This window comes from Epinephelus lanceolatus, chromosome 5, assembly GCF_041903045.1.
Source record: "Epinephelus lanceolatus isolate andai-2023 chromosome 5, ASM4190304v1, whole genome shotgun sequence".
NCBI lineage: Eukaryota > Metazoa > Chordata > Actinopteri > Perciformes > Serranidae > Epinephelus > Epinephelus lanceolatus.
The window spans coordinates 8,440,911-8,570,356 of NC_135738.1; the positions used below are offsets into that span (position 1 = coordinate 8,440,911).

Consider the following 129,446-nt stretch of genomic DNA (forward strand, 5'->3'; position numbering starts at 1 on the left):
ATGTCATGATTTTATGACAGTTTTTAAATGTCCTTTTATGTTGAATCGCCTGTTTCTTTTATGTCCATTCTGTCTGCTTCCATGTTAAACACTCCGTGCTGCATTTCTTGTATGAAAGGTGCTATATAGATAAAGTTAAAAGTTTTTTCTTTCAGCCAAAAATCTCCACTTAAGTAGTGCTTACACCAAACTTCCCAGTTTTATTCCTGTCTGTATTCTGAAGGTGTTTACAGAGGGGTTGTTCATGTATTCATAGACAGGCTGAACATGACATTATTTTTTGACTGTGACAAACGGGATATCCAAATTTCCCTCTCTTAAAACTTTTTGCAGACATGATCCAGATAGGAACTACACAGGTGGAACTTACAGTATGTGTTTTCATAAACAGACAGTAAACAAGCTAACGAACACATTTCTTTCATACCAGGTAGCAGACATTGACAGAGAGGGCAGAAAGTTGAATACTTTTTCACTGAAAGATGAAACAGTTGTCTGATTCAGGTCAAAAAAACGTTGGACACCCCTGCCTTAACCCTCACCTGAACCTCATTATAACCTGAACCATAAAATCAAGTCTTAACCCTCAAACAGGCCTTTGAGCTGAGGACCGGCCAAATGTCCACACTTCACAAAAACATCCTCACTCTTTTGGTAAAAAGCATGTTTTGGTCCTAGTACACAGTAAACACACACACACACACACACACACACACACACACACAGACAGGTGTTTTCACCTTGTCTCAAGACTGTTTCCACGTGTACAGACTGAGTTTGATTGACAGCTCCACCACTCTCCTGTTCAGCTAAGCCCCGCCCCTTAGTTACTGTTGCTACCTGTCAGTCTTTCTGCTCTCACTCAGCTGTGTCTGTGTGAAGGCAGAAAACTGAGCTAAATGCTGTGGTCTACCATGTTAGCTTAGCATGTTAGCATGCTAGCATTAGCTGAGGCTGATGTGAGTGTCATTAGGTCTGATTATAAAGTACTGGATAGTTTGTATTTTAAATGAAAAGTCAGAGGATCAGTAACATTATCACAGTTCATCCTGAGGAGAACATGGACGATGAGCTACATTTCATCACATCCTACAGTTGTTTAGATGTTTTCAGTTCTTCTCTCAGGAAAAACATGATGTAAACAGTGTTTCTATAATTTCAATTTCAAAGTTTATTGATCAGATGTTAAATATCCTGCAGCCTTTAAATATCTGTTTCACTAAATGAATCCTTTTTGGGTTTCTATTTTTTAAAATACTCAGTATATCATCACATAATATACATATAGACTCCTGAATGTTAGCATTGAGTTCTCCAGAATTGTCTCAATTACAGTAATGAATGTTTTTTTTAATTAGTTTTGTTTGAATTTGTGTCTGATGTTATTTCATTTTCCTGCTCTGTGGTCACAGTGACTGAGAGGAACCACTAGAGGGAGACACAGTTCAGATATTTCTCCTCATGTTTTACTCTGATAATAAAGTATCTGTGCTGTTTAATGGTATTTTTAAGTCAATTTATTGGACATGTTTGAATTAATCACACTTATAAGCAATAAAAACAAAAACAAAATGGATCCTCAGCAACATATGAGCAACTCAAAAAATATTGTTCATGTTAAAAAGGGGTGAGAAGAAGTTAAAAACTTATCTGATTCTACCCCTTCTTATTTTTTATACACTCACCAGCCTCTTTATTAGGTACACCTTGATAGTTCCAGATTGGACCCCCTTTTTAATTTTTGGTGACATAGATTCAACAAGGTGCTGGAAACATTCCTCAGAGATTTTAGTCCATATTGACATGATGACATCACACAGTTGCTGCAGATTTGTTGGCTGCACATCCATGATGTGAATCTCCTGTTCCACCACATCCCAAAGGTGCTCTATTGGACTGAGATCTGGTGACTGTGGAGGCCACTGGAGTACAGTGAACTCATTGTCATGTTCAAGAAACCAGTTTGAGATGATTTGAGCTTTGTGACATGGTGCGTTATCCTGCTGGAAGTAGCCATCAGAAGATGGGTACACTGTGGTCATAAAGGGACACGGTCAGCAACAATACTCAGGTAGGCTGTGGTGTTTAAACCATGCTCAGTTGGTACTAAGAAAATCTCCCCCACACCATTACACCAGCAGCAGCAGCCTGAACTGTTATTTACACCAAATTCTGACCCTACCATCTGAATGTGGCAGCAGAAATCCAGACTCATGGGGCATCGGTGGCTTAGTGGTAGAGCAGGCGCCCCATGTACAAGGCTGTTGCCGCAGCGGCCCGGGTTTGACTCCAGCCTGTGGCCCTTTGCTGCATGTCACTCCCTCTCTCTCTCCCCCCCTTTCACACTTGTCTGTCCTATCCATTAAAGGCTAAAAATGCCCAAAAAATATCTTTAAAAAAAAAAAGAAATCCAGACTCATCAGACCAGGCAACGTTTTTCCAATCTTCTATTGTCCAGTTTTGGTGAGCCTGTGTGAATTGTAGCCTCAGTTTCCTGTTGTTAGCTGACAGGAGTGGCACCTGGTGTGGTCTTCTGCTGCTGTAGCCCATCTGCTTCAAGGTTGGACGTGTTGTTGGTTCAGAGATGGTCTTCTGCAGACCTTGGTTGGAACCAGTGGTTATACCTTAAACTTAAAATTCCTCCTTTACCAGCTGAGCTGTCAGGACACAGTGAGGAGGTCTGGAATGGTTTCATTCTGTAAACGTTGTTTCTGAGATGAGAAAAGAGAAGGTAGAACTTTATTTATCCCAGGGGAAGTTGTTGTGCAGTAGCTTGAGTACAAAGTAGGAAAGAATGGTAGGAATAGAAAATCAATAAAGTGCAAACACTGAATGTCCACATGTTGATGAGGGTGAAGTTTCTGCAGCTTCAATCTGACCTTCTTCCTCACTCTGCCTCTTTGTGTTTACCAGCACAGAAGTTGGTCCAGTGGTGAAGGACGCCAACCACCAACATAGACAGAGAGAAATGTGGGGTTAAACTCTGCCTGAGGAGGCACAGGAGTGTGTGATGAGATGAGTGAGTGCCTGTGAGTTGTTACCAGCTCACCCTTTTTGCCCTTTAAGGGCAGTGGCCTTGTGGGTAACCTGTGAGGGTGTGACGTGGCCTTCATGGTGTATGTTGAGGGAAGCAGCTTTCTTGGTGTCATGGTGAAGATGGCAGGTGGCAAAGAGTGATGATAGTCAGCAGAATTAAGTGTCTAGATGAGCTCAGGGCTACATCTTAACCCCATGAGAAGGTCATGGTTATTGTTTTGTGGTGAAGACTGCAATAAAGCCATTGTTGCCTCGCCATCTTTCCTTCTGCAGAGTGGTCCGGACTGCTAGAAGCTAAAAGCTAAAATTAATATTAATAAGCTTGTTCCCAACTATGGTTCGGAGCTGGTAAGCTGTCACTGAGAGAGGTAACAGTGTGATTTCATTTGTCTGCTAAGAACAACACACACTAAAAAAAGGGGGGGGTACCTCGGCTGTGCTTTGGAGATGAACTGATGTCTTTCATTTTGATCTGATCTTTCCTTCCCTCATAAGGGTTTATTTATAGATTATCTAAAAGACATAAGAGGACTGTAAGTGAAACAATCCCATAAAAATGTACAAAATCACAGTACAGGTCACTGGTGGGTTCATGTTGGACAATAAAACACAGTAAAGGTGTCGTCCTGGATTCTTCTGTGGTTGATTGGATGTGATAAAGTTCCCTCTGCAGCTGTTCTACATGTTAGAAATCTTTCTAAAATCTGCACCCAGCTGTCATTTTTTTTAATACTATACTGAGATTTTTTCAAAGTATTAAACAAAAAGACAACCCCTCATGTCTTCCTTGACCCAGTGTATGAAGGATGGGGGACAGGTCCATCTAATAAGAGTTAATCTTTGTGCTAACACTGACGGAAATTCAATGAAGTAATAACCTGCCCGGTTAGAGCTACGCCAAACAGTGATATAAATGGTTCAGGATCTATTGTTTTCTTGCAAGTAAATGAGTATACCTCAAACTAGTCCTTACCCATTGAGTACAGCATACCATACCATGACTTAGTCATACCAAAAATTAGAAAAACAACAACCCAAATATTGGTCCACAGGGGGAGCCACAGCGATCGGTCGCATTTTAGCCATTTTTAAGCATTTTTCTGTTGTTATAGCGCCACCCAGTTGCCAATTAGAGTTAAATTTCTCCAGTCACCTTGAGGCATCCTGTTCTACATATCTACCAAGTTTAGTAAAAATCCATATGGTGGTTAGGCCTAGATAAGAAATTAGCTCTCTAGCGCCCCCATTTTGTTTGATGGGGTCAATAATGGAGGTGTCCCCTCAGATTATGTGTGGTCATATGCCTACAAAGTTGCGTGGTGATGGGTGAAACCCTTGAGATGTTATACACCTTTATGTGATGAGCCACGCCCTCCGCAATATTCATTGCCTTATAGAAGCTCAGTTTTAGTAAGTTTTCCAACTTTTGCCAAGAGGGAACTTTAGATATTGGTCCCTAGATTATGTTCACCCAGTTTCATGCAGATTGCTCAAACTTCCAGTGTTTTTCAAAAAATTCAAAATGGTGGAAAATCTATATAACCGGAAGTTATGGGTTCTTGAGGCAAATGTGTTCCTCATGAGGAGAGGCATCTCTGTGCAAAGTTTCATGTCTCTACGACATACGGGGCATGAGATATGCCCATTCAAAGTTTGCAATTTCAATCAGTTGCTATAGCGCTGCCCTTTGGCCAATTGATGTCATATTGCTTCATTCGCATCCTCCCATGACCCTCTACCACTGTGCCAAATTTCACATGGATTGACCAAGTCAGTGAGGAGAAAAACGTGGAACAGACACACAAACAGACAGAGTTTTTGTCATTATAATAAGATATAAAGGTCCAGAAGTTACGTAATGAGTTACATGACCACAACTTGCGGCTCATTGTCATAGGAGATTTTGCATTTAGGAAAACTGTCATCAAAGATGAAGAACATTTCTGACAGTTTAGTTTTAGTGATAGAGATGGTCAACAAGCTTGAACTGCAGCAGGCAGTGGCGGATGCATGTGAACAAGGAATAAATGTGACTAATGCTGAGATCCCAGATGTTGTCGGAGATAGTCATCATGAGGTCGTGGTCCCTGTCATCTTTTGTCCTGGTCAGTGACAGAGGGTTTATGAGCTGGATTAGATCATATACTTTCGAAATCTGTCCTTTAAGGTCTGACTCAGACCGTAAACATTCCTCCAGGGGGCAGTTTGGTTGGTGGGGGGGGGGGACGTTGTTTACAGCTTCATGGTGAAATTCCAAGCCTGAGATCTAGGAATGTCAAAGTTTTTAATTTAAGCATTGAAAGAGATTAAAGGGGGAAAAAATGATGCCTTTCTGTGCCATATTTTGATCGTTGGGTCCATCAGGGCCGGAGTGAAAAAAGGGTTTGAAGTGCCAGGAGCGAGGCCCAGTGCTTGTTTAGCCCCAGCTGGTCAAAAATTTTTATCTGGATCAGAATAATTCAGGTTTGGAAATCCCATGTTTTTTTTATCCAGGATCAGCAAAGCCCATTTACTTTTGTGCTGGTTTTCCAAAGTAACATTGGACCCTGATCCAAACTTGTCCAGATAACCAGTGCTCTACACAGGGTTACATGTCACAACAGGCATTCTGTTCACAAAAGCACTGTAATCACTACCTATTGGTGTATGTGCTGCCAAGAAGATTGAAACAGGGGGGAGGGAGGGAGGTAACATAAGGCCATAAAGCTTAACCCTTTAATTACCAGACATACAAGCATTAGAAAATCATCAGGGAGAGCCCTGGCCAAAAAAATAAACAAAACAGCTCTGAGTACAAATAAAACAATCAAGCAAAAAATAAAAAGTAAAATCCTAAACCAGGAATTCCCCACAGGAGATTCAACAGTTAATCTGACCATTTTAGAGCATCCTACAGCCTTGATTATTTGTTTTCTTTTAGTTTGTAAAGGTCCATGAATCAAAATAATCAAAATGAATTTTCATAAAAAGTTAAATCAACTTGTCCTGTGTAGTCAATTGCTAACTGTGCAGGCTAATTTTTATCATCAAAGGACTGTGGATCAATATTCTCTCATCTTCCTGTGCATTGTTGTTGGTTAGGCTTGTTTTTATTACCTTGCTGGCTACAAAATGAAAGTGCCCCTAAGCTCCACTCTTCTGCTGTCCCACGACAGCCCTGGCAGCACAGCACGCACTCCCAGTTTATAAGACAAACGGGCTCTATCATGTCATGTGGCCACTGTACTGTAAATATGTCACATTATGTAATGTCACATATTTTGCTTAATATTTTGAGTATAAAAACAATACTGATATCAGTAGAAAGCTAAGAATCTCCTCTTTATAATGGTGTAAAACATTTATGTGTAATTATTGGAGGGGACATTTTGAGCACATTTGAAGATGCAGTATGGAGATGTTTGAGTCACAGTAATGTCTGTTTTCTATGTGTCTCTATTGTTGTTTTTATTTCCTGCTCTGTGGGCTCAGTGACTGAGATGAACCACTAGAGGGAGACACAGCATATATTATCATTACCACTCTGAGTGGGCCATCCTGCATATTGAGTACTTTTACTTTTGGTACTTTAAGTTTGTTCTAATGCTATACCTCTGAACTTTTACTTCAATACGATCTTGAATGCAGGACTTTAACTTGTAACAGAGTATCTCAACACTGTAGGACAAGGACAAGGACAACACACAAATATGTTAACACATCATATTAAGGTTTGTCTTTATTAACCAGCTATCAGATATGTGACTGTCCGACTGCACAGGACCTACTTTTCTCCTTTTATTTACTCATGACAGATAGAGGTGAGAGCTGTGAGCCTTTCATCATCCAATGTAGTGAATCAAATTAAAGTAAACAGTCTGAATGACTTGGTTGAACTGTCCCCACATCACCAAACCACATGGCCTATGATAAGAAGAGCTGAGCTGCAGGTCTGAGGTCAGAGAGCAGCTCTCTCCTACAGCCGATCTGTAGCTGAACCTGTATGGAAGCAAAGTCCCTCCACCTCCAGCCCTACCTTGGCCCAAAACCCTGCTCATTATTGACCCTGGATTTTTAGAAAAGAAAGTCCCATATGGTCTAGTGGATTCCTGGTTTTCACCCAGGTGGCCCAGGTTCAACTCCCGGTATGGGAATCACTGTTTGTCAGCATCTGTGAAGAAACCAAGTCCCATCTGAAAAAATAAGTAAGGAAGAAACATGTGTCCTCCTCATCTCACTCTGCATAGAGAGATGTAGTCCACCAATGGATCTTATATCAATCAGGAGATATAATGAAGTACAGATTATAGTTAATACAGAATGTGATTAACAGATGATTTGTGCTGATTAAGATTAATTTAACAGAAGTCTTTGGCGCTTGGACACCAGAGGGAGATATTTTGCGATGGAAGGACATGTGAGCAGCAGCAGCATAAATCCCCCCCATGGAGTCCAGACACTGGTGGTGGTGGTGGCCGATGACTCTGAGGCGGATGAGGCTGATGAGTCCATAAAGACGAGATGGTGATGGGGAGGTGGAGGGCGCACAGTGACAGTGAGTGAGCATGTGGGCAAGGAGTGACTGGCAGGGTGAGAAAGAAAAACTTACAGCCTGAGCATGAAAAGAGTTGTCTTCCAGACTGAAATATTGTTAGAGCTTCATTTGAAAAAAAAATAAATGGTAGTTAACGGCAAGAGATTATCTTATATATCAAGATTTTCAGATGACACCCTAGAACACAATGACGTGTGAAAATCAATCTTGCGTAGCTCAATCTTGTGTGTCTTGTCCAGACCATGTGTCAGGCCATCATGTCATGAATTGATTCAGGAAATCATTGTCACATCATGAGAAGTCAGTCCCATATGGTCTAGCGGTCAGGATTCCTGGTTTTCACCCAGGCGGCCCGGGTTCAACTCCCGGTATGGGAATCATCATTTATCAGCGTCTGTGAAGAATCCTCTCTGAATCCCCCTTTCCTTCACATCTGTCTGCATGGAGAAATGAAGTCCACAGATAGACCTAATTTAAATCAGGGATAAATACTCCATGGAGTCCAGACACTGGTAGCGGTGGCTGCTGACTGCTGAGGCGCATGAGGCTGATGAATCTGGGTTGGATGGGGGGGTTGAGAGCGCACACTACAGAAAGAAAAAACTACAGCAGAGAAAGAACCATATTTAAAATGAGGAGCAGTGAGATGATAGGCTGACAGAGAAAGTGCGTCGTTGTGCTATTGGTTGATTGACAGACCCAGACAATGACACCTAGAGATAGTGAGTGAGCATTCCTGCAAGGAGTGGATGGCAGAGTGAGAAAGAAACTTATAACCTGAGCATGAAAAGAGTTGTCTTCCTGACTGAACTTTTGCTAGAGCTTCATTTAAAAAAGTATGTGGTAGTCAACAGTGGGAGACAAATAATCTTTTGATCCAGTCCGAGTATTTCCATGAGTCAAAAAAGTCGCAGTTTGTTGTTAAACTATTGAAGTATACTGTGAAAATACATAATTAGAAAGACTATATAACTTGCGTCAGTGACTCCATAACTTTCACTTCCCCTGAAGCTGCAATGCCTGTGTGTTTTGTTCCAGGATACTAGAACTACATTAGAAATGGTTCTTGCTCGTCCTTTGGCTTCCTGGCTGATCAAAAGACCAGGTGTCACTGATTTTCGCCTCTTTTAATACTTTTCCCTCGTTCTGATAGAATGCAGTGTAATGTGCCGAGGCAACTGCCATGTTGGTGTATGAGACGAGAGACGTACTTCACAGAGCACTTTCATGCAAAACTAAACTATACTACGACAAACAGACAACAAACTGTGACCCTCTTGACTTGCAAAATGACCTTTTAAATAAATAAACATCATATGTGTAATTCATGGCACAGTTCAAATAGGACCAAAACATTATTAAGGTCTCCACGTTGACTAATATTTTTTTAAAATAAAATCCCATGGTGGGCATCAGAGGGGGAGGAACTTCACCTCTCTATACACTTCTCCTAATTAAAGTCATTACACAGACATGCTCAGCTGGAACCCTACATAGGATAAGTGGTTACAGATAATAAATGAATGTTTAGACAGTGCTTCATTGAACTGGTCAGCTGTGGTGAACCCAAACAGATGAGGTCAGATTTCTCTTGCTGTTTCATGTGAACTGCAATCTGAGACACTGAGACTGCAGCTCACACTTGTCTTTAATGTTACGATTTTCAGGTGACCCTCCACAGTTGATAACATGTAAAAATTGATTTTGCGTTGCCCAAAGTGTCCGACTTTGTGTACTTGTTTGGGCCATATTTCGGGCTGACAGATCATAAATTGAGTCAGAAAATCTCTGTGATATAGCAAGCTATCAGTCCCATATGGTCTAGCGGTCAGGATTCCTGGTTTTCACCCAGGCGGCCCGGGTTCAACTCCCGGTATGGGAATCAATGTTTATCAATGTAATTCCTGTAAAGAAACCAAGTCCCATCTGAACTAAGAGGTGAGGAAGCTACATATTTCTCCTCACCTCTCTCTGCATAGAGAGATAAGTCCACCAATGGACCTGATTTCAATCAGGGGAGACAGAAGAATGAAATAAAAACAATAGTTAATACAGAATATGAGTGTGCAGATGATTTGTGGTGATTAAGATATAAAGAAGTCTTTGGTGCTTGGACACTAGAGGGAGATGTTTTATAATCAAGGGGCGTCTGAGCAGCAGCAAGATAAATCCCCCCCCCCCCCATGGAGTCCAGACACTGGTGGTGGTGGTGGCTGATGATTCTGAGGCTGATGACTGCTCAGGCAGATGAGGCTGATGAATCCATAAAGACTGGGTGGTAGTGGGGAGGTGGAGGGCGCACACAACTGCAGCAAGACAGAACTACAGCAGACAAAAAAACATATCTAAAATGAGGAGCAGCGAGATGATAGGCTGAAGGAGAAGGTGTGGCGCTGTGATTGTGATTAAGCTTTTGGGCTGACAGATCATAAATTGATTGAGAAAATCACTGTAATATTACAAGGTGTCAGTCCCATATGGTCTAGCGGTCAGGATTCCTGGTTTTCACCCAGGCGGCCCGGGTTCAACTCCCGGTATGGGAATCAACATTTATCAGCATTATTAATCTGTGAAGGAACCAAGTCCCATCTGAACAAAGAGGTGAGGAAGCAACATGTTCCCCCCATGCATCCCCCCTTATCCTCACCTCATTCTGCATATGAAGTTCACCAATAGACCATATTCCAAGCAGGAGAGACAAAAGAATTAAGTAAAGATAACACATAATATGAGTGTAAAGATTGACAGGTGATTTCTGCTTGCTAGGATTTAACACAAGTTTTTGGTGCTTGGATACCACCCACAATACACAATATGCCACCCATAAATCCCCCCATGGAGTCCAGACACTGGTGGTGGTGGCTGCTGACTGATGAGGCTGATGAATCTGTGAAGACTAGGTGGTAATGGGGAGGTGGAGGGTGCGCATGACTGCAGCAAGAAAGAACTACAGCAAAGAAAGATCAGTATTTAAAATGAGGAACAGTGAGATGACAGTGAAGGTGCATCGTTGTGCTTTTGGTTGATGGTGAATCTGGTGACTGACCTACCTGGACAATGACACCAAGCAATAGTGAGTGAGCCTATGTGCAAGGAGTGAATGGCAGGGTGAGAAAGAAACTTACAACCTGAGCATGAAAAGATGTTTAGCCAGAGCTTTGTTGAACTGGTCACCTGTGGTTGTTTTGAGCAGTCGTGAACCCAAACAGAAGAGGTCAGATCTCTCTTGTTGTTTCATGTGAGCTGCAATCTGAGCAGCAACACTGTTGTGGCTGATGACTCTGAGGCTGCTGAGGCAGATGAGACTGTTGAATCCATAAACACTGGGTGGTGATGGGAGGTGGAGGGCGTGCACAGCTGCAGCAAGACGGAACTGCGGCAGACAAAGAACCATATTTAAAATGAGGAGCAGTGAGGTGATAGGCTGACCATGTGTCAGGCCATGATGTTATTAATTGATTCAGCAAATCACTGTCACATCATGAGAAATCAGTCCCATATGGTCTAGCGGTCAGGATTCCTGGCTTTCATCCAGGTGGCCCGGGTTCAACTCCCGGTATGGAAATTGTCCTTTATCAAAGAAACTAAGTACCATCTACACAAAGAGGGGTGGAAGCAGCATAATCTCCTCTCTGCATCCTCCCTTCCTTCACGTCTGTCTGCATGGACCTAATTTCAATCAGGTGAGAGAAAGGAATAATTCCCCCATGGAGTCCAGACACTGGTGGTGTTGGCTGATGAATCTGTAAAGACTAGGTGGTGATGGGGAGGTGGAGCGCACACACGACTGCAGACATAAAGAACCACGGCAGAGAAAGAATCATGTTGAAATTCGTGTCTTTCATATTAAGATTTTGAAGTGACATGACATCCTAGAACACGGTGACATGTGAAAATCGATCTTGCGCAGCTCAAAGTGTCTGACGTTGTAATCTTGTTCGGACCATGTTTTCGGCTGTCAGATTAAGAACTGATTAAGAAAATCACTGCGATAACACAAGATAACAGTCCCATATGGTCTAGCAGTCAGGATTCCTGGTTTTCACCCAGGCGGCCCGGGTTCAACTCCCGGTATGTAATCATCATTTATCAGCATCATTGATCTGTGGATAAAACAGGTCCCATCTTACCAAAGAGGTAAGCTGCACCCCTCCTTGTCTTCACCTCCATGGGCATTCTCTCTTCCTACCAGTCAGTGGATCTATGCTTCAAACCATAGTAACTATGACAGGAGCAAAGGCGGTGTGGTGTAGTACCAAGTGCAACAAAGTCCACATAGAGAGGTTGGGGTGGATGGATGTGTCAAACAAACACAGGACTTTGAAACCGATGTTTGTGTCATCGCTGACTTATTTCAAATTATGTATGTAAGTTGACTAACTGAACATACTTAACTTATATCACCTAAGGGTAGTCAATTAAGTACGTAATTAATGTGACAAACATACTTATTTTAACCAAAACCCTGGGGCCAGCGGCACAAAGCACCTTAGGTGTGCTCCTTAAGTATGACACTTAAGGCTTACGTGAAATATCTCGCAGGTAACTGACTGGAAAGATCTTGTTGCATAAAACCACAGAGCAATCATTACTTATAACAGGGCTGAAAGAGTGCAGCTTTGGAAAGTTGAGTGATCGACCTCCAGACGGTCACAATCATAAACTGACTTCTGGTAAAATCTAAAGTGCAAATCAGTTGCTCATCATTAAGTGTGTCCACTGGGTTCTCCCGGTCGCAGAGCACTCTTCTCAGGATGCCTTTGTTTTTCTCATTTATCTCCATAAACTCAACAGTGTTAAGATGAAATCAGAGGTACTTTGTTTTTGTCCTTATTCTGGTTACTAAGGTTCTTTGTGCAGCAGTTTAACAAACTTTAAGCAATCCCTTAAGTGTAAGACCAAAATGAAGAACTTAAATCCGTAGGTAAACATTTTAAGGAAACCTGAAAGGCGCTGTATGTAAGAATGCGGCCAAACTGGTTACTGCACTCAAATTCAAAATACTGCCGGGAGTCGTGTCCGCCCCCCCTCCCCTACAGATTCGAGTTTGCTGGACAGCGGCACGCTGGAGACTGATTTGTTTGCCCACGGGCGGCTGCTGTGGCAGGGTCTTCGGTTTTCCAGCGGACCGTTCGAGCAAGTCCGGCTTCTCTGCTGCTAACGCTGCTGCCGGGATACAGCTGAGGAGACTGCTAATGCTATGTACTGGGACACTGCTAATGCTGCTTTTGCCGTGCTGAGGTAACTCAGTCGTAACTGTAACTGATGCTGAGACTCTACTGACTGCGTGACTGGTAGACGGCGGTGGGTGGCGCAACAGGCCAAAACACAAATTCAAAACATAAACATGATTTGCAGACTGCAAAAAAATTTTTAGATGCAAATATTCTGGCTGTACTATTGTTGTCGGTGAGATCAGTATGTTATATGAACATTATTCCTTAGTCTCTGTGACATATTAGAAGGATTTTATGACTATTTGCTTTAGATTTCTTACATATAGCTCCTTTAAGGAGACGACTTGAGGATGTTTTGTGCAACTGAATTTTTTTATCAAGGAGACCTTAACTCAGACTTAAAAGAAAAATCCTAACTCAAGGTGCTTTGTGCAACCGGCCCCAGAGGGGTATTCCAGAAAGCGGGTTTAGTGAAAACTCTGAGTATGTTAACCCTGAAATGAGGGAAAATCTGGGTTTTCAGCTCCAGAAAGAGAGGTAAATCAAACTCTGAGTCAATCACCATGGCAACTGAGTCTGTGAAACTAACCTGCTTGCTGGCAGGTTTTCTTCAATAAACCCTGAGTTCTTCTCTGTCTCCACCCTCTTACACGCTGTTTCATTTCCTCATTCATTCAGTCCGTGTCAAAGCTTGTATCGAAGCGCGTTAATTAGTGGAGATTTACCGTCCGTCACAGTCTAAATCCTGCTGGATATTAGTTTGTTACTCAGGACTGTCTTAAGTTACTGAATTTATGCACATCAATCATTTCTTTGGACATCGGTTTTTGTCTTAACATTCAAATATTACACAGCGAGAATTCACCCTCAGCTCAGAATCAAACCTCTGTCCTTTTTATATTTATTATTTTGTATAACACTGTGCACAAGGATCAGACTGTCAGTCTGTCAGAGCAGCTCCAAAATGTTTATTGCACATAATGTGTAGGTCTAATTATTTAAATTTTAAAAATCGGTATTAAGCTTTAGACACCTAGTATCAATGACTAATGATCTCTATCACTGATGTCATTGGTCACACTGATGGAACATAATTCCTATAGTCTAATATTGGGGATTATATGTTAATATTTCTGAGTGAGCAATGTTGCAGCATTTCAGTGTCTTTAAATTTACTACATTTGTAGCTGAAATAAAGTCACTGAATGCTGTTGAGTCAAGATACAAATAGATGTCCAACATTTTAAAATCTATGTATTTTAACCTCAACATTTTTTCAAGTGCAAATCATCAAACATATTATTACTGGGACAGACTGTGAGTTTACAGTTATGTCTTTATGTCTTTGATCTATAGCCTAGCTTGTATGTTTTAAATCTTCCTATTTTTCAGTTGTTGCCTCCTGTGTTTTTCCCCATCAGATTAAATCTGAACAAATATATTAATATAATGTAATGTATCTACAGCCTGATACACAGCCACTTTATCTTCATTAAGGAAATGTAAGTCTGATAAATGATGAATAAATGGACAACACTGAATAAAGCTTTTTTATTAACTTTATGGTTAACTTATTTACACTTTCCTCGCTCTGACTCAGGCTCTTCTTTTAAAGATAAACGTACACCGTCTGCTACACATGCATTAATATCTCTACATCCACTGGATTAAAATGGAGGCGCTGTCTTTTATTTACCTGTTGCCATGGTGAATCGTGGAGTCGGAGCTCCATTGATGATGGCTTTTTATTGTCGGCTTAACTCAGAGTGAACATACTCAGAGTTGACTGAACTGACTCAGATCAGCTGTTCTGGAACCGGTAACTCAGAGTTTCCCATCTCAGGATAAATCAACTCAGAGTTCAGGGATAGACTCAGAGTTTGTTGAACCTCCTACCTGGAATACCCCTCTGGTCTTTTTCTAAACCTAACCAAGTTGTTTTGGTGCCTAAATGTAACTGGAAGACACTTTGCATGTATTGAGCAGAAACTGATGTGCAAAACTGACGCAAGAGGAGTATGTCATAGTTTGATGCGTCGGGCCACTGCGTCGGGCTTCTTTTTTTGACAAGCTGGGCGCGAGTTAGAGTCAGAATTTATTTTTATTTTTGTTTGTATTTCTGATGATCAGATGCTTTTTGTGGTGCACATTTGTAAGAATGAAACAGATACATGAAACAGAAATGTATCATTTTACACAAAATTAAATATTAAATTGTTTTCAGGTCTTCCTTCAGGTGGACCCGTGTTCTGAGTCTGGACCAATCAGCCGGCTCCACCTGTGACTGACAGCTGTGCGCGCTGAGCCGTTTGATGTCGATCCTTTAACCCAATCAGAGAGCAGAGGCTCATCATCTGTTGGTTTGTTAGTGACTTCCTGTCCTCATCAGAGACTCTAACCACATTAGCGTCCTCAGCTGTGTGGTGATTAGTTTTCAGCTGCGTCTGCTCCACTTTGAACAGCATCTCTGGCTCGTTCCTCTCAGGAGCTTCTTCTTCAGATCACATGTGAATTCAAACACATTTAACCAATCAGAAGGCTTTGATGCTGCTGCTGCTGCAGTGTCTGGCTGACGGAGACACACAGAGGAAAACCTGCAAAGTTAAACAGACACGAGATGTTCTGTAATTTTGGTGATCCTCTGCTGAAGGCCTGAAGGCTGTTTGATCATCACCTCACAGCTCTGATGGAGTATACTGGGACCTTCGGCCTGATGGGAGTTATCGTTAATATCGTCACTGTTTTCTCTGAATGCATGCAAGAAAAACTGATTTTTTCTTCGCAAATTCAAGGCAACACAGAACAGAACATGAAACGATAAAACATTACTGATTACAAACATTTTATGGCAGATGCAGATTAAATTAATGCAGACGACATCAATAGAATTCAACAGTTACATTGATCTGGATAGAATATTATAAGACTCAGATACACGTTAGTAAAATGGGGCATGCAGCAGCACAGACCTGTGAGAGAAAACTCTGTGTTCTGACTCAAACTCAAGAAGAAATCTGGATTATCAGTGAGTGAAAACTAGGTGACAGGAAACACATTTACATTTACAGTGTAATTAAGCACACGAGGGAAACATGAGGCCGATAGATTAAAACACCACCTTTACTCTGAATATTAATAGAGTAGTATGAAGTAAAATGTTGCTGTGAAGTGCAGAGTGAAGCAGTCCTGCCAGTGAAGCGTACTAGAGATCAGCCCACAGTACTCTGGAGCACTCGTCCTGCTGCAGCACAATCTGTGATGATATAATACTGTTACTTTTTCAGGCCTCGGTGGAAGTGACTCACGACCGCATGAATCAAAACAGACTGTTGACTGTGTTTCATAACGCTCTTTATGTAAGGGAGGCTGCAGCCGGGCCTCTGTACCTGCCCACTGCTGCTCCACCCCACGTACTCCATCCACCAGCTGCTCCTTCATCATCTTCAGCCTAATCACAACAGCTCCACCCCACATAGATCTGCTACTCCATCAGCTTCAACTTCAGCTCCATCACATCAACTCAGCTTCATCACTGCAGCTCCACCCCATGTAGACCTGCTGCTGCTGCAAACCGGGATCAAACCTCCACCATCTGCTACTTCACATCTGCTTCATCACATCAGCTCAGCTTCAGCTTCATCGCATTAGCTTCAGGTAGAAAACCCATAGCATGACAGCTCAAACAGAATCTAACTGATGTATCACTTTTATTTTATTTTATTAGGTTTTAGCGCTCCGAGACACAAACTGGCTACAGCATTAACTTCTCCAGGATTTAGACTGTGCCAACAGATGAGAAACTTCAGTATCGTCTTTGACTCAGAACTAATCTTAAAGAGGTAACAGACAGGATTAATTTTTTTTTTTTTAGCTTGGCGCCACCTAGCGTCAGTGGTGTTGCGTCGCACTGTTGCAACGACCAAATTGGCCGTGGGGATCAGAGATGATCAATAATATGTAGGCTGTAAAGCCACCAGTATACCTCTATGTATATGTAGAATGAGAAGGTGTGTGGACACTCTACTAAATAAATGAGTAAAGAGACCGAGCAACAATTATCAGATTTATCTGAAGAAAAAACAAATAGTAATGCAAATAATTATAGCAGAATGCACAGTACCAGTACAAACAACTCACAGTAAATTATACCAATATGTACAGTATCAGTTCAAACAACAGTAGACACAGTGGAATTATACCAATATGCCATGTAAACAGTCCCCATTCTAGAATAAACAGTACCGTATGGAAACGATGCGGCCGGTTGGAGCACAAATTGAATGGGAAACAAAGTCCAGTGTTCACTTAGCTGGGTGTAACTTAGCTGGGCGATGTCCGTGGATAGCTGCCTCCGTGAGAGGAGAACAGAAGGAAGGGAGGGGGGGTATCACTGTCCGAGGGCTGCAGTAGAATGGCAACCAGGATGTCAGCCGACCAACACTCGCTACCAGGTCCCTGGTTGCGGCGATTTGCGATGCTGGCCAGCTAGGAATGAACTAGCAGCCAGTACAGTACACTCCTCTCTGGTCTAGCTAACATTTAGCCGTGTTACTTACTGATCCATTAGAAAGAAAGCTAGCTGGACATGGGTTTTGAAGCCTCTTTGAGCTCCCTCCATCTCTTGAACGCCTGACTGAGGTTTACTCTTGTTTTTCCTCTTCTTTTATCACTCTCCTTTTTGCTCTTCTTTGCCTCCTCACACAGAAGAGCTCCTTTTCTTTTGCTAGGCCGTTTTTCACTTGTCTCCAAACTTGTCTGCCATTGTGCTTGTGACTCAACTATCTCACGCCCAACTCCTCATAAGGACCAGCTCCAGTCCCTGATTGGCCAACCGACCAATTTCGCAATACATGACGCGTTTCCTGCTGTAAAGCAGATTTTTCCGCGAAATTTCAGCACCGGTGGCAGAAGCTTATTGCACAGCCACTAAGTAACCTATGTAAACACTGATAGTCTGATTTTACTGTGGCCACTACCCTGTGCAACCCACATTATTTTCATAATGATATATTTAGGAAAAGGTGCTATCTGTTGCCTCTTTAAGTTTCTTTATTTTATGACCAAATACTTGCAGAACTACCACGACATCAGCTGATGTGACTTCAAAATAATAAGAGTCCCATATATCAAAGTATCTCACCTCCTTCACCTTTCTGTCCTGTGTTTCATCCTTAATATTTACAAGATTTAATTATTTAGATTTACTTTTTTAAAAATGAATTCCTAATTTTATTCACTATTTGTTCACTTAATGTCATTGCTCAGCCAAAGATATTTCTATAACCAGAGTATATGTGGCGATGAAGTCACTGAACATTACGCTTAATGTCCCTGCTGAGTTCCCGTAGGGTTCAGATGTGCCGTGACACAAATATATGTGTGTTTTGTATTCAGTGGTGTAAAGTAACTCAGTACATTTACTCAAGTACTTTCTATTTTCTGCTACTTTATACCTCCACTACACCCGAGAGGGAAATATTTTTACTGCACTACATTTATGTGACATCTTTAGATTATTAATACAAAATAAAAATAACAAACAAATTATGATGTATTATTTTTAGTATATACTATAAGTATTGTACTTTAAACATATTTTAGAGCTAAAACTTTTGTACTTTTTCAGTTTTTCTTCCACCGCTGCTCATGTTGTCCTCCTGCAGGAATACCTGGTTGAAAACATCTGTTGGAGTCATGTTTCTCCTTTTCCATATTGATGCAGTCTTTCATTGATAATTCTGTTGATGTTTAGTGTGTGCGCACTCTCTCAGGTCAGTATCTGTAATATACTAACTGAAGATCTAACAGCAGTGCATTATGGGCCTGTGTTACTGGGAGAAGTAATGAGATTACAGTAACCTCCAGGCCAATTATTAGAGCCGCAGCAGAGCTGAGCGGAGCAGAGAGGCCATCAGGCTGAAAACAAGCAGGCTGATGTGATTATGTAGAGCGAGGCCAGCTGCGTCCTGGACGACATGTTTCATGTCATATTCATGATTTATTGATTTATTCATCCACAGTTAACCCTTCATGTTGATCCAACCTGTGGACCAAAGAAGAAGAAACACAGCGACAACACAACAAAGACTAATGACGACTGGTCTGATCTGTGATATGAGGAGGGACAGTGATGGGAGTCTTTGACAACAGGAAGTGATGTTAAACCACCGTCTGGGTTTTTCCAAACATCAGCAGGTTTTTGTTTGTAGGAGAATCAGATGCAACATATCTGGGTGAAGATGACTTTAATGGTCTGTGCTGGAGACCATCATACTGGTTACTCCCCAACATGTCAGTGACTTTCTGTCTCCACATGTTGGAGAGCAACTGTGTTCAGACCTACAGGGAACCAGTAGGAAGCTGGTAGCACTGAAGAATTTCTCTTCCTGTACCCCTCCTCCTCCTCCTCCTCCTCCTTCCTCTTTTACCTCTCCTTCTTCTTCTTTTACATCTCATTCTTTTTCTCCTCCTCCTTCCTCTACTTTTGCTTCTTTACCTTCTTCCTCTTTTTCCTCTCCTCCTCATCCTCCTTTTCCTCATTTTTTACTTCATCTGCTTCTTCTCCTTCATCTTTTCCTCCTTCTCCTTCCTCTCCTCCTCCTTCTTTTCTTCTCCTTCTCCTGCTTCTTTACCTTCTTTTCCCTCTTCCTCTTTTTCCTCTCCTTCTCACCCTTTTCCTCACTTTATTCTTCATCTGCTTCTTCTCCTTTATCTTTTCCTCCTCCTCTTTCCTCTCCTTCGTCTTCTCCTGCTCCTCCTTCTTCTTTTTCTTCATCTCCTGCTTCTTTACCTTCTTCCTCTTTTTCCTCTCCTCCTCCTCTTCCTCCTTTTCTTCTACCTCTCCTTCTTCTTATTCCCATTCTTCTTCTTTTTAATTCTTCTTCTTCTCCTTCTTCTTCTTCTTCTCCATCTCCTCCTTGGTCTTATGCTCCTCTTTCTTCTTCTATTTCTCCTTCCTCTTCTCCTCCTCCTTTTCCTATTTCTTCACCTGCTTCTTCACCTGCTTCTTCTTTCTTTTTCTTTTTCTTCTTCTTCTTCTACTTCTCCTTCGTCTTTTCCTCCTCCTCCTTCTTCTTCTACCTGTCCTTCCTTCTTCTTCTTCAGACCTGTGGAAGCAGGAAAAACATAGCAGCACTGATTTTGACAGGTGTTTGTTAAAATGGAGTCAGACCTGTTTGACTCGTTGCTGAGTAAAGAATCCTTTTGGCCCCATTTTCACCTCTCACACAGAAAATCACCTCATAAACCTGAACCTGTGTGAACCTGCCACAGCGCTCTGTACAGTATACCTGATTCACTGATGTTATTACATTATTATCATATTCATATCACAGCAGTGTTTCCTTTTGCTGATGAATCGTAGCAGTTTACCCTTGTCTCACCCAGAATCCACTGGAATGGACTTAATGGGTCTCAATTAAATGCTCTGTTTTATGAATGGACTTTAAAGCCAGTATTTGTGATTCTGATTACATTTGTTAATAATCATTTTGGACGGTTGTGTATTGCCTGTCACGCAGAAGACAGTACATCCTTCAGAAGTTAATGTCTGTAACACAGTTTTAAAGGTTTTAACTTCTGAACTTGACATGAGTATTAAATGTTGTATTGATGTCAGATGAGATGTTTGATGTAATGAACCTGAGTTTAAACACTAACGACTGTAAAATAAAATACACAAACAGAGCTGCTGAAGTGACTTTCCAACAACTTTATTATTTTAAAATCCGAAAGGAAGTAAAAATCACAGTTGTAGGATGAAGTTAAATTAACAAAAATTCTAAAAACAAAAATAGAAAAATCTGTTATCATATAAAGACATAATTCAGTTTTAGTTAAATTGTCAGCTGTGGTGAATGAAATATTTGTTTAAAACATTTTAAAAGTAAATGAAAGAAAGATTTAGACATCATAAATTTAATGTGATGATGTTTTCTTTCTGACTGAGGCAAATGTTTCACCACCGCAACAAATCGTGTCTGATAAGCCCATGTGTGCACTTTTTATTTACTTTATGAAAGTAAATAAATAAATAAGCACACAATTAATTAAATAAATGGATAAATAGGAAAATAAATAAATGAATAACAATAAGTAACATAAAATTAGCAGCTGATAAAAATAGAACAAGTTTATTGACGTCCTCCGAGATGCATCATGTTTTCCTGATAAGTCATTATGTTTTGCAATTTACTGTGTGGTGCTTAAAAAGATTATTTTACACACACACACACACACACACACACACACACACACAAACCTCAGAATGTTTTTAAATTAGCTGAGCATACATTACAGATTATCAGTGAAAATAGAAAGCTTGGTTTGTTGTTGTGTTCAGTGACTGCTAACGTAACAATTCAAGGTGTTTTCAGACAGTCGCTGCAACACTGTCTCAACACCAAATGACACACACACACACGCACACACACACACAGCTGAACTCTTTCATCTTAACTGTTATGTTGTTCTCTGAAGGTGTTGAAGACGTTTCCTTTTTTCCGTCGAGTCTTCACTAGATGGAGCTCAAAGCTCTGAACACTGTTTCTGTCTGAGCTGTAATATAAGTTTAAAGTTTCCTCTAAACATCTGAGTGATGCGTTGTTGTGTATTTTATTTTATTTATATGTTTATTTTTTGTTGAGCTCACTTTCCATCGACCTGCTTCAAACGGTTTCTACTTCAGTTAGTCATTAACCTACATCTCCCAGCATGCTTTTCAACAACGACCAGAGAAGGTGTGTGAACTTGTTGCTCTCATGGGTCCTGTGTTTGGGAGGAAAGACAAACAGCAATAGTTTATTCTTATTCTTTTCCAGATAAGAGGAAGTAAAAAATATCTCCCCTTCTTCATTCTGGTCTGATGAGAATCCTGATCCTGAATCTGCTGTAGAAAACACTGTTCAGTCTCCATGACATCACACTTATTTTACCAAATGTGAATGTGAACGCAGTGAATGCAAGTAAACCCCCCCAGAGGGTCTCAAGATGGTCATGAAGGGTCACAAGAGAATTAGAAAGGAACAATTAAAATGATCAGTTAACCTTTTAAGGGGAACTATGCTCATTTTCAAAATTCATACATCACTGATTTAACTTTCCATGGAAATAACATGTTTGGAATTCTTGGTGTTCCCCTTTAAACTTCATACAAAGCTGGAAGTTTTAGTGTCTGACAGTCAGATAGGAGCACAAACCTTTAAGTAAATCCACAAGACAAAAACACTGAACCACTGCACAGTAACCACTGGAGCTGTGGAAGAGACGTCCCCACAAATCCTGTGAGAGTACAAACATAGACGCCAACCAGCAGCTTATTTATACGGAGCTTCATTTGTACTAAAAAGGCCTCTAAAGAGTAAAAAGTATTAACTGATACGATGCTGAAAACAAAAGTCTCTTTGTGGTTGAATCGCTTGAAGTGGCAGTTTGAGAATTAAAGGTTCTGAGGCGAAGCCGACGCACCAGTTACATTCGCTTCAGCCCCGAGCTAAGAGTTTGTCCTCCGCAGTGTTAGATAACAGCAGCTCTACAGTCAGCAGCAGGTGAGTTACTGTAGAGGAGCAGCAGATAACAGCAGCTCTACAGTCAGCTGCAGGTGAGTTACTGTAGAGGAGCAGCAGATAACAGCAGCTCTATCAGCTGCAGGTGAGTTACTGTAGAGGAGCAGTAGATAACAGCAGCTCTACCAGCTGCAGGTGAGTTATTGTAGAGGAGCAGCAGATAACAGCAGCTCTATCAGCTGCAGGTGAGTTACTGTAGAGGAGCGACCTCTGCGACTCTTCCCCACCAGCTGCTCAGAGGTAATGATAACGAGCTCTCCTCCTGCTGATTTCAACACAGATTTTCTGTCTCTCCCCTCCACTCCTCTCAGTAGCGTAGTGGTAGTGGAGTGGGCACCAGAGAGCTTTTGTGGTTTTGACATGATAACGATACAGCGTGTTTCGGGATTCATGTGACACCAAATAACTCACCCATCTCCCCCCGTAAGCAGGTAAAGTGTAACGAAGTAGGGAGCGGGGAACCCATGAAAAACAGACGCTTTGCTATGTAGTTATGTTGTTGTGGCCCTAGGTAATATTTTAAAATAATAATAAAAATAGTAAAAGATAAATATTTAGATTTTTTTTTCTTCCACCACTAGTGGCACCCCCGATGGATGATGGCGGCCTGAGCATTCGCCATACTGCCTTTGCCCAGGGCCAGGCCTGTACATCATATTTTGTATGCTATTACCACCTCAGATTATAAGAAAGGGTGCAACTCATCAGTACGTCAGCTTACAGTAGTATAAAGGTCTATTAGCTTGTGACATTAGTCTTTCATAGAAGGAGATCATCATGACCATTTCTTCAAACCACTCTATCGATATATCTCCTTTAGTCTTCCAACGTCGCAGCGCTATCCTGCACCATGAGAATTGGTAAGTGTTTAGCCCACTTCCTTTTGGCAGCACACCTAACAGACAAAGCATCAGTGAGCATTTGAGACTTTTTAATACGTTTGAAGGTCCTACATTTTTGCTAAATTAAATACTTTTTAAAATCCTGCAAGCACCCTTTGATAAAACCTCCAGCAGCAGAGCTTGTGTAGTGTGTGTTCAGAGTGCAGGTGAGGTCACTGCAGGTGATCTGCGGTGAATCGTCTCTATTGCTGCAGCTCAGCGTCACTTTAACTGATGACATGTAAGCCTTCAGCTGCATTCACACTGCACAGGAACTGGGGCACGTCATCATCATCATCACCAACCACCAGGGATGTTCAGTGGTAGAAGAAGTACTCAGATCCTCCACTCAAGTAAAAGTGGCAACACTGTAAATACACTCTGGTGGCTCCATAATTAGACACTTTAAAATGGGTCATTCTGCATAAGGAGTACTTTTCCTTTGGATACTTGAAGTACATTTTTCTGGTAATACTTAGAATTTTGAATGCAGGACTGTTACCTGTAACAAAGGTCTTAAAATATATATATTTTAAATTATATGTGCATTAGTTAATATTTTGTCCGACAAGTTACTGTCTTGTTGCTAGAAAAATTAAAATATTTTTTTATTTGAGGACAAGCTATGATTTTACATGCGTATTGTTAAGCTCATGTAAATCCCAACACATGTAATTTACATAATTTGATTTCATAGCAAATCTAATCAGCCATGAAACTGAAAACACCTGTGAGGCTGTACAAGACCTCTGTTCTGTAATAATCCATCATAGTGTATAAGATGATCATGTGTGTGTAAAATCAAAGTAACCACAGATAGATGTTAAATACATGTAGTGCAGTAAAAAGTACAATATGTCCCCCTGAGATGTCGTGGAGTTGAAGTATTAAGTTGCATGTTTTGGGAATATGCATGTGAGGTACAAGGACCTCATAATCGTATTGAAGTAAATGTTCTTAGCAGAGCTGTCACCACAAAGCCCCCTCAGCCACCTGTGTTGACTTGAACACCAGAGACTGCCATTCATTTCCTGTTTCCTGCCAACAGTCAACCACTGTGGCCATTATTCATGAACCTTAACCTTAAAGGGATAGTTTGAATTTTTTGAGGTGGGGTCATATGAGGTACTTATCCATAGACAGTTTATTACATACAGTAGATGTCTCTATCAGTTTGTAGAAGCAGGAGTTTGACACAGAAGTTAAACAATGTACTTCTGTGGACGGGGGCAGCAGCGAAATGTATTTTAAACACTGGGGGAAAAAAATCAATATCAGTGTAAGTGAACATTATATTGAGAATATTTTTTCTGCTTTACCATTTCGGGGAAGCCATCAACGGCTTCAGCTCCCCGTCTATGCTGTCGTCAAAGCTTCCAGACTCCATTGACAAAAACAGTGATTTTAGTTTGCTGAACACAGGAGCTGCTGGTCTACTGCTGCCTTGATCAGTTAGTTTGTGTTATTGTGTGACTTTGGTGAATCCGAATTAACCATTTAAAATGCTAAAGTCACACAGTCACACAAACAAAGTAAATAACTGAGGCAGCAGTAGACCAGAAGCCCCTGTGCTCAGTGAGCTAAAATTACTGTTTTTGTCAATGGAGTCTGGCTTTGAAGTGAGTGGGATATTGATTTTTATAAGTGAGACTTTTTTAGGTGTCTTAAATATGTGATGTTGCTGCCCCCGTCCACAGCAGTGCATTACTTAGAGATTCCATGTTGGACTCCAGCCCGCTTCTCCAAACTGGAGGCATGCTGATTGACATCTACTGTATGTAACACACTGACTATGTATAAGTACCTCACACAACCCAACGACAAAAAACATGAACCATCCCAACCTGGTTATCATCATAATAATAACAATAATGATAAAAATTAATGACTTTGATTTATAACACTGTCACACACAAAGTGCAGCTCAAAGTGTATAACAAATTAAAAACATGAGCAGAAACAAACGACTAAATGGATTAAAATAAATACTTTAATATATACACTATGTATGTATAACAGCTGCAACAACAGCAGTTATTTCTAAGCTGTTTTTGTGGGTAAATCTAAAGAAGACTCAAATAACAGCACGTACATCCAAAAACGATACGTCCTGGTGCTGGACAGAAAAACAAACACAAAAATACAAAAACAAGAATGCACACCAGAAACTGCTCCATTTGGAAACATTAATTGTATCATCACATGTGACGTTTCGGGCACCAGCCCTTTATCAGCCATGAACAAGATAAGGAGACACACCTCTATATATACAACCAATGGAGGTCGCCCAACAGATCATGTGATAACACATGTAGCTATACAGAAACTGAGCACAACACACTGCAAAAAATTAAATTTACAAAGAGAAAATCTGAAATTTTCTCCTACAATTTCACCTTGAATTTGCATGTCATGCATGACATTTTTTTTATCTGATGTTTCAGTCACGTGATGCTCTAGGTACTGCTGACCTTTTTGCAAATGTATTTTCTGTCAATATATTTTTCTCTAAATACCTTTTTTGTAAATGTATTTTTTTGTAAATGCATTATACTCCTGTGTAATTCTGTACTGGTTTGCAGTGTGTTGTGCTCGGTTTCTGTTTATCTGCATGTGTTATCACATGATCTGTTGGGCGACCTCCATTGGTTGTATATATAGAGGTGTGTCCCCTTATCTTGTTCATGTCTGATAAAGGGCTGGTGCCCGAAACGTCACATGTGGTGATATGATTAAAATTTCCAAAAGGTGCAGTTTCTGGTGTGTGAACCTGTTTTTGTGTTTTCATGAATCTAATGACACCTTCACCTGAATGTCATCACATCACAACACAAATCACAAACAGACGATGTCATCCTGCTGATTTAGGATCAGATTAGAAAACACTGAGCATTGACCTCTGTTTCTTCTGTTTGTAGTTGGGACGCCTTGTGTTTCCAGCTGTTAAACTTTTAAACTAAACATATACATATGCAGAGATTCTGGATTTTACATGAGCAAAAATGAACAAAAATTATTAAAGGCACTTGAACATTTTTGTTGAAATCAGGGTGTTTAATTTGTTTTAAAACACCTCTGACTGGATCTTTGTAACAGAAAGGACTTAGTCCCGTCCTGGTCCTGCACCTTCTTTTTAATTGGCTGTCAAAAATAACCCGGGCTCATCCTTCAGTTCCACCTCAGAGCAGGAACCCAGGGGATGAAGCCGCCACGTGCCCGCGGTGAAGGGCTCTGCGTGGGCCTCGCTGCGGCCGTGCGACCTCCGCTTTACTGCAGCGCACACACACTTTCTCTCTCGGTGTGGGCTGTTCACCATCTTTATGTAAAACCTATGTGGGAGGGGAGCACATTGCAGAGTGGGGCTTCAGAAATGTGATCCAAGTGAGAGGCAGGCTGCTGTTTTCACAGTGAGAAAGGCTCTCATGTTCAGGATATGTTAATTCTGTTCTATTTAACACCTCAGAGCTCGACACACTCTGCGTCTGGCAGCTGTTTGATTAAAGAAGAAGAAGATAAAACTGAGGCCCTGTTTGCCTCCTCTAAGTCTGCTTTGTCCTCAGCTGCTGCTGCAGCTCTGGAGAGGAGAAAATTAGTTCATTTCCTCCTCTTTTTTTAGCAGCTGTACAGTCTCAGAAGCTCCAGCAGGTGGCAAAGCACTCACCTCTCCCTCCCAGCCAATCACAGCAGGCAGAGCCGGGAGTGGGCGGGACATAGGAAAAAGAGAGGGAGAGCCACAGAGCTGAGATAAAAGTAGAAAGAAGGAGAGTGAGCAGAACAGCAGAGACTCACGACTCTGAGGACAGAAAACTGAACTGTGAAGTGGGGAAGCAACAGGTCGGCACAGAGGAGGAGGAGAAGAAGAAGAAGTGCGGCTACACACTTCTTCTTCTTCTGTGTTTTTCTGTCAGGGTTTCAAACTTCCTGGATTTGCTGCTGAGCGTGTGGTGAGGGGAGAAAGAGGAGGTCTGTTCAGAGAGCATGAGGAGGAGACAGGCTTCCTCAGGCTGGGAGGGTTAGGAGGAGGAAGGAAGTAAGGAAGCCAGTTTAGAGAAAAGCAACCCCCCTCTCCACCTCCTCCACCTCCTCCTCCTCCTCCTCCTCCTCCTCCTCCTTCTTCCTAACAGGGGCTGTAACAGTTGGTTCTGTTGTGCTGCTGCTTCCTGGTGTAAAGTGAAGCTGCACTTCCTGTGTCGGCTGCTGCTCTCAGACTGAACTTGTGAGTGAAGTGAAGCTGTCAGAATGGCTGACTGCTGCTCAGCCTGCAGTGTGAGCTCTGCGCTGACCTCAGACCAGCTCGGCTTGTGAGAGAAGCAGCAGAGAGAGGCGGCCATGGATCAGCAGCCTGAGGAGGAGCAGCAGCCTGCACAGGATGGAGCAGAGGGGCCGTCCTCCTCCTCCACCTCCACCTCCACCTCCTCCTCCTCCCCAGCCTCCAACACGGAGCTGCCCTCGGCGGCACCCGCCCCCCGCTGCCACCACACCAGCAGGACCTTCACCGGCCTGAGGATCTTCTGCAGGAGGTGAGTGTCCTCTCCACCAGCTGGTCCAGGGTCAGATCAGCTGCTCACATCAAGTCACATTAACACAACTTTCTCTCACACACACACATACACAGAATCTGTTTCTACAACTTTAGAGCAACACTAAGAGGTTGAAGCTCTTAAGTTTTGAGTGGGCACCTCTTCTCCCTCCTCTGCTGCACAGGAAGTGATGCGTTGTGTGGCACATTTCCAGTTCAGAGTAAAACATCTCTGAGATGTGGTGTGTTTAAGATGACATGTGGAAACAGGACGTTGTGTTGGTGTTGAGGAAGAGGATCCGCTGTGTCGGTGATGTGAAGGAGAAAACGTGTTTTGCTTTTGTATCATAACTTCAGAGAGACGTCATTTAATGAAAGCAAAAAAGACTTCTCTTAGAAGAAGGTGAAAAAGGTGAAAGTATTTCAGAGAGCATTTGGACCAGGGATGGCCAAAGTTTTCGGACTGTGAGCCAGATATAGAAAAATATAAAGAGTCAAGGGACAAACAATAGTAAATGCACAGTTTGAGACCAGTTACACGGCAAGAAAATCAGTGTTTCTAAACCAGAACACCTATTTACCATTAAAGAATTCAGCTTCTATCAAAACTACGACGCAACACTACTAACAGGTTAACATTTAACATCACAGTAGGTGAAAGTATTTGTCTATCTTCGTCTTTTCAGGTCTGCGAACACTAAGGTAAATGCTTTCATCAATAGAAATCAATCCATGTAGGTGAACATTATGTGTCTGCCCAATTCATATCTCTTGACCTGTATGTTATTTTATGCTCTGTACAGTGACCTTGGGTGTTTTTTAATAAATTAATAAAATTAAATGTATTATAGCAACATCTATTGTTCAAATAAAGAGGTGCAGTGGCAGGGTTTGTTGGTAGTTTATGTTTAAAACTTACCTGCAGACTGCTTAGAAATAGGCAACAGGTCTCAGTTGGCCCACTGGCCGTAGTTTGGCCACCCTGACTTCGACAATGTCTGACCATTGTGTAGATTTTATCTTGGTTTTCTGTGTTAAATTTTTCCCCCGTTAAGTTCAGGAACTAGTTTATGGTTTTTCAGCACTGATTTGTTATTCAACCGCCAAAAGTTGGTATTTATATGTGGTAATATTTGTGTCATGTAACCTCATGTGGGTTTAAACCATTGAAATGGTTCGGCGCATTTGTACTTTTATAACGGCTGCAGTGAGAGGCTCACTGGAACAGAAAAGAGGAATACAATTATAGATTGTGGTCTGTTGGTAGAACAAAAAAAAAAACACATTTTAAGATGTCAGTTTGTGTTCTGAGGAGTTTTCAGAGGCATGTTTTGACATTTTGTGACTGTACTCTTAAACTTCCTTCATATATATTGCAGTGTAACCCTCTGAAGCAGCGACAGCAGCAGTGATCTCCTCTGCAGGAGCGTCTCGTTTCAGGTTCTCAAATGTGAGAATTTGCTGCTTTCGACTGAATCTTAAATCTTTGTGTTTCTGAGCGTTAGTCAGACATTTGATTAAGTCATTTTTGACGTTGTGATGAGCATCCATAACAAAAATACTTGCAGCCTACTTCTAAACTCCCTTAATATTTTGGCTGGTTTTGCAGTTCAACCCAGTTTAACAGATGTTATCAGTTTGACCTTGAAATCAAACAGCTAAAATCATCTGGACCATGAAACTAAATATAAAATGAGATTTCTATCGCAAACAACTAAAAAGAGACTCGACTGACGATCAAAAACGATAGTGAAACCTGTCTGACCGAGAGAGAGAAGAAAAGCCACAGTTTTATCATTTCTTCTTGTCACTTCTCATCTTATCGACACTGATATGAACTCCTGAACTGTACAAAGTAAACTGGAGACAAAAAGAAATTTGATGATTTCAAATTCTCAAATTTTAAAATGAGCTGTTTTTTGGTCTTTTGTTAACTAAGATATTTTTGGGTTTTGGACTGTTGGTCAAACAGAACAAGACATTTATTGAGGATGTTGTTTTGACTGATTGTCACCAGATGTGCTGCTAAAATCAATCCAACAAATCTCACGGTTTACAAGTTTAAAGAAATGATGAAACTGTGGCTTTTTCCCCCTCTTTTGGTCTGACAGGTTTCACTCTCATTTCTGATACTGAGTCTAGTCTTTTTTAGGTTTTCTCTGAAACTGAGGGACTGAACACCAAATTAAGAGACTGAATATCACCAGACATGTTGTTAAAATTCATTCCACATATGTCAAAGTTCATATTTAGTTTCATGGTCCAGCTGTTTGATTTCAAGGTCAAACTATTTTAGAGGGTTGAACTGTAAAAACAGCCAAAATCTGAAGGGATTTTGGAAGCAGGGCTCCGATGAACATTTATTTTCATTAATATTTTGTCTTTAAAACATCAGGTATGGTGAAAGAAGTCTCTTTTGGTTATCAATGTGTCATTTAAATGAACTAAATCCAGCTTTGTACACTTGTTGTTTTGATGTGTAGAGACTGACTTCTCTGTAACATGACTTTTTATAACTGGCTGTGGGGCATCATGCTGCAGAGTTACATGTCGTTGATGTGATCTGATTAAACCTCTGCTGCTGTGCTGCAGGAGGCGATCAGGCTGCTGGAAAGTCCTCCTCTAATGGAAGATTGAGATAAAAACAGAGCAGCTGATATTTCATTTGAAATTAACTCTGTGGTGTATTTTAAATGTAGCTGAGCTGAACTGACGGGTCATTGGTGCAGTGAGACTAAAGTCCCGGAAACCGACAAACCGACATGAAAAAAATAGTGACGATGAAGGTTGACTGTTACGGTACCTGTGTCTCAGCCAAAAAGTTGCACCTGAACACACCGCAGAGACAAAGCTGACGGCAAACCAGCACGTGCGTTCAACGCCTGCGTGAAAGGAAATGACTCTCCGTACCAGCAGGCGGCAGTAGACTGTATTCGTTATTAAAAAGGGAAACAGGAAGATTGACAGGACAGATTCAAGAGGCTAGTTGCCAGTTAGCACATTAACAACACAATGTTGAAAGAACAAATGATATAAACCATGTGCCAGTGAAGACTGACACAAACAATCACAATCTGTTTCTGTTAGAGAGCTCAGTGACTAAAAAATAATCTTGCCTAATATAATAACTTTGTTTCGATCTCACTGCTACTTGACTTTAGCCGTTTGTTTACTTTCCTCACTTCAGTTTCTCTTCTTGTGCACTGAGGTGAACTGCCAATCAGAGTGATTTCATTCACCGATAGGCTCCACTGGCTCAGACACTGATTCAAGATGTTGAATCGGCTAGAAAACAGCCGACAAGGGCCAACGGTGTGGGGCTAGGGCGTAAGATGCTCACCGACGGCCCCACATTGATGGATGGCCGATCGGGACCTCTCAGGCACCGCTAGTGATTTTCACTGCTTGCACATGCACTGCATTCAGAGACATTTCTGTTTGCGCCTTTTCACACACGTCCACATGAAAGTATCTTCAATCAGATTGATTTAACCCGTTACATGCTGCAGAGTAACTGCTTTCATTCACATCACAGCTCTGAATATTGATCCTTGCTCCCGTTCACACATGACCACACACAGGGAACGTTCCAGAACTTTTCAGGGACAAACTGCATGTGTGAAAAGGGGCTTATTTTAAATCTAAATGAACTGAAACGAGTGACGTAGAGAACTGTTGTTGGAGAATGAGATTCTGAGATTTTGTGATAGTTTTCTGTATGTATGACAGCTGTTTGATTGGTGTGAGAGTGTGTGTGAAAGTGTAATTGAGTAGCAGCTTGTATGGTACCCTCGGCCACCAGTGTATGAGTGTGTTTGAATGGGTGAATGTGGCATGTAGTGTAAAGACTTGGACATACTTTTCGGGCTGAAGGTCCGCAGAGAACTGTGGTCATACAGACACGCAGGCAGATCTATTCATAATTGTCGAAAACAGGAGGGCTGAGAGGTGAGTTTACCCTCCTCCTACTGCCAACATTGGGTAAAAGTAAAAGTTGTTGTAAAAATCTTTGGTCTAAAAGTTCAGACCAAAGATTTGTGACGAGACAAAACCGTTTTAGAATGTTGCAGAGGAAAGTTGCAGAGGTGTGAAATGGCCGGTCTGTGCTTGAGTCAAGCCGGCTGATGGTGTCACCTACAACTCAGCTGGTCAAATTGCTGGCTGCTGGTAGTGGAACTTAAAGCATGTAACCTGTTTCTACAGCCAGTCTTGTAGTGAAGTCCCCTGGTCAAGTCAAAATGACCACAGACGGTGCGTTCGCTTGCTGCAACAGGTGCACATTCTCATTGACTGATTAATTGCCGCTGTTTATTTATATTATTGTGGCGTATTTATTGTGAATACAGTCCATCTGATGCTCATTTTGTTTCTATTTTTCACCGTTTCATCACTACTACAAATGCACCTGCAGCCAGTATCTCTCTGTCACTATCCTCATTCATATTTTAAGAAGCTACAAATTATATTCAGCAGCAAAATAAACCTGAAAAGCTGCAAGTCAGAACAGAAGTACAGAGAGTTGTTGCACAGAGATGATACACAGTCTGATCTAGTTGCATTGGTGTGAACCTGCAGGTTTTTAGAACGGTGCATTGCAAGTAGTTGTCTGTTTCAACACTTTTATCATGAATCTTTGGTCTGAACTGGGCTTGGTCTGGAGTAAATGTCAGTGGAATATCCAACTTAAAACTACTTCATCGTGGTGAGGCGGGTGCGGCCCGTGTGAAAGCAGTGTTGGACTGGAGTGTGGAGCAAGAGAATGGAGCATGTGCAGTTGGCGCACTTGCTATGCCTACAGTCTACGTGGTCACAAAAAATGGGTGGACCCTTGCGGACATGGGTGGTTGACGAGCTTTACATCACACAGACCAAAGTTGACACGTGGATGTGGAAACTGCGAATTGGCCTTTAGAGCGCTTTGAGCAGTAGGAAGACTAGAAAGGCGCTCTACAGGTGCAGCTCCGTTTATAATTTACCAATTACACACAGGGTACAAATTAACCTTTTTGTCCAACAAGGCGAGTGAATGTTTAAATTTACCAACCAGCATTTAGTTAGTGGATGTTGCTAATTGTGTACCTTGTATACACACATACATATAAACAACACCCAGGGCACAAACTGTGTGTGTGTGTGTGTGTGTGTGTGTGTGTGTGAGCTCATGTTTCCAGGAGGACGTCAAACTGAGCTGCACTCTGACTTCCTGTTTGATCTCTGAGTAATATATCAGTGTGTGTGTTAGTCAGTGCTGCTCACTGTCTGTTAATGAGCCGCACATCAAGCACTCAACATGAAGCACATCAACTGCAGTACTCCACTTAGGTACAAATTAAGTACTTGTACTTTAGAGGATTAGATCCATTTTCTGCCACTTTTAATTTCAACTGCACGGCACTGACATGAGTGTTTCTACACTGTTGTACTTTTACTTCAGAGAAGGATCTGAATACTTCTCTCACCACAGTACTATGGTATCAAAGGTTTAACGGTGCAGTGTCGGATCATAAATATGCTCCGCTGGGAATAAAAAGGTAACAAGTGCAAACTCAAGTCGAGTCAGGTGGTTAGTTTAATCTCCCAGTGATCTCCCATGGTCCTCTAATTATAGCTGCTATTAATGGATTGGCAGAGCAATTAATTAAAAACGGTCATTTTTAGGGCCTGATGGGAATGTTTCACTCCAGAGGAGACGATTCAATCTGTCGAAGGACGGAGGAGGAGGAGGAGGAGGAGGTGGAGGAGGAGGAAGAGGAGGAAGAGGATGTGGAGAAGGTGGAGGAGGTCTCAGCTCCTCCTCTCTCAAATCAGTCAAGGGCTTAAAAGCAGAACACTGTTGTCATTTATTTTTCTGCTGTCTTTAAATTATAAAAAGGTCTAAACTCTTTACTGCAGTAAAAGTACCACACTGTGAAAATACTCAGGTAAGAGTCCTGCATTTAAAACCTTACTGAAGTAAAAGTCAGTATGTTGCAGTAAAGTGCTATCAGTGTTTTCTTCTTCTATCAGATGTTTTTGGATTAATGTTACTGCTGCATTAAGGTGTATGTGTCATTTTACTGCTGTAGATGTTTAAGGCTGTGCTCATTGTAACTCCTTTATACTGTTGGGTCGTTTAATCTACAGCAATGCATCATATTCTATAAGATCATCCTGTGAGAACCACGTGTCTCTAAAAAGTCAGAAAACAGCCTGTTTTCAGCTTTGCAATGATACATTTTCAGCTGATCCAAGAGCGTATTTAAAGGCAGAGCTGACCCTACCCATTAAGCATTCAGCAGTTGCTTAGGGTCCCCTGGTCTCTGGGGGCCCCTAGAAAATATTTTTTTTAATGAACAGAAGACAATAACGAAATAAAAATTGAACCTCCTAAATAAAAATTGACAATATTTCCCAACATTTTGCTGACATATACTAGAACACACTGTGGATGTTTCAGTCAGCTTTGAGTTTACTTTGTCACTACAAATGATTAGGGACTGTTTATTATTTATAAGGAGGGAGGGGGTGGTGCAAAAAAGCACTTTTTAAGCACTTTTTTTAAGATTTTTACTTTGGCTTAGGGGAGGGGCATATAGATTTAAATGGTTGTATTTTGCATTTATTTCCAACAGATTTTTTTTTAAGATTATTTTTATTAGCTTTTTGCCTTTATTGACAGGACAGAGGGTGAAATGGGGAGACAGAGAGAGAGTGGGGACTGACATGCAGCAAAGGGCCACGAGCCGGATTCAAACCCGCAGCCGCTGTGGCAAGGCAATGCCTCTATACATGGGGGGCTGGCACTATCCACTACGCTACCAACGCCCCGACACAGCAGATTTTTAAAAAGATATTTTTGGGGCTTTTCAAACATCCAGTGGTCCTTGGACACTATGAACATTTCCATCAGAAAAAAAAAGAAAATTTGAGCTTAAAATAGTGGTATTTCATCAGAATTACTTACAAAAATAATCTTCACACAAATTAACCAGCATGCACGACAAGAGTGAAAAATCAAGGCTCTTTCAACTTCAGGATTTTGTTTTTAACGTTGTTTTTTAAGGAAAAAAAATGTGTAGCTTTGGGGAGGGTAAAAAAACAACAACAAAAAAACAAAAACCCAGACACCCCTCTCTGCTGATAAGTAAAGAACAGTCCCTTATATTTATAAGTTTCTCAGACGAAATTGTAAAGAGTAGCACAAATATACTTTAAACCCTGATCACATGAAAGGTCACTGTAATAATAATCAATTTAACTTGACTGAAATAAGACTAAACTACTTCCTAAATGATCACATTATACCTGTTATTAGAAATTTTGCCCTTTTTTGGGCAACTTTATGTCAACATTTTATGAAGTGCTCCTTTTGGTTTTTCTTTCATATTTGATTACTGCACAAAGTTATTAGACGTGTGTAATAACTGCATGTTCTTCACCATATGATAGCCTTGTACATCATATTTTTTGGACTCTCTCCCAGCTATATCTCCAACCTCTTAGTGCCGTACACACCAGGACGTACTTTGAGGTCCTCGGCAGCAGAGGTCTTTTGTCTGTTTCAGATTTCTGTCTGAAAACTAAAGGAGACAGAGCATTTGCTGTCAGGGCCCCGAGGCTCTGGAACAATCTGCCCTAGGAAATCAATTATCTCTTTTAAGTCCCTTCTTAAAGCTTACTTTTATCGAAGAGCCTGTCCTGATTTTACTTGAATTTTAAGTTCATTAATACTGTCTTTCATTTCCTTAGTTTTTATACACCAAAGTGTTTTGATCAGCTCTTTTAAAAGTCATTGTTTTCATGTCTTGTCTGTTTGTAATTGTTCTCATGTAAAGCGCTTCGTAACTCTGTTTTAAAAGTGCTTTATACATAAAGATTGTTATTTTTATTATATCTATAACTAACTTTGGACATCTTACACATGAAGACAGGTGAGGCTTGGCCCTTTCTAGTGAGACCATAACACTAAAATATGCTTCAGACTTAAACCAGATCAAGCAAAAGGCCTTGAGAGGGGTCATTCATAGAGTTAGAGCGTAATAGACAAATATTGTATTTACTAAGGATGAGTGAGTACTCCATTATTTGTATCAGTGTCTGTGTCTTTTTTTAAACCAACTAAATAATCTGTATCTGTATTTGTACTCGGAATGGATGGGTTTATGTTGAAAGTGGGTGGTGCCTCACTGGAAATTGTTATTATATATTGCTTTTATGTGTTTATAATTAATTAGAAAATCATTTACAGAACAAGCTCAGACTTACTCTTCAGATGATTTTTGATCACAGTTGAAAACAGCTACCAAAATGAGTTTGACACCCCTGCTGTAGTCTGTTTAAAGATAGTGTTGCTGCTCAAAGGTCTTTAGTCTTTAAATGCTTATATTTAGGGGAGATCCGGTACGATTGTAGCAGGGGGACAGTTGTAGCACGGGCCCTTATTCGTGTTACACGCGTCTCCGGAATGTGAAAGTTGGAACACGCGATTGTCTTCTGGTGACCACTTCCGGTACGAAGAATCACTTCATTCCGACTCATTTTCCCGAAGTTATCAGCGAAATACTCATTTTCGAATCCTTAAGTAAAGTATCGACACCGAAGGTGTTTTTCCATTTTGTCAAATAGTTTATTTATACAACACTGCAAACATATGTCATCTGTTAGACCCATCTGCAGGCTTAACATGAGCCTTAACTTGTTGATTATTCATGTTTTTTGACATTATGCTTGCAGGAAATGCCCAGGATCAGAGTGAAGAAGACAGCCAGGGCTCAGATAGACCCAGACCTGTATGATAGAGCCTGGCAGGCAGTGGTGGAGGGTTCTTCTGTTCTTTATTTTTGAAAAGGGACCTTTAAAAACAATACATTAGTCTACAGTTCATGGTTAATATAAACTCAATAAATACAATGTTAAAATACTTAAGTTAAAAAATAAATTCATGTTATAAATAGATCTAAAGGCTAATTGAGTTCATGGTTAAAAAAACGAGTTAAAAAACAATGTTACAGTTCATGATTTACATAAATACAATTCTAAAATGTTTTTAAAAATAAGTTAAAATATTAAAAATCATAAGTAGGACTATATAAATATAGTTAATGTGTGGTTAAAAATGTGTGATTAAAAATCATTATGTGCTCTGCATCATCTTCGGGTCCGTCACATTTAACAAACGTTTGACAACAGGTGACGAATGTGAACGTACCCGTTTGCTGAAAGGCTACTTTTTACTGACAGTCCCTTTGCCTGATGTTAATGGGCATCCTAGTATAAGTTAAAACAGCAATAAAAGTAAAACTGTGAAGTATGTGCCAGAAAAATGTGGTAACTTAACGTTTTTTGCCTTTTTCGACGACCGCTACAAGTGACCCGCTCGAGCGCTACAATTGTCCCTCGTGTGCGGGGTGAATGTATCACTGCGCACCTTCCACTTTCAGCCTGATCACGCTCGATATATTAATTCGCGGAACTTCGTTGCTGTTTGTATTGACGGAGGACACATGTAGGTTGCTTGCATACAAATATTGGCAATCTGAGTTGTAATTTTTTTATGCAGAATGGTGGAAAAACGAAAAGTGCTACAATTGACCCGGATCTCCCCTACCTTATGTGTGCTTAAACTAATATTCATAGTACACAAGTTGGTTTTAGTGCCATGTGAACTCGTTACAACGACGGGGCCCCATAACCAAATCCTGCCTAGGGCCCCCAAAAGTCTGGTGCCGGCCCTGCATAATGGATCTATTCATCCCTCACTTTATAACAAATATTCAGCATCAAAACATCTGGAGATACGTGAGTGTCACCGGACAGGAAGTAACTAGTAACTAAAGCTGTCAGACAAATGTAGTGCAGTAAAAAGTACAGTAGTTACCTGTGAGATGGAGCTGAGGACAGAACAATGTATCCTTCAGTACAGTTTCCAAGGTGTGGGCAAACATCAGTGCGCATGCTCGGAGCGGATGGCACCAATCCGATGCTACAATCTGATTGGCTGATTTCCAATCTCTGCTGTTACTGTCAGAAGTTTGTATCAGTTATAACGAAGACAGCAACTGCTGTGACCGCGGTCTGTGTGGATTATCCTAATCCACACTTAGACTTAAGAAAGTAATCTTTCTTAAGTCTATATTATAAATAAAACTCGAGATGAAACGTCGGAGCTGAGCAGGTGTCGTTAAAAACCAGGTAAAAATCAGCGGATTTATCGTGAAAGTTTAGCTAGCTTTTTACAAAAGTTTTTGCTTCTGTACCTGGTGAAGAGCAGCAGTCTGTGAGGATCTCCAGCTTCTTCCTGAGAGGATTAAAACATGAAACCAGCTGAACAACAGAGTAAAATCAGAGTTACTGAGAGTGAAGACAGACGGAGAGCTGAGCAGAGTCACAGGCTGCTGAAGAGGTATGTGTTCAAGCACCTGTGTTACACTGCTGCTCAGTCACATACACTAGTGTTAGCTAACCTTACAGTGGAGCTGTCTGTCAGTGATAGTCTTATGCTAACAGAGAAACATTGAAGTAGAAATACTAATACAAGACATTAAACATCAAACAGTTAAAGTAGGATAAATAATAATAGGCTTAGACCTACTGTGGCAGACTGATGTACAGTAGAGATAACATGAATAAACTGTAATATAGATTGGTTAAAAAACAAACAAACATGTATATACTACTACTGCTACTATTAGTAATACTATTAATAGTTTAATTGATTTTTATTTTTGTGCCTTGCATACTTCCATGTGCCCAACCCTCAAAGGATTACAAGACACTATTACAATGACATCACTGTAACAATCAAAAGCACATCCAAAAATAGAATACTCTGCCTTGACTGGTAAAGAAATTCAGCCACAAAAAAGCTTCCCTTTCTGAAACAAAATTCATTTTTTCATCATCCAGCCAAAAGAAATCAACATAAATAGAAGTTGTTTTTTCTGACCTTTGTTTATTGATATTTTACACACAAATTGACAGTAGTGTTAAAGCACTTGTGAATGACAGAAACCAACCAAACCAAACCAACCAACCTACAGACAAACAAACAAAAAAGAACCTACACAGAAAACCCCCCCACAAAACAAAACAAAACAAAACATTCAGCTTGGTCATAGTTCACTTATTACAGTAAACAATAACCTTGCTCTTAAAGTCAGGGTAAGAATAAAGATATGTGTACAAAAATAGACAAGATCCAGTGTGTTATTGTTCAAGAATAGCTGGAAAGGTCATTTTCTTAACATAGGCGAAGAGCAGCCCTCATGTCTTTTTAAGTTTCCTGAGAGAGTCTAGTCTGCCGTTTCTTTATCCTGACACTGAAATGCAGAAAACTTAAAATCATCAACCAGTTTAAAGGACAAATCCTGAACTTAAACACCAAACATGCTGCACTTGACTACCTACGTCAGTAACATGACCTCACATCAGCATTGGAAATTAACTTTTTTGTCCATCTGCCACTACGGTTGGTGGATTCCAGAATCTAGTAGCCACTCAATAGATTTCCATTGTTTTTTGCGGGTGAGTGAAGCAAATTTAGCAGCATATTTTACCAGCATTTGGCTTGTGGCTGGTCCTTATATTCCACCCTGCCCTGCACATGTAATGTAAAGACACTGTAGCGTAAGGAATAGATGATTGGTCCGACTGCATCCAGAAAGAGAGAAAGATTATTTATTTAAAAAAGAGAGCAAGAGAAATATCATCTCTCTGTGATCTGTAGTTCCTGCTCGTCTGCAGTGGTGGAAAGTAACTAAGTACATTTACTGAAATACTCTATTTAAGTAGTTTTAAGGCATTTGTACTTTAAGTATTTCGACTTCCCACTGCTTTATACTTATACTTCACCACATCTCAGAGGAAGATATTGTACTTTTTACTGCACTACATTTGTCTGACAGCTTTTGTTACTGCTCTCTACTTCTGTACTTCCCTTGACCAACGACATCATTAACATGCCGCTTACATATTAATAATAATCAGTAGTAATGACTCAAGTACTTTTACTTTTGGTAGTTAAGTACATTTTGTTGCAGTATTTTTACACTGTATATTACTACTTATACTGTAGTGAATGATTTGAACACTCCGTCCATCACTGCTTGCCTGTGAGCTGTTTCTTACCTGAAAACAGACTCTGATATTAAACACAGAGGGGGAGTATGTTCCTCCAGTGACAGTGCTCTGCTGTAAGATGATCTGATTGATTAGGCAGATGACTAATTATTGGTGTGTCAGAGTCACAGTGAGGATGATGATGGACCTGCAGCAGCCTGATGCTTCCCTCTCTAACCTGATTAGATCTGAGAGGAGGGCAGCTGCAGCTTCGCTCTCTGGATGTCCACTGGTCTCTTCTGATGCTCGAAGGATCAGTATCAGGGATGTAATCCTTTTTGTGATTTTAACATTTAAATTCCTGCAGAGGGAGTTGACGCTCCTCTGAGGGTCAGTGACATCAGACTGAGGTCACAGATAACACGTGGCAGGCTGTTAATCGACCAGCATCGCTGCTTTCTGGATGGTGATTTTTTTTTATGTATGTTCAGACTGAAACATGCTGATGAAATGTGGTCCATCATTCATGTAGCCCTCAGGGTGAACTGTAACAACTTTGACTTTTCATCTAGTGCCATCAACATTTAATGTGTACAATACTTTAGTTTATGACTTCACTTTAAAGGTGTCACATGACCAGAGTCTGTGGATTTGGTTTCAGAACAGTGTAGAGAAAAAATAAAATTCAAAGGGCAGGATCATAAATCAGGAGGCAGAGTTTAGAGTTTTTACCTGAAACCTACATTTTAGTATCTCTAAGGAGGTTATGCTTCAGTTTGTCAGCAGAATTATGGAAAAATTACTGAGCCAATAGAACTAATGACATTTTGGATATAATATTTATCACTTTTGTTAACTTCATGGCTCGGGGCATTTCGCCTTGACGGAGCTCTGTGTTCTCTGAGTGCTTTTCAAGTTAATGACGTGTTTGTTGTTCAGTGATTTAAGAGACGGGAGTGGTGAGTCTGTGATTTTGGAGGATCTGTTGACAATGTGCTGCAGTTTCCTGTGAGTGTCAGGACAAACTGATCTAGTTAAGATTTCTTACGTCGTATGAGGAGGAGCAGTGTTTCTTTTTGTTGCTCATATGGACTGGATATAGTCTGAGAGGCAGGGCCCTGTTCATTTCTGTGAAAGTTGCTCAGTGGTGCATAAAGCCAAAAAAGCTTGATTTCCGCAGTGTCTTTTGCATCATTGAGCTCATAGAACAGACGCACTACAGACTTCGCCATTCAAGCAACTAACTTTTGGTTGGCCGCTCGGCTAACTCTAATGGGGATAAATTGATTTAACCATGCGGCTCTTCTGGGTTTTCCAAATGTTATCAGACCGAATGGATCAAATCCAGATTGTGAAACAAGTCATTTCGCAGGGTCTGTTACATTAAAAGAAATGTATGCGCTGATTGACAGACGTCTCCTTCACATTGTAAGTCTATGGAAAAAATCTCTATGGGCCCCATGGTGTCTTGTGATGGACCAAGAAGTTGTAATTCCATGTTTGGCCGCTATGTCAAATTGGCTCTAAAACGCGGCACTCTTCCTGGAGGCTTGAGGTGAACATGGTCATGCATTGTTTTTACCCCCAAGAGTGTTTAGCTTAGTCCACCCTACTGTGCTGTGATTGGCTGGGAGAAACCAGACCTCCATGAACAGCACCAGACTTTGAAGCCAATTCGACATAGTGACAAAACTCTGTAAGTACAATTCTCGGTCTGCATGTGACGCCATTGGGCCCAAAAAGACTTTTAACCCACGGATGTCACACCCCCCCTAAAATGACTCAGGATGATCAGGATTTGAACTATTCAGTCCGATAACATTTCTTAAATCTGGAAAAACCACACGATTAAATCACTTTATCCCCATTTCATCATATATGTCATACATATGCACATATACATTCATGGGACAACCCTAACTTTCTCCAACCTCCAACTTGCCAACCACAGCACGGTTGGACCAGGGCAATGTGAAACACTCTTGGGAAAAGAATTGCTCATGATTAACATTCCATCTGCTAAACATCAGTATTTTAGCATTCTGATGTTGGCTTAAGCACCGCTGTGTCTCAGTACAGCCTCACAGAGCTGCAACAGCACCGCAGACTCTTTTTAAGATACTGAAAACAACAAACAGGAAGTTAAACTCTTCTTCTACTGAATCTGGAGTCTGTTCTGACACATCTTTGCTCCTGTTTGTAAAAATAACTTGTGTATATATAACACAGATCTATCAGCCCCTTCAGCTACACTGAAATCAGACCAAACTTACAGTTCTGCTTTAGAGAGCCAGTCTGTTGTCAGACTTGCTCAGTCACGTCTCGGTTATATTCTCTACCCAAATACAGGCGGACCAGTTTGTGACATGCAAACACAAAACATACAGTAGCTGTCAGCTGTGTATAGAAGCTTTACGACAAAAACTCATTCTTAAAGAGTACGTTTTTGAACCTTTTGTGTGTTTTTAGCCGTCAGAGAAAAGTTTAGAAAAACTAGTTTCAAGTCCCTTTTTTACTCCCAAAATATAGTATATATATATATAGTATATATATATATATATACGTTTTTCTCTTACATCTGCAGTAATGAAAGGTGATTCTCTAACATGTTAAACTCATATTTTAGACCATACAGTACTCAGGTGTTTCAAAATATTCAAATTCCTACTATTCAACATTTAAAGCCTCAGCTCGGTTTTTGTGTATTTTAGGTTTGCATCAGCTCACACTGTTTACACTGCAGCAATAACCTGTGTCATACTGCAACATACAAATAAGAAACATGATGGTCACTCAGCTGAGCAGATTACAGCAGCAGAAGAAAAAGTCTAGGAAATTTGATGACACAACAAATCTCAGGTTCTTTTTCTTTCTTCTTCTGTTTCCAAAATATAAAACATGCTTGTTTTCTTTTACATCTGCAGTAAAAACATGTATTTTTCTAACATGTTTAACTTTTATTTTAGACCATCAAGCACTGAAATATTACTCACTGATGTTAATAGCTTCAGTTCAGTCACTGTGTTTTTTAATCAGCTCACACTGCTATCACAGGTAACAATTAACCTTTAAAGGTCAGTAGAATGCTTTTATAACTTCAAATCGGCAAACGTGAAACCGTCATAACCAGCAGGTCGGACTTAATTCATCAAACCAGTTCGAGTGTTCTAAATAAACTCTGGCTGGCTATAGCACACCCGGTTTACATTCATCAGCAGAAAGAGATGACGACAGCTGGCTTTATTTCAAGTTACTGGTGGAAAATTCATCAGTACGTCATCGAGTTAAAACCAGAAATATATTTTAAAGGAACTACAAGTATTGGGGGCAAGAAAACTACAAAGAGAGTGATTATTTTGTTAATTATCCATCAGTTATACAGTATGGAAAATGGAGAAACTTAAATTAAATTAAATTAAATTAAACTAGATAATATTAGATTTAATTTAATTTAAGTTAATGCCTCACTTCTGTGAAACTTTGGAGTATTTGTACTTTACTAGAGTATTTTTATTTTCTACAATTTTATGTTTGTACTCCACAACATTTATCTGAGACCTGAAGATACTTTGTAGATTAATATTTTATGATATATGTGCAACATATATTCTTATATAGAGTATTATTATTAATGGTTGAAGAAATAAAGTACGATATATTGCTATAAATTGAGCCTCACAACAGCAGTTTTGGATTAAAATATTGTTTACACCTTCAGCTAACAATTGTGATTATTGATTAATCTGTTGATTCAGTATCTATTATTGAAATTTAAGTATTACACCATCATTCAAATGCTCCAAAAAATGTAAGTTTGAATGTCTACTGTGTCACAAAATGAGCTTTGTGGTGAGATTGTTTTGTCAGCTGTTATTTTTGGATTAATCAGTTAATTGTTTTGTTGATACAATACGAGAAAATGGTAAAAGAAAAGACCCCTCAAGAGCTCAGGGGGACGTCTCGTTTTGGGACATCATGGTGTCTAGAGGTCATATCTCTACTGTCTCTAATAGGGTAATAAAACTATCAAAAGAAAGTCTAATTTTGTCCGACCAACAGTCCAAAACACATAGATACGTAGTTTTCAGCGATATAAAACAGAGAAAACAACAAATATTCAGGTCAGAGAAGCTGGAAACTTGTGAATATTTGACATATTTCCTTCTTGAATTATTGTTAATGTTCATGATAATTGTTGTGGATTCATTTTCTGTTGAATCACCAACTGATTAATCATGTAATGGTTTCATCACTTCTTAACATCATAATTTATAAATAGTTAAACAGTCTTTACTTTTACTGAAGTAAATGTTTGATGCAGGACTTTTACTTGTAGTATAGTATTTGGTATATGTACTGCTGTAAAGGATGTGGGCTGTGGTTGTCATGGAGACACAGCTGGAGTGGACCAGCTATCAACATCTAGTCTGAGCAAACGGCTACTCAGTTGGTTTATCAGAAGTTATTTATGTGTTGTGTTTGTCTCGGTCTGATGGTTGTTGCATCACAGTACGCTTGATCTTCTCCCCGCACTCTCTCTCGTTCACACACACACACACACACACACACAGTGTCTGGATCAAGTGTTGTGGTGTGTAATGGACTCCTGGTCTTCTTCTGTTTCACCGAGGCTCCTCCAGTCTGACACAGGCCGTGCCCCCATCCATGATGTCACAGCAGGTCTTTCACCTTTGACAAGGGATCAGATGACATCACTGATGGAGGAAAGTCCGTCAGGCTGCACACAAATCCACATCTCCTGTTGTTAGATCGGCAGACACTAAAGCTCACACACTAGAATTTTAAATTTTTAATAATGAAAATGTGTGTTTTTGGTACTGAATGATGAGCTGACACTACTCAGGTAGTGCTCAGGTACACTGTACTCTACCTGCTCAGGTACACTGTACTCAACCTGCTCAGCAGCAAACAGCAGACAGATACAGTTTAAGTCTCGCTGGTGGAGCGTTCAGCAGCTGAAGACACTTTCTGTCCTCAAATGTTTGTTATTTTCACCACAGTCTTGATGAAGAGCTCCAACAAGCCGATCAGGACTGCCGTTGTAATGTGAGACGTCCTCCGATTAATTATTTGTTGTCTGATGTTATTCTTGTTACCCTGATCTGACCTTGACTTGTTCTAAACTTGAGTGTGGGGTTGACACACAGAGGAAGCTGTGTGTCTGCTATATGTGGCCTGGCCTTCATTATGCTGTGTTACTGAATATAGGGACTCTGCTTCGCTTTAACATCACACAAACAACACAGTGAGACTGTGTGTTGTAAGTGTATCATGTTCCCTAGTGTTGACACGTGTGTGGTGAGCTGTGTTGTATGTCTGATGTTGTAAATCTGAGGTGAAGCTGTCAAACAGGAACGTCATGGCCGCCTCCTGATGTTTAATGACCATCAGGCTGATATTCTTCATGATTATGGATTAGGGATGCACCGAATATTTGGTAACCGAATATATTCGGCTGAATATTGCAAAAAACACACATTCGGTATTCGGTGGAATAAGTGAAAAGCAAGGCCGAATAATAGCGGCGTGTTTTGATAACGCAATCAAACAGCTTGCCGTGACAGGCGGAGTAAAATGTCGGCAGTGTGGCGATCCGCCCGTCACGGCACTCGCATTTGCGACTACAAATATTTTTGAGCGAGCAAAATAGGCTTAAATCATTCAGTACGCTGTGCTAGCAGCCTATAGATTTCAACCACCAGCAGAAACGAAAGGCGAATCCCATCGATTGAACGGGGGTCACAGACACAGACAGTAATGTATTCCTGTCAAATATGGCGGCCATCGGCTTACCCGACGACGGAGAAGTCGGCTCCAATAATATCCTCTTCTTGGTGTCATGACTGCCCAGAAGTACCTGAACAGCCGAGCCAGCCGAACACAGGTATGTGACGTGTCAGAGAAGAAACGAGCCGTTCAAAACCTCACCGCACTTTAAGGACTGTTAATTACTTATGAAAGGGAGGAGGGTGGCTTTTTGATTTTTATTTTATTTATTTATTTTACTTTGACCCCCCCTATGTTAATCACTTATTGATGCTGTTTTTGAAGTATGAATAAGTCAATAAGTAATTTATTCCATTGAAGTATCACTGATGTAGCCAATAATAGAAAAGTGATTTATCTTTTCATAAATGACAAAAGGCACATCTGCCTCATTTTCGCTGTGATATCGTGATACTACTCAGAACCATGATATTTTCATTGGTTTTGTACAGTGGGATCCAATTTTGGTACCGTGACACACTAATCTGGAGGGGGTTCATCTGCAAAAACTAATGAAAAACTAAACAACGATATTCGGTATTCGGTACTCGGTATTCGGCCAAGCGTTTAATAATATTCGGCTTCGGCTTTGGCCACAAATTTTCATTTCGGTGCATCCCTATTATGGATTATATGAAGGTTATCTGTGCAGACTGAGACAGCAGGATCATGAACTGTGACCTGGTTCAGGTGATGCAGGTGACAGACTGTATGAGTGCTGACTGAGAAGATGAAACAGTTTGAACTAAGGAAGGAAGCAGGATGAATGTTGCGAAATAAACTTTGTTACACTGAAGCAGGAGGACAGACAGACAGACAGACAGACAGAAACATGCTGCGTTCACATTGATGCATCAGTATTAATAATCTAATAATGTCAGATATGATGACATATCTGAGGACTTTTACATTTGACACTTATTTCTGCCATTTACAATATTAGAATGTCAGTTTCTCAAAGCGCTAAAGAATTTAGCGTTTTCTTATTCGTCATACCAGTGTGACTCGAAACCGAAACATGTCATGTTGGATGGGTTGTGCTGAAATGTGGTTAATTGACTGCAGTGCTTTATGGTGCTGCTGTTGTGCTGCTTTGTCTGTCTGTCTGTGTGCCGTCATTGTCCCCCCTTTATCACCGTGACGATGACAGATATACATTTGTTTTGTTCATTGTGTTGGAAATGGTTGTGCAGTGTGAGAGTGTGTAAATTGTGAGTCTCAGACTCAATATGTGATAGTTGGCAGCGCTGCATGTTTTCGGGACCAGCTTGCGTGCCCTGGTGCGTGTAGAACTGAGAATTACATACACAGCTTAAATTTTACATGCACCACCATGACAGAGGTGGGTCCAAGTCATTGCTTTGCAAGTCACTAGTAAGTCCCAAGTTGTAAACTTGGCATTTCAGCTCCTAGACAAGTCATAATGCGCTCTTTAACAAATGAAATGCCAATATTAAATTTACAAAAATGCATGCTCTTTGAAATTTGCTTTTCTTTGTTGTTAAAAAGTTACTTAGTTGTTAAGCTAACGTTAGCTAAGCACTAGCTAGCTACATATGCTGATATAAGCCTCAGCTTACTGTTCTTTGTGCAACTTCAAATTTCAGACAAAGTTGGAAGTTGTTGCATCTTCATCTGTAATTTTTGACCTGTAATGCGAACTGGGTTTCATGTTTTTTGGAGCTCGGTAACGTAACGTTGGTTCCTCAGGGTTCTCTCCTGCAACTTGATTAGATGCTGTCGGGTTAGTTAAGATCAGGAAATAAAGGGAAATGTTTTGATTCAAGGAACACTTTTTAAATAACATACTTTTAATCTTTGGACTTTGGGGAAGGAATCAAGTATTTTCAAGTTAAAAGGCTCAAGTCTGAGTTAAGCCACGAGTCATTGGTGCTGAAGTCCAAGGCAAGTTGCAAGTCTTTTTCAGATTTTGCCAAGCCGAGTCTAGAGTCATCAAATTTGTGACTTGAGTCTGACTCAAGTCCATGTCATGTGACTTGAGTCTACACCTCTGTACTGTGCATACTGGTATTCAGGTGGTATTTTGAGCTCTGCGTAATGATGCTCAAAGGATCAGAGACTGCAATAATGCCGTTGGGTTAAAAATATCTTTATCCTTTTTGTGATTTAAACATTTTAATTCCTGCAAAGGGAGTTGGCGCTCCTCTGAGGGTCAGTGACATCATACTGAGGTCACACAGACAACATGCAACAGGCTTATAATTATCTGGACTGTTAGCTGATCAGCATCACAACTCTCTGTTGATCCACACTGACATGTCTCCACATCTGTTGGATCTGTTGTGATGAAATGTGGGTCAAGGTTCATGTTCCCCTCAGGATGAACTGTAATGACTTTGGTGATCTTTCATTCATCCAGCGCCACCATCAGGTCGACTCTGTGTTAAATTAGCTCATGTTAGCATGCATGACGTCAGATAAAACCCAAACTGTCTTCATGGCTTCACACCAACACAGATAAAATATATTTATTGTAATTTGAGTGAAATGACCCTTTAAAGTAGTATTTTTATACTATGTGTGTGTGTGTGTGTGTGTGTGTGTGTGTGATGCAGCTATAGAAGGAACTAGGTTACTGCATCATCCAGTTTTAGATCCTCAGAGACCGAAACGTCTCGATGTGATGAAGCTGACACGGAGAAGAGACACACCTCTGACCTCTGACCTCTGTGAGCCGGTCAGCTGACGACATATTCATGAGGTGAAACCTGAGTGTGTGTGTGCGTGTGTGTGTGTGTGTGTGTGTGTGTGTGTGTGTGTGTGTGTGTGTGCGCGCGCGTGTGGACCCAGGGACTACACAGACCCATTTCCTGAGCTATCTTTGTCACTCTCTTGCCCTGTTTCTATAAATAGTCTGGTCCAGGAGGGACTGTGGCTCTCAGGGAGGAGGAGGAGGAGGAGGAGGAGGAGGAGGAGGACAAAGAAGAAGACATAGTGGAGGAGGAGCAACTGGAGGAGAATGATGAGTTAAAAGAGGAAGAGAAGGAGTGAGGAGTATGGGACAAAGAAGTAGAGGACCAGTAGGAGGAGCAGAGGTGCTGGGAGATAACAGTGATCACAAGGAGGAAACAAAGATAGAGCAGGAGGAGCAGGATCATAAGAAGAGGAAAAGTGGAGGATCTTGAGGAAGAAGAGGAGGAGAACAAGGAGCTAGAGGAACATGAGGAGTACAAAACAAAGAAGTAGAGGCGGAGGAGGTGCTGGAAGATAACTGGGATCTAGAGGAGGAAATAAAAGATGGAGCAGGAGGAGAGGAATCACAGGAAGAAGAGGAGGGAGGAGGAGGAGAACCAGAAGAAGGAGGCTGACAGAGACAAGAGGAGGAATAGGAAGAGCAATAGCACCTGGAGTAAAATGAGGAGCTAGAAGAAGAACAGGAGGAGCATAAGGAGAAGAGGACAAAGCGGTAGAGGACCAGGAGGAGGAGGTGCTGGGAAATAACAGGGATCACGACGAGGAAACAAATATGTAGCAGGAGGAGATCAATTAGCTGGAAGAGGAAGAGGAGGAGCATGAAGAGTACAGGACAAAGATGTTAAGGACGAGAAGGAGGAAGATGGGGAGAGGGAGTACCAGAGCTCCTTTTGATGAGGCAGGCTTAAGCAGGAGCAGAAACTGATCTTTTCAAGCAAAAAGCAGCAGGAAAGAAGAAGAGTAGGAGGATTAGGAGGTGTGGAGGAGAAGGGTGGACCAGAGGGAGGAGGAAGAAGAGAAGAAGGAGCACCTGAAGAAGAATGAGGAGCTGGAAGAGGAAGAGGAGGAACATGAGGAGTGTAAGACAAGAGAGTGGAAGACCAGGAGGGGGAGGTGGAAGATAACAGGGATCATGAAAAGGAAACAAAGATGGAGCATGAGGAGCAGGATCACAAGAAGAGGAAAAGTGGAGGAGGAAGAGGAGGAGGAGATTTAGTGTTGACAAAAGAACAGATGAGGATAAAGAGTTTCACCTCCTTTTGAGGAGGCAGACTTTAGTAGGAGGAGTAATGGAGGTGTAATGTAGGGGGGGAGGCAGGTGGAGGAGAAAGAGAACCAGAAGAAGGAGGGAAAAAAAGGAGAAGGACCACCTGGGGGAGAATGAGCAACAGGAAGAGGAAGAGGAGGAGCATGAATACAGGTCAAAGAAGTAGAAGACCAGGAAGAGGAGGTGCTGGGAGAAAACAGGTATCACGAAGAGGAAACAAAGATGGAGCAGGAGGAGGAGAAGAGGAAAAAGTGGAGGATCTGGAGGAGAAGGAGGACAATGAGCTAGAGGAGGTAGAGGAGGAACATAAGGAGTACAAAACAAATAAGGAGATGACCAGAGGGAGGAGAAAGATGAGATTTAGTGTTGATGAAATGGAAAAGGAGAAAACAGATGAGGATAAAGAGCTTCACCTCCTTTTGAGGAGGACTTTAGCAGGAGGAGCAGCTGATTCTTGTTTTGGCTCACAGAGATGAAGTAAAATGCAGCAGTAAAGAAGAAGACAAAGAGGAGGAAGAGGAAGACGAGGAGGAGGAGATGTGTTGGATGAGGTGGAGGCAAATGGGACCAGAAGGAGGAGCAAGAAGAGGAGAGGGAGCATGTGAAGAAAAACAATTAGCAGGAAGAGGAAGAGGAGTACAGGACAAAGAAGTAGAGGACCAGGAGGAGGAGGTGCAGGGAGATAACAGCGATCACAAAGAGGAAATAAAGATGGAGCAGGAGGAGCAGGATAATAATAAGAGGAAAAAGTGGAGGATCAGGAGGAAGAGGAGGAGAACAAGGAGTTAGAGAAAGAACATGAGTACAAAACAGAGGAGTGGAGGCGGAGGTGTAGCAGGAGGAGGAGGAGGAGAAGGGTGAGAATTAGTATTGACAAAAAGAAGGTAAAGGAGAGAGCAGATGAGGATAAAGAGCTTCACCTCCTTTTGAGGAGGCAGCCTATAGCAGGAGGAGCAGCTGATTCTTGTTTTGGCTCACAGAGAGAAGAAGTAAAAAGCGGAGGAGGTGTGATGGAGGAGTGAAAGGTGGGCGGTCAGGAAGGAAGGAGAGGTCAAAGGTTAGAAAACATCCTCAACACAAATGTATCTTTGTGTTGAGGATCTTATTTTAAACTCGTGGAGTCAAAGGTCGTCGCTCCTGGTGACAGATTGTCTCCGAGTCTCAGTAAGCAGCGAAGGATCCGACCACCAGGTGGCAGCACAGGAACACCAAACTGTCAGTACATCTTCCACTAAAAGAAAAAACACTTGTAACCTATGTATTAACAGGACGTTGATGTGAGTGTGAGCTGATGAAGTGATGGTAGTATTTACAGTAGAAGTATGTATTAGAGTATTAGTGGTATTATTGGCGGCAGGGGAAACTGATCACATGTATTAATCAGATTTGTCTCTGCTGCCTGCTGACTGACTGACTGACTGACTGACCCTAATTAGTTTATTTGTCCTCTCACTCTGAAAGCTGATACCTCACTCTCACCTGATCCAGCGTCCGTTTTCTTCACCATGGCAGCAGCAGCAGCACCACCAGATTAACCCTTTATGGGACAATACTGATCTCTAGTTTCTCACACTTTCTGTGCAGTCATAATATATTATTGGTAACTTGATGAATCACTAAATAAATTTTAAGTATGCAGCATCTAAAGGCAATAAAATCTGTCATAATGAAGGCCAAAAAATTTGGTTTAATCTCTTTTACCACAGGCTTCAAACTTCTGTGTGTCACCTTAATGTCCCTTTATTAATATATATTTATTTGATTGAGTTAAGGGCCCCCCTAAGGCAGGATGTGGGGCCCTGGGGCAGAATGTGGGTTCCTGACAGTAGGACAAGGGGCTGTGGGTGCAGGATGTGAGCACCAGCAGCAGGATATTTGGCCCTGGTGGCCTAATGTGGGGTCCTGGGGCAGGATGTGGGGCCCTGGGGCCAGACTCTGGGGCCTCGGGCAGGACTTGGGTCTGTAGGGCAGGTTATGGGGCTCCAGGGCTGAATGTAGGGCCCTGAGGCCAGACTCTAGGGCCTTAGGGCCGGACTTGGGACAGTGGAGCAGGATGTGGGGCCCTGTGGCAGGAAGTGAGCACCTGCGGCAGGATGTTTGTCCCTGGCGACCTAATGTGGGGTCCTGGGGCAGAATGTGGGGCCCTGGGGCCACAGTGTGGTGCCCTAGGGCAGAACGTAGGGCTGCGGGAACAGAATTTGGGTCCCAGGGGCAGGACATGGGGCTCCAGGGCAGGATGTGGGGCCCTAGAGCAGAACGTAGGGCTGTGGGACACTATTTGGGGCCCGGGGGCAGGACATGGGGCCCTGGGACAAGGTGTGGGTTCCTGAGGCAGGATATAGGGCCCTGTAGCTAGACTCTGGGGTCTCGGGCAGGACTTGGGTCTGTAGGGCAGGATATGGGGCTCCAGGGCAGGATGTGAGGCAGGAAGTGAGCACCAGCGGCAGGATGTTTGTCCCTGGCATCCTAATGTGGGGCCCTAGGGCCACAGTGTGGTGCTCTAGGGCAGAACGTAGGGCTTTTGGACAGAATTTGGGGTCCGGGGGCCAGAGTGTGTAACCTTGGGGAGGGATATGGGGCTGTGGGGCAGGATGTGAGGCCCTCTGGCCACCATCTAGTGCCTTGGAGCAGGACGTGGGGCCCCAAGGCAGGATATTGGGCCATAGGACAGGGTGTGGGGTCCTAAGGGCAGTGTCTAGGGCCACTTTGCCCTTTTGGTAATCTACCTTTGCTGCAACTGAACGCTGGCATTATTTAAGGGGAATCCAATATGGAGGAATTAAGTATTAAACAGATGAGGCAGGAGTCTGTCGGCAGGTTTCACTGGTCAGTTTTCTGACCTGATGAGAGGCATCGGACATCTTCTTTTTCTTCTTCTTCTCCTTTTCATTTACATGTTCAGATGTTGACAATAATTTAATCTCCACATGAATGAAACAGTAAATAGAAATAATCCTGATGGAGAATCCAGTTTCTCCTTCATCCGTTCATCAGTCACTGAGCTCTAATTTCAGCAACAACTAAACAAAGTGCAGCATGTCGTCTCTCATGAATGATGCAAGCAGTCCCAAAGCCAATCAGTGACAGGAAAGTAACCGAGTACATTTACTCAAGTACAGATTTTAGGTACTCAGACTTGATTATTTTCATTTTCTGCTACTTTATACTTTTGCTTCACCATGTTTGGAAGCCATGTTGTACTTTTTACTGCACTACGTTTGTCTGACAATAATACATACTAATAATTATGCAGATTTAGATAAATAATGCAAAAATATAAATGAATACTATTTCATACTTCTACTTTACTACATTTTAGAGGAAAATACTGTAGTTTTGCTTTTTGTCACTGAGACGTTTCTGAAACATGAGAAACTTTTAAAATAAAATGTAATTTAATGTAATTTAATTAGATCTGATTTAATTTGATTTAATTTAATTTAATTCAAGTTATTTTGTAAGGGATCTAAATAAGTTGGGAACCAGCTGTTTATTTTTATTCATTTAAGTGTTGTTTTTTTTTATAAATTAGGACCTCTATAAATAGTTTAATAAAAAAAAATTAAAATATATTTCTTATGTCAAATTTTAATCTGTAAAGTAACCACACATGAATGTAGTGCCGTAAATAATACAGTATTTACCTGTGAGATTTAGTGGAGTAAGTTGCATCAGATGAAACTACTCAAGTAAAGTACAAGTACGTGAAAACAGTACTTGAGTGTGTGTACTTATTGTGTGTACTGCAGTACTGCAGTGAGGTGCGGCCGGTCATAAATAGCCTGAGCAGGTCAGTGATGGCGTCTTGGTGGTCACACGGCTGCAATCCAACCAGGACAGAAGCTGCTGATCTTTTAAGCCTCTTCCAGCTAATCTGTCTCCTCATTTAAAAGTACCAAAGAGGAAGTCATACCGTTCACAACCACAGAAGAAGAGGAAGTCTTCATTTTAAGGAGGACTTGTCACAGGAAGTCATATTTCACTGGTCCCTTTGATGTGACTCGTCATATTTACCCCTCCTTGGCCTGTGTTTGATGTTGTCTGTGGCTCTACAGGAGAAAATAACCCTGATGATGTCATTGTGATGTCATCAGGGTAGTCTCAGCTCGGGCTTGGAGACTGCAGATGTCTATAATACACTCTGCACTACAGACTTGAAGTGTGGAGTTTCAATGTAATCTCATTCCATTATATTTTGACACTTGGGCAGAAGGGGGCGGCCTTTTGCGTTGTGTCTTGATGCTGAAGGGTTAGGCGGCTCTGGATGCAAAAAGTAACGGCATGAGTAGACTCACGTGACTGTAAAGAGGTCGGCGTTTAAGTTTAGGCAACAAAACCACTTGGTCACGGCTCGGAAAAGATTGTGGTTGACGTCAGTCATGTCAGTTGACTCATTTGACTAATATGTGACGTGAGAAAATGACTCAGCATTGACTTTTAGTTTCACCCAGGACACAAACAGTGGTCTCCTGGGTCAAAGTCCTGTCTGTTGCGCTGAACGTCTAGGTGTATTATGGGAAATGTAGGATCCAGTGTTTTTAAGATTAAAAGTCAGGATATCTCCACCTCTGCTGCTCAGATTATAACCACCCTGTTTTAATCTCACAACAACAGCTGCTTTAGAAATATAAAATTACTGAAGTGAGTGTTGAAACATGATTGATCTGAATATATTCACATACAGATTTATTACTGGTTAGGTTATTGTTGCTCAGCAGGTTTCCCTTATTTCAACTAGAAGAGCTGCTGTCAACCAATTAGGCTCCAGTTTTAACACAATGATTTAAGTGTGTAACTTTCTTATCTGTGTAAATATATTCAAGAAAGATGTGTGAACATCTTCAAAGCTGCAACAAACAATTATTTTAATTATCCATTAATCTGTTGATTATTTTTTTATGAATTGTTTGGTTTGTAAAGTGTCAAAAATAGGAAAAACCCTGTCAAAAGTTCTGAGAGCCCAAGATGACATAATATATTTAATATAGATTACAGAAAAACAGCAGATATTCACATATGAGAGGCTGAAACCTGAGAATATTTTTCATTTGTGCCAAATTAAAGAGCTATTATCAGCTGATCGATCAATTGATTGTTTTCAGCTCTTTGTTTCCAAAGTCTGAACTGAAGTCTGGAATCATCTACAGATGTAAAATACAAACATTTTGTATTTTACTGTATCTTTTTTTTTTGTAATTTGCAGCATATCTTAGAAAGAAAAATAGGTTTTTAGAGCTGATGCAATGAGTCCATTAATTGATTGGTGACTTGTCAGAAAATTATTAATAAGGCCATTATATAATAATAATAACAATAATGATAATAGTGACAATAGTGAAAATAATAATAACTTTCTTTATATAGCACAATTCATGAATTAAATGTAACACAAAGTACCGAACATAAACACGATCAAAACATTTTAACAAAAAAAACATGATAAAAATTTAGGTAAAATTCAATTAAAACTACAGTCTAAGACAGGATAAAACAACCATCACTTAAAAATAAATTTCTGGAGAAAGCAATGGTAAAAAGATGTGTCTTAAGATTACATTAGCAGATTTAGAGCCCCAACACCGTCAGGCAGACTATTCCAGACTTCAGGGGCATAATTAATAAAGGCTGCCTCTCCATGCCATATTCATAATTGTTTAATAATTTAAGTCCTTTTTCAAGGAAAAATTAATAACGTATGGTTTTGCTTTCTGAAATGTGAAGACTTGCAGCTTTTCTTTGTTTCACAAGTTAGTAAACTAAATATCTTTGTGGGTTGAACAAAAAAGAAAAGACATTTTAATATGTCAGCTTCTGCTTTAGGACGTCATGCTGGGTATTATTCTTTTTTTCTGAGTCTGTTTTCTTCCCAGTTATGAAATGGATAAAATAATTGGAAGATTAATTGGTAATAAAATCAATTTTTAGTTGCAGCCCTGGAGATTTTTCCTGATTAAATAAAGATTTATTTTGTTTTTCGTTTATCTTGACCTTAAAAGATATTTCGTCTGTGGTCTTTAAGGAGACATGGTCGTGGTTGCTAAGCCACTCACTCCACAGTAACAGTGAAGCCACCAACAGAATCTGATTCCTCGCTCATTAGTGACATCATCGTCAACAACACATATGTTTATTGTCATTTATCCGTCAGGGCGCAGAGGTAGAGAAACATGATGAGACTTCATGTTTGGACATATTAAAATAAAAAGCAGCTTCTCTTCCTGTTGTCTTATTTTGGTTAAATCGGATCCATAATGCAGCAGCGCCACCGCCACCGCCGCCGCCGCCGCCTTGAAGTGTTAATGAAGAGTATTCTGGGATGTTGGAGTGGGCCAGCGGCTCCATTCATCTCCGGTCAACCTGCATTACAAAAGGATGAGCTGATCCTAAATCAGCTGGTCTCTGGTCAGCCACTGGTTTGACATGGAGCAGAGAGATGGTGACGTGAAGCTGCTCTGTGATCAGATTCAGCTGCTCTGAGTGTGTGTGTGTGTGTGCGTGTGTGCGTGTGTGAGGGTTATTTTAAAACAACAGCTTAGTCTCTCTCGCGCTCTCTCTCCTCCTGCCTCTCTCACAGTGCGTTTCCTCCTCTGACTGAACGCATCTTCCTCTCAGGTTGTATAAAACTAAACTTGTTTCTGTCTGTGAATCAGTGCTGTGATTCTGCCTGTGTTGTCTCAGTGTTATTAATCTACTGGACCATCTCAGATAGTCTGTGTGTGTCCTGTGTCGACCTCGCTCCTGACTGAATGACACAGATTACACTTCTGAGGTTGTTTATCAGCCACATGTTGAAACTTAGTGTTTGATTTATGATCTGAGGTGTTAATGTTTCTCTTTTCAAAAGTTTTAAAGCTGGGCAATATTCCACTCTTTTGAAAACGTTCAACTTCAGTACCGACACTACAGGTGGAAACATACTTTGTTCATGCGCTGGTCAATTTTGCTTCCATAACATGTCTTGTTTCAGACAAGTGGAAAGAAAGCATCCAAAATACACAATTAGATTTATTTTAGTTCAAAAATGTGCATATTTAAATACAAACATTTTTGAAAGCTTGTAATAAAAATAATCATTTTTTGATGCGTAAATTTCATGGTGGCATCTATTACGTAAATTTTTACCCTAATGTGTTTTACTCCAGTTGTCTAAAAATGTGTATTTATATTACATCTCTTAAAATTTCTCAAAATGAATTTTTCCTCTGAGCCAAAAATGTCCTGTTCAGTTGCACTCACCAGATTTTCCAGATTTATTCCTGTCTATATTCCAATAATTTTTAAGAGGGGGTTTGTTCATGTATCATTTATATATATTGATTTATATAATAGTAATTTATTTCTAAAAACATGCCGAAAATGGATTTTTTTATGGCTGTTCACAGTATTTTCTGATTCATGGAGTGATAAGAATAGAGATCCCAATTTATCTCCTTAAAAAGCTTTGATTCTAATGTGACAACAAAATGAATGAAGTATTGTGAACCTGACGTTATCCAATGTTTAAATTTCCGTTCTGGAAATGTATAGAAATCTGTGCATATTTAAGCCTCGTTTATATGTTTAAACATACATTTTTAGAAAACCCATTTAATATAAAGAATACGTAACAGTAAGGTCATTTAAATTATACTTGTCTAACTGTAAGTAATCATCTGGAAAAGTCTGATGGTGATATCTATTAGTGAAAAAAAATCACCCTATTCACCTGGGATGTCTGCCATTAATAACTGTACTTTTATTTATTAATGTGTTATTCTGCTGCATAACATCCTCTCTTTTATTAACCAAAAAGCAAACTATGTTGTCTAAACCCAACAGCAAAAGCACAGGAACTTTGCCTCAAACAGTAGTCAAAAATGAGAAAAATTTTACTTCAAATTAATTTGATTAAAAATAAGCGAACAGGATCGATAGTTTGATCAGACATTTGATTTATTTTAACCTGAGAGTGGCCTCAGAGAGCCTGCACGTATGGTTTTTGGAAACAAAAGCCAAACCTCTCATTACAGGCTCATTAAAACCAAACTTCTCATTACAGGTTTTAATGAGCCTGTTATGAGAGGTTTGGTTTTTGTTTCCATTTGGGCCCTCAGTAATCAGTCCAACTTTTCCCTCCACTACGATGCACCTGTATGTGACCGTTGGAGGGTACCAGTGACATGGGCACGTACTAATGGCTGCAGTTTTTCATGTGATTAACGGTCTCAGTTAAGTCCCAAATCTACGTTGTTTTGTTTTCGTTCATGGCTTTGGTTAACTAAATATGTAACCACAGACTTTATAAATAATGGACTTTGCTACTGTGACGTCACCCATTGGTTTGTGGACTCCTGTTTTGAAGCCTCGAGTTCGGCATTTTTGTACATCACCATCTTGGTTTTTTGGAGTCAGAAGTGACCATATTTGGGTGACACGGTAGAGCTGTGGAGGAGCGAGGGGTGGATCTGACTGAGAAACAGAGAACACTAGTCACAGACATCTTGTCACTCAAAGCAGCCCCGACCTTAATCATGCATAACTTTAAGCCTTAATTAAATGTAAACGGGTCACTTATATAAAAATTCACCCCTGTACAGTTGTCACGAATGTTGAAATTAGCTTTAGAGACCAAAAATGTTTTTCTACCAGGCTGTAAATGTTTATTTCTGCTGTAAAGTTGGGCATTTTAACATGGGGGTCTATGGGGATTGATTCGCTCTTGGAGCCAGCCTCAAGTGGCCATTAGAGGAACTGCAGTTTTTGGCTTCATTTTAGACACTTGGACAGTTTTATATGACATAACATAGAGTTCCTCTGTAGTGACTCTTCTTTTCCTCTGTAGTTGTGTGTCACTCAGCCTCAGTAACAACACGTCTCCAGGCTGTCTGAACTGCGTCAGATATGTCAGTCGTCTCTGTGTGTCCACATGTTGCGTCACCTGCTGTTTATTACAGCTCTATGAAAAGTCACATCTGCTGCTGTTTGTCAAACCAACAATAGCATCATAAGTAGTGAGCAGAATGTCTCAAATATCTGATACTGTTGTTTGGTTTTATAGTCGACAGAGAGGGAGACAGATAAGACTGTTTTCTATCTGCCGAGAAGGAACTCAGCTCAGGTCTCTACTGCAGTTTTATTTTCATAAAGTTAATTTAAGAAGAGAGATAAGATATAAAAACTACAGTAATTAAGAATAACCCAAAAGTTGAAATTATGATTGAGAATAAGAGATATTAGAATACAGTTTTTGTGCTCTATCAGACTAGTTTGTGGTGTTAAAAATATTCAGGTATAAATTTGGTAGTTTAGTGGAGTTCAAACTCTCCTGTAGCAGAGAGAGTCAATTGACCTTTCGCTAAGTCCCGCCCCCTTGCGACAAGCTGTTGGAGTAAGCATGGAGCCCACACTGTAACTAACTGCACTCCCTGCAGAAATATGATCATATTTTGGAAAGCTGAAACAGTGATTCCAGAGAGAAGTAGACAGAGGGGTCTACAGTCTGTGTTTGAAGGATATATCCAGGATGTCAAACTGACTCAGCAGCAACAACAGGTTAAAAAGACAAAGATAGTTAGAAGCTAAAGCCGAACTATAGGCTACAGATCACAGTGTAAAAGTGAACCACCACATCACTGCTGATCACCACACAAGACAATGAATATAAAGGGAAACTTTGCTGATATTGAACCAGCTGTGTGGCATCGCAGTGTGTGCAGATGAACGGTGTTAATTAATTGTAAGTTGCAGTCCTACATGTGAAAATGACAGGTAGTTTTGCTTTAAAGATGTACAGTGTATTTTCCACTGTGGTACTACAACATGTAACCTGAGTGCAGTGTCAAGGACTTGTTGCTGAGCGCAGCAGTAAGCTGCTGGACGTCAGCCAGCCTCTGATCACAGGTAACCTGATCACTGTGACTGGCCGCTGCTCAGACAGGTAACAGGTGACAGGTGAGGCTGCACAGTGAAAGTGAGGAAGAAGTGCTATAAATAGAGAGGTTTCCCTGCAGAGAGTGTGTGTATGTGTCATAGTCGCCTCCTCATTGAGTGCTGCTCACGTCATGTCCTGCAGATTAGCTGCTGTCTTTAATGATCCCTGAAATACGGCAGGAATCAGGTTAATGACGGCAGCCTGCTCCACTGAAACACTTTCTTTATCAGTTTATTTAACAAGGACGGAGTGCATTAAGAAACATTCAGTTAGTTTTTTGTCTGTAGTCCTAGAGAGACATTAAAAAGTCACTATATAAACCAAATATATGATTAAAATTATATTATTATTATTGGCAAGCTGTACAATATAATATCTCAGCTTTTATATTTTTTATTTAAAATGTAGTTTGATGTTGTATGATACACATATTTGCATACTTTTTTCTATTTCTTTTTTCCCTATATACTGTATATTTTATTATATATTGCAGCCTAATGCACATATTTTTACATTTTATTTTTCTTGTAATTTCTCAGTGCTTCTGTATAAGAGCAACTGTGATTTTACCAATCCCCCCGCTCCCCCTGGATTTAATAATACAAATTTATTCAGATCATTTAAAGGCATACAGAGCAGTATTAAAAAGATAAATGATAAAAGGCAGTGTGCAGAACTCACCTGCTTTATTATGTGTTTATAGTTTCACTGTGTTATTAGAGCAGCGTGCAGAACACACAGAGGCATGATGCTTACGTTGTGTTGGTGGTGGCTCAGTGAAGCTGTCGTCACAGACTAATTACTGGTGTAATGTTGTTGTTTAGAGGGCGAGGAGCCAGCAGGTAGTGGCCTTAATTACTGTTGCTTCCTGTTGACATGTTGCCCCCCCCTCCCCTGTGGAGACGACCCCACACTTCCTCTGAGTGTTTTTATAATTCATGTTTTGTTTAAGCGACACTTAACATGACAACAAGAAAACACATCTAATGAACCACCTGCTTGTGTTTTACTGCGACTACTTCTGAAGCAGAATTATGGTGGTCACTATTTATGTTTGACACGTTCAGATACATTCTTGAAATTTGCAACTTAATGAAACTTTTACTTCATTTTATACAAAAGCAACACCCTCTCTTTTGTTCTAAATATTTTCATTAAACACTCCTCTTTGACTGCAGGAACCTAATTTATCAACACGTCTCATTTAGAATAATAAAGTAGCAAATAAATGTTTGTTATGGCCACTGAACAAGTGAACAGGGAACAAGTTGGTGATAAAATAATGCCCTATACAGGACCGTTGTTCTCTGTGTCTTTAATGTTATTATGTTTTATTTTTATTCACCGTGAATCATCACAGAGATGATGGATTTTAAAACTCAAACTGGTGCATAAAGAATTTTCATTAATGACCATTTTGTCAGTCATTTTCTCTACTTATCGATAATATTTTATAATAGTCTTTATTACCCCTGCTGCACACAAAGCTATTTTTATGTCTCTTTATACTGTAAATGGAGGATGAAATAAAACATGATTGCAGGATTAAAGTCAAAAGATCCTCTTCTGTTCTCTTTAACAAGTAAGACAAGCCTCCCAAGAAAAACACATTTCTGACGTCTCCTCACCATTGATCATTTTCACATGATCCTTAAGAATTAAAGGGTTAGTGCACCCAAAAATGAAAATTCAGCCATTATCTACTCACCCATATGCCGATGGAGGCTCAGGTGAAGTTTTAGAGTCCTCACAACACTTGCAGAGATCCCAGGGAAGAAGAGGTAGCAACACAACTCCACCTAATGGAGGCTGGTGGCGCCCCAGATTCAAACGTCCAAAAACACATGATTGAAACCACAAAATATCTCCATACTGGTTGTCTGTAGTGATCCAAGTGTCCTGAAGCCCCGACATAAAAAGTTGTTTGGAAAAATGTCATTTGAACTCTGTTTTTAGCCTCACAGTAGCCTGCAGCTCTAACTGCCTCTCTGTGCATCAGCGAAAGCACGTGAACACACATGAATGCGGTGCCCATGTCTCACGGTCTCGGTGACAGATCTGACATTTGATTAACTTGAGACTTGAACCCTTAAAAACTCTGCCTGTGGCTTTTTCCTCCTTTGTTCTCAAAATAAACAAAAAGCCAAAACTCAGGAAAAGCTACATTATGAAATGTACTTGTTACCATGTGGACTGTAAGAACAATAGAAAATAAATATCGTAAAACTTCAGTTAATAGCCCGGGCTATTATTTGCTTAAATCACTGAAATCTACAGGCTTATGTTTGGGAAGGGCCTTTAATTCCTTTCATACAAAACTGTTGCTCAGCAAAGATCTGGAAATATTGTCAAACTGTTTATTTAAACCAGTATGAATATTACTTGTATAAAAATTAGGCTTTAGATAATCATAGAAATTATGAATCATTCATTTGATCTAGCTTTGACAGACAGCGCATTGGAGAGAGAGAGAGAGAGAGAGAGAGAGAGAGAGAGAGAGAATTACGACACTCAAGGATTATAGCACCCAGGGCACTGACACAACACCACTTCATCCTGTTAAAACAATACAAACGTTTTTATGAAAACTCTTTGATTCTTTTGATCTGAGGACCCTTATGGACTAAAGGAATAGGAATAACTTTCAGGGTAATCGAGAAGTGGACACATAGTTTGAGGTAACCAGTTACCCAGTTTTATACATTTGAAGAATGTCTATAAAAAAAAAATGAACTGCTTGGGAACCAGACCAGGTGTCTAATTGAGACAGGCCTTTATTTGTCAAAATGTGTAGCCACACCAAGTTAGTAAAAAGGACTAAGCGTATAATTGGGCCTTGCTTTTAATTGGAGTTTCAGTAAGACAGTCGTGTTGAAAGGCCTGAAACTGATGTGGAAAATCACTGGAGTTCATCTTTACATGTCTGCAGTGAGAGGAACTGGTCTCAGCTGTTTTAAATTTATTAACACTGTTGAAAGAAAAATATTCAAATAGCAGGTCACTGTTGTCAATATTTAGACCTGACAGACCTGTGACCTGTGACCTGTGACTTGGACGCACCTCAGTGTCTTGAAATAGCTCTTTAATAACACTGATCGCAACTTTGCAATCACTTTGTCAGCCGGACACATACTATTGTATTTACAGTCTGTATAAACGTGTATCAAAGTGTTATAACAGCAATTAAACACATATACAGAGTGAGATGGTCCAGTAGTTTAATAGAGAGCCGAAGTCATGACATCACTTCCTGTCTAACCTCAATACAATTTCCCATTGAGAAATATTTTTGAAAGTTCTTTTTGGTGAAAATGCTGTTTTTTTTCTTTTTTAAAAATCAACGGAAAACATAAAAATAAAAAATTGCAATGATATTAGATCTTTAATTTAATTTAATTTTTTAAGGTTTTTTTTTTTTTTTGGCTTTTGCTTTTATTGGACAGGGCAGGATAAGAGAGAGGGGAAGACATGCAGCAAAGGGCCATGGGCAGGAATTGCACCCACAGCCGCTACAGCAAGGACATTGCTTTTGTACGTGGGACACCTGCTCTGAGTTGAGCTAGTATGTGCCCCAGAACTTTATAATATTAAGTCCTTAAATATAAAGATATGGAGTGAAACACACCACATACTGTTCAGAGTCTCTGTTTCAAGTCCGAATTTTAAGTTATTATTGTCGTTAGTTATTATCAGTGAGATTTTGAGGTTTACTCTCTTCTGAAACAGAACCTGGAAGTCACAGTTTAACTTCGGCTCTCTATAAGTCTGATAACTGATGTTTGTGCTGGATGGATGAACATAACTGTCACTTCCTGTAGTTTCCTTGATGTAATATTTTAGTATCAGCCTGTGGTGTGGAGCTCTGACCTCCAAGCTAACTACTCTCTGCGTCCAACAGCCAGGGAGGAGCAGTTCAGGCGACATGGACACTTTTTTCCGCCGTCACTTTAAGAGGAAGGAATCTGCTCTGCAGGTGGGCTCAGAGGTCAAATCCTGCCGGCAGCGGAGGCCCAGCGTGGCCATCCCCACAAGCAAGGCCCGCAGGAGGTCCAGCGTCGGGCTTCCCTCCTCCACCCTGACCCAACGGCGGCGCTCCAGCGTCCAGCTGCAGGGAGCACTGCCGTGTGCAGGAGGGGGCCGTCTGGCAAAGTCGGCCAGGCACAACAGGTGGGGGGGACATGTCCGCAGGCGCTCCAGCACCACCACCCCCAGCCTCAACCCAAGGTTTGCCGTGTGCAGGAGGAAGGTGGGGAAGCTGCGGACCATCGACACCCACCTGCTGGGGCCCTCCATGCTGCTGGCCAGTCTGATCCAGATGGCCGAGGAGGAGGAGGAGGGGGCGGGGCTGCCAGCCGGGGAACAGCAGGTGGAGGTGAGGGGTGGGGCCAGCAGCAGGAGAATGTTTTCCCGCTCCAGCAGCCTCCACTCAGACGGAGACGATGAGAGCAGTGACTATTCCAACGACAGCCAATCAGAAGCCAGCCAGTTGGCAGAGGAGGAGGATGACACCTCATGGTCTCCTGATCAGCACTTCTCCCCCTCCTCCACCCCTTCCTCCTCTACCGCCTTGAAGGTGATGAGAGAAACTCCCCAGGCGCCGGCTCCATCGCGGCCCCTCATCAGGGCCCCTCGCTGCCTGCGGAGGAACTCCTCTCAGGTGTTTGCAGGAGACTCTGCTCCTTACGGCCGCTGTCGGGCCTCCAGCCAGAGGAAGAGGAGGAGGATCTCCACCATCTCCAAGGCTGGGAGCCCCTGGCCCGGAAGAGGCCCCCCGCTGCCCAACCGCAGGAGCTCAGTCTACTACCTCAACCACCCGGCCTTCTATAGGGGCCCCGGAGCCCTCAGCCCGCTGGGGGCCCGCGGCTACAACTCCCAGCTGGAGACCTGGAGCGGCTTCCTGCTGTATGTAGTCCTCATCTCCAACATGGTGGCTCAAGTTAGCCGAGCTTAACTTCAGTGGCTCTCTCAAAAGAAATCTAATATAACTAAGTCATTGTTCCTCTGTTGGCCTAATGTTCATTTCAGAGTATTGAAGACCACACTCCAGCTGAGTCTAACAAAAAAGAGTTCAGGATTAGTCATGCTGTTCACACCAAATTCCTCCTACCTATGTTATATAAATTAGAGATGGTAACATCAGACAATTTTTACCTCTTTTGGAAGTGAAAATGAGTCATCCTCAACTTGTGATGTCAGTTTTGTTTAGAGAGAAAAGACTCAGAACAAGGTTAAATACAAGCGGCCTTTCCTTTTAGTCCAGCGCTCCATTGACTCGAAACTGGTCTGCAGTCCATTGCAATCCATTTTGTAAGGGAGTTAGTTTGTCGGTCACAGTTAGACTTACTCAGTTTGCATTTGGCTGCTAGCACTAGCATCAGAGGCTGTGCTAACTCTGAACTCTGGGTTCACTGCTAAATGTTTTGTCTCCCCCATATTGCCCCACTGAGTACGTGGTTTCATTTTGAGCCGCAAAACCCTTTCAGCATTGTTAACTAGCAGCTCAAAATTGACCGCAGGGTGGGCACATTGTTTCAGCAGCAACACGGTTGGGTTGGGACTGTGTTACTAGTGGTAATTTTCCAATGAGCAGTGCCGCTGGCTAGCACCCACCAGACCTGGTTGGTGCACAGTGCAGTAAATTGAAGAGCATCAAAATTAATCTATGAACAAGAATATTCTCTGTGGTTGACTGATAAATGGTGAGATATTGACATTCCTGTCCGCAACATTAGTTGTGTTCTGGTTTCAAAATGATGGAAACAGTTGGAGAACAAAGACAGGATGCAGTTCTACAGGGTGTTTTTTTTTTTAACTTACATATTATATATATATATATATACATATTTTCCTAAATAATATAGGTTTTTTTTATTATTATTATTTTATCTCAAATGGTTTAAAAATAGTGCCTCTTATGGCAAATATGCGACACTGTCCCCTAAAATACAAAGTTTTGGACAGAATACAAACCGCAAACCTGCAACACCCACAATGTAAAAATGAATCTTTATCCAGGATTGCTGATTTTAGGGCAAATCTACAATGAACGTAATAAGGCAGTTATTAACTAAAAGTAATGAACAGTTGACATATTTAATAAATACAGAAAATTTTGAAGAATTCTTAGGAAACAGAAGAACAGTTGAGAGACAGACAACACGTCTTGTAGGAGTCATGAGAAGTGTTGGACATTAAGTCATAACATGACACTCAGCTGGGGATTCTGCTGCAGACACAAACATCCTCCACAGAGCTGAAGCTCATTAGCAGCTTGAGCTAACAATGACATGAACACTGATCACAGCACAGCATGAATGTGTGTATGTGTGTGTATGTGTGTGTGTTTCGTGGCACCATGTCAGTCTGAATGCTGTGAACAACTTCACAAACATGGAGGTCATATGATATTAATAACAGCAAATACGTGCTCCTGATTGGCTGGCAGGTGTCTGTTAGAATTATTTTGCGCACCAAAAGAATAAAACAAGTTTTAAAATCACTGTAAAGTTAGGCTATATTAGGCTGCTGGAAACCATGGCAACAAAGACAGAGATTACATCAATGCTTTCAGTCAACGAAATTAAGTGAGAATAAAACCCCCAAAAATGAATGACACCTTTAATTTTTACAGTGCTGCTTGTTTGATATGAGAAATAAACTTCAAGAAGCTATGTGATGCATTATTTTTGCTCATGACTCAAAGTCGCTGGTGGCGAAACAGTTTGCTGCATAAAAGAATAGTTTCTCTAGATTTGATGTGCAGCTTGAAACTCCAGCAGTGTGAGAATGAAGAAACATTTCCAGGCTTCACTGCAAAGGAAAACATAACATGACAAAACCACAAGATGCACATCTAATAACATTAAACGATCTGATCTGAAGTCTTTTTCCTTAAAAGTTCTTTGTCCTCTTCTGCTTTCAGGAAAGCCATTGCAAAGTCAGGCCTGCAGCACGTGGCGGCTCAGCCCAACATGTCGACGTCAGGACAGACCGACCCACTGCAGGAGCCCAACAGCACCATCGACTGGAGCGTGAGTCAACAAACGCACCAGCTACTGAGCCAGCCAGTTAGCATTAAGCCTCACATTATGTTAGAAAGACATTACAATGAAAAAGAAGCTTCTTTGTAATTATGTCATCAGTAAAAATCAGTGAATGTACAGCTCATATCAGAGGCCGCTATGCTGTACTAAAATATATAGTACAACAAAGTAAAATCACTAATGGAAATACTGACGTGCTGCTGCTGGTTGAAGGGTTCAGGTTACAAAAGATTTATTTAAGAATTTGTAAGATTGTTGCTGTAGAATTTTTTTGATCCAGAACAGAACACAAAAAAACAATACTGAATCATTCACTATTGTTTTGTCACGCTGATGATGGCTCTTTAGCTGGAACACGTCCGAGTCTGTATGTTTTTTTTCCCCCATTTTAAATAAGCAAATTCTACTATGCCAGGTTTTTTTTTTCATCTCCGCCAGTACTGTGCATCTTTTTATATTGTCTAAGATTTTTGAAGTTGTTCACACTGCTATTTTTCTTCAGAAATATCTTCTTCAGAAATGTTTATATCTGCCTTACCGTTTATTTTATCCATCGTAGGACAACGCCCAGTACGGGGACCACATCTGGTTTGAGACCAGTGGCTCTGGAGACTTCTGTTATGTTGGGGAGCAGTACTGTATCGCTAAATCACTGGTGAGTCACAGTGCCCCCTCTGGTCACAAACACGGTACTGCCTGTTCATGAAATGTAGTTCAAACCCTGCTACAGTACTGTAGGTTTTGTCTTGTCCCACCTCATAATTTGGTACAGCAGTTAGTATAACACTGAAATAATCTGTTGTTATTTCTGCAGCAAAAGTCCGTGGCGAGGAAGAAATGTGCTGGGTGTAAGATATCGGTCCACACCATGTGTATGGAGCAGCTGGAGAAGGTAAATCATCTCTGGATTATTGACAGCTTCACTCTCACATTGTTTTTCTGTCTTTCCTCACAGCTTCTCGTCTCTGTTCAGATTAATTTCAGGTGCAAGCCATCGTTCAGAGAACCAGGATCTCGAGCTGTTCGAGAGGTCGGTCTGGTGTCATTCACATTATTTGCTGTGAAGTCAGTAGTTTGTGTGATCATTGCTTGGTGAATCTTAACTTCTGTAATCATCAAGCGAGAAGAAATTCAGTGGAAAACAAGTTTATATTAAGAGCAGGATCTGAACTCTGGTGCTGCCATATAATGTCAAACTGGTAACACACTCTTTATTTGCAGTCCAACGTTGTGCGACACCACTGGGTCCACAGGAGACGTCAAACAGGGAAGTGTCGACAGTGTGGGAAAGTGAGTCTCCATCAGCAACTTAAAACGTTTTTACTGAAAATGATTCAGACCCTGAAAACAAACTGAGTCTCTTCTTTTATCTCCAACAGGGATTTCAACAGAAGTTTTCATTTCACAGTAAAGAGATTGTTGCCATCAGCTGCTCGTGGTGCAAACAGGCGGTAAGTTCACAGTCACACAGCTGTTTGATAAAGAACAGGAACCTGCAGTTTCACATGTCTCAAAGTTTCATATTCTAAATGTGTTTGTGTTAGTGTTTATTTGTGCTGTTTAGTTTATATGAAGTGATACTGAAAGTTGCCACCCACTGAGCGGAAATGCTGGACAAATAAACTGCAGTAGGAGTTTCCTGTTTAACATGTAAGATTTGTTGTGTGGATAAAACACATTCCATCTCTGCTTAGTCAGAAAGAGAGGAATCAGCCTTAGAACCTGAGTTTTGAGGCTGAATTCTTAAGTCTAGTATTAAAATGCAACATATGACATAATAACACAAAGAGCATCTGCGTTAACCTGGATGTGACTTCCTGTCTGTGTTTCAGTATCACAATAAGGTGACGTGCTTCATGCTGCAGCAGATAGAGGAGTGCTGCTCTCTGGGAGCTCATGCTGCCGTCATCATACCTCCTACCTGGATCATCAGGGTCCGCAGAACACAGGTAAACACGTTTGTCCATCTGCACCTATAAGGACCCCCTTACTGACCTAATGCATTCCCCAGCTCCGAACATTAACCATCGCAGATAACATAACATCGGTATTTCATTTTTAAATATCACAGTTATCATCAACACCACTAAATAGCGACACCCCCACACAACCCTTAAATCTAATTCCAACAAAGCTTTATACCAGAGATATTTGATAAAGCGAGATACCCCACTCAGCTCACTTCCTGATTCAGTGACGTCAGCGCCACGCCCCCGTAGGAGACTTGCGGCAGCTCTGAATGTATTGTCGTCAATGAGGAAAATGAACGTGATCACAATTTATGGTCAATTCTTTCGCCTTATAGTCACTAAAATAAATATTGGGTTCGTTTTCCACAAGCCACACATTTTATCAACATTCTGACACTAAAGCTGCATTTTTCATCTGCACAGATCAAGAGAAAATGAACTTTGTTTGAGCCCTGTCCGTCTCAGAAAACAAGTTCTCGCGAGATCTTGTGATCTTGATAAACAGGTGGTAAAATCACAGCTTACAAACAGTTATTTACCTCTAGTAATAAATACAAAATGCCCAAGCTTTGTGCAACAATAGGCTGCAATAATAGAAAGAATGTATTTTCATTCCACCTGCTTCTCGATCCGCATACACAGACATCCACAGAGCCTCTGTTCAACACGGTGGTGGGAAGTGGGGGTTGAGGGAGAACAGGCTCTGATTGGAGGGAGAGCTAACCACGCCCACTTAGGAGACAGGAAGAGTAACCGTTTTCTTAACATTGGATAAGCCTACGGTGGGGTATCTCCTTTATCCAATATCTCTGTTTATACCAAGGCCTAACCTCTCACCAGTCCTTTGAACTAGTGAGGAGCAGCCAAAATGTCCTCACAATGCAGCGATGTCCTGGTGTTACGTTACACTTTAGTCCTTAAGTTAATCTGAAAAATTATAAAGCACTAAACTTGTACATATGAGGTTTTTATTGGAGAGCAACATGACTTTAACATAACTCCTAATTACTAATTAACCACTTAACCCCACAATTATTATCTTAAAGGATTTTTAAAGGATTTTTCAACCTGGGCTCTATTTCCCCATGTGTATGTGTGCGTATGATTCATAGGTACAACTCGTTCTAAAACTTCAGTATTGAGGGGGGCGGATGCAGCCGGCAGCCGCGAAACGAGCTAAAATGATAACGGGAGCAAATGCGTCCCGTATAAGTTTACGCGTTAAAAGTGCTTTTTTTCGCCACGGACCGGTTCAGATCTCCAGTGCTATCTCTGTAAATAGCATACTAAGCGTTTCGAACATTGTTTATATAACATTACCTCCACTGTGTCTGTAGCTCTCTCTACTCGTGGGACAGCCGTTTTCTTGAGGAAGAGGTGTTTCGGGATTGGATGTCTTCTCTTCTTCGGCTGGCAGTAGTCATCTTGGGAGAAGTGAGCACTGCAGACTCGATGGTCTGCAAGGCGCAGTGTCTGGACAGGAGTGTTAGCATCCATTTGTAGCACAACTAGCCACAACTTCAGCATCTCGCCGTCCGACAAAGGCAGCCTATGGAAGCTGTACGGGGTGTTGTGCGACATCCTGTTCTTGCAATTCGGATAAACACAAACACAAACCATTGTTTATAATTGATGCAGTAAAACTCTCAACTGTACTCCGGGACAACCAGCGCCACTCGGATCGGCGCTCTGCATGGCTCCTCTGTTTTCTTCCGGCAACAAGCAAAGCTCTCGCCAGATGACATCACAGCCCAGAGGAAGTGAAGGGTAAGGGAAACGCTTAGTATGCTATTGACAGAGATAGCATCTGAACCGGTCAGTGGCGAAAAAAAGCACTTTTAATGCGCAAACTTATACGGGACGCATTTGCCCCCATATCTACCGTTTTAGCTAATTTCGCGGCTGCCGGCTGTATCCGCCTCCCTCAATACTGAACCAATTTTAGAACGAGTTGTACCTATGAATCATACGCACACATACACATGGGGGGAAATAGGGCCCAGGTTGAAAAATACCAAAGTTATCCTTTAACTACATGACTGACTTTTATTTTGTTCATTACAGTTGTGTTGTTTCTTATTTATCAGTGTGTTTTTATGTTATTATTTGTACATTGTTTATTTTTTAATTTTTCTACAAAGAACTTTGGTCAAAAGTAATTGTTTTAAAGGTGCTGTACTTACTCGTGAAACTACACAGTATGGGTGTTGTAAACCACTTATTTGGTGTCCATCTTTATGTTAAGTACAGGACAGTCATATTTTAATATAAAGAGAAAGTAGAACAAAACTTTGGCTATTCAGTAGTTGGTCCCCACAGTGTGAGTATACCATCAGGGTTCTCACACTGTAAGATAAACAAAATAAAATACACACACATAACATCTGATGTCGTTGTGTTTATCTTCCTCTCTGCAGTCATCTCTAAAGTCGAGTAAAAAGAAGAAAAGGACGTCGCTGAAATGCAACAAATCGAGCAAGAAGGGGTCAGAGGTGAGGAAGTGACGAGACTCAACAGGTTGTTTTATCAGTTTACAAATCTAAACCAAAGCTTGTTTGAGGTATACCAGCAGGTGACACCTTCACTGCTTTAAATCGTTCATCTTTATCAGCTGAGTTACAGTCTGAATTTGTCTAAATTTGATTTTAGTCTTTGGAGTAGCTGTAATATAAATAGAATAATTGCTGTATTAAGGTTAATGAGTTTGGATGATGTGATGTGATGAGATTGTAAATGTGTTCGTCTGTGTGCCTTTCAGCTCCAAGATGGCCGCTGGAAGCCCTTCCTGGTGAAGCCTCTTCCCTCTCAGCTCATGAAGCCTCTGCTGGTGTTTGTTAACCCCAAGAGTGGAGGAAACCAGGTAGAGTCATAGCCCCCAAGGACGTTGTTTTACTTCCTACAGACTGAAGGAGAAAATAAACAACAAAAGTGCAATTGAAATCAATCAGTGTAACAACATGAAAAAGGAAAATACATCCAGACTGAAAATAACCACAATTTGTTTCTCTCAGGGAGCCAAGATCATCCAGTCCTTCATGTGGTACCTGAACCCTCGACAGGTGTTTGACCTGACAAAGGGAGGACCAAAAGAGGGGTAAGATCAGCTACACTGACCCAAGGGTGCATCCAAATTCGCTTGTTTCCATGTGGGAGAGAGAGAGGAGGGATCTCTGCGGATACTCGAGTGATGACACGTGATGTTGATGCTCTGCTCTGTGTCTCCTGCAGGTTGGAGCTGTACGCCAAAGTGCCCAACCTGAGGATCCTGGCCTGTGGGGGTGACGGAACAGTGAGTCCAACACTGTTCAACACATCCTATACTAGGGCTGCCCCCTAATAGTAGTCGACCAAACCTTAGTTGACCGGAGCTGTTAGGAGCTGCGCCTTTGTCAAAAAAAATCAAAACCCATATGACCGGACCATATTGGAATTTGATTTGAAAGGACAGACACAGGAAGTGTCCACGCTCAGCAGTCAGACAGGAGTCAGGTTAATTTTCAGGGCTGGTACCTGCGGTTATTCCACAGGCTAGTTAATAACATGTTGGGCAGGAAATCCAAAGTGTGGGATCATTTTGAGAAGGTGAAGGACGAACCCAAGGTGATATGTAAACTCATCTTCATTGGTCGACTACAAACATGACGTATCATCTGAAACATGAAAGTAGCTACATGCCCATTAGCCCATAGCGTCATTAACAGGCGGCTCGCTCAGTGTGTGACGTGCACTTGTAGATAAAATATAGGCCTATATTAATGAAGGTTCATTAGTACGGTTTGTATTTCTCTGTAATGTAGCACAGTGTTAACAATGTTACTGATACTATTCTTTCTCACACCTTCAACTCAAACCACCAAAATATATCATTTAATTATTGAATTAATATCGTAAACCTGCGGGTGACTAGTCGACTAATGGCCTTAAATGATGACTGTCGGTTGACTTGGAAAATTCGTAGCCAGGGGCAGTAATAAAAATACTTCTGTACTGTATGTATAGCTGTGTGAGTTAAGCATGCCTGTGTGTGTGTGTGTGTGTGTGTGTGTGTGTGTGTGTGTGTGTGTGTGTGTGTTCAGGTGGGTTGGATCTTGTCAGTGTTGGACCAGCTGAAGCTCCGTCCTCAGCCTCCTGTGGGCATCCTCCCTCTGGGGACCGGAAACGACCTGGCCAGGACTCTCAACTGGGGAGGGGTGAGTTCCACTGGAGCTTATCTGAAGCTCTATAATGGAGTTAAACAGTCTCTCCAGGATTTCACAGCCCTTTCAATCTAAAATCCCTGATATCTTGGCAGCTTTTCTAAAGAATTGCGATTCATGTTGTGTATGGCCCCTTAATCTGCAAAGTGAGTAGTAACTGCAGCTGTCAGATAAATGTAGTGGAGTAAAAGTACAATATTTCCCCCTGAGACTGAGCGGAGTAGTAGTATAAATTGTAGGACCCTTAAAAATTAAATTTGAAAGTTGAGATCTCTGGTAAACCTGCTCAGTTACATCCAAAAACACATTTTAGAAAGTGTAGAAACCAAAAATAAAAACACCACAGAAGCATTTGAGAGGCGGTGTTGCTGATGCTGACAGAACAGATTTGATCTCTCGTCTCTCAGGGTTACACAGACGAACCGATAACAAAGATCCTCTCACACGTGGAGGACGGGAACGTCGTCCAGCTGGACCGCTGGAACCTTAACGTGGAGGCGAACCCCGAGGCCAGGCCGGAGGACCGGGACGAACATCAGACAGACAAGGTCAGTCAGAATGCCTGTCACTCACACAAGAGACCAGATTAATCAGACGTCTTTAATGATGATGATAATGATTTCTGCTGTTTCTCAGCTTCCTATTGACGTCTTCAACAACTACTTCAGTCTGGGCTTTGATGCTCACGTCACGCTGGGCTTCCATGAATCCAGAGGTCAGTCTACACACACACACACACACACACATACACACACACACACACACATCACACGTTTATTGTGACAGAGTCAGCAGCACTACATGTTGAACTAATGGGCCTTTTCCACTGTCACTTTTGGCTGCGCGTAGTCAAGCCATGCCACAGTGATTTGCATTTCCGTAATCAGTTTAAACGCGTCGTGCCACGCCAAGCTTTACCAAAAATTGACCTTTTCTGCAGTAGATCCAAACGCTGGGCTGCCCTCCCTCGAGGGTAGTGGTGATGTCTCGCCGACTGCAGCCAACCCTCAAAGACCCTGTTTTTCCCCCTCAAACAAGCCATGTGTGTTGCAAGACTCTCCTCACCTCTGTCTGCAGGAGACCAGAGAGACAGGCGTTTTAAAAGTGGCTGTGTGTTCAGCTCTAAGTACGTCTGTAGCTTCGAACTGAATCTCTGTGAATATCTGCTTTATTTTACTGTTTCATGTTCGCTATCAGCCGTATTAGAAGTTGTGTGAAGTTGCTGCTCGAAAACTCAACATTTCCTTATTTTGCTGTGAGATGTTGATGAAGAGCTGCAGACAACTTACTGCACCTCTGCAAACAGCTCACCTCCAACAGGTAAACTTCTTTTACCTGCCCTGCTGTGGAAAAACACATGCAGCAAAAATAACAGGGAACTTGAGCCGTGGATCACCCCGCTGCTTTTAAACGTCATCACCCAAGACAAGCCGCCATCACAAGTGGGTAGCCCTGTTGTGATGGAAATGCAAATTCCTGCTGCGCTTGGCTGGTGGCCCAAAGCAACCCAACCCAAGCCAAGCCAGGCCATGACTGTCGAAAAGGGATGTAAGATTATATCACTGCAGCATGTCCTGTATAACCAGAGAAAACCCACGCTGACGTGAGGAGAGCATGCAAGCTCTGCACAGAAGGGCTCCCCCACCCCTGGGTTCAAACCAGGAACACTCTTGCTGAGAGGCGACAATGCCAGCCACTGCAACACTGCACCACCATGCTGCCCATTATTATTGCGCCACTGAGACCCTAAAACCTAAGATGTGCAGATTAGGGTCTTTAGTCCCGCCCACAAATCAGTTATTTTTTCAGTCTTCAATCATTATTGTTGTCATGACACTTCAAACATGGCTGCTTGTGATTAACAGAAGGATTTACAGCAGACACACTGACATGTGTAGCATTGAGAGTGTAACCTGCTAAAAATCCACTTACCTGTAATTTTCCACCACAGAGCAGCTCAGTAAATGTGTCGTTCATCGTCCTCACTGTGTTCATGCTCCCCTCAGTGCTCCTCCTGTGTTTGTTCTATTCTTATCTACATCCTTTTCTCTGCCGCTCGCTGACCTGATTACCCGGCAGGGATCAATAAAAACGTCTCTAATTAAATTAAAATCTCATATCATGAAACTGAGAAACTGATCGATGGATGGAAATGTAAACCATTCGCAGTGTGTCCTCTCTTCTCTTTGTTTTATCCAGATAAAGTACAGTAAAGTGAGCGGGTTATTCGTCTGTGCTTCAGGTCACGTAAATGTAAAATCAGAAACAAGGTGAATGTTTGTGTTGTTTGTCTTTTCAGAGGCAAACCCTGAGAAGTTCAACAGCCGCTTCAGGAATAAGATGTTCTATGCAGGAGTAAGTGTCCTCACCACTCTGTTCTGAAACTTTCAACATGTGGAGTAAATTTGTGGGATGGTTTAGAAGTGGAAATCAAAGTGTGTAATACTTAGAATAGATTAGTCAGAAAATGACCGGAATAAACTAAACTCTGTTTACACATTAACGTGTGTGTAATGTGCATTAATTTATCTGTGTGTGTTTCAGACGGCCTTCTCAGACTTCTTGAGTGGGAGTTCGAAAGACCTCGCCAAGCACATCAAAGTGGTGGTGAGTAAAGACGGACAGAACGTTTTGAGAAAGATGTAATGCTAAATGTGACGGTTTTAAAGCAGTTTGAGTTGCTTAAATCAGTCAAAAACAAACAAACTTTAAAAACACCTCACAATAATATAGTTATCAGTAGTTTCTTAAAGTTGCTCACTTGTTATTTTTATCAAACAAACAGGAGATGATAGTGACTTTGTTGGGAATTATTTTCAGCGGCGGATTAATCCATGTTTGGCTGCTGACACCAACAGACTTCAGTCCAGAGAAAATAAAAGACTTTTTCCATCACCTTCAAATGGAAAAACAAATAAAAAAAACAGCAGCGACAATTCACAAAAGTCAATTGTTTTTTTTTCTTTTATTCTAAACTTTATAATCATTTTCTTAATAATTAATGTCCACCGAAAGTGTTGTAGTTTATTCCCCTAAACGTTATCAGCCGTCTTTCCTTCATCAGTGATTTATGAGCTAATTTCTGCTCTGTACAAACAGTCAGCTGGTCTTTAACGGGAAACATGAATTCAAACAGATTAAAATTACAAACACCCATGGAAAATTTGTTTTTTAAATGTTTTATGATACAATATTTATCGTCTCTCTGAGTAATGTAAAAATAGAAAATAGATATTGTCAGTGCTCCTGCAGCCTCAGCAGAGCACTGCTGCAGGATACACTGACTGTGAGAGTACAGTCAGTGTATATGTATGAACCCCTGAGCCTGTGTGTGTTTCCCTCCTTAGTGTGATGGCACAGACCTGACGACCAAAGTCCAGGAGCTGAAGTTACAGTGTCTGCTCTTCCTCAACATCCCCAGGTACGCTGAGCCGGAGTGTTGAAATAAAAATCTAACTGATGACATTTTATCTTTGTCCTCTTAGTTTTAATGTTAAAACATGGCAGAATCGTGCCCACATGAAAAATAATCAGCAACGTGTGTGTGTGCTGCAGGTACTGTGCCGGCACCGTGCCGTGGGGTCACCCTGGTGAACATCAGGACTTTGAACCTCAGCGTCATGACGATGGCTGCATTGAGGTCATCGGATTCACCATGACGTCTCTGGTGAGCTCCCTGCTGCTCTCCACATCAGACCACATTTAACATTTAACCGCAGTTGACCAAAGTGTTGTACAGATGAGATGAATGACACATTTCATGTTTTGTTGGCTACTGCTCATTGGTCCTCAGACAATATTGATTTGAATTTATTCCACCACACCGTCCTATATGAATACTATGATACATAATACACTACACAGTTCTATATGGTGTTGTAAATGAATCCAAAGACACCAAAAGGACACGTCAGATGAGTCATGCCAGCAGCAGCTCCACCCTTCGCTGACCTGTGGATGTTTGTGTCCAGGCCACACTGCAGGTGGGCGGTCACGGCGAGCGACTCCATCAGTGTAAAGAAGTGACCCTCACCACCTACAAGTCCATCCCCATGCAGGTGGACGGAGAGCCCTGCAAGCTGGCCCCATCCATCATCCACATCAACCTGAGGAACCAGGCCAACATGGTGCAGAAGGCCAAGAGGAGGATCTCCATGCCCCACCTCAACGAGTAAACACTGAGCATTAATCTGTCACTCTGCACCACAACACCAACCTGCAGTACTCTGTTCTTGATGTTCTTGGTGTGTGTGTGTTTGTGTGTGCGCAGTCAGCAGCCAGTTCCTGAGAAGCTTCAGATCAGAGTGAACCGGATCAGCATGGCGGCTTATGAGGCTCTGCACTACGACAAGGACCAGCTGAAGGAGGCCTGTGAGTCAGTGAAGGGTTAACTGTGGCTGGATCAATAACCTTCTGAACACAGTTAATCAATCAGTCAATCTGTCCCAGAGGACAACAGCTCTTTAATCACACAAGAAACATTTATATTTTATTTTTTAAACTTGTCTCATTACTGTTTAATGTTGGATACTACAGTCGGACTTAAAGGTTCAGGTTCGTCAGTTAGACCTTGACATGTCCTCTCTTCATGCAGCGACGCCGCTCGGAGTGATCACTGTCCCTGGAGACAGCGACCTGGAGACGTGCCGCCTGCTCATCGAGCGTCTGCACGACAACCTGGACCAGGTACAGCAGAGACACTATCAGGGCTGCTAATAATAGAAACTCCCATTATTCTTTAATGGCCAACACAAAGGGAGGGAAGGCACTCTGCAAAAAGATTTTATCTTCAGTTAGACTCCAAGTATATATTAAATAAATAAATAAATAATAATAATAATAATGAACTGTAATTATGTAGAACTTTATATTTTTAACTTCATATATATTTATTATTAATTTATTTTACTGTATATGGGAAAATGGCAAGAGAGGGATGATATACTATTTGCCAATTAATCAATTCATCATTTAGCTTTCAGATGTCAAGTCCGATGCGATTACCTCACACTGATTATTACAGTTGTTCCCAAACTTTTTATTTCATCTTTTTCTATTTGTGTATTGTATATTTATATCTGTACATCGTCACTTATAGTGTTCTAGTTTTTGTTGCCTGCTGAGGAACTATGGATGTAAATTAGCATTTTGCTAACTGCGGCGTGTTTATATCTTGTATTCTATATATACATATATATATACATACACATATATATATATATACAGTACAGGCCAAAAGTTTGGACACACCTTCTCATTCAATGCGTTTTCTTTATTTTCATGACTATTTACATTGTAGATTCTCACTGAAGGCATCAAAACTATGAATGAACACGTGGAGTTATGTACTTAACAAAAAAAGGTGAAATAACTGAAAACATGTTTTATATTCTAGTTTCTTCAAAATAGCCACCCTTTGCTCTGATTACTGCTTTGCACACTCTTGGCATTCTCTCCATGAGCTTCAAGAGGTAGTCACCTGAAATGGTTTCCACTTCACAGGTGTGCCTTATCAGGGTTAATTAGTGGAATTTCTTGCTTTATCAATGGGGTTGGGACCATCAGTTGTGTTGTGCAGAAGTCAGGTTAATACACAGCCGACAGCCCTATTGGACAACTGTTAAAATTCATATTATGGCAAGAACCAATCAGCTAACTAAAGAAAAACGAGTGGCCATCATTACTTTAAGAAATGAAGGTCAGTCAGTCCGGAAAATTGCAAAAACTTTAAATGTGTCCCCAAGTGGAGTCGCAAAAACCATCAAGCGCTACAACGAAACTGGCACACATGAGGACCAACCCAGGAAAGGAAGACCAAGAGTCACCTCTGCTTCTGAGGATAAGTTCATCCGAGTCACCAGCCTCAGAAATCGCAAGTTAACAGCAGCTCAGATCAGAGACCAGACGAATGCCACACAGAGTTCTAGCAGCAGACCCATCTCTAGAACAACTGTTAAGAGGAGACTGCGCCAATCAGGCTTTCATGGTCAAATAGCTGCTAGGAAACCACTGCTAAGGAGAGGCAACAAGCAGAAGAGATTTGTTTGGGCCAAGAAACACAAGGAATGGACATTAGACCAGTGGAAATCTGTGCTTTGGTCTGATGAGTCCAAATTTAAGATCTTTGGTTCCAACCGCCGTGTCTTTGTGAGACGCAGAAAAGGTGAATGGATGGATTCCACATGCCTGCTTCCCACTGTGAAGCATGGAGGAGGAGGTGTGATGGTGTGGGGGTGTTTTGCTGGTGACACTGTTGGGGATTTATTCAAAATTGAAGGCACACTGAACCAGCATGGCTACCACAGCATCCTGCAGCGACATGCCATCCCATCCGGTTTGCGTTTAGTTGGACGATCATTTATTTTTCAACAGGACAATGACCCCAAACACACCTCCAGGCTGTGTAAGGGCTATTTGACCAAGAAGGAGAGTGATGGAGTGCTGCAGCAGATGACCTGGCCTCCACAGTCACCGGACCTGAACCCAATCGAGATGGTTTGGGGTGAGCTGGACCGCAGAGTGAAGGCAAAGGGGCCAACAAGTGCTAAACACCTCTGGGAACTCCTTCAAGACTGTTGGAAAACCATTTCAGGTGACTACCTCTTGAAGCTCATGGAGAGAATGCCAAGAGTGTGCAAAGCAGTAATCAGAGCAAAGGGTGGCTATTTTGAAGAAACTAGAATATAAAACATGTTTTCAGTTATTTCACCTTTTTTTGTTAAGTACATAACTCCACATGTGTTCATTCATAGTTTTGATGCCTTCAGTGAGAATCTACAATGTAAATAGTCATGAAAATAAAGAAAACGCATTGAATGAGAAGGTGTGTCCAAACTTTTGGCCTGTACTGTATATATATATATATATATATATATATATATATATAATTATATTTACTTAATAGTAAATAAATACATAAATGAATAAATAAATACATTTTGAAGCCACAAAAAAAAGATCACCTAACCTGACGTAAACAGAGTTATTATTTTATAACCATTAACCATATTAGGGAAGTACAAACAGAATAACCCACCGTGAAATGTATTGAAATAACTTCATAAATGTTTATATGTGATTATCTAAAACATAACTGTATGTTCCTGCTCCTAGAGAAATGTTTGAGGTTTGACCTTGTCACGATTCTGTTGTGACTTTTGCATCAGTGTGAGCAGAGTTTATTCAGATCTACTAAAACTGAGGTTTGGGAGTATTTATAAGCATAGAGGTTTTCTATCTGTGATAAAAGAACAGTGAACTCAGTCCTCCAGAGTTCAGTGTCACATTGACTGAAGTATAATATAACTGACATTAAAGGTTGTAGTGAGGTGCTGGTCACTGGAAGAAGACTTGAAAGTAGGGAAAGGTGCCAGAGAAGCCTCTGAAGGACCTTAAATTGTATTCTGTAAGATATAAGGAAGAGGCCTTCAGTGAGCAGGTCTGTAAAACAGATCAGTGTCTGTGTCTGACTTTGATTGTTGATGTTAAAGAAGCCTGAGCTCCAAAACATCCCCGGAGTAAAAGAGAAATGCATATGGAGTGCGACACATGTTTTCCCTCTGTCACATGGACTGACAGAGTTAACATGCTTCTTCTTCTTCCTGTCTTCTTCATCAGGACTGTGACGTGATGAAGGGCGAGTGTCTGTCTTCACAGAAGTTGTCCACGAAGTGGTGTTTCCTCGACTGTAAGTTCAAACCAACTCTCATAGCATGTTTCAAATTGCATTCTTCTGTACTAAACACTTAATAGTTTGAGTGCACAAGTGTGTTCACACTGCATAGTATGGGAAAATGCAGTGTACAACTGGTGCACTCAGACCAGTCCAGAAGTTGAGTGTGGAGTGATGGACACTCAACAGCTTCATCTTTGTGACGTAGCAAACTTCTCAACTTTTGATATGGTTGCTGGGACTACAAGGAGCTTGTTAGTTATACATGTTTTATACACTAAGCACCAATGCTGTTACCGAATAGAAGCTGTCAGATATGTTGAGTCTGTAATGATTTGGTACCACGAACAATGATGTGAGCGCTAGCTAGCTAACTTGCTCCTAGCTACAGCAGCACATTTTAATCAGTATTGACGTTGTGGCGTAAGTTTGTTTTATGTGTGGGCGGAGATAGCGGTCAAACGTTGGCGATAATGCTCCACCATCTGTTTGCAAGTCGTCGTTTAAAAAGAAGATGAAGAAGAAGAATAGGTGGTTAAAAAAAGGCTGTCATCACTTCCAGTAAGTGCAAACTGGCAGTGCACAATTTAACCCTTTAAAACCTGGAGCGACGTCACTTCTTTTGCTGCTTTCAGACACCCCAAAATCACAAATAGCAATAAAAATTAAATTAAATGTAGAAAATTATTTTTAGAAAATGAGGAAAAATGAAAAAGCTAGGGAAAAACTATTTGTTATTATTATGAGATTTAGAATTATGGTACAGAATTACTGTAATTTTTAAGCACTCTTTTTCAATTAATTCTCTTGTTTTTCTGTCTTGTTTTTCCCAGCAATATCTTTAATTTTAATTTTTAAATCCCTTATAAGAGCAGGGGAGCAACTGTGTTCTCGTCCAGAAGAATCTCGTAAGCACAGATATTATTGTCCAACAACAAAATAAAGACTTCCTTTACAGACATCAGACATTTTAGAAATAACAAAATACCAACAACACTAATAATAATAAATTAAACATAATAAAATAACCAATTAAAGAAAAAAAAGAGGGTTCCAAAGAGGGTTCCCATATTGTCATATTCATGTTTTATTATTTATACCTTCTTTCATTTATTTTTTTTATTTTATTTTCATTTTCCTTTTGGCTAATTTTCTCATTTTAATCATTTCTTGCAAATGTTCTGGGGTCATTTCTTCTTTGGTTGCTCACTGCCTTCTTCCTGTGTTTTTGAAAGAAATCTAGCCAATGTGCTCTCAGGGTTCAAAGGGTTAAGATAACGCTACACTGTTGAAATTAGTGCATTACACAAGAAGTGTGTAGTGTACATAGTGGACTACATTGAAGTGTCTTAACAGAAGTATGCAATTTGAGACACACTCTCAGCTTTTCACCGCCACAATGAGAACCTGACCCCTGCTCTTTGACTTCCAGGTACGACTGCAGATCGCTTCTACAGGATTGACCGAGCTCAGGTGTGAACTGAACATCCAGACAATAAAAAACAAAGATAAAGGGAACATTATTTGTTATTCTCAACTCATTTCATTAACATTTGTGTGACGTGCTCCAGGAACACCTCAACTATGTGACGGAGATCTCTCAGGAGGAGCTGTACATCCTGGACCCGGAGATGGTCTCCAAGGAGACGGTGGGCACCTCCCCCGGAATGCCTGACCTGGTGGACTCTGAGGAGCACCAGGACCAGCAGAGACAGTTCGCCTTCCCCTGCTCCCCGACCTCCTCGACCACACCGAGGTGAGAGGCAGGACACTGCTGGATGATTTCACATCAGAGTTATATATAAACAATTATCACAAGAAGTATTCAGATATAATAAGAACGTGCATGAGGAGAATATAAAACTGAATGTGAGCAGAGCGCCTCCTGCTGAATGAAGGTGGTCCTGCAGCAGTTATTGGAGCATCATGATGACCGGCTCAGAGGCTGAGTGAATGAGAATGAGCCTGAGCGGCAGCTGGTGTTTATTATCTGACATGAAATGAGCTCCTGCTGCTGTTTGAAGTGTCGTTTCCATGGAGCTGCTGATCTGAACCTTTGTCCCCGCGTGGCTTCAGTTTCCTGGGTCACTGAGACACCTGAACGTTGCTGCCTCATTTACTGAGAGAGTTTAGAGTCAGAAAATAGAAATCAGTCCTAAAACACAGGAACAAAAACCACCTCTCTGTCTGTCTGTCTGTCTGTCTGTCTGTCTGTCTGTGTGTTTCAGGGTGAGAGAGTTTCAGAGGAAGAGGATTTCAAGTGACAGTTCGGTGGCTGACGCTTTGTCCCAAAGCTCCTCTAAGACTGCCCTCTGCAGGTAGGGACAGACAAACACACACATCAGGTTTATTGCCAAGAAGGCAAGAAGGTTTTCATGTGTCTCTGGCAGGAAACATAACGTCTGATCCATCTCATCAGCTTTTGTCATCACACAGAAGATTTAGAGTTCGACAGGTTCGATTGAACAGATTGAGGAACTCATTTGTCAACCTACCAAATCAAAGTCTGGCTTCTAAAGCCCCGTCCCCACCAAAACTTTAGACATGGTACCCAGACCCTAGCATTTCCCCTGCAAACAGTCCTCTTAAATGTGGGCGGGGGTTGTTGTCACTCACTGCTGAGTGCACGCCAGCATTTTCAGAACAAAATAGAACAGTCTGCAGTGAGAGTCTCTCTCCATGGGATATTTAAATATAGCAGCTTTGTGCATTTAGTCCTTCTCAGGCAAGCTCAGGGGTTTAGTGTTGCTGTAGCCCACAGGAACAAGGCTCTACAGCGCTTTCTTTTTCCCTCTGAGTGAGGATCAGAACATATTTTGTCACATAACCCGGCCGAAACATGGGGAGGGTACGAAATGGTGAATCTGAAGTTAAGTGCTGTACTTGTACTTTCCAGCACCGTGAGATTTTCATGTCATATAGATGATAAATAATTGAATTATTTCACACAAACGGGACTAAAAGAACTTTGTTTGTTGTATTATTATGTCATCAGTGTCATCATGAGCACATTTATATATTTATACATACATATAGTATATATATGTATAAATACCAAACAGCTGACTGTTTGATGGATATTTGTGCAACTTTTTGTTTTACACAAGTTGACACTCTGAGCTCTGTTTGTCTGTCAGCTTTAAATACTTCATGGTACCACACACAGTGTTACTGCTGGTACCATGAACTGAAGCAGCTTCTGAACGTGTCTTCTGTCCATCTTGTCCTCACTGTGTCTCTGTGATCTGAAGGAGAGGGGCAAAGATCATCAATGTCCATCGCTCCAACACAACGCTCGCTGATTTCAGACCCATCATTAGGTACGACGGCATCGCTGTAAGTTTGTGTTTGTTTTAGTGATTATCTCCTCCATGTTCACATCTAATATTTTATTTATCTGTCTTATCCTCTCACAGTCCTTCCAGTGCTACCTCACACAATCCTGAAAAAGGTAAAAGTTTCTCATGATGTTTCTCCACAAGTAACAGATGCAACTCTAACACTGTATACACACTGATACTTGCTACATATGATATAATGTGTTTTTTAAATGTGGATGCATTAATGGCTACGTTAAAAAAACATTTTGAAGAAGTTAATACAAAAACAAAACCAAGAAAGAAAATAAAAATACATGCTGACATACAGTCAGACCAAGAAAACTGAGAAGGGGGAAAATTAGAAAATAGAATGATAAATAATAAGTGACTATAATGTAAATCTGCGCACAGACAGTCACAGTCCAAAAATGTCCAATTTTAGCACTTTAGAAAAGATCACCACAAATAAATTCTACATAGAGGAACACATTTGCCTCAGGAACCCATAACTTCCGCGTATATAGATTTTCCGCCATTTTGAATTTTTTGAAAAACACTTCAAATCAATCTCTTCCTAGGAAGTTTGAGCGATCTGCATGAAACTGGGTGAACATAATCTAGGGACCAATATCTAAAGTTCCCTCTTGGCAAAAGTTGGAAAACTTACTAAAACTGAGCTTCTATAAGGCAATGAATATTGCGGAGGGCGTGGCTCATCACATAAAGGTGTATAACATCTCAAGGGTTTCACCCATCACCACGCAACTTTGTAGGCATATGAGCACACATAATCTGAGGGGACCCCTCCATTATTGACCCCATCAAACAAAATGGGGGCGCTAGAGAGCTCATTTCTTATCTAGGCCTAACCGCGATATCCATTTTTACTAAACTTGGTAGATATGTAGAACAGGACGCCTCAAGGTGACTGGAGAAATTTAACTCTAATTGGCAACTGGGTGGCGCTATAACAACAGAAAAATGCTTAAAAATGGCTAAAATGCGACCGATCGCTGTGGCTCCCCCTGTGGACCAATGTTTTGGGGTTTGTTTGTTTTTTCTAATGTTTGGTATGACTAAGTCATGGTATGGTATGCTGTACATAATCACGGAAACTGTCAGTGTGTCATTCTGTCAGTCAGTCATTCTGTCTGTTCCACGTTTTTCTACTCACTGATGTGGTCAATCTATGTGAAACTGCACATAGGCATTAAGGATTGGCATAGGTAGAAGGTGACAAAGCTACCAATGGGTATGGACTAGTAATGTATAATCGTAGTTATATAATCATGTATTATTATATTTGGAAAGGATAAGATGTGACAGGCTCCAACAGTTCAATAAAACTTGCAACCACAAATCTAGTACAGCAGTTCAAACCTAAGCACACACTGCACAACACCTGAGATGACTGAAGAGTGATGAGTCTCTGTGGGTGGAGGGAGGTGGGAGGAATGGTGTGGGTATGGGAGGGTGGACCTGTGATTATGGGGATAATGGTCAGCCTGTTACTGGTCTCCTTTTTATTATTTTTTTGTTGATGTAATTTTTATTTTTTAGTACCTTATTTAATCTTACCTTTGTGCCTATTACAACATTTGAACTCAGGGTACCATGCACACTGTAATGATCAGGAAAATGAGCCTTAAATGTAGATGTGGACTCCAACTGCTCTATAAAAGATATTCAGATACAATTATTTGAATAAATAATCCTAGAAGTAAAAATCACTGTAATTGAAGTGCTAACAGCTCATAAACATTTCCAACCTACAACAACATGAAGACGTGTTTGTTTTTAGAGATCAGAAACCAAAAACATGTCAGTGTCAGTGTCCAGAGGATCCAGCTCTTTCCTCTCTGCTGTGATGGTTTGATTTAACGTGTCTGAGCTGCTCGTTCACTGTAACAGTCAGTTTTTAATGATTTTATCTGCTTTTTAGATGCAGAGTTGATCAACTGCATCAAGACTGAAGACCTGAACAGAGTGAGTCTGCTCTTCATGGAGAGTTTCAACACTTTACACCTCTTTAACATAGATCTTAGAAAACATCAAAGTTTTGTTAAAATCTTAATTGATTTGTTCTCCTGAACATTTTTTACTTCCCTAGATGCTCTCTTTGATTCTGGCGGCTGGACTGAAGTGTTAAAGCATTACCCCACCTTTATTTAACTGCACCTGGTGACTGAAGTGTCTCACTGTGTTGTTGTTGTGCAGCTGACAGAGCTCCACCAGCAGGGGGCGGACATCCTGCTGCAGGACGCAGCTGGCTGCACGCTGCTGCATCACGCTGTGAAGGCCGGCAGCAAAGACATCCTCAAGTACCTCATCGACCACGGTGAGACAAGAATGCACAGCACGCACACACACACCCACACTTAACACACGTTGCATACTGTACATACTGTACATGTTTGTACAGAGGCTTTCAACAGGATGATAATTCAAAGTGCTGCACAGAAACATAAAAGGCGTTAAGATATAAAGATGTGTTGGAATGTCAGGGTGAAAGTTTTGGGAAGATTTCTGCTAGAAAAACACATGATATTTAGTGACAAATTTTGCCCACATCTGCAGTTATCGCTGTGATTGTCCTCAGGAAAAGTACTGTTAAAGAAATAAAATCAGAATCAATCACACGAGAGCAGTGATTTTTGATTAAAAATGTTTATTTTCACGGGATGCAACAACCAGATGTGCAGTACTAGTCTGTTCTTTTCTCACCCAGTGCCCTGCATGGTCAAACACTACGTACACATTTTAGTCAGCATGCACATGCAAAAGAAAGGTCATGTATGGATAAACACATCCGCAATATATTTTCTTTTTATCTAAGTAACTGCAAGCGTGGGACAGTGTTGCACTTGAGAGTACCACTTCTGCTTTAACTGTATTTGAGAACAGCTGTCTGTCTGCACACCTGTTGACAGCCTTTTTTGGTCTGGAAATGTAAAGGAAGCGGTGCCATCAACAGCAGGTTTTACAAACGAGTCACCAGGGACAGGATGAATGCCCTTTTATTGGCTCATACTGTAAAAAGAAGTTGATCTTTTGTCACATTACACTTACGTAAAATCAAGATGAGTGTCTCTTTAAAATCTTTCTGACTGTGAGCAACAAATCCATCACACAGAAATGTCTTTACAAGAATATGATTGATGTGCCTATAAGATGTAACCTGTCACACGTGTCAGTGAAAAACCTGCTCCTCTGTAAGTATTTCATTCCACATGTGAGCCTGTTCTTCTTTTTGCGTGGAAATATCAATAAAAAAGAAGCAGGACATAAAAGAAACAAAACATAAAAGACACATTTTTAAGAAGAGAAATAAAAATAGGATCTATAAAATAATCTAAAATGAAATAAAACAGCTAAACGAGCATGAACAACTACCCATAAGAAAATAAAGTAAAAAGACATTTAATCACTGTTCTGTCACATAATTCCTCTGATCAAATTTGTTCTTGATGTCAGTTCAGATCTGTTTGACTTTAAGATACAGAACATTTCTAGAAAAATACCTGAAACAAAAGTTTGTTGTTCTTGTGAATTAAAGTCTCAAAGTATTTCTTATTCTTTTCAGATCAGTTTCAGATTCTGATGGTTTAATGTTTGTTGAAAAATGAGACAAAATCCAGGGAAGTCTATTCAAGTGTCACTTTCATCCTCTTTATCTGAACTCCCTCAGTTCAGATTTACTGAGCCTGCACTGCTGTTCAGCACTGTGTCTGTTGTGATGTCACCACTAGGGGGCGCCAGCAGCAGCAGCAGCAGCAGCAGCACATAGCTCTGTGATTTCAGAGTCCATAAATACGTTATACGTTATATTACATGTCACAGTGCTTATAAAAAGTTTTCACCTTATCTGAAGTGTTTAATATTTTATTGTTTCTCAACACAGAATCAAAACTGATTTATGTGACTCTTTTTTGACTCTCATCAACAGATCAACACTTTTTCACTTTAGCATTTAGGATTTTTTTTCTGTCAATCAGTATTTAAAAAAAGCCATATTAAACCTCCTCTAAAATGATAAAAGAAGGGAACATTCATTCAAGACAGTTTAATTAGGATAACTGTGAGCTGGCTGTTAACAGAGTTTAATGTTACTGGAAAACTGTCACTGAGTTTGGTTCTTGTCTGGAGTCTGCTGACAAAGACTTTCCCACGATGCACCTGTGTGTTAACAATGTAATAATGGTAGTTAGGTAGTTTTGAGCGGTTGCAGACGTCAGCAGCAGTTAAAGTCAGATTCTTGTGTGACAGACATGGTGTGACTGCAGCTCTGTGTCTGAATGTGAAGCATGTTAAACTTCCAGCAGCAGGTGAACATATAGGCTCCTTAATAAGCAGCTCAGAGGAGGAGTGATCGATGAGTTTGAACCAAATGACTCCGCTGTGACACGTCACCTCTCTGTGCACGCACACTGTCACTGTTTTTTATGATTGACAATCCCAATTCCTAAAAAGCTTGGACGCCATGTAAAGCATAAGTAATAACAGAGTACAATAATTTGTGACTCTTTTTCGACATATTTTCAGTTGACTACAACACAATAGACAAGATATTTAACATCCAAACTGATTAACTTGATTGTTTTTTGTAAAAAGCGTTCAAAGTTACCACTGCGCTCTGACCCTCGTGGTGCGTAGTCCAAATTAATATCCAGAAAGAACAAAAATAGTTTCGGACGGCCTCGGCCAGACGGCCAAAAGCGCTTTGTCCTTAAAAATGCTTGAAAGACTTCATTAAAAACTTTTTATCTGCTGACGGACATATCTGTGTGCGATCCTCAAACTATTTTTGTTCTTTTTGTAAAAAGCGCTTGTTCTGAATTTGATATCTGCAGCATGTTCCTAAAAAGTTGGCACAGGGGCAACAAAAGACTGGGAAGGTTGCTGACAGCTCAAAAAACACCTGAAACATTTCACAGGTTAATTGGTAACAGATTTTTTAGAATTGGGGTTGTGTTTACTGATATTTCAGGTAAAAAAAAAAAAGAGTATTTATTCAAACACTTTAGTGAAAACAAAAAGTATAAACACAGAGTATAAACTTCAGTGTGGAACATCATTATCTCCTCTGTGAACACTCTGTACTGTCTGAGCAGAGAGAAGAAAACATCATGTCACCTGCTGTCTGTTCAAAACATGTCACATAACTGGTCTGCACATACTTTAAACCTTTAAAGTACCTTATATAAGACACTTGTGCACATATAAACACACACACACACACACACACACAGACTGATACGATATTAAACATACATCATCATTCAATTTCTTTCTCGTTCTATATTCTGTGTTATTTTTTATGCCTCCGCGCCACCAACAGCCGTGGCAGGAGATTTTATGTTTAGCTCAAGAACAACTTGAGGAAATATCTTCAAATTTGGCACAAACGTCCACTTGGACTTACAAATGAACTGATTATACACCGTTCAGTCATAGTATTAAAACCACTTACAGATGAATTGAATAACATCGATCATGTCATAACAATGCAGTGTTCTGCTGAGAAACCTCAGGTCCTGGCATTCATGTGGATGCCACCTGACGCGCTCCCCCCACCTAAACACATGGTAATGGCGCTCTCTAATGACATTGCCCCCCCAGAAGGACAATGTATAATGCTATGCCGCAAAAATTGCCCAGGAGAGGCCTGAAGACCTTGACAAAGAAGCCCTTTTTAAATAGGAATTGTGCAGATTTGCAGGAAAGCCCAATCAGTCTTCGTCCAGCATTGGCAGTATAAAAAAAAAAAAAAATCGGGGAGTGTGGCAAAATGCCGCCTGCCTACTTTTGTTTATACAGAATGTGCCTTTTTCAGGGCAATGGGGGCGTGAGCAAGTAACAAAACGTGTAGCTCAGCATGTGACGTAAACAGTGACGTGGGAGGGAAGCCGCGGCTGGTCAGTCCTTCGGCTATTCTCTCATAAGTCGGCCCGTTCCTCACCGTCCCTGTCATCTGACGGTTAATGGCCTCTTCGTTTGCGAGGACAAGGAGGGCGCGCAATTCCTTGTCTGCCCAGTTGCTCATCTTTACAGTGTCTGTCAGGTTTGTGTTTCCCTCTTGCTACTAGCTGCTCGCTAATTCTGCTATCAGCTGTTTCCTGTTTATCCACCGCCAGTGGGTCGCACGTGCGGCGTCATCAACAGCTCCTCCCACAAGTCTTCTCCTCCTGTGGCGGAAGGCCACCTCGGTCTGTTTAAACCAAAAGGTTCCGCTAATATGTCTACCCTACGAAGCGGAAAATTAGGCACCTCGGATCAACTCGCCAATCCGGCTCTGTGTGTCTAAACGCTCGCAGCTTGCCTGCAAAACGGCCCAACATTCACTGAAAATCTGGCAGTGTAAAAGGGGCTATAGATTAAGGTGTCGACCTGGCCTCCAGATTCCCCAGATCCCAATTTAATCAAGCATTTATAGGATATGCCGCTACCCCACTTCACAACCCACAGGACACAGAGGATCCACCGTCAATGCCCAGGTGCCAGTCACCCCAGGACACCCCCAGAGGTCCCCTGTCCATGCCTCAACAGGTCAGAGCTAAATCCAATCCAAGGAGGCCCCACCATGGATCAGCAGTACCTCTGTGGTACCAGCATGTCCCACGGATGCTCAATCTTATTGGGATCCGGGGAATCTGGAGGCCAGGTCATCGACCTTAGTTCCTTGTCACGTTCCCTGGGTCATTCCCGAGCAGTTTTTATGGTGTGGCGCATCGGCCTGCTGGGGAAGCCACTGCCATTGGAGAGCGCCATTGCCATGAGGAAGAGTACTTGGTCTGTGACTGTGTTTGGTTGGATGGAGTGTCAGGTGGCATCCACATGAATGCCAGGACCAGAGTTTTCCCAGCAGAACATTGCAGTGGGACAAGATGATCAATGTTACTCGTTTCACCAGCCAGTGATATTAATGTTTTGGCTGATCGATGTATTTGTGTGGTTAATGGTTAAAGGTCACTGTGATTTTTTTTGTGTGTGTCTTTTTTGAATCACATTAACAAAAAACACTTTCTCACTTTGACTTTGACATGTTTTTCTGATCATCAGTGTAAAAAATAGCATTAAATTCACTTTAAAAAGATAAAACAAGGCAGTACTTTTTATAGATACCAGAGTTAGAAGTACGAATAACCATCATTTTACTTTGGATAATTGTGAGCTGATTTTGTATAGTGTGGTGAAATAAGCATGAAAGTTAAATAAAGTGTGTTAAAAGAGTTACAGGACTAAAAATGTGGCAAACCATCACTGAGTTTGGTTCTTGTCTGGAGTCTGCTGACAGACTTTCCCACAGTGCACCTGCGTGTTAACGATGTAATAATGACAGTCAGGTAGTTTTGAGCGGTTGCAGACGTCAGCAGCAGTTAAAGTCAGATCCTTGTGTAACAGACATAGTGTGACTGCAGCTCTGTGTCTGAATGTGAAACATGTTAAGCTTCCAGCAGCAGGTGACACACAACAGGCTTAAGTTTAAACTTAATGACTGGTGTGACACGTCACCTCTCTGTGCACGCACACTGTCACTGGAGGAAATGGTTTTTTGTTTTTGTTTTTGTTTTTTTTAATTTTATTTTGTGATTTTATTGTGTATCACATTTTTTAATTGAAAAAAATAGGTATACGTCAACAATAATTTATTGATTAATTTAAATGCTGAAGTACAAAACCTCAAACACAGAGTATAAACTTCAGTGTGGAACATCATTATCTCCTCTGTGAACACTCTGTACTGTCTGAGCAGAGAGAAGAAAATGTCATGTCACCTGCTGTCTGCTCAAAACATGTCACATAACTGGTCTGCACATACTTTAAACCTTTAAACTACCTTATATAAGACACTTGAATACAAATATTAACACACACGTTACCTTAGAATGAGCCATTTATAACTACATAGGGAGCGGGTCCTCATCTAAAGAGACTGCCACGTTGCACTGCTATGTCTTTACAGTAGCCCAGAATGGACAAACCAAGCACTGGCTCTAAAAGGGACATTTGCGTTTTTGCACTTGCCACCGTAGTTAGAAGTCCATCCTCAAACAGAGCATCAGAAAAACACTGTTTTTTTAACCCAAAAGTGTTTTATTCAGTGTTTCTACCAGATAAAATCACATGGTCTGTTTATTTTGGAGAGGAAGCGACCTCTGTAGAAAATTTAGCTCCCTGTAAAAACCTCATGAACATGTGCATCTCAAGTTGTCAGAGAAAAAAGTTTAGCACACATTAGTAGTTGCTAGACTAGCAGTTTGTCTCCGACATGCCAAACAGCTTTGGAGAAACACTTATTTGTAACCTGAAAAATCATCTAGGGTCTCATTTATAAACATTGTGTGCACACAAAACGAGGCCTGAAAGAGGCGTACTCCATTTCCCACGCAAAAGTTTTGCTCTTTAAAAGCAGATTTGAGACTTGGAGAAACTTTGACTCCATGCTTGCGAACATTTCGGAGATGGGAAATTAGCGACATACATGATAAGGTGAAAGCTTGATTGTAGAAATTGTTTAATATTTTTTGGCGCATAACATTTTTGGCCTTTGTGCGTACGTACATTTGTAGTCTGGATCCTACGCAGTGTTTTATAAATGAGACCCCTGGTCAGTTTGTTTATATCCTCTATATATTTCCTTGCTAGCTTGGGAGAAGTCGTGAACAACAAAAAGAAAATCAAGCACGCTAGACTCTTTGTTACTCATTGTCGTTCACGATCCGAGCCTACGCTGTACGATGCTGCGTCAGGTTATAATTGAATATATATATAATATTATATAATATATAATATATAATTGAACCTGGCATAAATCTTACACTGGACTTTTAACCTCCATTTATAATTTTAATCGTTTTCTGTAGTGTGTATATGTGTAGAGGAATAATATTAGTTATATATGTTTTGTTTACTTTATACAGTAACTAAGTGAAATTAACAAGAAGTGAAAAAGGATTCTTATAATCCAACTTGTACTTTCTTTGTTCAGAATGCTGACACTTTTGTCTTTTATAGGCCTTTAGATGGTAATTCCATCTCTTGATATTTTTCTTTTTCTAAATTTTCATTGTCAGTTTTATCCCAAACTATTTTTCTCCAGAAGGGAAAACATTGTATCATCTGCATACAAAACAAATGGCAACATTTTATTCATCTCACAAATATCATGAATGTATAATATTATTCCTTTAGACGGGTTGTAAAGAAACAGGGTTTTTCAGAGACACACGTGATGGGTTACATCTTATATATTATGTAGTGCATTTATTCCAGTGTTTTACGTATTGATCATGTCGCTGTCTGGAGATAAAGGTGATTTTCTCTGTACAGTTTATTAATGAATAATTTTTCTAAACACATTTTATTTCTTTTTATATTCAGTGCCGACATCTCATCTGGACATAACTGAGAGAGAGACGTGAGTTTCTGTTTTTCATCTAATGTTTTGTTTTTATTATTTCTTCTCCGCCACATGAAAACTGAACATTTGAAACTGCGTTAATTGTTTTGTGTGTTATTGATTTTCATGTTGTTTCAGAGGCGAGACGGCGCTCCATAAAGCTGCCTCCTCCTGTCAGAGGAGCATCTGTCACTACCTGGTGGAAGCCGGGGCGTCGCTCATGAAGACAGACCTGCAGGTAAACCAACACTCAACCTGTAACACACACTCCCCTAAAATACACACTCACATATTCACACTGTGAGGAAGACATTCGACCAGTCGGACGTTCAAAACTTCTCGCTTCTCTACAACATATATATGAACGATGACGGAAACAAAAAGTTTGTAGAGAAGTTGAATCCATCCAGAGAGTCAATAATAAACACAGACGTACATTTAATAAATTGTTTCAGTTAATGATAACTTAATGAAGCCTGATAGTAGCTTCATGCTAACTCTGGGTAAAGTTATTAAATACAATATAAAAGGATCACGCTTTCTGCTTTTTATTTTCCATCGTTTGAGCTTTGGTTCGAGCTCTTTGCATTACGTCATCTTGTTGTGTCCTCTTTAATGTCACCTACAGGAGAATAAGGGCCACTAACTGTTGAAGTTCCCGCAACCGTAGTGGAGGAAATTTTTTTTTTAAAAATTTTGTTGCTTTTTTTACATTTGAAAGAAATCCTGACTAGCGACAATGCTAGCATGTTAAGCAGGTATAATGTTAATTAGCTAATGCTAGCATGCTAATGTTATCAGTAAACACAGAGTGCAGCTGAAGGGAACGTTATTAGTTAAGCAGGTATGTGGTCACATTTTGTTCATTCTTTGATGTTGATTTAATGTTTCTATACAGCACTCTGCTGCGTTTATTACTGCACTTTGCTGTGTTACTTTACAGTACTTTGATTGTTTTTTTTACTATTATAGTACTCTGCTGCATTTCATTAGGCCCCGATCACACAGAAAGCGTTTTGCAGGTTGCAAAACAGGAGATGCACCACACTGCCTTTTTAAAAAAAATTTAAATCCCTCTAGTAAATACAAACACTTGCTGCGCCTACTTGTTGTTGTCAGGCAACCCCCCCTGACATGTAGTTAATCTACCTTTTTTTTTCACAGTAACTAGAATATAGTTCCTAAAATGTTGAGGCAGAGGGTACTTGCTGTAGCTCTGGTTGAGGGTGAGAGGCTGTCAGTAAATAGTTTGTTGGGCACAGGGGGACGGAGATCTGCGTGGGTACATGAGACCCTAAAAAAGAGGGTGGATCACAGGGAGTACCACCAGTTGTTGTCGTGACCACCACAGAAGGCCCGCCTCTCAAATTATCTGATTGGACAACGGGGAAAAAAGAGATGACGTGAGACGCTTTTCCGAGTTGAAGTTTTTGCTATTCGAGGAGTTCAGAGCGCTCCGGCAAAAACACCAGGCACCTAGAGCGCAGAAATGCAAGGTGCATTACTACGCAAAAAAACGCAAGCACAAAGCTTCATTGTCATTAAAAAACAAATACAAAAAGCCACCTCCAGCTGCTAGAACACATCCTCTGTTATCGGGCCTAACTGCGCTGTGCTGCATTTCTTTCATAGTTCTGCTTTGTTTCTTTACTAAATGTGTGTTTCTTTACTGCGCTCTGTTGCGTTTGTTGCGTTAACAATAACCCTAACTTCAACGGAAAGATTTAAATGTTACAGTTGTGAAATAACAGTCGTAAATTTGTCTGGATAAAAACTCCATTACTAATTAAAGGCAAAAACCGAAAGAATCTTTCACTCTTTGTCTATGACATGAGAACATATTATTATTGATTATAGTGTGATACCAGTCAAACACTCCTCTGACCGACCCTCAGCAGTGGCGGCTTCCTGCTGTACGCGGCGGCCCTGCGAGGCGTTCTCAGGCACAGTGACGGCCACCAGCCTGAGCTGTCCCACCAACACTCTTAAAGGATCTCCAGCAGTATTTGACCCACTTCTCTAAAGTGATTAATGTTGTGTGTCATTGAGAAACGGAGCGCCGCAGGATCCCCGGCCTCGCTCCGACATACACAAAGGCCGCGGCTCACCGTTGCCATGGTGAAGCTAGTGGTAACAGGAAGCAGCCCATAATCTGAGTTTTTTCCTTCTTCTTCTCCTCTCCAGCAAATGAAAAGAGTTCATGTGTTACTTAGTGTGTAAACTGTTGGTGTGAAGCCGAGATTCTCTGGAGGGTTCCAGAGGAGAGGCTTCTTAATGTTCCTCTTTAATTCTCACACAGTCTATCAATCTGTCTCTTTATCTATCAGTCTATTGATCTGTCTGTCTGTTGATCTTTCTATTTCTCAGTCTGTTGATACCTGCTGTAGTACAGAGTAACTTTAAAGATGAATTGCCTTTTTAATGTTTTCCTTTGATCTGATTTGATGAATACAAAACAACATTTAACATGATGATGAAGACTCTCTGTCATCCAGATCATGGTAGTCTTAAGTGCTATATCATAGTCAACTGGACTTAAGTTTCTTGAAGACGTTTCACCTCTCATCTAAGAGGCTTCTTCAGTTCAGGACTGAAAGAGCGTAAAGAAACTTCAAGAAACTCAACAAGTCCAGTTGCCTGAGATAAAGCTCTTAAGACAACATTCAACCAAACCTGATTTTTTTCCCCGAGGACCAATAAAGTATTTCTGATTTAACTGCGCTCCTTTCCTGCATTACTAATCTGCATTTCTTAACTGCACTCTTCTGCTTTCTTTTCAGCATTTCATTTTTGCTTTTCTTATCTGTTTCTTTACTGCAGTTATTTCTGTTTCTTAACTGCAGTTCTTTTCTACCTTCCTTTCTGCATTTCTTAACGTTTCTTTTTGGTTTCTTTACTGCGTTTTTTTTGTTGAACTTTACAGTTTATTTACTGCGTTCCTTTACTGAACTTTACTGCGTTTCTTTACTACATATTTTTTTTACTGCGTTTCTTTACTACATGTTTTTTACTGCGTTTCTTTACTACGCTTTTTTTAAATTGAACTTTACTGTTTGTTTACTGCGTTTCTTTACTGCATATTTTTTACTGCGTTTCTTTACTGAACTTTACTGCATTTCTTTACTGCGTTTTTTACTCAATTGTGTTTCTTTACTGCATTTCTTCACTGAACTTTACTGTATTTCTTTACTGCGTTTTTTTAATTGAACTTTACTGTTTATTTACTGTGTTTCTTTATTAAACTTTACTGCGTTTCTTTACTGCATATTTTTTTACTGCGTTTCTTTACTATGTATTTTTTGCTTTGTTTCTTCACTGAACTTTACTGCATTTCTTCACTGAACTTTACTGCATTTCTTGACTGCGTTTTTTTTAATTGAACTTTACTGTTTATTTACTGCGGTTCTTTATTGAACTTTACTGCTTTTCTTTACGGCATATTTTTTACTTTGTTTCTTTACTGAACTTAACTGCATTTCTTTACTGTGTTTTTAACTGAATTTCCCTGTGTTTCTTAATTGCATTTTTTTCCCACTGCTTTTCTGCGTTTCTTGTCATTTATTGTGATATTAATTAATAAAATAATTCAGGTAGCAGCTTCTCATGTTCAGCTGGTGCTGACCTCACCTTCACCAGTTAAAATGACAAACTTCACTGACAACAGAACAATCAATCATCTCTAGATAACCACTTGATTTTTTAGTCGCCACATTCTCCAATTCCTTTTTTTTATTCAAACCAGATCAATAATTAAGTTTTGAATCAGGATCCTTTGTATCTAGATCAAGTAATTTGTGTCAGATTTATTCTCTAAAGGTGTTATTCTAATGTGTCAGATACATATTTCATCAGGTAAATATCAGATCAGACTTTGTCAGCAGACGCCTGATGTCTAAAATCCTCTGTGTCTAAATGTTTCTGTGTTCCAGGGCGAGACTCCCAAACATCGTGCTGAGAAGGCCAACGACCAGGAACTGTCTGAATATCTGGAGAACCGCCAACATTACCAGATGATCCAGAGGGAGGACCAGGAGACGGCGGTCTGACGTCCAACATGTCTGTCCACAACATCAGTCTGTCTATAGGTCTTTCATGTATCTGCTCCTCTAGGAGACAAGTGTGTTTTTAACTCCACTGACGGGGCGCGTAGACAGCAACATATCAGCTAGTGCTTCTTCTTCTCTGCTGTCAGAGGCAGGCGGCGGGTAAACACAGACACATGGGTTAATATAAATGTCTCCAAACTGCTTTAACTGAGCAGAGATGATGTTTTGTTGTGGATAACGTCGGGTTTGTAGACGCCTGAAAACGCCTCTGTCCTCTGCCGGAGTCCAAACTAAACAACATCAAAGCCTCTGGACACTAAAGTGGATTCAAACTTCAGGCCACAAAGACTCTCAGATCTCCTACAAACTGCGTTTTGAATGTGTCTTTATGGCGTAAACATTAGCGCTCTGACCTCTGTGTTAAACGTGTACAGAAAGTGCTGTTGGAGCGAAACAACAGCCGCTTTGAGCGAACAGTGACTGTATTCATGTGTCTGCAGCTGAACATGATGGAACTAGACGCTTTCGCCATATCTGATAGAACGGCTGCAAAAACGTGTCTTCTCTCCGGCTTCTAGTGACCTTTTGGATGTATTTGTTTACTCAACAGAAATAAGTGTTTGTTCACACTTTGGATATTTAACTTAGACACACATGAGTTTAGCTATTTATGATTTATTTGTAGAGATTAAAAAAAAAACAAAAAAAACGTTTTGCTTGTGATCAAACTCAGAGAAGCAAGTCGTCGACTGCTTCAGTCTGAATTTTAGATACTTCAGCATATGAGACTTTGTTTTTTTTTGTAATATTGTTTGTCTGTTACATTATGGTAAAGCAAAATGGCTGCCAGCAGGATGCTTTCATTGTGATGTGTGTGTAAATAGCTGAGATAGACTCGTCAGTGTTCAGCCAGATTCTGCCAAAGCAGTCACGTCTGTATTAATAGTAATTACGTAACAGTCAGAATGACATTATACTGTATGATACTGGAGTAATAACTGTTTGGTTTGGTTTTATCATTTCTGAGTGACCTGCAATAAAAGCATGTCAGTAACAGCTCTCTGTGAGGAAAATGAAGTTATTCACAAGAAGGAACTGTTTGATTTCGAGCTGAAATGATTCATCAATTCAAATAATCATGTATTTATTTATCATTTAGGTCATTTTAAAGCAAATATACCATGTTTATAGCTTCTTAAGCTGGATTAATACTTGTGTTGCCTATGCTGTTGTGAGTATTTATACTTGTGCGGTGGTGTGTCTGTGTCACTCTGCAGTTACACCTCCAAAACACTAGTCGGCGACAAGGTTTCTGTGAAGTGCTGTAAAGTTTAGTTGATTCAAAACACACATTAAACACACATTAAACATGGCTTAATAGAGACAATTTCAAACACAAGTACACAAATCAGCTTCACTATAACTCGCAGCATTCACAGACAAACACTTGTCTTTATCTGGACATTGTATAAATTAGCCTAGCAGCTAGTGGACATTTCCTCTACTCATATGAAGCCAGGGACAACAGCAACATTTAACAAAGGTAATGTTACAAAATTTGGCTCCATTACAACTCACAAGGTTCACTGACAAAACAACTGTCTTATACTAAACACGTTTTCCAAACAAATACAACATGCTGACGTTATTAGCACAAGCCTATGGCATTTTACATTTAATTGTTCAAGTAATTTTCACAATTTTTGAACTTTTTAGACAAAGATCTTTATCACATTAATTTTTCACACTGACATCATCATCATCAGACATTGTTTTGTTTTTACACTGAAAGAAAAAAGAATCTGTTTCTGGAATGTTTCTTTTGTTGATTGTTTGTTCAGGGACTTTAGAGGTCAGGTTTTTTAGTTGTTAGTTCCTGCTCAGATTAATTCTTCTGGTTCCTAGCTCCTTAGGTTCCTTGGTTCCTCAGTTTCCTTAGTTTTTCCGGTCCCTTAGTTTGTGAGATTCTTTGGTTCCTCCTGTTTCTTGGTTCCTTTAGTTCCTTTGGTTCCTTGGATACCTAGTTCCTTAGGTTTCTTGGTTCCTTAGTTCCTCTGATTCCTTGGTCCCTCTGGTCCCTTGGACCCGCAGGTTACTTGGTTCCTTTGGTTTCTTAGTTCCTTTGGTTCCTTGGTTCCTCAGGTTCCTCAGGTTCCTTGGTCCCTCTGGTCCCCTGGCCCCTCAGGTTCCTTGGTTCCTTAGTGCCTTAGGTTCCTTGGTTTCTTACTTCCTCAGGTTCCCTGGTTTCTTTGGTTCCTTAAATCATATAGTTCCTTGATTCCTCTGGTCCTTTGACCCTGCTGGATTCTTGCTTTCTTAGTTCCTCCTTGGTTTTTTTTAGTTTGTTGGGTTCTTGGTTCATTGTTCTTCATGTTCCTTGGTTCCTCAGGTTCCTTAGTTTGTCCATTAGTTTGTCAGGTTCTTTGGTCCCACAGGTTCCTTGGTTCCTCTGGTCCGTTGACCCCTCAGGTTCTTTGCTTTCTTAGTTTCTCCTTAGTTTTTTTATTTTTTTATTTTTGGTTCCTTGGGTTCTTGGTTCCCTAGTTCTTCATGTCCCTTGGTTCCTCAGGTTCCTTAGTTTGTCCATTAGTTTGTCAGGTTCCTTTGTCCCACAGGTTCCTTAGTTTTTCTAGTCCATTACTTTGTCAGGTTCTTTGGTCCAACAGGTTCCTTGGTTCCTCTGGTTCTTTTGTTTTTCAAATTCCCTGGTTCCTCAGATTTCTCGGTTCCTTGGGTTCCTTGGTTTCTTTGGTTCCTTAGTTCCCCAGATTCCTTGCTCCCTCTGGTCCCTTGGCTTCTCAGGTTCCTTGGGTTTTTTGGTTTCTTAGTTCCTTAGGTTCCTTGGTTCCTTAGTTCCTCAGGTTCCTTGGTTCCTTTGGTTTCTTAGTGCCTTAGGTTCCTTGGTTCCTTATTTCCTCAGGTTCCCTGGTTTCTTTGGTTCCTTAAATCATACAGTTCCCTGATTCCTCTGGTCCTTTGACCCCTCAGGATTCTTGCTTTCTAAGTTCCTCCTTAGGTTTTTTTTTTTGTTCCTTGGGGTCTTGGTTCCCTAGTTCTTCATGTTCCTTGGTTCCTCAGGTTCCTTAGTTTGTCCATTAGTTTGTCAGGTTCTTTGGTCCCACAGGTTCCTTGGTTCCTCTGGTCCGTTGACCCCTCAGGTTCTTTGCTTTCTTAGTTTCTCCTTAGTTTTTTTATTTTTTTATTTTTGGTTCCTTGGGTTCTTGGTTCCCTAGTTCTTCATGTCCCTTGGTTCCTCAGGTTCCTTAGTTTGTCCATTAGTTTGTCAGGTTCTTTGGTCCCACAGGTTCCTTGGTTCCTCTGGTCCTTTGACCCCTCAGGTTCTTTGCTTTCTTAGTTCCTCCTCAGTTTTTTTTGGTTCCTTGGGTTCTTGGTTCCCTAGTTCTTCATGTTCCTTGGTTCCTCAGGTTCCTTAGTTTGTCCATTAGTTTGTCAGGTTCTTTGGTCCCACAGGTTCCTTGGTTCCTCTGGTCCGTTGACCCCTCAGGTTCTTTGCTTTCTTAGTTTCTCCTTAGTTTTTTTATTTTTTTATTTTTGGTTCCTTGGGTTCTTGGTTCTCTAGTTCTTCAGGTCCCTTGGTTCCTCAGGTTCCTTAGTTTCTCCATTAGTTTGTCAGGTTCCTTTGTCCCACAGGTTCCTTAGTTTTTCTAGTCCATTACTTTGTCAGGTTCCTTGGTTCCTCTGGTTCTTTTGTTTTTGAAATTCCCTGGTTCCTCAGATTTCTTGGTTCCTTGGGTTCCTTGATTTCTCTGGTTCCTTAGTTCTCCAGATTCCTTGCTCCCTCTGATCCCTTGGCTTCTCAGGTTCCTTGGGTTTTTTGGTTTCTCAGTCCCTCTGGTTCCTTGGATCCCTAGTTCCTCAGGTACTTTGGTTCCTAAGGTTCCATAAACTCAATGCATTTACTCTCAGAGACTTCAGGAGTTCTGCAACTTGAAGGATGATATGAAGGAGAACAGGAGGGTTCTCCTTCCTCCTCCTCCTCCTCCTCCTCTCTGTTCTCAGCTGCAGACTTTAACACAAAGGCCTCCACGCATGACTGAGCCATCAGAATGCTGGAGACTGTTTCCTCTGCTGCTGTTCTGCTGACAGTTCCCCTCCAAGAGGAGAACACAGAGAGCTCACAGAACACTAAGAGAACATAGGACACATGGAGAGAACATAGTGAGTATACAGAACATAGACAACTCAGAGAGGAGGACACAAAGAGAGAACACACCGAATGCACTGAACATAGAGAGAACTCAGAGACGAACACGCAGAGAACTCAGCGGGCAGTACCGAGAGAAAATCATTTTACTCTGAGTGAAATAAATATTTGTACAGAGCCATTTTACACAATAAGTACTTCTACTTTTGATACTTTAAGTACATTGTGTGAGTAATACTTCAAATGGAGTACTTTAACTGTAACAGAGTATTTTATACTGAGTTACTGATGCTTTTACTTCAGTTAAAGTCAATGTGCTGATGAACACTGTGACTTCCTGAGTGAACTCTGATCCAGTCCACTGTGTGACTCAGTCCCAGTTAAACCAGGCGTTCCCCATCACACACCTGTACACACACACACACACCTGTGATTCATCTGACCTCTCCACTACAGGCAGCTCTTACAGCAGTGTGAGTAAATATTAGCTCACACACACCAACCTGTATGGTGGCATAGCTCACACTCTTTCTATATGACATTGTTCTATATATGACACCTTTCTACGTATATGTGACATGTGAAGCACACTACACACACACACACACACACACACACACACACACTTCACTCTATGTTAATGAGCTTGTTTTGTTCCTCTGGGTCTGGATTAAAGCTTGTGATGTCACCATGAGGCTGGTTTCACCATTGTCCATATGCAGTGTGTGCATGCAGTGTGTGTTTTGTGTTAGTGTGTGTGTGTGTGTGAGGGGAGGGGGTGTATCAGCAGCAGCAGCTGAAGCAGCGACAGAAGGCGACGACTCCACAGCTCGACTGGCTGCTCCTCTGAGCTCAGCAAGTAAGTTTTTATCTTTTTATCACCTTTATCACACGTTTCATCAAACCTGTGTTTCATTATAAACATTTATATACAGTCTATAAAGATTCATCGTCCAGTCGATCGGCAGAAAATCAATCTGCAACTTTTAACATAAATCATTTTATTACTTAATCACTTTGTCGAGCAGAACTCTGATTGTTTTTAAATATGATGATTTATATTAAATTATTCTGTAGATTATTTAACTCATTTTCTTTAAACTGTTGGTCGGACAAAAAAAAACAAGCAAAATTATTTTTATATCACAGCTCTGGCTTTTCTGTTTCTTCTACTGTCTGACATTTTGAAAACAGTGATTAATCAACAAATGTATCTGTCGATTAATCAGTAATGAAAATAATCGTTAGATAAGATAAATCATAAATAATGAAACAAGTAAAAACCATCTCGAAAGATGGGAAAACATTTACTGTAGCTGAGAGTTAATAAGAAATTCACTGTTAATTTGTATTTTTTAAAAATACTCCACTTTTTGAGATTTTTATTTTTTATTTTTATCTTATGTGCTAGACTTTGTTTGTGGTTTGATTTCATGTTGTTTTTTCTGGTTTTGCGTGATTTTTCTGAATTTATTTTTGTCACTGACTGTTTTCAGTTGTAAGTTTGTCTCTTAATACTAAGAAGAAAGAAATGAGTTCATGTGTGTGAAATATTAATTCAATATTCAGCATTCTAATCAAATCATTTTGGAGGATGTGATTTTCCACATCCTCTTAAAGAGGAACTGAAGGTGTCAGGTGTGCAGATGTTTATGCCTCTGGCTCAGTTTACGTGTTCTTCATGTTGTTGTTGTTGTTGTTGTTGTTCAGTTCTGTTATAATCAGCTGAAGTTCTTTGATGCATATATAACTTTAGATTTTTATTTTATTTTAATCGAAGCAGCACCTTATTCTCTAAAAGTTTATTTTCTATCAGCTGACAAGAGTTTGGGAGAAAAATCTAAATCTCTGAATGACACTTCTAAGATAGCTTTGATTGGAGGAGACGTTTGGATTCATGTTTGTGCTGTTAAACATGTCCACTTCCTTGTTTCCTCATTTCCTCGTCACAGCGATCAGATGTCAGGTTTTCTTTTAGAGCCTCAGTCCTCTGAACACGGAGCTCTGAAAACAAGCTCCTTACATGTTTAACTGTGTTTCATGTTCGCCTCCGGATGTGAGAGTGAACCCTGAGATTCAGGAGGAAGTTCCTCTAAATGTTGTTCCTAGTTTTGAACCAAAGGGAGCATCCCACTCCTTTTCTTCATGCTAAGATTTCATTGTTTTCTTATGCAAATAAGTTTCTATTCAGGGCGGGGGGGGGGAATTTGGTGGGGGGGTCACAGCTCCTAAGACGTGGCGTGGAATCTGTGTTGGGCTTTAGAGAAATGAAACCAGGCTAGAAGAGGCTTTGTTTTGGGCCAATGAATCAGTATTCTTTTGAGGGGAAATCTAAAGGGCTCTTTCAGACGCTGCTTGCCCCCCCCCGCTCCGTCCCTCCTTCTCCTCCTCCTCCTCTTCTTCATTGATGGAGGACAGACTGGAGGCCTGCTGAGAGCCGGTTCTCTCCTCATAAAAGGCCGCAGGAGGAGCGAGAAGAGCAGGATTTGCTCTGCCAGCTGACATGTGAAAGAGGACCATTGCTTTAATGGAGGCCTGAAAGAGGAGTCTGTCATTTCTCAGCACAATAACAACAGAGAGGGAGAGAGGTGCTTTATGGGTAATTGACTCTCTTTTTCCAAGTAGAGCTGAGAGCCCCGCGCTATGTTTCTCCTCTGAGCTGATGGATGCTGTCGCTGTCATCAAACACTGGAGGAACACTTTAATCATGATGAGAGAAATAAATGAAAATATGTGCAGAATGATAACAGAGTGTGTGTGTGTGTGTGTGTGTGGTGAGAACAGGAACAATATCAGAATACATTAGCCTACTTTTATAATCCTGCTGCTGCTCGCACTACAATAGTCAGATTATTTGGCTTAAGCGTTCTGAGATTTGGGGGGCCGAGCTGAAAAGGGAGCAGATTTGATTTGGACTAAATTTGGACCATCTGGCCCGAGCAGACCAGGCCGGGCCGGATCACGCTGCAGTGTCAGCTGTAAAACAAGATCAGATTAAAAACAGTAAATAAAAAATAAACTTTATTTGTGAATTCACACAAATATCTCCTGATTCGAAACTCCTTCTCACTCAGGTCGAAGGGTTCAACGCAGCGGTGTAGCATGAAAATCTGTCATGGACGGATTAACAAACAGACGGGCCCCTGGGCACAGATATGTACTACCAACACCACCCCCACATAGGAGCAGGACCCCCAGACTGAAAGAGACACCTCTTTTATCTTCAGAGTCTCTGTGTAGTTGTTTTTGCATCCCGTGCAGTTGTTTTATATCTATTCTCAGTTGTTTTTGCATCTCTTTGTAGTTTGTTTGCATCTCTGTAGTTGTTTTGTGTCTATTTGAAGTTGTTTTATGTGTCTTTGTAGTTGTTTTGCAAGTTGTTTTGTATGTCTTCATAGTAGTTTTGTGTCTCTGTAGTGGCTTTGTGTCTCTTTGCAGTAGTTTCGTGTCTCTTTGCAGTAGTTTTATGTCTCTTTGCACTAGTTTTGTGTCTCTTTGCAGTAGTTTTGTGTCTCTTTGCAGTAGTTTTGTGTCTCTTTGCACTAGTCTTGTGTCTCTTTGCAGTAGTTTTGTGTCTCTTTGCAGTAGTTTTGCATCTCTGCAGTAGTTTTGTGTCTCTTTGCAGTAGTTTTGTGTCTCGTTGCAGTAGTTTTGCATCTCTGCAGTACTTTTGGGTCTCTTTGCACTAGTCTTGTGTCTCTTTGCAGTAGTTTTGCATCTCTGCAGTAGTTTTGTGTCTCTTTGCAGTGATTTTGTGTCTCTTTGAAGTAGTTTTGCATCTCTGCAGTAGTTTTGTGTCTCTTTGCAGTAGTTTTGTGTCTCTGCATTAGTTTTGTGTCTCTTTGCATTAGTTTTGTGTCTCTTTGCACTAGTCTTGTGTCTCTTTGCAGTAGTTTTTTGTCTCTTTGCAGTAGTTTTGCATCTCTGCAGTAGTTTTGTGTCTCTTTGCAGTGATTTTGTGTCTCTTTGCAGTAGTTTTGCATCTCTGCAGTAGTTTTATGTCTCTTTGCAGTAGTTTTGTGTCTCTTTGCAGTAGTTTTGCATCTCTGCAGTACTTTTGGGTCTCTTTGCACTAGTCTTGTGTCTCTTTGCAGTAGTTTTGCATCTCTGCAGTAGTTTTGTGTCTCTTTGCAGTGATTTTGTGTCTCTTTGCAGTAGTTTTGCATCTCTGCAGTAGTTTTGTGTCTCTTTGCAGTAGTTTTGTGTCTCTGCATTAGTTTTGTGTCTCTTTGCATTAGTTTTGTGTCTCTTTGCACTAGTCTTGTGTCTCTTTGCAGTAGTTTTTTGTTTCTTTGCAGTAGTTTTGCATCTCTGCAGTAGTTTTGTGTCTCTTTGCAGTGATTTTGTATCTCTTTGCAGTAGTTTTGCATCTCTGCAGTAGTTTTATGTCTCTTTGCAGTAGTTTTGTGTCTCTTTGCACTAGTCTTATGTCTCTTTGCAGTAGTTTTGTGTCTCTTTGCACTAGTCTTGTGTCTCTGCAGTAGTTTTGTGTCTCTTTGTAGTAGTTTTGCGTCTCTGCAGTAGTTTTGTGTCTCTTTGCAGTAGTTTTGTGTCTCTTTGCACTAGTCTTGTGTCTCTTTGCAGTAGTTTTGTATCTCTTTGCAGTAGTTTTGCGTCTCTGCAGTAGTTTTGTGTCTCTTTGCAGTAGTTTTGTGTCTCGTTGCAGTAGTTTTGCATCTCTGCAGTAGTTTTGGGTCTCTTTGCACTAGTGTTTTGTCTCTTTGCAGTGATCTTGTGTCTCTTTGCAGTAGTTTTGCGTCTCTGCAGTAGTTTTGTGTCTCATTGCAGTAGTTTTGCATCTCTGGAGTAGTTTTGTGTCTCTTTGCAGTAGTTTTGCATCTCTGCAGTAGTTTTGCATCTCTGCAGTAGTTTTGTGTCTCTTTGCAGTGATTTTGTGTCTCTCTGCAGTAGCTTTGTGTCTCTGTAGTGGCTTTGTGTCTCTTTGCAGTAGTTTCGTGTCTCTTTGCACTAGTCTTGTGTCTCTTTGCAGTAGTTTTGCATCTCTGCAGTAGTTTTGTGTCTCTGCAGTAGTTTTGTGTCTCTTTGCAGTAGTTTTGTGTCTCTGCAGTAGTTTTTTGTCTCTTTGCAGTTGTTTTGCATCTCTGCAGTAGTTTTGTGTCTCTGCAGTAGTTTTTTGTCTCTTTGCAGTTGTTTTGCATCTCTGCAGTAGTTTTGTGTCTCTTTGCAGTAGTTTTGTGTCTCTTTGCAGTGGTCTTGTGTCTGTTTGCAGTAATTTTGCATCTCTGCAGTAGTTTTACATCTCTTAGCAGTGGTCTTGTGTCTCTTTGCAGTAGTTTCACATCTCTTTGTAGTAGGTTTGTGTCTCTTTGCAGTAGTTTTGTGTCTCTTTGTAGTTGTTTTGCAAGTTGTTTTGTGTCTCTTTGTAGTTTTGCGTCTCTTTGAAGTTGTCTGTGTCTCTGTAGTGTTTTGCAGCGTTTTTTTTCTTTCGATTTAATAAAAATATCCCGTCAAACTATCACTCAGACAGTAATAATATTATTCAATAATGATAATTATTCAAAAAAATGCAGTTAAAAACATCCCCCGACACGTTGGACCCTGAGCGCTTTGCTACGCCATGATGCCCCTGGTTGAATGTTGCATCATGTCTGCAATGTGTTTATATCTTTCTAATTGGTTGTGCTTCAATTGTGGATGTTTAATGACGGTCTCTTTATTTTATTGTCTCTGCAGGATGCAAAGTTTGTTCTCAGTGACGCTGCTGCTGCTTGTGGCGCTGACGCTCAACGCCGAGGCCAACAGAAGAGCCAAAAATCACAAAGGTCAGACATTTAAATAACAGCAGATCTGTAGATCAACGTACGGCAGTAGTGTTGTTGTGATGACAAGTTTTAATTGCTTATTCCAGATGAAGCGCTTGTAGCGCTCAGCTACAGAAACATTAAGGTTTTTCCTGTTGTGATAAAATGAGTGACTTCCTTATGAGAACCTCAGTGAGCATTATAAACGGGGGGTCTTACCGGTTGGTTTGGTCCTTAGACTTGAGCTCATGTTTCAATCTCTGGAGGTGTTCTTTCTTTGACCCCAACACACACAATGTCAAGATCTCATCCAACTGTTGGTGTGATTACTACGAATACAGACTTTTTAACTTTTATTAGATTTATCTTGTTCTTGGTTGTTTGTTTTTTGTGGGTGTGTTAAAACTCTTGATCACTGTAATTTCTGTCACACTCTTTTTCTTCTTCTTCATAACTCAGTCAAATCTGGAGACACAGACATGAAACACATATTTCCACAGTCAGTCAGACTTCCACTTCCTGAGGATATCTTAATCTCTGATGTCCATCCAGAATAAACATCCATAAATCCACTTAGAAATCAGAAAAAAAGAGGCTGCAGAACTTGCCTGAGGATCATCATGTTTTTAAGTTTTCTTCTACACTGCAAACAGGAGCTAATACATGTTAATGATTAAATTTCATACGAAGAAACTTCAACATTAAAATCCCCCTCCCTCCACTCAGAGACCAGTTTACCTTTGTGTCCCTTCACTGTGATATCTGAGCTTCCCTGTGCAGAGTCCTGAGTTGTGTTTTTCTCCTGCAGGTGGTAAACATGATAAATCCCGGCCTGCTTCAGAGTGCTCCACCGCAGAGACTCAGTTCGGGAAGTGTGTCCCAGAACATGGGGACTGTGGAGAAGGTCTGAGAGAGGCCACCTGCAAAGATCGCACCGACAAGATCCACTGCAAGATCCCCTGCAACTGGAAGAAGGCCATCAGTAAGACTCAGACACCTTATACACACTTAATACACACTCATGGAGATAGAGTTGTCTCACTATCAGTTGTGTGAAAAGTTCAACAATTTGCATGTTATGTTCTCAGTATATTAAGTATTTTTACAAACCAAACAGTCAGTTTATGATGACATTAATCATTAGTTAATAGTTCAATCATACTTATATACTTTTACTGAAGGAACATTTTCAGTGTAGGACTTAAACTGCCATAGAATATCTTTACTGTGTGTATTAGTAATATTGCAGTAAAGGATCTGAAAACGGGCATCACGGGGGAGCAGTGGGTAGCATTGTCACCTCACTGCAAGAGGGCTCCTAGTTTGAACCCAGGGTGGGGGAGCCCGTCAGTTTCCTTCAGATGCTCCAGCTTCCTCCCACAGTCCAAAGACATGCAGGTTAATTGGTGACTCTAAATTGTCCGTAGGTGTGAATGTGAGTGTGAATGGTTGTCTGTCTTTGTGTGTCAGCCCTGTGATAGTCTGGAGACCTGTCCAGGGTGTACCCCGCCTCTCACCCAGTGTCACCTGGGATAGGCTCCAGCCTTACGGAAAATGAATGAATGAATGATCTGAATACGTCCTCCACCCCTGATGAATGCACGCTGCTTATGTCCGCTGGGTTTCGAGGGTCCAGAGAGCAGCATGTGAACATACTGTTAATTGTCTCAGAGCTGTTCAGTCATTTTGAATCTACGGAAGCTCAAAGGAGTCATGGAGAGAGAAAACAAAACTCATTTGTACTGTGTACACTGTGCATGTCTTCTAACTGTCGGGGGCAGTAGCACAGTCCAAAGGCATTTGGGTTGGGAACTGGAGGATTGCTGGTTCACTTCCCCTTCCAAACCTTGATCAATGCACCAAATCCCCAACTGCTCAGGGCGCCTGTCCACAGGCAGCCCCCTCATCCTGACATCCCTCCATTTACTGCATGTATAGGTCCTGTTTGTGCATGTGTGTGGAAAAATTGCATTTCGAGTATATCTTTTCTTTTTCCTTCAGGTGACTGTAAGTATAAGTTCGGCCCGTGGGGAGCCTGCGACGCTGACACCAACACCAAGAGCCGGTCAGGAACTCTGAAGCGAGCGCTGTTTAACGCCGAGTGTCAAACCACTGTCAAGGTGTCCAAACCCTGCTCCCCCAAAGTGAAGAGGCCCAGAGGTGAGAGCTGACAGTTCACCTTAGCCAGGCGTTGGTTATTGGTTACAGTCATATCAGATGAATTAAAATAAACTCAATTATTATTATAGTAACTCGAAAATGACATTTTAAGGACAATTTGAAGGCAATGAGCAATTTCACTCTGTAATTTCAAATGTAATTAGCTTTAAAACAATCTGGATTTTATTATTATTAATGTTTCAAAGTTAAAGGTTCTGTATGTAACTTAACGTCACTCGTCCCGAGTCCATCACACAGAAATCAGTCGGCAGGCAGCCCAGAAAGTCTGTAAGGTCTCAGTTTTAAGTTACAACCTGTAACCCATGAGCAATAAAAAAAGATTTATACATGTAAAAAGTTACTTACAGAGCCTTTTGTAGGAAAAGATTTCTGCATGCTAACTCCTATGCAGTGTTTGGCAACAATGGACAGGCTGGTAAAGACTGAGACTGCATACTTGTATAGATGTAAGTGTGCGGAAATCTTTTTCTACCAGTCTGGACTTGTTGATGTTTCCAGCACCTTGCCAAGACCAAGCTGGGTGAAGCAATGGTTATTCTGCATCACACGCAGAGGCTTAAAAATAAAAGGCACAATTTAAAACAATTGTAATTATTTAATTTATTTTTTTGCTCTCAAATTCAGTTTTTCAAGCGATTTAATCAGCATGTTTGTGGTTTAAAGGGACAGTACGCCCCCTGATGTCATCATACAGCTCAACAACATCAACACTGAGGGGGAAAAAAGTTTTGTTCAAAAACAGCATGACAAATCCCAATTTAATAATACATATAATATAATAATAAGATGATAGATGATTAATGTACAGTTCAGGCCCTCTAGGAACTGACAAAATTGTGATTATAATAATTGACACAAATTCAAACAAACGATTTCAAGTTTTTGGAAGAATTTTTAGTTATTTAAAATCTTTCCCTGTAAAAAACAGCAAACAGCTCAGAAAATATAAATTCCAAATTTTCTGCATAAAAACAATCTCATTCAGAAACGCTTTTATTACCTAAAGTCACATAAACATCGAGCTCTAGTCTCCTTCCTTGTGATTTTGGTGAGAAGACTTGAAATCGTCTTCTAAGGCAGTTGATGTATCACACTGATCAAACTTCCAAAAATGAATGGCAATAATTAAAATAAACAACAATAATAATCATAATCATAATAATAAAACAGCCTTGGGGAGATTCTGGAGGGACTGATGAGTCAATAGGAGTAGTGGTTTGTATTGATCGATGGATCACTGGTGTGGATTAACCACCTATGTTTCCCTTTGTTTCTCCAGGGGACAAGAAGCCAAACTAAAGGATGAACAGAAGAAGACGGCAGGATTTCTTTCTCCTCCTCCAGCTGAACAATCGTCTTCCCTCCTTCATCAAACACAAAAAAAACACAGAGACTCCAAAACACACCAACCTTTGATTTTTGGCCTCCTTTGACTTTTACTCTGATTTGATGTTCTTGTGTTTATTTGGATTACAGTGTGGAAAGCTTTCCCAGAATCCTCCACTAGATAATAATAACATGAATAATAATGTCCTCGTAGCTCATAGTTTGTTTTTAACAGTAAAATTAGTCCTAAAAGCTTTTTACAGTAGCTGAAGTGAAATTAACATCCAAGAACAGTTCTGATCCACTCTGAAAACTCTCCTGATGATTCAGATGTCAGTCACTGGTTCATAAAGAGTTCTGTTTTCAGAAGGGTTCAGAACCTCCTTTAAAATATGCAAAAAATTAGAAAGGCTTGGATGAATCTGTAATGGCGAAAATCCTCTATAAAATCTATTTTTTGAACTATAGATTATTGACGTTGCAAGATGAGACTTGTATAAATGAACAAAATAAATACTGTACAGTGTTTTGGTGAAGAGTTTGGTCTGTTCTTTGTTGAATGTAACACAAACAGGTAATAATAATGGGGCTGCTGAAAAAATAGAAATTGACTTCACTTTAGTGGAGACAATGATCAAATGAAAACATTTCAGTGTTTTAGTTGTAGCTCTATTTTTTTCCTTTTTAATGGTCTTTCTATGAGCTTTTTGTCTCATACTATACTATAATTTTAAAAACAATATTTTTTACATCACACTATACAATCACTTTTTAAAATTGTTTTCATGACATACTATTTTGTCTCATGACTCTTTTATGACATACTGTATTTTTTTGACTATGACATTTAAAAAAAAATCTATGACATACTATAACTTTATGACTTACTATGACTTTTCTTGAATGAAATGTTTAATACCGTATTATACAACCAATGTTTTCATTAAGAAAAACATACTACTACTACACTTACACTATGACTATTTAATGAAATTTTTGATACTATACTATACAATGACTTTAGGATGACATTTTTGATACCATACCATACTATGCGTTTTATTTGAAATTTTTACCAACATACTATACTATTACGTTCAAATGAAGTTTTTGGTACCTTACTATACTATGACTTTAATTTGTGATGACTTTCTCACAAAATTTTTGGTACCATACTATACTATGACATTTTGATGAGATTTTTGGTACCATGCTATACTATGACATTTTGATGAGATTTTTGGTACCATGCTATACTATGACATTTTGATGAGATTTTTGGTACCTTACTATACTATGACTTTTTAGTGAATTTTTTTAATACCATACTATACTATGACATTTTGATGAGATTTTTGGTACCATACTATACTATGACTTTTTAGTGAATTTTTTTAATACCATACTATACTATGACATTTTGATGAGATTTTTGGTACCATACTATACTATGACTTTTTGATGAGATTTTTGGTACCTTACTATACTATGACTTTTTAGTGAATTTTTTTAATACCATACTATACTACGACATTTTGATGAGATTTTTGGTACCATACTATACTATGACATTTTGATGAGATTTTTGGTACCTTACTATACTATGACTTTTTAGTGAATTTTTTTAATACCATACTATACTATGACATTTTGATGAGATTTTTGGTACCATACTATACTATGACATTTTGATGAGATTTTTGGTACCATGCTATACTATGACTTTTTAGTGATTTTTTTTAAATACCATACTATACTATGACATTTTGATGAGATTTTTGGTACCATACTATCCTAAGACATTTTGATGAGATTTTTGGTACCTTACTATACTATGACTTTTTAGTGATTTTTTTTAAATACCATACTATACTATGACATTTTGATGAGATTTTTGGTACCATACTATCCTAAGACATTTTGATGAGATTTTTGGTACCATACTATACTATGACTTTTTGATGAGATTTTTGGTACCATGCTATACTATGATATTTTGATGAGATTTTTGGTACCTTACTATACTATGACTTTTTAGTGATTTTTTTTTAATACCATACTATACTATGACATTTTGATGAGATTTTTGGTACCATACTATCCTAAGACATTTTGATGAGATTTTTGGTACCATACTATACTATGACATTTTGATGATATTTGGTACCATACTATACTATGACATTTTGATGAGATTTTTGGTACCATACTATCCTAAGACATTTTGATAAGATTTTTGGTACCATGCTATACTATGACATTTTGATGAGATTTTTGGTACCATGCTATACTATGACATTTTGATGAGATTTTTGGTACCATACTATACTATGACATTTTGATGAGATTTTTGGTACCATACTATCCTAAGACATTTTGATGAGATTTTTGGTACCATACTATCCTAAGACATTTTGATGAGATTTTTGGTACCATGCTATACTATGACATTTTGATGAGATTTTTGGTACCATACTATCCTAAGACATTTTGATGAGATTTTTGGTACCATACTATCCTAAGACATTTTGATGAGATTTTTGGTACCATACTATCCTAAGACATTTTGATGAGATTTTTGGTACCATACTATACTATGACATTTTGATGAGATTTTTGGTACCATGCTATACTATGACATTTTGATGAGATTTTTGGTACCATGCTATACTATGACATTTTGATGAGATTTTTGGTACCATACTTTACTATAATATTTTAGTGAAATTTTTGATACCATACTATCCTAAGACATTTTGATGAGATTTTTGGTACCATACTATACTATGACATTTTGATGAGATTTTTGGTACCATACTATACTATGACATTTTGATGAGATTTTTGGTACCTTACTATACTATGACTTTTTAGTGAATTTTTTTGGTACCATACTATACTATGACATTTTGATGAGATTTTTGGTACCATACTATCCTAAGACATTTTGATGAGATTTTTGGTACCATACTATACTATGACATTTTGATGAGATTTTTGGTACCATACTTTACTATGACATTTTAGTGAATTTTTTTAATACCATACTATCCTAAGACATTTTGATGAGATTTTTGGTACCTTACTATCCTAAGACATTTTGATGAGATTTTTGGTACCTTACTATACTATGACTTTTCAGTGAATTTTTTTAATACCATACTATACTATGACATTTTGATGAGATTTTTGGTACCTTACTATACTATGACTTTTTAGTGAATTTTTTTAATACCATACTATACTATGACATTTTGATGAGATTTTTGGTACCTTACTATACTATGACTTTTCAGTGAATTTTTTTAATACCATACTATACTATGACATTTTGATGAGATTTTTGGTACCTTACTGTACTATGACTTTTTAGTGAATTTTTTTAATACCATACTATACTATGACATTTTGATGAGATTTTTGGTACCATACTATCCTAAGACATTTTGATGAGATTTTTGGTACCATACTATCCTAAGACATTTTGATGAGATTTTTGGTACCATACTATACTATGACATTTTGATGAGATTTTTGGTACCTTACTATACTATGACTTTTTAGTGAATTTTTTTAATACCATACTATACTATGACATTTTGATGAGATTTTTGGTACCTTACTATACTATGACATTTTGATGAGATTTTTGGTACCTTACTATACTATGACTTTTTAGTGAATTTTTTTTAATACCATACTATACTATGACATTTTGATGAGATTTTTGGTACCATACTATCCTAAGACATTTTGATGAGATTTTTGGTACCATACTATACTATGACATTTTGATGAGATTTTTGGTACCATACTTTACTATGACATTTTAGTGAAATTTTTGATACCATACTATCCTAAGACATTTTGATGAGATTTTTGGTACCACGCTATACTATGACATTTTGATGAGATTTTTGGTACCTTACTATACTATGACATTTTGATGAGATTTTTGATACCATACTATACTATGACTTTTTAGTGAATTTTTTTAATACCATACTATACTATGACATTTTGATGAGATTTTTGGTATCATACTATACTATGACATTTTGATGAGATTTTTGGTACCTTACTATACTATGACTTTTTGATGAGATTTTTGGTACCTTACTATACTATGACTTTTTAGTGAATTTTTTTAATACCATACTATACTATGACATTTTGATGAGATTTTTGGTACCATACTATACTATGACATTTTGATGAGATTTTTGGTACCTTACTATACTATGACTTTTTAGTGATTTTTTTTTAATACCATACTATACTATGACATTTTGATGAGATTTTTGGTACCATACTATCCTAAGACATTTTGATGAGATTTTTGGTACCATACTATACTATGACTTTTTGATGAGATTTTTGGTACCATACTATCCTAAGACATTTTGATAAGATTTTTGGTACCATGCTATACTATGACATTTTGATGAGATTTTTGGTACCATGCTATACTATGACATTTTGATGAGATTTTTGGTACCATGCTATACTATGACATTTTGATGAGATTTTTGGTACCATACTATCCTAAGAGATTTTTGGTACCATGCTATACTATGACATTTTGATGAGATTTTTGGTACCATGCTATACTATGACATTTTGATGAGATTTTTGGTACCATACTATACTATGACATTTTGATGAGATTTTTGGTACCTTACTATACTATGACTTTTTAGTGAATTTTTTTAATACCATACTATACTATGACATTTTGATGAGATTTTTGGTACCATACTATCCTAAGACATTTTGATGAGATTTTTGGTACCATACTATACTATGACATTTTGATGAGATTTTTGGTACCTTACTATACTATGACTTTTTAGTGAATTTTTTTAATACCATACTATACTATGACATTTTGATGAGATTTTTGGTACCATACTATCCTAAGACATTTTGATGAGATTTTTGGTACCATACTATACTATGACATTTTGATGAGATTTTTGATACCACACTATACTATGACTTTTTAGTGAAATTTTTAATACCATACTATACTAAGACAATTTGATGAGATTTTTGAAGCCTTACTATACTATGACTTTTTAGTGAATTTTTTGATACCATACTATACTATGACATTTTGATAATATTTTTGGTACCATACTATACTATGACTTTTTAGTGAAATTTTTTAATACCATACTATACTATGACATTTTGATGAGATTTTTGGGACCATACTATACTATGACTTTTTAGTGAAATTTTTTAATACCATACTATACTATGACATTTTGATGAGATTTTTGGTACCATACTATCCTAAGACATTTTGATGAGATTTTAGGTACCATACTATCCTAAGACATTTTAATGAGATTTTTGGTACCATACTATCCTAAGACATTTTGATGAGATTTTTGATACCATACTATACTATGACATTTTGATGAGATTTTTGGTACCATACTATAATATGACATTTTGATGAGATTTTTGATACCACACTATACTATGACATTTTGATGAGATTTTGTGATACCTTACTATACTATAACTTTTTAGTGAAATTTTTAATACCATACTATACTAAGACAATTTGATGAGATTTTTGAAGCCTTACTATACTATGACTTTTTCGTGAATTTTTTGATACCATACTATACTATGACATTTTGATGAGATTTTGGATTCCTTACTATACTATGATATTTTGGTGAGATTTTTGGGACCATACTATACTATGACATTTTGATGAGATTTTTGGTACCATACTATCCTAAGACATTTTGATGAGATTTTTGATACCATACTATACTATGACATTTTGATGAGATTTTTGGTACCTTACTATACTATGACTTTTTGATGAGATTTTTGGTACCATACTATACTATGACATTTTGATGAGATTTTTGGTACCTTACTATACTATGACTTTTTGATGAGATTTTCTGATACCATACTATACTATGACTTTTCAGTGAAATTTTTGATACCGTACTATCCTAAGACATTTTGATGAGATTTTTGGTACCATACTATACTATGACATTTTGATGAGATTTTTGATACCACACTATACTATGACATTTTGATGAGATTTTGTGATACCTTACTATACTATGACTTTTTAGTGAAATTTTTAATACCATACTATACTAAGACAATTTGATGAGATTTTTGAAGCCTTACTATACTATGACTTTTTAGTGAATTTTTTGGTACCATACTATACTATGACTTTTTAGTGAATTTTTTGATGCCTTACTATACTATGACTTCGTGATGAGATTTCTGATGGCTTATTATACTATGACATTTTGATGAGATTTTTGATACCTTACTATACTATCACATTTTGATGAGATTTTTGGTACCTTACTATACTATGACTTTTTAGTGAATTTTTTGGTACCATACTATACTATCACATTTTGATGAGATTTTTGATACCTTACTATACAATGACTTTTTGATGAGATTTTTGATACCTTACTATACTATGACTTTTTGATGAGATTTTTGATACGTTACTATACTTTGACTTTTTCGTGAAATTTTTGATACCATAGTATATTATGACATTTTGATGAGATTTTTGTTACCTTACTATACTATGACTTTTTAGTGAAATTTTGATACCATACAATACTATGATATTTGGACGAGATTTTTGATTCCATATTATACTATAACCTTTTGATGACATTTTTGGTACCATACTGTACTATGACTCTGTCATAGTCATACTGTACTATGACTAGTATGAGTTCTGTACTGTACTTTATATTCTTAAGAAAATTTACTTTACTTTAAAGTTACTTTACATTTTTTAACATTTTTTTTTCATAACATACTACATTAGGATTTTTTATGACTTGTTTTAAAGATTTTTTTCCATGAAATATGTGAAAATATTTCAGTCTGACTTTTTTTTTTTTTTTTTTTACCTTTCAATGAGTTTCTATATTATGACTTTTTTAGTTGAAATATTTAGTACCATAATATTGTAAACCTTTTTAAATAATTTTTTGTAACATAATATACAATGATTTCCTAAATGACTATTTTGGTCAAATAGTATGTGACAACATTTTTAAATGAAATTTTTATTGCCATACTACAGAGTAATTGTTTTGAAGAAAAACATTTTATGACATACTATACTATGAATTTTTGTGTGACTTTTTTATAACCTACGTTACTTTACTTCTTTAGTGATATTTTGACAGATTGTACTATGATTTTTTAATGACTTTCTCATCACATACTATATTAGGAGTTTTTCTTTTGATTTTTTAAGGATATATTACGTTTTAATTATTTTTTTTCATAACACACTACAACGTAACCTTTTCAATGACACTTTTATGACATGCTATACTATGACTTTTTTGTATCTTCCTCTATACTGTGACTGTTTTTATATATTTTTTTGTATGAAGTACTATATTTTGACCATTTAGGACTTTTTTAATGACTTGTTTCCACACTTTTTCCATCATATTTGCTCAAGAGGAGCAAAGGTTATCCATTTCTATCACATTACTGCAATGTAAACAGGAAACGTTTCCCTCATGTGAATATAGAATTTAATCAGTCTAATCGATCAGCCACACAGGATCATGAACAGAGACTCTTTGATGTTTTTTTTTTCTCTAAACAGATAAAAACACTTTGCCATCCAAAGTCAGCAGCTCTATCAGTTCTTACCACTGTAACTATTAACATCAAATCACCAGTATTGATCACAGAGTCTGATAAATTCTTCATCAAACAACCTTTAACACAGTGTGTCCTGCAGTTTCAGTGTAAAACATCCACAGTCTACAGAAAGCTCATGTCTCTGAGCGGCTAACAGGCTGAAAATAAACATTTTAAAACACAAAAACATCTCCACATGTTGATCTACTGATAAACTCTGTCATTCTGGTTTGTTTTCTTTCTGCTGGCACATATCTCACTGATAAAGCCGCTCAGAAAATGTCTGTGGTCTCTCAAAAATTTGATCACTGACAGTTTTCTCTCTTCAAGTCTCAACATGAACAAGAAACTCTGTGGTTTGAATCATCAGATCAAAAGATGAACAACTGTCCATGAAAATATCAAAGGTGCAAGATGTCACAACTAACAGAGAGAAGTCAACTATGACTCCCAAGGGGCATTTCAGTGACAAACATCCAGTCACAGAGCTTCAAATGCTGTAAGTGTTATGCAGCAAACTGAAGAGTGTTGAGGAAAGTTCATATTGTTTGTATTTTGAATTCTGGGTCAGTTCGGTTTTGTAACCAGTTGACTTCAGGACTTCTTCTTCACAGTAACGTCAGCTGAGGCTCATGGGTATTGTAGTATTTAGAGCCACCTGCCAAACAGATGGTAACAGTCTGACTTCTAAGTTAAAATAAATTAAAGTGATTGTCAGAATATAAACAACAGTAAATCATTAAACTTTACAGTCCGTCTGTAAAAACTCCTGGAACCAACAGATCCTTCCACTCAAGTGCCAGACATAAATTTTCAAATATCATTTCAGGACTAAAATGTGTCCTGCCACCATGGTACAGTCTCATCGCAGTGTCCTGCTGTGGCAGCGCAGGAGGTTGCAGAAGGTCTTTCTGAAGGTGACATTGCACAGAGCGTAGCAGCCAGGGTTGATGGCGCTGTTGATGTAACAGAGCCAGTAACCTGTGGTCCACAGAACCTCCGGGATGCACACGTGACAGAAAGCGGCTACTACCGCCATGATGTTGTACGGCGTCCAAGTGAGGATGAAGGCCAGTAGGATGGCCAGGATGGTTTTGGTGACCCTCCTCTCCCTTGCCATCACTCGACGTCTCCGTCTCTCCTGAGACTTGAAGCTCGGACAGGAGGAGAAGACTGCAGAGGCGACCCTGTGGAGGTCAATGTTGGATGAGGAGCCATTTTCCATTTTGTTGAGGTCTTCGTCCCCACCATGGCAGACGGTGGTCCGAGGGTGACACTGCTGACGATCTGATGTGTCACCAAGACATTTGGACACTTTACGTTTTCTCCTGAGCTTCGGAGTGCTGGACTCTGATTGGTACAGAGACAGGTCTGAGCCCGGGTCACTGGCCACCCAGCTCCGTCGTTTCAACAGGAAGTCTTTAATGGATGGACTAGATGTCCTGAGCGTGCCCTGCTCTGTCTGGAGCATGCTCAGTCGACTGCGACTGGCGGCAGATAAGCGGCTGTACAGGCCAACCATGACGAGTGCCGGCAGGTAAAAAGAAGGAAGCGTCGTCCCCAAAGTGACGGCGGGGTTGGCGAGGAGCTGAATGTAACACTTCCCATCAGGGATGACACGTTTGCCTCTGTCCGTCTGCCAGCAGAGGATGGCGGGGGCCCACAGGACGAAGGACAGCAGCCAGGCAGCGCCGATCATCAGACTGGCCACTGTGCTCGTCCTCTGCGCCGGGTAGCTGAGCGGCTGCGTCATGCAGAAGTACCGATCCAAGCTGATGATCAGCAGGTTCATGACGGAGGCGCTGCTCACCACATAGTCTACAACCAGCCACATGTCGCAGACGGCGGCCCCCAGGGTCCAGCGGCCCCGCAGCAGGTACAGTGTGTACAGGTTCATGGAGAACAGTCCAATGATTAGGTCAGCCACCGCCAGGCTCAACAGGAAGTAGTTATTGACAGTCTGCAGGTGACGGTTCACTTTGATGGACAAGATCACCAGTGTGTTGCCCAGGACGGTGACGATGCTGACGGAGGTGGTTACTGTTGCGATGAGGACCAGTTGAGCCGTGGTGTAGGGACAGGCCGCACTGATTGGAGGCTGACAGGAGGTGTTAAGGGAGGGGCGGAGCCAGAGGGAGGAGTTGAAGTCAGGTTCAGGAGCTTGTCCCATGTTCCCTGAAAACACACAGACACACACACACACGAATCAGCAGTTTCTTTATTTTACTCAGTAAATTCCTCAAACAGTTGCTCACTGTAGTTTTTTTTTTTTTTTTTTTTTTAAATCAGACTAACAGGGGATATCATGACTTTTTTAGGGACTATTTTCAGTGGTGGATTAATCCACATAGTGTCAGCAGGACGGTGTATGTGGGATTGAGCCAAAAAAAAGGGCTAAAATGTGTGTGTGCATGGTGATGAAGGAACATGTCTGAAGGATTTAAAGAACAGTCACAAACAGCAGACACTCTGCTGGTTCATGTTGGTGAAAGATGGATTCAGTTAAATATGAATAAACACGTCGACTCTTTCTGTATACAAGCAGAAGATGTTTCTCTGACATGAACACAGAGCTGAGAGAGTCACTGCAGTTTCCTCCAGCTCATGTTTTGGTGAAACATCTTTATTATATTTCCCTCATCACATATTTGTTTTTGTGAATTAGTTGTAATTAAACATAATTTAAGAGACAGAGTTGGTTTCCCTTTCCGAGTTACATTCAGGGAAAGTAGTAAAAAGTGTGACAGACACTCTGAGTTACAAGGATCAAGAGGATATTTTCCAAAATCAAGACTCTTACTGACATTCACACAAACTTTGGGAGTCCTTTTTCATACCAACTGTAGTGAAACATCACAGTTTCACGGATCATAAGGTTTGCCGTACACATGCAGCATTTTTCACGCCATCAAATTTATTGTTTTGAATGAAAACACAGTACGTGGCTGTGGCTCAAGTAGAGCAAGTTGTTCACTAATCGGAAAATCAGCGGTTTGATCCTCAGCTCCTCCAGTCTGCATGTGAAAGTATCCTTGAGCAGGATACTGAATTTCAAATTAGTAGCAAGTGGGGCCTTGCACCTTGTATCGTGGCCTCAGCCAGCAGTGTATTTTCATGTGTGAATGGATTTATTTATCTCTAAGGTAACTGATAAAAAAGAGTAAAAAGAGTATGCACTTTTTAAGGGCAGCTGTAGTACTACTAAAAGTAAAAAGAAAAAGTATGAGATTTGGAACGCACCCCAGGAATCTCTGGATAAAACACATCAGGTAAGATAACGTTACATTTGTATGTCGAGCACAGTTAGGTTAGCTAGCTAGCATGTTGGTGTTGGTGACATATATCGTGTGAGACGAGAGACGTAGTTCACTAAGGGGTTTCACACAAAACTAAGTGGCACTCAGACAAACTGCTTTTTTCTTGACTTGAAAAATTATTGACAAACATCATATGTTAGGCTCATGGCACACTTTAAATGGGATCAAAAATTACTCGTCTTTCATTGTTAACTACTGTCGATTTTTTTTTTCCCATGAGGTACTCTTTATTGCGGTCTCTAAAGAACACTTGCAGGTATGTTCAATGACCACTAGAGGGCCCCAGACTTCCTTCCAAGGTAGGAAACTAGGTAGGAAAGTTGAATGACTTCAGTGACGTTTAAAATAATATATTAAAAGAAAGAATAATATATAATTCCAGATAATAAGAAGCAAGAAAAAAGCAGAGAGGAATAATCTGAGCAGACCGACAGAGTTCAGTCAAACTTACCGGAGATGTCAGACCTGCTGCTGATGTTGGTCCTGCTGATGTTGGTTCTGGTGCAGATGTTGGACCTGGTGCTGATGTTGGTCCTGCTGATGTTGGTCCTGGTGCAGATGTTGGACCTGGTGCTGATGCTGGTCCTGCTGATGTTGGACCTGCTGAGGTTTTCAGACCTATTAGATGCTGGATGTGCTGCTGGTGTCGGTCCTGCAGTCTGTGCTCACTTCACCTCCTCAGCTCCGTCTCCTCCGTCAGTCCCCAGCAGCAGTAGTGTATATGTAACAGAGGAATGCCTCATTCATTCTCATTAACGGAGCGGACACTCCGCCTGCCTGTCTCCTCCTGCTGTGCTCAGGTCAGACCTCAGACTCTGCTTCATGTGGGATGTAATGACACATTACTCTGAGAACAGACCGAGCTGTGCTTCCTTCCACCATTAATAAAGTGTTTAAACACAGTCAGGATCTTTTACTGTGTGTTGATCTGCAGGTCTGTTAGCTCTTCCCTGCACAGCATCAAGTCTGACTCCCTGAGTAATGTCCCCTTTAATCAGGGCGGAGAGGACGATAAAGAGCTGCTGCCTGTGAGAGAAGATCTGGATCTGATCTTAGATCATGTTGTGATCAAATTCTGTTCCATAAAGTGGGAGTTATGAACATGTTAACACTGTAACTGATTCTTTAGGACTACACGCTTCAGCCTGGACTGAGCATGTGCAGTACAGTTCAGTTCTGTCTGCACACTCTGATCCTTATAAACACACCATAAACACAACATTCAGCAGACATAAGTCAAACCATCAGGTGGAAACAGAGAGATGGTGGATCAAATGATGTAAACTCATGGAGAGGGACTCAGTGTTCTTATATTTTCAAACATTAAGCAGTTTAAACAGGTCACGTGACTCATGTTTAGTTCAACTCAGCCTGTAAAAGTGTTGTTTAAAGTTCCAAGTCTGAGAAAATAACTTGGATAATGTAATAATATGCATAAATAATAATCTGGAGTTTGTGGAATTCTAAAGACGTGTGTCTAATAAAAGAACTCATCTAGTTGCATCATGGGAAATGTAAGATCCAATGTGACTGGACTAAAAGTCAGGATATCCACCTTCTGTTTTCACTGAGCCGTCTCAAATGACTCATAATTGAGTGTGTTAAAGCCTCTGTTTGTCTTGTTAAAGCATTTGAAGTAAACCTTTTAAACATTTTAAAAATTGAGTACATGATGTATACACTTCCTTTTGTTAACACAACGCAACACATGATTCACTGGATAATAAAATATAACAATAACGTGTCTGGAGAAGAAGTTAATCTCAGCTGAGTTCACTTTAGAGTTGAAGAGCAGTACCACACAGCTGGTTTTGGTTCAGTGTGGGGACCAACACAGTTTCACAGGCTCAATGAAGTCCCAGCTAAATATTGTTTTTCTTCTCAAGAGTGTTTTTATTTGAAAGAGTGAAACTAATTTATAAAAGCTATTTTGGTTTTGTATCTGAGAGTTGTTAGTGAGCAGCTGATGATACTGAAAAACTCATTTGGTTACACAGATCCGTGCTTTGTGTTGCACTACGTTACTCACACTGACCTGCTCCAGGTATGGTTGAATTAAAAAAATTGTAGTCTTTGAAAATGTTTTTATGACATCAATCACATGATGAGAGAAAACGGTTATTCTCAGCTGAGTTCAGTTCACTTAGAGATGTGCAGCAGCAACAGCAGCACATTTCTGGTTTTGGTTCAATGTGGGGACCAACAGTTTTTACAGGTGTAGTGGAGACAGCTTAATTATTGCAGATGTTTTTCTTCATAATAGTATTTTATTGCATTTAATAATGAAACTGATTTATAGAAACTGTAACAGCCATGGCAGCTAACGTTACCGAAAAGAAAAGACTAATTTATACAAAATGTTGCACTATGTGACTAACGGTGTGACAGTGACCTACTCCAGTTATGGTTAAATGAAAAAAAAAGAAGTTATTGTTGGCTTTGAAAATGTTTTTATCACTTCATGTACATAATGAGAGAAGACGTTATTCTCAGCTGAGTTCAGTTCACTCTAGAGGTGTGCAGCAGCAGCACACAGCTGGTTTTGGTTCAATGTGGGGACCAACACTTCTTACTGCACAGTAGAGACACAACATGAAATACTGTCTTTTTTTTTTTTTAGATTATTTTCTTTATTTAAGAATTAAATGGATTTATAAAACTTGTTGTTTCTGGTTTGTATCCATGTGTAGACAGCATTTCTCCAGAGTTACAGCAGCTGATAATTCTGAAAAACTAATTTGGTCAAAAATAACTCATACAGTACATATGATGCGTTGTGTTGTGTTGTTGCACTACGTGACTTATGATATAATTGACGTTAAAAGCAATAACATTCCACAAAACCTCAACCAATCTTTGTTTTGCTCCTTCAGTAACCTCACACATGATGAATTTGCACATTTTTACACTCCTACTCTACCTTGTTGCACTTCTATAAACTTAACACACTTCTCTATATGTAGTATGCTATCCTGTTTTATAGCTATTTCTTTAGTTATTGAAATTGAGTAGACTATGTTTTTTTCTTCTTTTCTGTATTGAGATATTTTGATTTATTTTTTGTTTATTTTTCTACTGATATACAGTACAGGCCCAAAGTTTGGACACACCTTCTCATTCAATGCGTTTTCTTTATTTTCATGACTATTTACATTGTAGATTCTCACTGAAGGCATCAAAACTATGAATGAACACATGTGGAGTTATGTACTTAACAAAAAAAGGTGAAATAACTGAAAACATGTTTTATATTCTAGTTTCTTCAAAATAGCCACCCTTTGCTCTGATTACTGCTTTGCACACTCTTGGCATTCTCTCCATGAGCTTCAAGAGGTAGTCACCTGAAATGGTTTCCACTTCACAGGTGTGCCTTATCAGGGTTAATTAGTGGAATTTCTTGCTTTATCAATGGGGTTGGGACCATCAGTTGTGTTGTGCAGAAGTCAGGTTAATACACAGCCGACAGCCCTATTGGACAACTGTTAAAATTCATATTATGGCAAGAACCAATCAGCTAACTAAAGAAAAATGAATGGCCATCATTACTTTAAGAAATGAAGGTCAGTCAGTCCAGAAAATTGCAAAAACTTTAAATGTGTCCCCAAGTGGAGTCGCAAAAACCATCAAGCGCTACAACGAAACTGGCACACATGAGGACCGACCCAGGAAAGGAAGACCAAGAGTCACCTCTGCTTCTGAGGATAAGTTCATCCGAGTCACCAGCCTCAGAAATGGCAAGTTAACAGCAGCTCAGATCAGAGACCAGATGAATGCCACACAGAGTTCTAGCAGCAGACCCATCTCTAGAACAACTGTTAAGAGGAGACTGCGCGAATCAGGCCTTCTTGGTCAAATAGCTGCTAGGAAACCACTGCTAAGGAGAGGCAACAAGCAGAAGAGATTTGTTTGGGCCAAGAAACACAAGGAATGGACATTAGACCAGTGGAAATCTGTGCTTTGGTCTGATGAGTCCAGATTTGAGATCTTTGGTTCCAACCGCCGTGTCTTTGTGAGACGCAGAAAAGGTGAACGGATGGATTCCACATGCCTGGTTCCCACTGTGAAGCATGGAGGAGGAGGTGTGATGGTGTGGGGGTGTTTTGCTGGTGACACTGTTGGGGATTTATTCAAAATTGAAGGCACACTGAACCAGCATGGCTACCACAGCATCCTGCAGCGACATGCCATCCCATCCAGTTTGCGTTTAGTTGGACGATCATTTATTTTTCAACAGGACAATGACCCCAAACACACCTCCAGGCTGTGTAAGGGCTATCTGACCAAGAAGGAGAGTGATGGAGTGCTGCGGCAGATGACCTGGCCTCCACAGTCACCGGACCTGAACCCAATCGAGATGGTTTAGGGTGAGCTGGACCGCAGAGTGAAGGCAAAGGGGCCAACAAGTGCTAAACACCTCTGGGAACTCCTTCAAGACTGTTGGAAAACGATTTCAGGTGACTACCTCTTGAAGCTCATGGAGAGAATGCCAAGAGTGTGCAAAGCAGTAATCAGAGCAAAGGGTGGCTATTTTGAAGAAACTAGAATATAAAACATGTTTTCAGTTATTTCACCTTTTTTTGTTAAGTACATAACTCCACATGTGTTCATTCATAGTTTTGATGCCTTCAGTGAGAATCTACAATGTAAATAGTCATGAAAATAAAGAAAACGCATTGAATGAGAAGGTGTGTCCAAACTTTTGGCCTGTACTGTACATTTCGTGTGTATTTACTGTTTCCATGAAATGTCTGGCTAACTGCTGTAAAAACAACTTCCCAATTTAAAATCAAATTGTCAGTCAGTCCACTGGACCATCCATCGGATGGATGGGTTATCGCCACTCAGTTAACAGTGACCTGCTCCATTTATAATTGAATGAAAATACAGGAAAAAAAATGTTTATATAAAAAAACTTAGGATTCCTTTTTACAATATTTGTACAATATATTTTGTATATTTTTGCTATTTGACTCACTGTCTTATATTTGAATCCTTTTAAATTCTTTTTCAGTTTCAATCTTCAACAAAACTTAAAAGGTTCTGTATGTATATTTAAATTTAAATGTATGTCTGTAAATTTAAATGTTAGCTAACTCATCCAGACTCCAGGGGGTGGTTTGGAAATTACTTTATCAGCTAACATTACGAAGTGACCAACACAAGATCTACACAGCGTAGCTAAGTTACAGCTAGCTGGGTGGCCAACGAGCTAACCATGAACAAAGCTAAGTTTTGCCTTCATTAGGTAACGTTACAAAGCAACCAACCAAAGCAGTAAACAAGCTAACCATAACCTAAGCTAATTTATGACAGCTAGCTGTAAAGCTGCTCTCCTTTATTAGCTGAGATTATGAAGCAACCAACAATAGATCAATGTAATTTTCAAACAGCAAGCTAGTTAGTATCATGAAGCTAAGGGTCCAAATAAAATATAGTAACAATTACAGATAATAACGTTATTCTAAATACAATTGCAATTTATTTTCCAGCATTCTATCAACAGGATGACGGTCAATCTCTGTCAGTCTCATGTTTGTCACTGTTTTGGCCAATGCCCAGGTGCTAGCTTGCAGCTAACAAGCACAAACAGGATGCTGACTGCTGTTCATTTAACGGCCTCAGAGAGAGGAGTCACTGATAACAAGGACTTTCTAGAAAGTTACATACAGAACCTTAAAAGAGTTCATGAACTCAGAGACAAACAGCCAAAGAACTAAAACTCAGGTTGTGCCTGATAAATTATTTATTAGTTGTTAATCTAAATGACTACCTGAGTGTGTTTTTACATGAGTTTGCTAATAAAAGATAAACAGGAGATTAAAGATCTGATAAAGAGATTTGGATATTTTCCCAGCTTAAAACCACAAGTGTTCAGAAACTCGAGGAAGCTTCACTAAATAATCTTCAACAACTCGATGGATCACAGAAAAACTCTCAAAGCTCTTTAATTACATCACGTCTAAAAGTCAAAGAAAGAATCGAGCTGTACAAACTCCACAGTCTGATGTAGCAGGGGAAGTGGTGACAGTTGTACCTTTGTTATTGACCGGTTGCATTGTTGAATACGGTGGTGCTCAGTTCATCATTCACAGGAAACGGGGGGGCAGAAGTCGCCCCCGCCCCAATAACCCTCACAAACATACACACAAAACAGACACGAGATCACCCGAACACATTGTTTTTAAAATGTTCATTAATCAAGTAAAGCCAGGAGGAGCATTCAGATCAGTTTGTCACCTGCTGTGTTTGTGTTTCTCTCTCAGACAGATTCTTAACATGCAGCCACTGTCCTCGCCAGGTCGCCACAGAAACGAGATCCCTGATCTCGCCTGGACTAACCTGCAGGAAAGAAAGGTTAAATAAAAAATAAAAAGTAAACAGCTCTATCTCCGAATCACACAGTGTCTCTGCACAGCTCCAGTCAGGGCTCTCCCTCCTCGTCATCTTCATTTTCATAGGTCCGTTACACCCCCCCAACCCCTCACCCACCCCGACCCCACCCCACCACCACCCGGAAACCCACACATACAAAACTTAAACACCATCAGTACATGAACTTTTATGCAGCTCTGTGTGTGTGTGTGTGTGTGTGTGTAAGCACGTGTGGAATAGGAATAAAAAAACAAATTAAAAGCAGCTCAGAGCTTTCGGCTGTACAGTCTCAGGCTGGAAAGGAAAAGGAGCACTTGATCTGACAAATTCAAGTTTTCTTCTGCAGGAGTTTGAAGGAGAGGGTGGAGGGTGGTGGGTGGGGTCAAAGGGACATGGGAGGGGCCAGAGAGGGGCAGATGGAGACACGACAGGTGGGGTTAAGCATGGAGACACCGATCACAGGCCTTTTCCACCACAGGAACTAAACGAGCTGTAAATAAAGGTGTATCTATCAGCTCTGGTTCTGCTTTCGTTGTGGTGTCGGGAAGTTTCTGGACCTAAATCTGGGCTCAAACAGTGTTTGTTAATATCGCAGATATGTACACATGGATATAGAGGTCAAATTCTGATTCATAATATTGTGTTTTTTGCTGCTTGTTCTGCAGGTGTGTGTAAAAAGTTCAATTAATTTCCCAGTAACTGCCAGGTGGCATTGGCACTGTCTCTAACATTTTCTTCTCATACTTAGCAGCAGGGGAACAAACACTACCATCTCTTTAATTACTCCTAAAAGAGAAAAGGTTCAGAAATGATTTCCACCGGTCAGTTTCTTCACCGTCACCTCTACATCCTATAAAGCTTCGATCACTTTTCCATTCAATGAGAAAGATGAATAAAGAGGAAACGCATAAGAATAATTCATTTACAAACGCAGCGCGGTGTTTCTATTTGCCCACAGAGCTGTAAATCCACTGGAGCAGCTTGAGATCGAACTGAAACGAGGTTAAAAAGATAAGTCGTGACGTCCTATCACTGCACAGTGAAATGTGGTGTGCAGCTGTCGAAAGGCTCAAAAATTGGGGCACTAATGTAGAATATAGTTATGAGCGATTCGTTTCACTGAGGCATCCGCAGTACGCCTTGGGTCGGAATTTTTTTAAAAAAAAAGATATGGGTGAGCATTTCAATTCTGTAAATATTGATAAAGTCAGTAATAAAAGACCATAAACAAATGCTTTCTATATGCAAATATGCTATTGTGTATCAGCCGCCATTCAATTGAGTCCAAAGTTCTGTCCGGCCAAGTGCACCTGAAAGGGCACCTGAGCAGACACCATCCCTTTATTTGTAGCACCGTCTGCTGTAACCCTCCAACGACGCAGCTCCAGTTACATTACATGGGTCATACGCCATAGCTCCCATGGGGTCAAAGAGTGTGTCGCAGCCTTCACTGAAACGCTTTAAACAGGACACGCAAACTTGAATCTGCTCATCATTCAGGCTTCAACAGAGGGCGAACAGGAGACGAAGCAAATATTCGTAGGAAATACAAGAGAGAACTTAGAGTC

At 40.2% G+C, this 129,446-nt stretch overlaps 3 protein-coding genes and 4 non-coding genes across 10 annotated transcripts; 6 read left to right on the top strand and 1 right to left on the bottom strand.

Moving 5' to 3' along the window:
* The first annotated feature begins 7,875 nt into the window (after positions 1–7,875).
* trnae-uuc (transfer RNA glutamic acid (anticodon UUC)) lies at positions 7,876–7,947 on the top strand. Its single transcript has one exon. It is a non-coding gene; the product is annotated as a tRNA-Glu (tRNA).
* Positions 7,948–9,380: 1,433 nt separating this feature from the next.
* trnae-uuc (transfer RNA glutamic acid (anticodon UUC)) lies at positions 9,381–9,452 on the top strand. The gene has a single exon. It is a non-coding gene; the product is annotated as a tRNA-Glu (tRNA).
* A 589-nt stretch (positions 9,453–10,041) lies between these two features.
* trnae-uuc (transfer RNA glutamic acid (anticodon UUC)) lies at positions 10,042–10,113 on the top strand. Its single transcript has one exon. It is a non-coding gene; the product is annotated as a tRNA-Glu (tRNA).
* A 950-nt stretch (positions 10,114–11,063) lies between these two features.
* On the top strand, positions 11,064–11,135 carry trnae-uuc (transfer RNA glutamic acid (anticodon UUC)). The gene has a single exon. It is a non-coding gene; the product is annotated as a tRNA-Glu (tRNA).
* Positions 11,136–27,374: 16,239 nt separating this feature from the next.
* dgkzb (diacylglycerol kinase, zeta b) lies at positions 27,375–98,128 on the top strand. Of its 4 annotated transcripts, XM_033635460.2 has the most exons (34): positions 56,081–56,127; positions 63,324–64,327; positions 66,348–66,456; positions 67,028–67,123; positions 67,283–67,360; positions 67,442–67,498; positions 67,690–67,758; positions 67,848–67,919; positions 68,301–68,417; positions 70,856–70,930; positions 71,197–71,298; positions 71,450–71,532; positions 71,667–71,727; positions 72,515–72,628; positions 73,042–73,182; positions 73,271–73,349; positions 74,934–74,989; positions 75,179–75,241; positions 75,982–76,055; positions 76,190–76,301; positions 76,606–76,805; positions 76,905–77,005; positions 77,229–77,320; positions 80,252–80,321; positions 81,739–81,779; positions 81,878–82,062; positions 82,535–82,624; positions 83,558–83,626; positions 83,723–83,757; positions 85,569–85,612; positions 85,844–85,964; positions 93,008–93,044; positions 93,165–93,264; positions 96,956–98,128. In XM_033635460.2, exons 2-34 carry the CDS (start codon positions 63,348–63,350, stop codon positions 97,070–97,072), a joined length of 3,840 nt encoding a protein of 1,279 aa, XP_033491351.2. In that variant the 5' UTR covers positions 56,081–56,127; positions 63,324–63,347; the 3' UTR covers positions 97,073–98,128. The 4 variants fall into 4 exon arrangements, with proteins under 4 accessions (XP_078023788.1, XP_033491351.2, XP_078023786.1 ...); XM_078167660.1 differs by having other exon boundaries at positions 67,283–67,498; XM_078167662.1 differs by lacking the exons at positions 56,081–56,127; positions 63,324–64,327 and adding an exon at positions 27,375–27,711 and having other exon boundaries at positions 67,283–67,498.
* Positions 98,129–101,967: 3,839 nt separating this feature from the next.
* mdkb (midkine b) lies at positions 101,968–111,042 on the top strand. The gene is made up of 5 exons (XM_033634563.2): positions 101,968–102,096; positions 106,932–107,020; positions 107,808–107,981; positions 109,001–109,159; positions 110,460–111,042. Exons 2-5 carry the CDS (start codon positions 106,933–106,935, stop codon positions 110,477–110,479), a joined length of 441 nt encoding a protein of 146 aa, XP_033490454.2. The 5' UTR covers positions 101,968–102,096; position 106,932; the 3' UTR covers positions 110,480–111,042.
* Positions 111,043–118,971: 7,929 nt separating this feature from the next.
* On the bottom strand, positions 118,972–120,465 carry chrm4b (cholinergic receptor, muscarinic 4b). Its single transcript, XM_033635771.2, has one exon. The coding sequence runs from the start codon at positions 120,357–120,359 to the stop codon at positions 119,052–119,054; it is 1,308 nt and encodes a 435-aa protein (XP_033491662.2). The 5' UTR covers positions 120,360–120,465; the 3' UTR covers positions 118,972–119,051.
* Positions 120,466–129,446: the final 8,981 nt, after the last annotated feature.

Excerpts from the sequence above, each read along its gene's own strand:
- dgkzb (XM_078167660.1), top strand. The coding sequence starts at position 63,348 with ATGGACACTTTTTTCCGCCGTCACTTTAAGAGGAAGGAATCTGCTCTG. Across the intron at positions 85,613-85,843 it reads AGACTGAAGACCTGAACAGA|CTGACAGAGCTCCACCAGCA; the intron begins GTGAGTCTGCTC and ends GTTGTTGTGCAG. Across the intron at positions 85,965-93,007 it reads CAAGTACCTCATCGACCACG|TGCCGACATCTCATCTGGAC; the intron begins GTGAGACAAGAA and ends TTTTATATTCAG.
- chrm4b (XM_033635771.2), bottom strand. The coding sequence starts at position 120,359 with ATGGGACAAGCTCCTGAACCTGACTTCAACTCCTCCCTCTGGCTCCGC.
- mdkb (XM_033634563.2), top strand. The coding sequence starts at position 106,933 with ATGCAAAGTTTGTTCTCAGTGACGCTGCTGCTGCTTGTGGCGCTGACG. Across the intron at positions 107,021-107,807 it reads AAGAGCCAAAAATCACAAAG|GTGGTAAACATGATAAATCC; the intron begins GTCAGACATTTA and ends TTTCTCCTGCAG. Across the intron at positions 107,982-109,000 it reads CAACTGGAAGAAGGCCATCA|GTGACTGTAAGTATAAGTTC; the intron begins GTAAGACTCAGA and ends TTTTTCCTTCAG.